This window comes from Prunus avium, chromosome 3, assembly GCF_965620075.1.
Source record: "Prunus avium chromosome 3, drPruAviu1.hap1.1, whole genome shotgun sequence".
Taxonomy (NCBI): Eukaryota; Viridiplantae; Streptophyta; class Magnoliopsida; order Rosales; family Rosaceae; genus Prunus; species Prunus avium.
This window is the reverse complement of record NC_142286.1, coordinates 29,743,888-29,871,381: the sequence shown is the minus strand read 5'-3', so window position 1 is coordinate 29,871,381 and position 127,494 is coordinate 29,743,888. Positions and strand designations below refer to the sequence as shown.

Genomic DNA, 127,494 nt, shown 5'->3' with positions numbered 1-127,494 from the left:
CTTTCATCCACTGTTCTAACTAGAAATGGTTATGCAATCCTTACATGTCAACTTGTGGTGTTGACATGTATCCTTGTATAGGGAAATTGATTTTCTCTTAGCAAATCATGACCAATTTTGCACAAGGCGTTCTATATATTTTTATTAAAGACATGAAGTGTTGAGAAAACTTCATTTCTATTCAATTTACTTTGATCTTATTATTATGACATGATTGATTGTTTTAGGATGAAGTCCAAAATTTGATACTTGTCAACAAACGTGATCAAAATTGAAGAAAATTGAATAGAAATGAGGTTTTCCCTACGCTTTCACGTAGAATTTTTGTCCATATAGATGCTTTCGTCAAACAAAATTGTTGATTAGGTGGTGTGTCAACATATTATGCCATAGTATGTGACAATATTATTATTGCTCTTATATATACATATAGTAGCATATAATAACAAGGATAAAACTAGTTGTATATACGCAATGGATTAATTGCATGGAAGGAAGATGTGCATATATAATAGAACGGAATAAAGATCCAAGACACTAAACCGTGGGAAATTAATTTCGATGCAGAATGTTATTGATATCTCTGCATGTTAAGAGAACCTTACATTGCATATATTCACAATCTTTGTATTAATTATATACAATGTAAAGAATGATGAAAGAAGAATAACACTATGTCGAGCGGGGTTACAACAGTGGTCGTGGTTCTCTCCCTTTTTCATGTTTGGCACTCAGGATCGAAATTCCAGAGTTTCTTTCCTTCCAATTATAAATAAATAAATAAAATAACACTATGTCGAGCGGGGTTACCACAGTGGTTCTGGCCCTCCCCCTTCTTCATGCTTGACACTCAGAATCGAAACCCCAATATAACAAAAAGAGAATAACACTTTTTATTTCTGGAAAATATTGAATTAAAGAACTAAGAACAATATAAAAGGCGTGCGTGAAACCAAATCCTTCTCTCTTGCGTTGACTAAAATCCAAGTAAAACGGAAGTGCACAAGGTACTTATCAAGAACAATGCAAAAAGTGAGCATCTGAATCCCAATTAATTAATAGAGCGAATGCACAAATATTTGGAAGCACTTGCAAAATAGAAATTATTTTTATACACAACTATATATATATATATATATATATATATATATATATATATATATATATATATGTGTGTGTATAGACATGTATTATATATTTGGTGAGCAGGTCAGCTACCCCCATTCACCCCTCCCTGCAGCAGAATTTAATTGCCACATCCACAGATTTGCAATTCTCATATGCTTCCTACAAGAAGTTGAACTAACATTGATTAAGTACTGGAACTCCCGTAAAATTTATTAGTTCTTTAATAATTTTTTATTTTAATCCATCGTTTTGCACTTTCTTTACCTGAAGCGCTTACGTCTGGCACTCCCGATATCATTCGTGATGTTTAGAGGAAGACGCGATCGAATATCGTTTCTTTTCGAAAATCGATCGAATATCGTTTCTTTTCGAAAATCGATCGAATCTTTCATGCAAAATATTTTGTTAAACTTAGTTCCAACTTCTAACCCACTAATTAGATGTGATTAGTTTCGTATTTATTAGTTGAATTGCTTGCTCCCAACTTAATTATACAAGAAACCAACCAGCAAGATATACGGATGGGTTTCTAAATCTCTTTCGAAGGTGATGAAAGGTAGGGTTTTCTCATTGCCCCAAAAACTAAAGCGAGTAGATATGGCTTTGACTTGTTGGAGAGTGAGCCTAGATGAAGCTCTTGAATTGAAAGTACGATTAATTTGCAAGCCCCATGATGGTGACCGTTGATTTTTTATACCCTATTTTTAATGCGCCATCCCTCTCTCCCCAGTCCCCCCACTACCCTTTTTACAATTCAACATCATCATATGCATTGTTTTATTATATTGTATTATCCTTGGGCTGTTATGCATGCATGCATGGTAAATTACTCGTTAAAAGTCACTTCTCGTCTATGTAGTTTGATAAAATTTTCACTTTCATCTTCATAGTTTGCACTTTGTAGTTTGTTTTATTGCAATTTAAGAACACATCCAAATTTCCGTTCGATTTCTTGACAAACTAAACACGTGTCTCTCACGTGAAGGGGTATTTTGAAAAGAAACGAATGGAAATTTGGATGTGTACTTTGTCCGTTGTGTATGTATGTAGCGTATGATGTGCATGCACGCTTTGCATGTAATGTGGATGATAGGCATGCATGCATGCATACATTCATGTGATGATGGAGACAGGCGCTCCCGCTCCACTGAGGAGCTGACATAGGCCCCAGCTACCAGAAACATGTGTCCCATGGATAAAGACACCATTGTACGAAAAAAATAAAATACCAGAGTAAATAAATACTGTTTGCTTTTAACAAATAAATTTGTACTGTTTGCTTGCCTACTGACTAAAAAGGAAGAAAGCTACAAGCAGCTAGCGTGTGAAAAAGTTGAAAAAAACGACATATAACAACTATAGGACAATACCACGGATACTATATTTTTTATACCACCCACCATTATTATATACATTGTAAACAAATAATGTCTTGTTTATTATTTTTAATTATATATTTGGGATATTTGTACTAGAACAAAATCAACTGAATAGATAAGATTTATGTACCATGTGTATATGAGAACGATATATTTCCACATCATTCAAAAAGCGTTGTTTACCTTGGTATCGGTGGGTTGGGTTACAGAGAGACGAGGTTTCTTATACACACACTATCAAAGTGTTATGAGGGTTCGAATACGAGATTACTGCTCAAATCAATACCCACTTTTACTGGGTTAGATCTCGTTCGCAAAGATGATACACTCAACCCTAATTTTATCAAATCTATAGCAAATAAATCCTAATTAAGCTATCCATCTACCAACCAAAATTTGGCGGGTCATGCTAGGGAGATCAACTTGGGAGACCAACTTGGGTACCAACTCTCTAATAGAGGTGGAGCCCACCAATACAATGGGTCCCACGCTCTATTAGAGAGTTGGTCTCCCAAGTTGGTCTCCCTAGCATTTTCCAAATTTGGCACTCACCATTATCGGCCAACATCGGAATACGCGGCCAATTTTTTTCATACTTGCCGATGTCAATTCCAATTTGCTATCATCTGTAAGTTTTCCATAAAATCACAATTCAAATAATCTTTATACACAACTGTGAAGATGCTGCTCACAATATTCAAGGGTGGGTTGGATTGGCAATGTGGTGGAGGATAATCGATGCTTGCTTGTTGATAGCGAAGTAATAGATGTGGTGCATCAACCTGGAATGGGCAATGGAGTGGCGCATGCACTTGCTCAGTTTGGGTTAAAGGAAGGCACAAGGTTCTTTTGGGAAGATGCTGCTCCACCTTGGCTGGTGGCAAGATTGGAACATGATTTAGAATTGGCCTAGTCTGTTATTTGTTTATTTGGGAGCGCTACTCTTTTTTCTTTTATTTGGGAGCGCTACTCTTTTTTCTTGACCGAACTTTTTCTTTCAGGGGTATTTATAGCAAGGTTTTAACGGGGTTATATTTTTTCCCTTCGGTCTTTCAAAGTTTATTTCATTGTAAGTTTTTTCCCCAGTTGAATGAAGTTACTTGTTTTGATAATAATAAATAAATAACTGTGATCATTTTCTATATACTCTTTTTTCTCTCGGGATACGAATAATAAGTATTGTTCATAATTGGCGATTTCAATTCTTTGACGCTCTCTATATGGGCTTGAGCTAGTAGGTGTGTCATAATAAATGGAATATATATCACTGTCGGAAAAAAAAGAAAAAAAAAGAAGGAACATACCACTAATGAGTGATATAGTACGTTGAACTAATTTGATGTAAAACAAATGGTGGAAGCAATTAAAGAGGAGTTGGAGAGACGCGCGCGCAAGGGTAAATCAGACAAACTGTAGATTTGGACTCCGAATTCAGAATCAAGCCATGACCCATCGATTCAAAGATAACAACGTCACAAGTAAAGCTAGGGTTATATGTTTTGTTATTCTAATTATCAAATAAACCTTAAGATTTCCTCACATCTTCCTGGTGGATTCTAGAGTTACATGTTTTAGGCTAAGATTTTAGTCATTCTATTGTCACATTGTGTCATACTCAATGCCAAGGGGTTAAAGATATCAAAGTATTGTTTGGTGCGTAAACGATAAACCTACGCTTTTATTTATTTGCTATTTTTTAGTAACAAATTCCATGACATTTTCAGTGGAGGTGTCGTGCATGCATGTAATATTGGAGATGGTTTGGGTTGGAATATGAAATAATGAGCTCTCTTGATGAAAGAGACGAACGGTAAGTGAGAGCATTTTTAATCTCCACTTAATTCAAGGTATACTACCATCATCCTTTTCAACATACTTAATATGTGTTTTGAGGCATAATTATGGTTCTATAAATACAAAGCAAAAAGTTAACTATGATTATACCCCTAGACACGTGTCAAGTATTGAGAAGGGTGGTGAGAGTACATCTATTTTGGGTTTAAGTGGTGAGCAAAAATATTTCTGACAGTAAATAGGTAGATTACAAAAGTCGTGTATAATTTTTTGTTCAATTGGGAAAAAGGGATTAAAGATGTAAATGGAAGAAGAAAAATTCTCCATAGAGAGATGTTCGAGAAGAAAAATTGACCCATCTATGGAGAAAATCCTTAGGTTCCAATCCCATGCAAGGTGTGTATCTAAACAATTAATTGGGCGACATAAAGCACATACAAGATTTCTAACCCGTGGATAATTTAACAAGGTGACATAAATCACTTGTAGAGGGCAAATGTTCTCTGCTATCATGAAGAAAGTTGAAAGTTTATCCCAAAATCAATCGGGAATGAAGAGACCATTATTTTGTACAAATTTTTTAGTGATGCATGTCACAAATTATTTTGGTAAAAGTTTCAGGCTAATAGTTAATCAAACAAATAGTAATTATCTATAGCTAGTATCTTCATTATAGACTTGGCTCATGAGTACAGAATTAGATACCCAAACTAAAGAGAGATTCTTCCCCTCTTGGTCTTGGCCATCCCATCACAGACTGAGCTGCATCTGCATCCATGAAAGGACTGAGCTGCAGTATCAAAAATAATCAAAGGGCTTCTCATTTCTATCGATCGAGTCGAGAGTGAATCAAGAAGAAAGAAAAGAGAGGAAGCAAAGGAATGAGTGTTTTCTTATTAAATTGTTTTCTCTTTCGGTCCTTTTTTTTTTCTTCTGGGGTTTCTAAATAAGTTTTTATCTTTCTGAGTACTTTTCTAGAAATTCGGGCTGTTTAGTTTCCCGCCTTTTATTTGCTTTTAATAATAATTTATGTTTGTTTTAGCAGCTTTTTGGTGTTTGCTTCTTTCCATTTATGTCCTCTTCCTGACGCACGTGCTGCGTTGTCCTGCCTTTGGATTTTCTGATTATTGTTGTGACTCACATTCACAGTTCACTTGCAGGTTTCATTTCATATCAAATCAAATCAAAGCCTTACGAGGCGCGTCATCTTAATTAGCATGATGTTATGCTTTTTGATCCTTTTTTAATGATTAATTACGTTTTTTTTTGTCCTTAATCCTCTGGATTCTGACTTTACTTGTTTTGGTTGAGAGCTCAAATTCATCGTTTTTCTACTTATGAATTTTGAATTGAAATAAACAGTGTGCCAAATTTAGCCCAATTCCAACAACTACTCTTATCTCAATGTAGGGCATATGGAATTATTAGGTTTGTTTAATGGTTAACATTCTCCTAATTAAAAGTGGGCAAACTTTTAGGGTTAACTTTTAACGGAGTTGGTTGTTGTGTAACTTATCAGTGGTTGTCATTAGGACGGAGCTGGAGGAGTTTTTCCGGAAGAGCCAAGAAGTCAAAATATCTTAATTGGAGAAACCGGAAAATATCTAAATTGGGATTTTGTTTCAAAACTTTGCACTTTAAGAGATTACATGCAGCTACATGTAAGTTGAGGGACTAAAGCCATCCCAGACTTGCATATCTCAATTCACACAAGGTAGATAAACTCAAATATTCTACACGGATCGGGGTTATAAGCCTTCGGTTTCTTAATATATTAACTGTCTTAGTAGGTATTATGTTTAATTTCGTTGATCAAGAGTTTGATTTCCAAGTTATTCCCTAGCTAGCTATATATAGAGCTAGGCTTTTGCTTTTGTGATTATAATTGAGTTCCTCATGTTAGGATGTAGCTAGACTCTTTAGAAACATGAACAGAGGCAAGTACGCAATGGCTTAGGCCTCTATAGGGTTTGCTTTTGATGATAAAAAGTTAGGCAGCTAGCTAGACACAGGTAGAATTTAAAAAGGTTAGATTTAGGTATATATATATATATATATATATATATATGTATATTATTTATGAAGCATTTGGGAATTTGGGAATTTATTTAATGTTTTGGACACTCATGGCATGCATGTGACAAAGGAACAATTGATAAATTGTAATCACATGATTCACTTGATATATCAGACTTGAGACTCAGAGCCTCCACTTCACCTTGTCTACCAAGAGATAATTAAGTATTGACCATGACGTAATACTGTTTCTATTTATATATTCACATGCATTTGACATGCAGTGATTAGCCTTAATTAATCCTTATTAATATCCCAGAAAGCCAGTTTTTACAGTTGTGTTTGTGCGTGCGTTTTTGCAGGGTGCACCTTTTTGGCCATAAAAGCCGATGTAAAAGTCAAGAAAGAAGCGGTCATTATGTTCTCACGCACATCAAACACTGCCTTCTTTCATCAACTTTTGATAAATAACTCATATATATTCTATCCTTTTTCATTTAAAATAATAATAATAAAAGAAACAAATTGAAACATATATCTTTAGGTTCATGTTTTTCTTATCAGATCATGTTACCAAATTATGTTGTCAAACAAATAGGAACTTTTTCTTTTGTTGGTCAAGTGCGTTAAGTTGGGGAAATTACAATAAAATTAATAATATTTTTCTTCCCAAGAAGCACGGATACAATTAGGTTGAGGCGCATAAATCTCGCTCTCTTGTAGAAAATTCAAGCCCATAAACAGGTGCAACAATATATTTCTTAACATGTTCCTTTCAGGATACAACAACCCAACTGAATCGTTGTATGACTCAAGTTTATTTGCACAAATAGAATGAGTCCGAATCTCAACCACCAAATACACCCGTAGGATCACCTCTAAATTAGTAGAGTGAAAAAACCAAAAATCAAGAGCCTCTAAAACTTATAGGAAATGAAATGTACAAAATGAAGCAACACGTTGGCATAGGAACTTATGACATGTTTACTAATCCGGAATTGAATTAGGGGGAATTGAATTGAGGATGAATTGAATTGAGGAGGAGTTGGATTGAGGAGAATTAGATTCCGGATTCCTAATAAAGTTGTTTACTAAACCATATGGATTGAGGGGAGTTAGATTCCGAATTCCTATTGAAGTTGTTTACTAAACCATATGGAATTGGGGTAGGAGTGGTACTAATTATTAAAATGTCCACATTTTTTGGTTAAAGTAGATGACATATTTGGAATTTTGAAAATTGTGTGAGGATATAATGGGTAAAAAAGATGAATTCCTAATGGGTGAATTCTCCAGGAATTAGAATACCACATCCAATTCCGGAATTGAATTCCTCCAAAATCAGGAATTCAATTCCTAATTTCGTGTGGGTCCCGCTTACTTTTCAATTCCTTGATGTGAAGTAAACGCAGGAATTCTCCATAGGCGGAATTCAATTCCGGATGAGAATTCCAATTCCGGATTAATAAACATGCCATTAGAAGTGAGGGAATCGGATTGATGTGGATGACAATTTAGAGTTGCTCTCTCTCTCTCTCTCCTCGAGTGCTTCGAATTTGGGAGCATAAACAGTTGATAATTCCAAGGAGAAAGTCCCCAAGTTGCACGTAATTAAGTGGAGAAGGCTCGCTTTGGCCAAAAATTTGAGGCCATGCACAGACAACGAGACCCTTGTCTCCTGTCTCTTTCCGATTTCGATTGTATTTAACTTTCACAGACTATAAAGTCCAAAAACACTCCAAAATCCAACCAATTATAATATGAATTAATTTCAGTATTGTTCCTGTCTATCGATCCTGCATGTTCTAGAGTACTGAATCCTAAATTACTTATTTCAAGATGTTATTAGCAGAATTAATTAGATTATTAGTTTTAATGGCAAACCCTGATGAAACTCGTCTGTTTTGAGTTTTCCAGACATGAAACATGAATGCAGTTAAAAGCAGAAGTACCACATGCATGCATGCAGATCATGACAAATCTTCATGAGCAGCAGAGCAGGTGTTGGCGATGATAGCAGTGCATGCAACTCATAAATTAAGTGTACTTTGTCACCTTTTCGATTGTGTAATTTGTGTTTGGTCATTTTCCATTTGACCTTATATACGGTTACTTACCACCCTTCTTCTTATCTCTCTCTCTCTCTCTCTCTCTCTCTCTCTCTCTCTCATGTAGATATATAGATGACGACTGATGAGGCCCATAGAAGAGATGGAAGAAAGAGTCTGCTGCTGAAGAGCAGCTCATTAATAATAATAACTAGTTAGTAATTGCTAAAAAGATTCTCTCTCACTCAGATATGTTTAAGAAACAAAAAACAAAAACCAGGGGGTCACCTGCATGTTGTCTAGGGTTTATAACTCAGAGGTGTTCCTTCTTTTTCTATCAGTGAATCATAATTATGTCATCATGCTATAAAAGCAATGAGAATTACTTCCAAAATGCTTCAAAATGCTTTCTAAAATTCTCAATGAATGATGTCACACACCAAAAATTATATACTATATATATGTGCATCATTCTTAAAATGGGATCACACTTTTCTACGAAGTCAAATGTTGAAAGTAGTTCTTTTCATGCTAATAATTCTTCTCTTTTTGCCATGATGTAAGTATCTTTGCATGCCCAAAATTGATATGAAATTAGGTGCTTTTGCTTCGAATAACCCAACTCAAGATATGATCAATTGGACCATTTTAATCTAATGGGGAACGGATAATTTCAAAATTGAGAAATTGTATGTAATTGTTTGGAGAGAATTTTACCAAATTGTTTGTAGAGATGTATTGGACCATATATATAGTGATCATTCATATTCTGTTTTTTTTTCCTTAGCAAATGAAGTCTAAAGTCTGGATTTATCAGTATAATTTCAATTTGGGGCCCACTATGAATTTTATTTCAACAATCCAAACTATCTATTTTTCAAGTCTTCACTCATAAATCATCCTTGCAAAAAATTAGGCAAATCGGAAACCGTTGAGACATCTAGTTGTGCTTAACAAAATGTATGAACACGGTGCTTCAAGAAAACACTAAAATAACTATTTAATTGAGAGGTTAATGAATTCCGATTCAAGTGATTTTTACAAAGATGATCTTTGAATAAATACCTAAAAAATAAACAATGCATATTATTAAAATACAATGCAGGGTGGCCTTACTAGAGGTCAACATATGGATATAGATTTTTCCTAAAAAGAAAACGGAATTATGATATAATGAAGTGTTTTGACAAATAATTTAAATAGTGAAGTTGCAATATAAAAATAGTTACAATGAAGCCCAAAAAGCCCAAAAAGAAGAACACAAGCCCAAGATTGTCAATGAAAAAGTGGGGTTGCCCACCTTCGAACGTTTCAACTTTTGCAGGAAGCACGTCTTCTTCTTGTATATCAGTATCATAACTTCTCCAGATTAAAGAAGCCTAATTTCGAGATGGAGATTTTTGGGGCTGGCTGGGAAATACTTTAAATTTCTCTCATTACATATTCCAAGCACAATCTGAAAGGTAAAGCTCGAATCTTTCCTTGATTTCTCGGTTCTGCGATATTCTCTTACTGATTATCACTTTGCCCCTAATATCAAGCAATCTCATTTCACCATATGAACTATTTCCCTTTCATATTGATAATGCTTTGTGCATCTCGTTGCATCTGTTACTGTTACGAAATACGAGAAGGGAAAAAAAAAACCTAATTTAGAGGACCCAGAAAGGAGTTGAAAGGGAAAAATGTTGGGTATGAAGTTTTTTGGCTGTGCATTGTCTGCGCATAGAAATTTTAGCACCAAAATCACTGGCAAAAACTCGAAATGGGCTCAAGGTAAATACAAGAGCGGATACAAAGCTAGAGAGGGAGAGGCCAAAAACACTAAAACCAGAGAGAGAGTTCAATGGACTGACCAACAAAAACAAGTCATGTCAGCCATTTCTGAGGGAAAATCTGTGTTCATTACCGGTTCTGCGGGGACCGGGAAGACAATCTTGGTTAAGCATATTATCAAACAATTGAAGAAATGTCACGGACCTTCAAAGGTTTTTGTCACAGCACCTACTGGTGTTGCGGCTTGCGCTATTAGTGGGCAGACCCTTCACTCTTTTGCTGGTATTGGATGTGCAATGGCTGATAGAGACACTTTGCTACGTAGGATTTCCAAGAATGATAAGGCTTATAAGAGGTGGCGGAAAGCCAAGGCGTTGGTTTTAGATGAAAGTAGCATGGTTGATGCAGAGTTGTTTGAGAGTCTTGACTTCATTGCCCGAGCCATTAAGCAAGTCGATAAAGTTTGGGGTGGGATTCAACTTGTTGTGAGTGGGGATTTCTTTCAGTTACCGCCCGTTAAACCTCAACAGAATTCAGGGGGTAAGGAATTTGCATTTGAAGCGGAGTGTTGGGATTCTAGCTTTGACTTACAAGTTAACCTGACCAAGGTTTTTCGGCAATCCGACCCTCAACTGATCAAGTTGCTTCAGGGTATAAGAAGAGGGGAGAGTGATCCTGAAGACTTAAAGTTACTAGAACAGTCTTGCTCAAAAGCCGAGCCAGATCCTACTGTGGTACAACTCTATCCAAGGAATGAAGATGTAAATAGAGTGAATTCAAGTAGATTGGCAAGCTTGGGCAATGAACTTGTTGTTTATACAGCTGTTGATAGCGGGGAGGATTCTTTGAAGAGACAGCTTGAACAGGGGATAGCGCCTAAAGAAATTGCCCTGTGCGAAGGTGCTAGGGTGATGCTGGTAAAAAATTTGAATACTTGGCGTGGCCTGGTGAATGGTGCTACTGGAACTGTTACGGGATTTTATAAGTCAGAGGATGCGGGTGTGACAAGAATATGTGATGATGGGCTGCTACCGGTTGTTAGATTTGATTCGGGGTTAGAAATGACAATTGAACCAAACACATGGACTACAAATGAGGGAGATTCAGTCGCTAAAAGAGAGCAGCTACCTCTCATACTGGCATGGGCTTCAAGCATTCACAAGTGTCAGGGCATGACTCTAGACCGCCTTCACACCGATCTCTCTAGAGCTTTCGCAAATGGAATGGTTTATGTAGCTCTTTCCCGAGTGAGAAGCTTGGAAGGCCTGTATTTATCTGGTTTCGACCCCTCAAAGATTAAGGTGCACCCTAAGGTTGTTCAGTTTCATAACAAATTTACTAGTGAACAAGATAAGGAGGGTGAGGATGATAATGTCAGCCAGAACAAAAATGGCAGCAATGATAACAGCAGCCTGGAAATTGATGGCAGAAAATACGTGCGGGCGTACTTCAAATAAACATTGGAGGAACAAATACCAATTTTCTCTTTCTGAATTGTGATGCCCATCAGTCCAGGAAAAAGACTGAAAGATTCTAGAGTAAAAATTAGTACTTGTTCATAGAATAAGCCTGAGAGGTGCCCTCAACATAGTATTAGCATCTGATCAGGATTTTGGCAAATATAATCTTGTCAACACTGTTAATGGTTATCAGTTGTTTTAGGCATATTCTAATTAATTTTTCCCCTTATCAAATGCGAGATTATTTTTGTTTTTTTGTGTGCTTACTTAGAGAGATGAAGTCTTGGAGCACATATAGCTCATCATTTGCATTTACCTTATCTTTTCTGCCATAAGCGATTCTTTTTTGTCTTTTTGGTGGACGATTTATTTATTTATGACTATGTTTCACAGATTTTAGGGGGATTAGAACTTGTGAAATTTTACCCACATGTCATTTCGGTCCTTTCGTAATTGACAAATGAACTGCAACAAAATGATCTTGATAAAACGATTCAGTCAATTTGGGTTAGCTAGCAAATGTTAAAGCTGCAAGTCCCCTTTCAAATTGTCTCTGGATGTAAAGACCAAACAACGCCACCCAATAAGCCATAAAGCTGGGGACCATTCCTAAGAACAACCGAACAGTGTAGTTTTGTTATGATTAGTATTCTTTTAAAAAAAGAAGAAATAAATGCTCCAGTTGGAAGAAACTCTACAAATTCTTCATGTGAGAATATGTATTATACAGCATCTGTTCGCCCAACTAAGAGGCAAACTTGGCATGCTGGAATGGCTCAGTCGAACTGAAAATCCTAAAAAAGGTTACTATCTCACAAACTGTGCTAGAAAAAGCTTCCTCAGTTGGAGGAGAAAAAGAGCTTTTAGTCCTGCATGACATGAGGCAATAGTTACTCATCTCACTGTAGACTGGGTAGATGAACGGCTGCTTGGGCATGTACGATCCTTCTTCAACATGGCCTCGAGATTCTGGAGACATTTAAGTGGCATAACCTGTATAAAATACAAGAAATTGCAGAGGTGTATTTACAATCACAGCCAAATTAACTTGCACACAGCATGAATACCACTAGAATGCATTTTCTGCACTGTGTTGTGCAGCAACAAGAAAAATTTCCAGCAGATGTATGAAAGGAAATCAAGTATCCCAGAAAATGCATTTCCAAGTGTCAAGACCAGGTAATTTGGCAGAGAGAGAATGCACCTTCCAGCGTCTTTTTCGAGCAAATTGGGTATTAATGTCATCCAACCTCTTAATTATTTGCCTGAATGTTGGTCTCTTGAACGGATCCTGACTCCAACATTCCTCAATTAACCTGTACACAAACTTCAAGTAAGCTTTCTTAACAAGGAGCTCCCCCTATCAATGAGAATATACCCCAGTATATAAAAGATCTTGAACATCGAAACAAGGGATTTTCCTCTCAAATTGGAGTTTCACAATATAATCTTTTTTATATAAAATAAAAATCAAATAGAAAGCTTTGTTTCCCCCATCTTCAAAGCTTTTAGGTTCCAACAATTAGGGAGCCAAACTTGTTTATAATCATGAGGGTAGATAGCAACAGTTTGGAAGACTGGTCAAAAACTCATTTCTAGTACCATAAAATATATCATAATAATTACCAACAAACAAGTGGGTAGGCATAAAGAAAATGACACCTCATATATACATAAGGTCATATGCAAGCAAACAACTTACTCCTTCAATCCATGTGCATAATACTTTGGTGGAGCTCTAAATGGTGGGCGCTCATTTGCAACATATGCCTTAGGAACTTCCTTTTCTGGCTTTGTAGAAAATGGTAGACAACCTTCAATCATCTGGAAAGAAAAAAGGGTAAATATTATCTTCAATTATTGAAAATGTAAATTTTTCTTAGACCATCAAGAGCACAAACACCTGATAATTGGAAAACATTAATGAACAGAAACTAAATTGAGCGTATAAACATAGAACAAATGACAACAAACTTGGTCAGACAATAACTAACAGAAAAAAAGAAAAAAAAAGGATTCTATCTAGATGTGTGTGTGTGTGTGTGTGTGTGTGAGAGAGAGAGAGAGAGAGAGAGAGAGTACCTCTTGCAAGATCAAAGCAAATGAAAAAACATCCACTTTGGTATCATATTCTTCATTTCTGTAAACCTCAGGAGCCACATATCTCCCTGTTCATTGGAGATTTCATTATATCAGCAACAATAGGCCTACATGCTGATAGGAGGTACTAGATATAATCAAAATTGGAATGATTACATGTTTACATAAGCCTAAGCCTTATCCTGTTATGTCTAACATTTAGGAGACAAAGAATTGCTAAGATTCTAGAGCTCTAACTAAATCACAAGAGCCTGTGTGGGATTCTAATAGGGTTAGCAACCCATGCGATAAACTGAGGGTGTATTCCCTCTCTCACTTCAAATTAGCAAAATTGTCATCCAAACAAGCTGGGTTTTATTTCTTAATAAAGACTAGAATTGATTGGATGACTCTACAATTTTACACACAGAATAGCTTTGATCAAATAAATGGAAGATGATAATGTTCAGAAAAGGAGCAACATACAGGAAGTGTCTTGACTAGTCACAGGTCTGTCCTCTTTAACTGTATTTGCAACTTTCAGTAGCTTGCTCAACCCGAAGTCTGCAACTTTCAGATGCCCAGAATCATCCCGCAATATGTTTCTGTTATCTTACTCACGAACAATTAAAAAACTATCAACAGCTTCAGCCATTTATTTATTGATAGTGCATGATTCATGCCAACATATAACTATGATACTTCACATGCTCAGCTAAGATGAAAAAAATCCATACTGCTTAAAACAATTTATTAAACTAAGAGGAGTGAAAGAAAGAATGCAAGTTATCAATTTGTGCCCAAACTGAGCCCATTCAATTTTGTTCAGTTTAGGCTTCAACTTAAGTTTTCAACCCATTTATATTACTTGGTCACATTCCACTTGTCCTTCCTGCACTCAATGGCTCATTTTATAAGTTTCCTGCCGATGACTCAGATAATACATAAGTAAAACTATGTTGGTTTACATCTGTTTTGCCACTAGAAAAAATAAAAGCAATAATGCACATGAGAGAGAGAGAGAGAGAGAGAGAGAGCATACGAGGGCTCAAGATCTCGATGAATTATTGCTTCAGGTTTATGCTCATGAAGATAATTCATCCCCCTGCAATATCAGTACAGTGCTCATTAAAATTGCCTAGCTATAACAGGTAGCAATCATCCACCTTCCACCACCATGAATGCCAAAACCACAAACTCAATCAAAGAATACTGTTTGCATTTGATCCACACAAAACCATGGCCCCAATAGATAAAAGGTAGATACCAAAACTAACCAACTTGGCCTTCAAGTCCATTCAATGATTCAAGCAGTGACAACAAAACAACTCTACAACCAAGCATACATAGCTTCAATGTAACAGTCCAATATGATCCAAAAACTGCAACATAACAGAGGAAACAAGTAATTGGCTGACTGCTCTTCGTTGGATTTTCTATTATATAGTTAGTTTCATTTTCATAATCTTCACCCCATATTTGAATTCCCACCCCAGAAATTTTCTAACCCTACAGGGAATTGGAGTTCTCACTTTTAATGGGATGTCTCCATAGGGACTGTAATTCTCACAGAGGCAATGCAGACCAAGCAGCTGACCTTATGATTTTAACTGCTGGTAAGTTCCAAAACAAAAACCCTCCCCAATGACCCCATCCTGTATCAAATTAAGAAAATCCACAAATGCGGTATGCTATGATTCAAGTCAATCAAGTACTAAGAATATTAAAAGAAATGACACTTGCTATAAATTATTTAAGGAATTAAAAGAATTACACCTAAAATTCCACACACAAAATAATAGACCTCCAACTTGATAATATAGCATGGAAACATCAGATTCCATGTCAAGATCAGGCACATGTGATGACCATTCACATTTCCGCAAAAACTTGCAAACAAATTCAGTGTACAAGCCACTTGACTGACCTAGCAATGTCAAGTGAAAACTTTACTGCTGCTGTTGGCTTTAATGCACCTTTCCTTTTAAGATATGCATGAAAATCTCCCTGCAAAAGTAAAAAAAAAGGCTCAACAAAAGCTTCGAATGTAATGATATTCTGATGAAAAAGACAATAAAAAATATATTAAATCTTTACAATTGTGTATGATGCCAAACAACCACACAATACATTGGTCTCATTTTGTTTGTACTACTACTAACCGTTTATGCCTTTATTTTGTAATCTCAATGCAATGCAAGTGTCTTCTGAATTAAGTCAAAATCAAATACTCAGACACAAGATAATGAAACATGTAAGACGTAGTAATGAATGATTTTTTGCAGGGAAGATATCAAGCTAAATTCTTCTCATGTTTCAGTTAGACCTTGGGTAGATATTCTGTGACAATCATCATTGGACTGCTTTGTGTTACAGCACCCAAAAATTGGACAACATTTGGATGTCGTATCTTCTGAAGTAAAGCAAGCTCATCCCTGAATGCATTTCTGAGATTCCATTCAGCAATTAAAACTCCAGTAAAAAATAAAGATTCAAGACTTTTTAAGTCTTATCAAAATTACACTAGAAAGTATAACAATAATAATATACAGACAAAAAACTTATGCCTAAAGTAAGACAAACCCACACTTTATCTTCATCAGAGAATACTTTCTCCCCGAGCGTTTTAACTGCAACTTGAATTCCGCGCCAAGATGCAATGCGATAGGTTCCCTATCATATATTTCAATGGAAAAACACAGAATAAACAGCTGAATAACGCAATCAAGATCAATATCACCATTAAACCCGTCATACCCAGTACCTTAATCAAAGTAATCCGTACTCAACTGAATCTTTTATCCTAAGCTCATTGAACAGACGCCCACATAAAACTAGTCACATGGACGTATGAAGTTTCACTAGTCTACTTTTTCACTTCCTTCATTTCTAAGTGGAAATGTGGAAATTTTAGTTAAACCCAGCCAGAGGTAAATGGCTCTTCATAAGCCCAGCAGAAATATCATGCTCAGTAACTAGATGCATGCACCAAGACAAAAGAGCCATTATGGTCACATAGATTTGACCTGGAGCTGGTTCTCTTGCACCCAGAAACTCAAAATTTCTGAGTTTCAACTTCAATCCCTTGTCATCTTTTGCCATTTATAATTGCTTTATTAGCTGCTTAGTTGCTTATTATATCAGCTAGAAAGGAGGAGCCTTTGCCTTGTGTCACCGTGTACTTGAATCAGACCTCTTAAAACAAAATAAAAACCATTGCCTACCCCATAGTATAGGACCTTTCCCCATATGATATGACTCATGAGACGTACCTTAGTTATATCAACACTGTTGGAGAAATCAAGCTCAGTAGGATCAATCTCATATTCTGGGACTTCACGTGCGTTTTGGACATGCATGGGAGCCATCTAAAATTTGGAAGAACCAAAATACTCAATTTGTGGAACTTTGCACACCCAAATACAAGTAGATGACATAAAATCCACTAAATACCGGAGGTTTAGCGCCATGCTCCTCTAAAAGTTTGATCACATCATCGTTCTTGTAATACATTGCATCTGCAAGAGGCTGTTGAACAAATAAATCACTCACTGAGTCCTTGGCACTAAGCAAAGCAATTGCTAGCAACCTATGCACACATACAAACATACCCAAAGTGACAAAATTGGCAGTGAAATTTCTTACAGTGCTGCCCCAGCGGTCTTGTGGGTCGACCTCGGCGCCTCTGTTGAGCAACAACTGAACGACATCGGTTCGGCCCTGGCAGGCGGCGATGTGGAGAGCGGTGCGGTCATCAATGTCTCTGAAATTGACATTGGTTCCGGAGTCCAAGAGCTCTTCAATGGCGTCCAAGTCGCCCTCGTTGGCCATGTACATCAGCCTCACCCGCGGGTCAACCGGCTCCAGCGTCACCGATTCCTCCCGGTCCGGTGCGAGCGACGACTGCTTCAGCAGAGTGAACCGGGCCCCTGCTGCTGCTGCTTGTTGTGGAGGTTGTGGCATGGTTTCCATGTATGGAATGGAGAAGAAGAAGGATTTGGGATTTGGGTTTTGGGTGCAGAATGAGAAAACAAACAAATTTAGAGGAGAGATGAACTGGGAGGATAAGAATAAAGTTGTAGGCTTTTAAAGCGGAAACAGTTCTGAGCACGATTGTGAAAGAAAGGGTCTTCGGTCACTTCAGCTACTCTGTTCCTATTATCTTTTTCCTATTTTTCTTCTCTCTCTTTCTTGATTAAAATTAAAAATAATGAAAAAACAAAAAATATATTCTCACTGTCTAGTGGTCGTCGTCAATAACAACAAAACAGTTGCAAGAGTTGGCGCCATGCCGCCATCACACCAACGCCATCTTCTTCCACCCCCATATTTTCTTTAGAGAAAATCAAGAAAAGAATTAAACATGGGAAAATTCCCATTAAACATTTGGACATTAAGGGGGTCAAGAGTAGTGGCAGAGCCAGACAATTTTCACAGAGGGGCAAGAGCTCCCACACAAAAACTAAGCACGATTAGATATAAGCCTACCCTCCAACGGGATATAGCTTAGTAAATAAGGGCATTGACTTACAGACCAATGGTTTAAGGTTCGAATCTCATGACACCATAATAGTGTATATGAGAAAACCCCCCTTCTCATTGTAATTTAAACTATCACTTATATTTAAAATATAAAAAAATATAAGCCGACCCCACTTGGGCTAGGTTCTTTCTCCTAGCAGCAAACATGGTCACACTCCACATCCAAGCCCAAAGAGTTAGCTCTGGTTTTTAGGAGGTTTAGGGTTCAAAACCTCCATCTTCCACATATCTTCAGCATTGTAGAGTAAGTTTCCACATGTTACGTATGCATTTGTTTGTTTTAAGTGAAAATGAGCTTGCGTGTGAAGGAGAAAGAAAGAAAAAATCATTTCTAGAATGTTCGCATTACCCTTTATATATTTGGATATAAATGATTAGCTCGTATATTTTATCACATTGTACAATATTTAAACGTGATAAATAATGTTGTTTTGCTACACGAAAACTAAATTGTAAATTGTAAATCCGGATCATATAGTTAGATAAAAGTTTATGAACAATTTACTTTTACAGTCTAAATTTTTCCTTAAGTATACTATAGTATAGTGGGGAAGGACAAGACAAAAACTTGCTCTTACTTGATGAAGCTTGGCAAATACTTTGGCTGCATTATGAGAAGTAAACTGATCAAATGAATAAAACTGTGAAGACAATGAGAAATTGGAAATTAATATTGATGGTTCAAAATTATTTACTCAAATAACAATTTCCCCTAAATATTCTTGGAAATTAATATTTACAAGACACAATCAATAACTTTAAACAAATAAGGGAGTTTACTCTATACTAATAGAGAAAGGAAACAACTATTTGTCTTCTCCACTATTGAATTTCTTAAAAATAGCCCTTATGAATTCCAATTTGCTTTTGCAATCCTAAATTTAACAAACTACCCACCATTTCCCTTCATTGTGATATCTAAAACTGAATAATAGTTTCTCACAGTAAACACTTGAATGATGTTGTAAATAGTAAATAATAATCATGAAAGACATAAGACATACTATACTTACATGAGGGAGAGTTATCATGATATAGTAAAAACTCTGAATGCCAAAAGATGTTTGAATGAGCACAGTCGATTTTATCAGATTTTAATTATGAAAAAAGATATTCGTGACATTGGGCATGTTTTGAAGTAATTGTTTGATCTACTTTTGCCGTTTGGTACCAAATGGATCGAGAAAGATTTTTTCATGTACAAAACGTTTATCGTAAGTCTTTTGAATAGTTTTTGTTGTGCAATAGTATGTTTTTATGTTCTTAATTTTATGTATTTTCTTTTTTTAGGTATGATGTTTATATTTGGAAGGTAGGGGACCATCTATTTTTTATGAGCCTTGCTTAGAGGATGAGGTATTTCGATGGATTCCAGTTTTCACTAAATTCTCATGTACACAATAAATTTAGTGAAAGCTGGAGTATATTGAAATATCTCATCCTCTGAGCACAGCTCATAAAAAAGGATAATATCTTACCTTTTGAGCATAAACATCATATTTAAAAAAGAAAATACATAAAATTAAGAACATAAACACCACCACAAAACAGTTCAAAGGTAAATGTTCGATACATGAAAAGATCTTTCGCGAGCCATTGGGTACTTGACGACCAAAGTAGATCAAACAATGACTCCAAAACACTTCCATTGTCACGAATTTCATTTTTCATAATTAAAATCTATTAGATTGATTGTGATCATTCAAACATCCTTTGGCATTGAGAAAACATAATTGGAGTTGACATTCAACATTTGGCCTATACTTAAATTGATAGTTAACAATATCGAAAGCACAACATGAAGAAAGCATGGCCAAATGAGGCAGGAGGCACAATTATAGTCATGCCAGATATGTTTCTCAACCAACCCAATTGCACATATTGCTTGTGTCTAGTGGCGGAGCCATGAGTTTATATTGGGGGGAAGGGAGGAGGCAACATATAAACAAAAAAGACATTAAGAAATTCAAAAATTTCAACCTTAACAAGCAAATTAAAAGGCCAAAAACAATTGTTTATTCAATTAGGTATCAAAATAACACTCATCGTTATTTCATATCTTGAAAACCATCTATGATTGAGTCAATGCTAAACTTTTCTGTAATTTCCCTTTTGATGTACATAATCAAATAGTCTGTGAGAAATTCGTCTTATATCCTTTTATGAAGCCTAGTTTTTACTATACGTATAGCAAAAAATGATCACTCAGCAGTTGCAGTAAAAACAAGAAGAGTAAGCACAAGCACAACAATTCTATAAACTAGTGGATATGTCGTTGATCTTCTAGTCGTTACCATTCATTGAGATAGATCAGAAATTGTTGACAAGTTTTTGAACTCTAGAAGTCGAATGACGTCACTCTCAAAATGTTAAAGTTATCTTCTCATGATCTTCAAAGTCTTGCGGGTAGAACTTATCTACCAATTGATAGATATCATCAATTCTAAAAGACTTATTCACTTTATGAGGATCCAAAGCCAACCCTAAAATAAGTAGCTTTGTTGTTTGATCACTAAATCGGCTATTTAATTCTTTGAATTGAGAATTTATTACTGTTTGAGCAAAATTCCTCACAGGGAATATTTGCGGGTTGAATCTTCGATCTTCGATCTTCTTTCGCTCTTTTCCTCGATCCCTGTGAAATAAATAGGAGTAAATAGACCACACTCGGGTGTTGGCCAAAGACCCTCCGATGCCTAAGTTAGTTCGATTAGATCTTCATAAAGATATAACAATAGCTAAAATCAATGAAGTTTTTTCTCATAGGGAGAGGCGGGTGGCCGGAGCCATGTGTGGTGGCACTTTTCCATGTGAGGGAGAGGAAATTCGGCTAGGGTTTTGAATGTGAGTTTAGAATTACCTTGAATGCCTTGTGTAACCATGTATTTATAGGCTTCTTGTGTGCCAGAGTTTTGGGAGAATAATCCTTATTTGGTTAGGATTATTCTTACCCAAAAGGATGATAAGAATTACTCTAAGAGATTTGGTGGAAATTGGTTCCTTGATTTAGGGAGATATTTCTATCTTAAATCAAAGATAATTTCCCCGTAATTAGTTGACCTAATGAATATTCCTTTTCCACGTGTCATCTCCTTATTGGGCGGTGAAATATGTGTTCCCACAATTACAACATAAAATATATATCATGTTGTTGAGGCCCAAAAAAAATAAGGCTAGCCCAAATATATTCCCGGCCCAATGTGATACCTTACCGAGAAGAAACCCGATTTGGGCACGCGAAAGTTGGTCATACACACTCGCAAAGGTCACGATCCACGTGCCACACCAAGCAATATGTAACTTGCCACGCTAGAGCCTATAAAATGCACTGGCTCTACGAGCCTAACCTAATTATCCAGTCAAGCATCATATCCCTTTTTAAAACGATAAAATTCGAGCATGCCAATCGACATGCAATGCCAAGCGGAAAACCCATATTTCGCACCAAGCCACGCTAAAAGCTTAAGTGGGCCCAAGCCACGCGAACACCCGGGGCTTGCTGAGTGGGTTGTGGTATGGATGGTTACGAACATTCATGAGGCCCATTGATGAGCTGAGAAATGAAAGTTTTGGGCTGCTTAGGAGCCCCAAACCTCAAGCCCTTTTCTTGAGCCCAAATATATGGGTAAGCATAAATGAGAGAAATAGGTAGCCCATTACTTTAGAAAATTGGCCCATCACCTTAATAAAAATGGTCCATCACTTTAGGAGGTTGACTCATTCCCTTAGTACACTAACCCATCACCTTATGAAGGCCCAAATGACCAAGAAAATATCTAAAGGTCTCCAGCACATGGCTGGAGACAAAACCACGACATAAGCCAAAAGTCACTCACGAAGGCAGACTACTGGGAGGCTCCAGCATGTGGCTAAAAGCAAACTTCAAAGTAGATCATCCAAAAAACCAAAGGGTATTAGCACTCGCATGTTGCTACGAAAAGAGGCACCATTCAAACCAACGCACTTACCTATTTCTTTCTCCCACAAGCTCTTGCTATGAAAGAGGGGAGGAAAGAAGGTGAGGTAGTAGCCAAAAATAGGAGTTTAACACTGAAGAAGCCGCGGGAAGGCTTTAGAGCTCCCAAAAATCTTGTCTTTGTATGTTTGGACAGAGGAAGATTTCACAAAAGAGGTTGAATCGAAGGAAGAGAAGAGAAATGGAGGAGAAGACTTAGCAAAATTGGAGAGAACCAACTAGAGTTTCTTGGGAAGGAGGAGCTTCCAGCGGCTATAAAAGGAGGTACCTCCTACCTATTAAACACAACCACACTCACTACTTCACCACTAGTTATAAACCACATCCAGAGAGCAAGCATCATCTCTCATCCCTGAACCCTTGCAATTTTGTGCCTTATTCCTCCATCTCCTCCCATTTTCTCTTCTGGCAAGCTATTCCAGAGTCTAACATAGCTTTCGTCAGGTTGCCGGAAAATTACTTAACACACCCATTCTCCATTCTCTCTCTCTCTCCTCTCAACTAATCCTATCAAAATCCCTTCTCCCCTTACTTTAAACCTCTGTTTCTCATAGGAAATCACGGCCCTCTCTCTCTTTAATGCTAAACTCATGAATGCTTAGCTTCCATGCCACAAGCTTCTCAAGCCAAACTAAGAATTTATCTGTAAGCGACTGTTGTTTTTGTTGTTGAAGATAACTGATCGGTTCATAATTGTATATCATTTTGTACCTTTCTAGCTTATGATTTGGTTATGTTTTTTAGTTAAACTTGTGCTTTTAATCCTTTTTGTGTTTATCTTTCAGTTCATTGAGCTTTAGGTAATAATGATGGCTTTAGAGAGCATAATTCATACAATTCAAGCATGTTAAGGCCTAATTTGGATGAATGGATGAAGAGCTTAAAGACAAACTCATTTTGGCTACAGCCCCCTGCCAGTCCAGTTCCGTAGGTCATATTGCAAGCTTTGTTTCAACAACCTACATAGCTCTAATGAGGCCACATTCTTCATGAAAGTTGTTCCAATTGGTGTGTACTATAACATATCCAAAATTCAGCCCCATTGGATAAATCCGGAGTCCGTTACCTAGCAAACACCGAACCATGCTCAGGATGGATTTTTGTCAGCGAGCAAAACGAGTTAGCAATTTGTTTTGGCCTTAACTTCCTCCTCCGAGCTTGGATTGGGCCAATACTTGTATGGCTGGAAAGAAGACATTCTGAACTTCAATTTCGAGTGCTTAAAGTCCTAATTTGATTAATAGAAGCCCAAGTTGTAAGCCCTTGAAGTTGCTGGTCATGCTGACCTCAGCATGTGCTGGTTGGATGCTTGGTCATGGTGAGCTAGGTATGAGCTATCATTTCTGGTTGGAAGCTTGGTCATGGTGACATGAAGATGAGCTAGGGCTGCTGGTGGGATCTATTGGTGAAGTGCATCAACCAATTCAAGATTTTCTAATACAAGTGCATCACCCAATTTAGATTTTCTAATACAAGTGCATCAACCATTTCAGATTTTATAAAACAAGTGTTGTATGCATTAGCCATATTGAATTCAGATTTTCACTTCCCCCCTAAACCCTAGGCCTATAAATAGGGAAGTTCTCTAAGCTTGTAAACACACCCCAAGGGGGGGAGCTCTCAAACACTTCTCTAGAGCTCCCTTCCCTTCTCTCCCTCAAATTCTCTTAGTTTTGCTTTCTAGTTCTCAATTCTAGCTTTCTTTAATGTTTTCTTAGTTGTAATTTATTTTTCTTGTAATGTACATTCTTTCTTAAGTATTCAAGTTTGATTAGTTTCCAAGTTTCAATTATGGTTTTTGTTCTTATTCATTATGCTTATAAGTTAATATGCTAGTTTGAATGATTGATCACCATTTAGGCTTGCATGTTAGCTATCTTGGTTTGAATTAAGAGTAGACACCATGCTTTAATTCGAATTGAACTATGAATAAGAAGAGTATGTATGGACATTCGACAACAGGGATTAGATACATGCTTGGTTGTTTAAATTGTTCTTCAATGCTTAATGGGTTCCTAATGCTTAATTTTAGGTTAGACAACAAATGATCAAATTAGGGAATTAGGAACACAAGGTTATGACCAAACACCATGGCTTAATCATACATTAGCTAGAATCAATCCGTTAATCTAATTGAACTTGGGAACTTATCTACTTGAGTTAGTTATTTTCTTTCTTTCTTGTTTTATTTATTTCCTTTCTTTTTCATTTCTGTTTTGTGTAGGGAAATGAATTGGATCATTCAATCACCAATCCTCGTGGGATCGACCTCGCACTTACATATGCTATACTACCAAACGGCTCGTGCACTTGCGAGTATCACAAGTTGAGGATGCAGCTGAATCCATTTTGGTGCAGCTGTATCTACGCAACAATAACCATGGTGCTTCCTAAGGCTCCACTAACCTTTTGAAGCATTCGTGGGGTCTGATTCTTGAACTCATACACATGGGATAATTTCACCCATTTGCTCCTTACAGCAGCCCAGCCCATTTGTAGCTGCAAGAATGAAAAAGCCTCCTACACATGTAATAATGCTTAATCGTAAAATCATCTTGTTGATGGCGAGCTCGACCTCATCTTGCAACATAATGAGCATTCATATATACGATATCTATGTTTCGTGCTTCACAAAAAGAATTCACCTTGGTAAGTAAAGAATCCCCTCCATCATACTTTAGTGGAAGAAACAAGATTCATGGCATTTATGATGTCTTGGGACTGACATTGCAAAGCTTGACAAATTCATATGAAGTCATTGCCTCATAAGCTGCATCAGCATCCCCTCGTTGAGAATAAGTAGTTCCGTTATCAATTATATTAATTAAAACTATGCATGTTGCACTAAACATATTTACCAAGCTAGTAATTGATTTCAAATGGGAAACCCAACAAATATCACCAGCACGTTGTAAGGTGCCAATTTGGTTCATTCCTTTCCCAGTCTCGAGCTCATCAATTGCAATCATGTGCTCAATTTCAGCAGCTTGAGCATTTCTCAGTTCATCTTTGCGCTTGCATGAAACACCAACAATATTGATAATAAAAGTCAATTTAGTGAAAAAGTGATGAAAATGAATAACTTCTCTTGATGATGCAATTAATGCAAATTGTAATCGACGTGCTAAACAATGAACATAATAAGCATATGAGCAATCATTCAAAATCAAAGCTTATAACCCATTCCACTTACCTCGCATGTTACTTGCACCATCGTATCATTGTCCTATAATATTTTGAATATTTAGTGAATTATGAAACAATATAGAGTATATACCTTTTTTTCAGAGGTGATGCCTCAGTGTCTGACACATGAACAAGCCCAAAAAAAGCTCCTAAATAAGACACTCTTTGTCAACAAATCGCAACACTATAGCCATTTGCTCTCTCTTAGATTCATCACACGCTTCATCAACAATTATACAAAACTTTGATTTCCCAATTTCTTTAGAGATTGCTTTTTTTTTTTTTTTTTTTGGTGAAATAAGGGAAACCCCCAGAAAACAACTAAGCCCCGCACATGAGTCGAGGCCTAGCAAGACCAAGTAAGTCATCCATCAACAGATAGCTAACCCAGACAGGAGCCTCATCAAAGAAGCAAATTCCCAAATCCAGATTATAACTCCAGTTTGCCAAACAATCGGCAACACAATTCTTTTCCCTGTAAATGTGGACAAGGTGACAAGTTCCAATTTGTCGCATGAGATCACAACAACTATGCACCAAAGCAGTAAGAGGATGGCATTGCAATGAATTGATTTGTTGAACAAGTGAGACAGCAACAGCAGCATCCATTTCAATAGCAAGGTTAGTGACACCTTTTTCAACAGCAAGTTTTAGCCCAAAATATAGGCCCCAAACCTCAGCCTCCAAGATATGACCTTGGCCCAAATTCACAGCAAACCCGGCAATCCAGTCACCTGAGGAGTCACGGATAACACCTCCTGCTCCAATAATATTAGTGGCAGCCCTTCTAGAACCATCCACATTCAGCTTAAGTTGACCAATTGTAGGAGGTTCCCAAGCCAAAAAGACAAGTACTCTATCAGGTTTCTTGCCAGAGCCAATAGCGGCTTTAACCCACTCAACAACCGCAGTAAAGATGGTTTTCCTAGGATTAAAAGGAAAATCCACTGCAATGTTAAAAATCTGCTTGTTACGCCAATTCCAGATATACCAACAAGTAATGGCAAAAACAATATTCCAACCAATACCATCAGGTCCATTAACCTTAGAGAGCAAGTTGCCTAGGAACCAAGGTTTTAGCTCAGATAGGAAGAAGTGAGGAGAGGAATGTAAATTAACAACAGAATTCCATACCATCTTAGCCCTGGGACAGTCCCTAAGAATATGAATAACGGATTCAGTTTGCCAACCACACAAATGACAAGAAGGATCAGAATTTAGATTCCTCTTGGTTCTTTGCTCATTGGACAAGATTTTACCTTGATAAGCCAACCAAATGAATATGTGAATTTTGGGAGGGATTTTCATTCTCCTCAAGTCATTCCAAAAGGGATCAACATCTCCCAATTCTCTAAAAAAAATAGAGTATGCAGATTTAACAGAGAATAAGCCATTTGAAGACATACCCCAGATTTGAGCATCATGTACAGAGTTCCCAAACCCAACAGGGACAGCAGTGATCTTTTGAACCAAATCTTCAGAAAGAGCATTCCTCAGCTGGTCCACATTCCACCAACCATTCCTAAAAAAGTTGTCAACGTTGCAATTCAAATCTTGGATATTCAACACCCCATTATGTTGCATTAGAGGTGTATCAAATAGCCATTTATCTGTCCAAAATTTGGCCAAATCACCCTTTCCAACCCTCCAGATCATTCCCTTTGCCAGCAGCTCAGCTCCAAAAAGAATACTGTTCCAAGTTGAGGAGCACAAATTTCTTGTTTTCAAATTAGGATCAATAATAGAATGACCCTTGAGGTATTTCTTTTCAAAAATCTGAGCCCATAAGCCATTATCTTTGTTGTGCATCCTCCAACCGATTTTAGCCAACAAAGCTTGATTCATGTCCCTAGCCTTCTTGAAACCCAAACCACCTTTGTTTTTAGGTCTACACAGTAGATTCCATTGGCAGAGGTGGACTTTCATCTTCCTATCACTTCCTCCCCAGAAGAAGTTCCTATTTAACCTGTCCAAATCTTCACAAATACTAACAGGCAATTTTGTGGTCTGCATAGAATATATGGGAATAGCAGATGTGACAGCATGGATTAGAGTGGCCCTCCCAGCTGAAGAAAGCAACTTACTTTTCCAATTGGCAAGCCTGCAATGAACCTTACTAAGCAAACTGCTGTAAGTGGATCGAGTTACCCTAGAGTGCAAGATGGGCATCCCCAAGTATTTTCCTAGGTTGTCTGTTGAAGGGGAGCCACAAATGAAACTGATCTCTTGAGCCAACGCCCTGCTGGTATTAGGAGAACAAAATACAGCAGACTTGTCAAAGTTGACAATTTGACCAGAGGCTTGACAAAATAAATCCAAGCATCCTTTCATCACCCTAGCTTGTTGCTTACTAGCTTCAGCGAAAAGGATTAAGTCATCAGCAAAAAACAAATGCGATACAGCAGGCCCAGTTTGGGAGGATTTAACAGGTTTCCATTTCCCCTTATTGATAGCATCAAAGATGATATGAGATAGCTTTTCTATGCAAACCACAAAGAGGTAGGGAGATAGGGGATCTCCTTGTCGAATACCATTCTTTGGAATAAAAGGTTGGGAAAGCTCGCCGTTAACACAAACTTGATATTTGACAGAAGAAACACAACTCATAACCAGCTGGATGAAATTACTGGGCAAGCCTATTTCACCAAGGACCTTTTCAATAAACTTCCAATTTAATCTATCATAGGCTTTAGATAGATCAATTTTCCAGGCAATGAAGCTCTTCTTACCCTTAGAACATTTGAACTTATGCATCAATTCCTGAGCAATGAGGATGTTATCTGTGATTTGTCTTCCAGAGATGAAACTAACCTGATTAGGACTGATGATTTTAGGCAGCATAGGCCTTAATCGAGCAACCAGTAATTTAGAAATTACCTTATAAAGAGTGCAACAAAGACTGATGGGTCTGAACTGCACCATGGATTGGGGGTTCTCAACCTTGGGGATCAGAGTGATTAGGGTATCATTGAGTTGCTCAGGGACAGAACATTCATGAAAAGCCGTACGAACCATGGCGAAGATGTCATCAGCACAGAGATCCCAATTCTTCTGATAAAAGGAGGCAGGGAACCCATCCACACCTGGTGCCTTAAGCCCTCCAATTTTAAACAAACTCTCCTTGACTTCAACCAGCTCAACACTCTTAACCAGGTAGTTCAAATCAGCCTCCTGAACAGAAGGATAAAGGTTGGGTATATCTTGAGTGGAGTCAAGAGAAACAGATTGTGAAAACAGAGCTGAAAAATAAGTGATTGCCAGCTCTTTAAGACCATCAGCATCTTCCACCCATACCCCATCACAATTCTTCAGTCTCTCAATCTTATTGCGCCTTCGCCTAATAATTGTAGTCATATGAAAAAATTTGGTATTTCTATCCCCTTCTTGCAACCATTTCAATCTAGACTTTTGTTGCCAGAATAAAGCTTCTTGATCAAGAATGCCATTGTACTCCCCAATCAGAACATCTTCAAGATTGCTCAAATCCAAATTTGGCCCTATACACAAAGCTTTCTGTATTCCAGCCAGCCTGGCTAAAATGATAGCTTTCTTCTGTCGAAGATGCCCAAAAACAGTAGTATTCCATTGTTTCAGAGGCTCAATTAAACAGCAAGATTTCTTCAACGCATCACCAGTTGCTTGCTCCCACCGTTGAGTGATAAACTCCTTGAACTCATCATGTTTCAACCACATTGCTTCAAATCTGAAGGGCCTATTAGTAGGAGAAGTAGTAAGACTGGACTTCAAACAACTAGAGATTGCTTTCTTCACTTTAGTTGAAAAAACATTTTTTTTTCTTCATTTTAGGGGAAAGTGAAGCCCTCCTCTCCCCTTGGGTTTTGTTTTCCTCCTCATGGGAAAGTTTGGGAAAATGAGCCAACATTAAATGCACATTTTTCATGACCATTTTGTCCCCATTAACAATTTAGAATTATAATACAGCATTAAATGCATTATTTTTTAGTTTGATTTCAGATGGGTTTAATTGGAAATTAAACAAACTTTGTTTTACATTCCTATACAAACCAAACATGTGAAAGGAAATAAAGTGGTATTTCCTGGTTACTTTCTCAGGATTATCAAACATGGGAAAATAATCTTTTATTTCCCATCCAAAGACATGTGAAATTATTTCCCTTCAAATCTTTTCTGCGAACCAAACGGGGCCTTGGTATTTTAGTTATAAAGGGAAATCGTAGCTTTTCTTTATTGTGGAGGGGCCACAAGTAATAACGTATTACATATATTTCCTAAAATTTGTAGGAGGCAAAGTCAAAACATCAAATGCTGTCAAAATTTTGGGTCAGGCCTTAACATGCCTCCACCACTGCTTGTGTCAATAAAGCTAATTAGAATATGTCGATAGGTACATAACCAAATACATTCAAAAAGGTAAATAGTCAATAATGCAATTATTTAAAAGCAAAATGAAAGGAGTGGACAAAATTAAGTGAAAACCAAACCCAAAATTTCTTAATATATATGGCTTATATTATATGAGCACTCACACAAGCAAAAGGGGCAGAGGATTCGAGCCACAATTTTAATAGATTAATAATATTCCTCAACTCTAATACTTCATACCAATGGTTACATTACATTATTTAAAATTAATAATGAAAAGAATGATAATGATAACATTAGCTTGCATTTCGTCAACATATTCAAGCATTTGTACATTCAGTGTGACCAAACTTTCATAGTTTCCAGTTTCAATATTGCCAAATTGGTGTTGCTATTTAGATCACATTTACTAACCATATTGATGACCACTTTTCTAATACAGGTGTGGTCCACCTCTATTAAAGACGTGGTCAGCAATGTGGTCAATAAATGTGGTACAAATAGCACCAAATCTATCAAGTTGTGTTATTGGTTGATGCGAGATCACAAGATATTTTGACAAAAATCTCATCACCGTAGCTCTACAACTCATCATAGTTCTTTCTTATCATATGTGTACGATCAGACAAGTATGCGGGGCATGGGTTACATATGGTAAGGACACGTGTCAGTCATCTGGACTACCATAATGTATTATAAGGACATAACCAATAGTCGGTTGCATTGCATTGAGCCTTCTTAAACACCGAATTGGGATTTCATTCATTCATCTTCTTCTGCTCCCAAAGTCTCTACCTTTACCTTAAACTCCACCATTGAAAAGCTTCACTTCACAACTTCTTGCCCAAAACCCTCTGCTTTAGGCATTAGCCTACCAATTACAAAAGCCTTCTACTTTGTTTTAGAAAACATAGAGAAAGCTTAAATAGAGAAATAGAGATAGAGAGATAGAGATGAAGATACAGTGCAATGCATGTGAGGTTGCATATGCCAAAATGCTGTGTCGTGCGGACAAGGTTGCCTTGTGCTAGGCATGGGACCAGAAGATTCACGATTCATGGTTGAGTTAATGATTCTTTGTTTGTTTTGTTAAAAAAAATTAATATCTAATGTGATGTGACGGATTTGTTCTACCTATTTGCTTTATTGGGTGCTTTTGTTTTATTATAGTATTGCCAAGTTCTTGTTGCGCAGTATTGGATAATTTTAGCACACCAGGAAATTAGGTGCAGTGCAGAGTATTTAAACTTGAAGTATAGAGGTTGGAGGCTTTTGGTAGGACCATCCATAATTTCAAAAGACATCTAAAAGCTCTTTTTCTTTCCGTCCTTTTGTTATTTCCCTTTGTATTTCATTACTCTTGTTGCTCTTCTTTCTTTTGATGAGTTGGTCTGTTGAGTAAATTGATGTCATGAAGTGGAAAACCTGTTAATGTATATTTCTTTTGCTTTTTTACTTCATTATTGTGGCCCCGTGGGGGCCTATGTGATTAATATATTCATATACACATATCTTGTATATCAATCAACCTTCATTGTAATTAATTCCATACTATAATAGTGGTCACGTAGAATATAATAGGGAGATCAAAATGATATGCATTGTGGGGTTTAATTGCTTTACATAACTAAGTGAATAATCAGCATTCTCTGCCAGAATATGCATACCATATAATGCAAACTTGATTTCACATATGCTTGTCAGTTCCATGATTTTGTTTCAAGAGCTCACAAGTCACAAGATCTTACGACAACGTAAACCAGGGTGTCTCTAGTCAAAGAATCCCTACCAAAGTGGGGTTCTCCCTATGGATGAGAGGGGTATTATCTTGGATTCAAGCCCGAATGGAGAGACTAAAAAGTGGGACAATCGAACCCTAAAACCTTTTCTACGTTTGATTGGGGTTGAATATGGTGGGTATGGTGTACTTATTAAAATTACATTTTGTTTCACAATTCAATGTATCCTTTTGGTCATTTTATATTAGGGTAAATTATTAATTCAATAAATAGTTTGGTAATAGGATGTACTCAGTTAATTTTAGGGTTCATTTAGTAGCACTCACATTTTTTAATTAATTAAATTAATGCTTTGAAATCCTTAATTGAAATTCTTGCTATAAAATATTATTGATTTCAAATTTATGCATATGAAATATGCATATCTCAAATTCATACATATGAAATCCATTTCCAAATTCTAATTACAAAGGACCGAATATACTTTTCTTAACAATGGCCACAACTTGAGCTTAAAAACTCGACGAGGAATAATCAGGTGAAGAAAAAAATGTACGAACATCCAATCTAATAAAAACAATCTACACATTCTCCAAATCCTTATCGAACAAAGTCATCCTTATATTTTGAGTTTTGATTACAAATCTATCGTCACTTATTCATTGAGAGATTTGCAATGTCCATGTATTTTGAGCCAATTAAGGGCTAGTATTATCAGTCATTCTTATGTTTTGAGTTTTTATTACAAATTAAATTCTTCATTTTGGGTAAAATGAAAGTGTTTCACACTTCTTTTACAGAACAAGTGATTTTATTTATTTATCTCCTCATGCATCCATGATTCTTGTTTTTCATATTGACCTTTATTTACACCAGAAAACTCATTTTTTTCATACCGACCTTTATTTACACTAGAAAACTCATCTGGAACCTTTGATGCGATTATAGAAAGGATGAAGAGCATGTAATTAGCAGCAGCTGTTGGGAACTCGGATCAAGAAACAAGACTGTTAATGTATGTGAAACATTCTTTTTGAGTTTTGAGTACAACATTAAATCCCTTATATTGCTACTTATCCATAAGGAAATGTGCAATATACATGTATTTGGAGCCAATTAAGAGTGAGTATTATAAGTCATCCTTATATTTTGAGTTTTGATTACAAAATTAAATTCCTTATATTGTCACTTATCCATAGGGAGATTTGTGATGTACATGTATTTTGAGCCAATTAAGGGCCAATATTATCAGTCATTCTTATATCTTGAGTTTTGATTATAAATTAAATTCTTTATATTCTTGATAAGTTGAAAAATAAAATACATGTGCATTGCATAACTCTCTAACAAAACTCCTAAATGGTCTACTGCACTTAGCCCAATCGTCAAACATGTTCAAGCTCATCCTAGCATTGAATGAGAGCTGAGACATCGTCACCACATGTTTAACAGACTCGTCATCCAAACAAGGGTTAACAATTTCAGCTTTGATGGGTAAGTTGGAGCTCCTAGCAGCTGCAATGACATGTGTAGTAGTTTGCAAAGAGAGTTTTATAGCCCATTTTCATCAAATGCTAATTTCAAGAATATAGTACAGAAAATCAATAATCATGTATATAAATTTAATTTCACAATAACATAAAAAATAGTATCAAGTGCAATACATAAATATTAAAAATATAATAATATAATGTCTCATTCTTCCTAAGAAAATCCCAATATTTGGGCCTAATAACAACAAACGGTAATTAACTAATTTTCTAATTCTCCTCTAAAGCCTTGATCGAAAATCAATTAGGTGATGAGTCTCTCCAATTAGCCAACAAATTTCATCAATTGCTAGAATATAAAAAATAAACCAAATTTCAAGGTTTCAAACAAAATATTCAAGGTTTCAAAGGGTTTTACATTAATTGCGACAAGTAATTACATGTTGAGTCATTGCTCCTGCATGCTCTTTGAAGCACAAATTACCATCATATATATATATATATATAGGTTCTTTTTTTTTCCTAGCCATAATGCTTTACAAAAGGAGTTCTTAGCATTCTAAAAGTACCTAGATATATTTATAGGGTGCTGATTTTCTCACTCCCCTTTTACTCCTTTTTGTGTTTTTTGGTACTTTTGTTTGGTAGGGAGGATTAGACTAGACTAGAAAAATACCTACATTTCATGTGCATTGAAGACATAATATGGATATGTTGCTTAACTTGAAGGAAGAATGAAGACTATCTCTAAGAGGTTGATGATTAAAACTTATCCCTCCATAATCCCACTTTGAATAAAACTTATCCCCCATAATCCCCTTGAAATTGGTGGAATTATGATGGATAAGTTTTAGTCTTCAACCTCTTATGAATAATCCTCCTTCTTCCCTCAAGTTAAGACAACAATATCCATATTATGTCTTGATTGCACATGATATGTAGACATTTTGCTAGTCTAGTCTAGTCTAGTCCTGACGGAGCTAGAAATTTAAATAAGAGGGAGCACATTTAAAAATTCAAACTCTTTTCACTTTCTCTATTATTACTTTTTGTATAAATAACTTAACATCCATTCATAATAACAAAATATATGCAAACTCAAAAGAAATTTAGACATGAGAATAAAAGAGAAAAAAAAAAGAAAAAATAGAGGGGGAATTTAAGAATTTAAGAATAATTTCATAATATTTATATAATATTACTATAACTAAATATCCATACAACAATGTTTGAGGAGGGGTACATGCCCTTCCGGTAGGCGTGGGCACGGTCCGGATTGGTTCGGTTTTACTCTCAAACCACAGCTGAACCAATAAGAAAATAACGGTCCGGTTTGGTTCGGATTAGCCTAAAACCATAATGAAAACCGAACCAATCCAAACCACTTGTAATCGGTTTGGTTCGGATTGGTTCGGCCGGTTTGTGCCTAAAACAAAACCATGCATTTTCAACCTGCTCTTACATTATAATGCTAACATTGTGCCATTATATCATTCCATTCCATCAAAGGCTAACACAACAATATTCCATTAATCAAAAGTTGTCCAATTTCTAGCATGCATCTAAGTTCACAATTTCCATCAAAACAAACATTCTAAAGTTCATAAGAAATGAATACAAGATGATAAAACTAAGAAATGAAAGGATGCCCAAAATACAAGTTCATAATTTCCATTTAATCAAAACCTGTCCAGTTTCCAGTATGCTTCTAAGTTCACAATATCCATCAAAACAAACATTCAAAAAGTTCATAAGAAATGAATACATGATAAAACTAAGAAATGAAAAGCTGCCCAAAATTAGTTCATAATGAAAGGCTGCCCAATTTCCAGTTTCCAGCATCAATTTCCAGTTTCCAGCACCAATTTCCAGTTTCCAGCACCAATTTCCAGTTTCCAGCAACATCAATTTTCAGTTTCCAGCACCAACTCATATAGACAACAAATAGAAAAGAAACTGAGTTCATGGATCTGTGCAAGCAAGAAACAGGGGAAGAGGAAACTACAGCTGCAAGCGAAATGAAAAAGAGGAGAATAAACTCAGATGCCAATGAAACCAAGAGAAGTAAATCTATTTGGCTTGTGAAACAAAAGGAAATTCATCCTAAATCTTTTGATTTCTTAAGATGGGAAAATTTCAGCCTAATAAAATAATGAATTTGTCCTTAGATAAACAAAAATGACACTGAAAGATAATAATTTCACCTAATAACGACAAGAGATGGCCAAAAAATTTAATTCTCATTTTCATCCAACAGAAACCCATGTTCCCAGATCATGAAATCATCCAATAGAAGTTGAAAGTTGAATCTACACCTTAAAACCAGTAAACCAAACATACAACCCAAGCAACACAGAAAACCTCATCCAAAACGATACTTCAAAAACAACAAATTTGTCGAAATTAATGAAAGCTTAGCTCCGACATACTTGAACCATAGGCAAGTCTCGTCTCGTCTCAGCTCAGCAAACAGAAGTCACACATAATGTAACAACCACTCTAGGCTCTGTTAAAGTTAGCACATCATCAGCACCTATCAACTATCTTAAAATGACAATATATTCAAAAGATTAAGAAAAACAGAAAAGAAATGATATCCAATTAGTTCATGGAATGAAGATGTCATGAACCTCTCAAATTAGAAACATTTTCTTTGTTCATGGAATGAAAATGAAGTGCATTCGACCATCATTTTTCAAGATCCAAAAATTTCATTCCAAGCAACACCCTATTATCATATATAGAGATAAACCCACTACTGAAAATTCATTCCAAGAATTTGAAATCACAATATCCATCAAAAGAAAAATGTGTAGAGAAGCAGAAGTAAAAATTAGAACATACGATGGCTGTGCGACGACGACGATGGCTGTGCGACGACGACGAAGGCTGTGCGGCGACGACGAAGGCTGTGCGGCGACGACGAAGGCTGTGCGACGATGACTCTGGCTGTGCGGCGACGATGATGGAGGTGCGGCGACGAAGATGGAGGTGTGGCGACGACAATGGATCTGCAATGTGAGAATGGGTGACGACGAAGGCTGTGCGGCGACGACTCTGGCTGTGCGACGACGACTCTGGCTGTGCGGCGACGATGATGGAGGTGCGGCGACGAAGATGGAGGTGCGGCGACGACGATGGATCTGCAATGTGAGAATGGGTTTGATTGAAGCAGTGGAGGTGGTGGTTCAAATGGTGGCTTCTCTAGGGTTGAGTGAGGCTGCGTGTTCAAGGAAGAGGAGAATCCAAGATGAGGTTTGAGTCTGAAAATAGTTGGTTTGGAGTCCAATTCAGTGTGGCTGGGTGTACACTAACACTTCTAATTAGCCACTCAACCATTGACACATGTAAATTAATATATATATAATTAATTATTATTTAAACGGTTCGGTTCGGATTAGCACAGTTTTTCAAAACTGAAAACTGCAGCTGAACCAAACTACTCCGGTTTGGTTCGGATTTTAAAACTGTTGACTTTTTTATAGTCAAAACCAAACCAAACCGGAAAATACGGTTTGATTCGGCCGGTTGGTCGGATCGGCCGGATTGATGCCCACCCCTACCTTCCGGGCATGCATTGGCTCCGCCACTCCCTAATAAATGAGTGTTATTGGACAAAAAAGGAATAGGAAAGGTATGTTGTGAGCAGAAACTTTTATTTTCTTAAACACGTGCCAAGCACGTGCTTGACTTCACCATGCCAACAGAACAGAGTGAGAAAGAAGACACATAAAGCATTGGATCTGATTTCAAGCTTCAGATCTCTCTACCCATACCAGCTCACATAATCACATTCTCTTCCCTTTTAAACTCGGTGTCCATATAATTCCAAGTCTTCAACGAATTAATTGGAACAGAGAAGCCGCAGTTAAATTTTCAGCTGTAGATTTGGAGAAAAGCTTCGATTTTTCTCTGCCGCGGAGATAAAAACGAAGAAATGGCGGCGGTCGAAGTTCACAAGTTCGCTCAGTGTATCACTTGTCATGCTTGGAGCCGTGATCGCTCCAGTAATGTTCTTATCCTTTTTTCTTCTTCTGTTTGGTCGCTGAGAAAATATGGGATACCCAATAGGAAAACACACACCAAATTTTTTGTTTATTTACAGTGATATCTTTTAGTTCTTTTATGTGTGTCTCTGTTTGGAAAAATTGGAAAGCTCATAGCTTGGAGCCAATATATTTGTTGAACTAATATGAAGAATCTGGGTTGAATATTTTGATTCCATTTTTATCTGCACTTTCTTGGAAAACAAACAGGGGGTTTGGGGTTAATTATTGTGCTGTTAAGCTTCTATGTTTCTGCTTCTGCTATATATTTGCTTGTTGTTGAAAAATGTGAAGTAAAAAAAGACTCTGGTAATCAACTTGAAAAAATAGAGAATTTTGATCTAGGTTCAGACAAAGTGTAGGTATTTTGTATTTCCAATGCTGTAATTTGATCATTCCTATTTTCTGGTAGTGCTGGCATTTTGTCCGAACAACAATGAAGTTCACATCTATGCTCTGTTGCAAGGCAAGTGGGAGAAGCTACATGTTCTTCAGAAGGTACTTGATTCAAACTCATTTAATTGTACTATAATATTTCACTGCACCATGATATGAATACGAGGAAAGATAATTTTTTTATTAAAGTAAAATTTGTAACTTTTGGGCGCTGAGTTTTCTAAGTTTTACTCAAGACAATTAGAAAGTAATTCAAGTAGTAACAGAAATAAAGGTAAAAAGCATTAAGGAAATTACTTAGATATATCAAGCTGTTCGATAAACCTCCCTGTAATGTGATAATTGTTAATTGATATAAATTTGATGGCTTCTTGGAAGGTCCTGCTGTCCAATTTGTGTGAAGTATTGTGTTTGAGAGATTTGTTTTTATGGTGATTAGTTATCATTTGCATTTGCTGCTTCATTTTTATGGTGATTAGTTATCATTTGCATTTGCTGCTTCATTGTCTTCGTTTTGTTTCCTAGTTATCTCTAGCTCTGGCCATCAGGCAAAAAGAAAAAAACCTTAATGTTAGAATTTTAGAGAGGCATTAAGTATATATTTTATTATTGGTTATTCACATCTGGTCATTGTACTTTTTCTAAGAAAATTTGGCCCTAGCTTTTTGACAAAGAGAATGCGTGGGAATATAGTAAGCATTATTTTATTCTATCTTTTCGCAGCATGACCAAATTGTATCTGGGATAGACTGGAGTGCAAGGTCGAACAAAATAGTTACTGCATCTCATGATCGGAATTCGTGAGTACCTATGTGGTTTGAGATAGTCTTTGTTTTGTAATTTATTTAATCAAATAAGTTTAACTTGAGTTTTGGTCTCTCTCTCTCTCTCTCTCTCTCTCTCTCTCTCTCTCTCTCTCACTTTGTCTTTCTTACACTTTTTGATGCATTAATTATTTTCCTGAACTACCAATTCTGGCTAGCTATGTCTGGAATCTTGAAGGATCAGAGTGGGTACCAACCCTTGTTATCCTTCGGCTAAATCGTGCTGCACTCTGTGTTAAGTGGAGTCCAAGAGGTATTGAATCTTTTTTTTCCGAATGTAAATACAGAGGATCCATCAGTGTTAAAATGTCATGCAATTCTAATGTGTATGCCTTTATGTACCAGAAAACAAATTTGCTGTTGGAAGTGGGGCAAAAACTGTTTGTATATGCTACTACGAGCAAGAGAACAACTGGTAATTAACATAATACGTGCGGTTTAACTTTTTGTGCTTGGCTAAATCCGTTTGATACATTTACAGATTAGAATTACCTTCTATTTCAATGCTTTTTCGCTGGTTAATATCTGCATTGTACCCTTTTCCAGGTGGGTCAGTAAACTTATCAGAAAAAGACATGACTCTTCTGTGACAAGTGTTGCTTGGCATCCAAATAATGTGCGTATATTCCCAGTTCACAATTTGTATATGTTTCCTGTACGTTCAAAGCAGTTGCATGCATGCATATCATCTAGTTAGGTTTGACTCTGTCCATCCTCTTTTGCAAACCTCCATGGTAGTTATTGTTTTCATACATACTGGGACCCGGTGCATGTGGGTTTGCGGAATCTGTGTGCATGAGGGCTTGGCCCTCCTCTACCCAAAGGTGATCAGGGTTTTATAATTTCCAATATGTTATGTTTAGGATGTTAATCCTTTATTTATTCTTGGATATTTTCTGAAGTTGAATCTTGTGTCCTAAGCTAGGGTGTCAGGCTTGCAATACATAACCGTCATATTGATATATTAGACGTGATTAGTATAGTTAGTCAATGATCTTTCACATTTTCCCTTTCCATAAGTTATCTTTACCTTGATACCTGCCTTTTGCTGAACTATTGGGACAATTTCATGTTCAATTGTTAGTTTGGTTGCTAAGTAATTAACCCTTTACCATGTTTAAGTACTCATATATGCTCATTTTTTACAGATTCTTCTTGCAACAGCATCTACAGATGGAAAGTGCCGGATATTTTCCACCTTTATTAAGGTCGTTGACGCAAAGTATGTTACATGTAGTTGTAGAGCTGTCATTCTTTGTATTTAGTCGAGTTCGTATTTTAGTTGTGTATATTATAATTATAATTGCTCATGCATTACTCAGGGAATCAAGAACAGGCCCATCTGCAGATTCAAAATTTGGAGAGGTGCTAAATTTTCCCTTATCGAAAAATGCTTTTTCTAATGCATCTATTTATATTTGATGTATAGAATAGATAACAAACAGTCTCTTACCAGTTAAATAACTGCTGCTTGGTTTGATTACGCATTTAATCATATAGAGTTGTTAGTAGTAGTTACCTGTAGCACAATGTAATGTTGTAAATCCAATATTTTAGCCACTGATTTATGAAATACTCATAAGTAAATATGTTTTCTTGGCTTACCTTTAATTTAATTTCTCATTATGAGCATTGTAACAATGTTCTAAAAGTTATGAAATATGTTAAACTCTAGCTCGTTGTTTCTACAAAAGAAGAATAAACAATGTAGCTCATTGTTAAGACGATAGGTATTGAATCAGTGCAAGAAAGTTCAATAATAATTGAGTATGTGCTTTCTGTTTGTGCTAATTCTAAATTCTGAACAGTAAGTTTCAAGACTCCAACCTGCTTGGTTTTCTAAAATTAAAGCAAAATTAGATTTTCAAAATTTAGTATCATTTTTGTCTTAAAGCCCATAATTGGTGATCCTGGTTTGGAGACATTGCATAGTGGTACCCATTCATGCATTTTGCTTTTTGTCTTGCCCTTTTGGTAGAAGCTAACCTTACTTGTTTTCTTTTTGGTGAAACAGCAAATTCTTCAACTTGATCTCTCCTTTACTTGGTCATTTGGTGTAAGGTGGTCACCAAGTGGCAATACCTTAGCATATGTAGGTCAGACATATCTCCTTTCTGCATGTTCTTTACAAAGATAAAAAGTTTTTGGCATAGCATATGTTGATTGCTTGGTAGGCAGTATTTCAAATTGTCAAGTTAGCAGCTGGTTTGGGTATTATCATTCATTTCCCACTAATTGGTTTCCGGGTTGTGGCATTATGCAGGCCATAATTCTATGATTTACTTTGTTGATGATGTGGGACCTTCTCCTTTGGCTCAAAATGTTGCATTCCGTGATTTGCCTCTCCGTGATGTGGGTCAGCATCAACTCATGTTAACTTTTTGAGAGTCTAAATATCTACTCCACATGTAATGAACTAACTTATTTCTATTTGGGTATTGTCAATCCATATGTGGCACTTTTTCAGGTCTTATTCCTTTCTGAAAGATTAGTTATAGGTGTGGGATTTGATTGCAACCCAATGGTTTTTGCGGCAGATGAAAGAGGAATATGGTAAGTATCTTTTCCTGATGGATTTGTTCTTTGGAGGAGGATAGCAAAATAATAGCTTTGTTCTTTTCTCTGTAGGAGTTTTATCAAATTTCTGGGGGAAAGAAAGACAACATCTTCAGGTCCAAAATATGGTTCACAGGTAAATACCTGGTTGTTTATATGTTATGAGAGAGAGAGGTTTTCTTTTTTTGGGGGGGGGGGGGTTGTGGTGAGTGCATAAAATGCGTGCCTATTGTAAATAAATATAATCAACTTGCCAGTGGTTGTTATACTGTGGTTGTAAACATGTTGAATAGGGTGGAATTGGTCTTGGGTTTAACAGTTCCTCCATGTCTTGAAGGAGAAGGAATGTTAAAAGATGATATTGTTCTGAGTTTTAAAATGTGAAATTGCTTGAATGTTTTGTACATGCCCTGCTGATAATTCTGACCATAACTCTGCTGCATATGCAGTGGAACAACAGTTTCAACTGTTAGTTTAGTGAGTTTGTCTTCATTATTTAGTGTGCTGTATGTTGGAGATAGTGAACTAAGCAAGCAGTCTTAAGCTCCGAGAGCATAACAGGAATTTAGTGAACATTTCGAGTTCATTGTTAGTGTAAACTGGATTTCCGGTTTTTCCCTGTTATGTTATGAAGCAAAAATCATTCATCACATTATGCTATTCCTTTTCCTATTTCTCAACTGGAGTTTTCCCCTTTCAGTTTTCTGAAGCATTTGGAAAGCTGTATGGCCAACCAAAACAGGGATTCAACAATGATACAAATGAGCATTCAAGATCACGAGGAGGGGTCCATGAGAACTGCATTAAGTACTTCACTTTTCCTTCTCTTTAGATATTCCCTGTGTAGTAGCCCCAGTTCCATTTCAAACATTACATCTCCACCCTAGTTGTCAGGCGGGAGGTCTGACTGATGAATTGGGTGGATGACACTGGATTTGGGGCCACCTTTATATGTTTTATATATTTTTACATAACAATCCTCCCTGGTAACTGTAGTTGTATCGTGCCGCTTGGAGCTCCAGGGAGTTCTAAAGTGAAGCGCTTCAGCACATCGGGTTAGCAAGTCAATGTTAAATTTAGTTTTCAATCGCTTATCGTAGATTCCTTTCCTGTTTCCACTGAATCTGCTTTGGTTAGCTCTAACACCTTGACATTGCAGGATTGGATGGAAAAATTGTTGTCTGGGATATGGAGAACCAAGAAGATTTAGCGGAGTACTTGTAAACCTTCATCAATCACCATAAACAAAAGAATATCTGTGTAATATAGGTGGACGCTGGGTTCTTTGTATATTTCACGTGACTGAGCAATTGGCAATATTTCTATAGAAGCCTAGGAGAAAATAAACTGCAAAATCATGGTGATTTTAGTTTTGTATACCTCGTGTATCACTACATGTAATGTATTTGCCCTCTGCCATTGCTTCGTGTGCTCACTGATGAGAGAGGAAAATTCATCCCATTTGACGTGATCAAGAAAAACAAAATATTTGTTTTATTGTTGTTATTATTGAAGCTGTTGAATTACAGTACTACAAAAGAAATTGAGTTTAGTGCACCACCCATAATCCTAGGATTTTATCCAACCTTTTTTCAATGGGATAGAAATTTAATTTATAATTTTTAGCAATCTAACTCAGTATACACGCAAGGGCTTGTAGCTCCAGTGGTTGGGTGCAGGTGAGCTTGTATCTTAATCGGTTAAGAACAGGTATCTCTTAATCGTTGGATTAGACTAATTAATTTGATCCAACGGTAGAGATAAGGCCATATATAAGACTCTCACTGTAGAATTCTTGCTCCCGCCATATGGCCGTCATTTTTGTGTGTGGTAAACACAGGGCCCAGAGGCCCAAACAGAACGGACTAGGAGCAACTCCTCACAGATAAAACAGTTGAGCATTGTTCAGTCACAGTTCTCTCAGTCTTCAAAATCTTCAAAACGTCACGGTTGAGCATTTCTCTTCCTCACATCAGTCACCATTTCTCTTGCAGCCGAGCTTCACACAATTCATCTTACAAGTCCCAGTTGCAGAGAAAGCAAGTCAAATAAACTATGATATCAACACTCCAACCTCCACGCTCACTCTCCCACTTCCGCTCTAACCCCACCCTCCTCCTCCGCTACACGTCCCTTAAACCCCTCTCTTCCTTATCCTCACAGCCAGTCACCCACTCCACCATCCCAGACCAATCCCAATCTCCAAACCCACCATCACACTCCCAAATCCTCTCCACCCGCCACTCCCTTCTCTCCCGCCACCTCACCGCCACCCAACTCGCCGAGTCCTTTCTCACTCGCCTCCGACTCACAGAGCCGCATCTGCGCTCCTTTCTCCACGTGTCAGACTCGGTCCTGGCCCAAGCCCGTGAGCTTGACGAGAAGATTCAGAGGAATGAGGAGTTGGGTCCCTTGGCTGGGGTACTTGTGGCCATCAAGGACAATATCTGTACGGCTGAAATGCCCTCCACGGCTGGGTCTCGTGTTCTGGAAGGCTATACGCCGCCGTATGATGCCACTGCCGTCAGGAAGATTAAGGAGCTAGGTGGGATTGTGGTGGGTAAGACCAATTTGGATGAGTTTGGCATGGGCAGCACCACTGAAGCCTCTGCCTATCAGGTTTTTCTCTTCTGGGTTTCCTTTCTTTTATCTATATAATTTGTGTGTTCTGTGCAATTTTCATTTTTGTTATTCATTTTGGAGGAAATGCTTTAAAGATTAGAACTTTATTTTACAACTTCATGGAAATGAAAGTTTAGTTGAATAAAGAAGTTAATTTTAGTCTTTTATGGAACTTTTAGAATGTGAGTTACCCCTTTTATTGTGGGTAGTAAAGCAGGTTGGTTGTTAGTATTAGTAAAAGTCCAATACGGTGGGGTTTTGGAAGTTCGTTTCTTTATGTTTCCCACTGGTAACTGGGGTTGGTTTACTCAGGTGGTGCATCTGTTCATTCATTAGGTGACTGCAAACCCATGGGACATTTCTCGGGTGCCCGGAGGGTCATCGGGAGGCTCGGCTGCAGCTGTGTCTGCCAGACAGTGTATGGTGTCACTGGGAAGTGATACTGGTGGAAGTGTGAGGCAGCCAGCATCGTTTTGTGGTGTTGTTGGGTTGAAGCCCACGTATGGGCGTGTCTCAAGATTTGGACTTATGGCATATGCATCATCGCTTGATGTCATTGGCTGCTTTGGTACGTCTGTTGCTGATGCTGGGATTCTTCTGCATGCAATTTCCGGCCATGATAGACTTGATGCCACCAGTAGCAAGCGTGTAAGTAAATTTTGTGTCTGATATTTTTTGTTTTGTACCCATGCATATGTTGTCAAATATTTTGCAAACTTTGATTGGCACAAATCATGATTTGATTCCATATCAACCAAGTAATTCCCCTACAAATTTCATTACCACATGGAAATCCTCTGGAAAATATATTTTGAACATTCTTGTTAGTAAAATAAGTAATTTTAGTATACAGGTGGTGGAAGAAGTATCAAATTCTGTGTCATGTCCATCTCTGAAACCTCTAATGAGGGCTCTAACTGTACTTTGGTCACTATCTTTTGAAGATTCACCATGCGTAATTTTAGCAGGATAAGCTGACTTATCTTGTCATTATGCATCCTGAATTTGAGCTCTGAAATGTTTATTCAACAAAAAAATTTGGTCTTTGTACTTTGTACTTCGAATATATAGACTAAAGACTGATATCAGGAATTGGTTGGTTGATGTAAATGCATTTGAATTTCTCTTTCAGGAGGTTCCCGACTTTTCAGCTCAGTTTGTTTCCATGAATTTGCTAGAATCTAAACCTCTAAAAGGATTGAGGATTGGTCTGATCCGTGAAACTCTCGATGATGGTGTTGATACTGGAGTAACTTCGGCAGTCCGTACTGCTGCTTTGCACCTTGAAGAATTAGGATGCTGCGTAACAGAGGTCTACCTTCTTCTTCTTTTTTGGAACTGCTCAACTTCTCTGTTTCTTCCCCAAAATGTCATTTGTACCCCTTCTTGTGTCTTGGTTTAATATACTTGAAACATTAAATTGCAGGTCTCATTACCATCTTTCTCACTTGGGTTGCCAGCCTATTACATTCTTGCTTCATCCGAGTCATCTTCGAACTTATCACGTTATGATGGTGTCAGGTAATATGCCCAGAAGAACTCTTCTAATATATTAATTTTCATCTCTGCAAGGTTTTCATTTGTGTATTTTAATGGGAGAAGAGAGTAAGTAAGTAGAAGCTTGTTTAGATTTCCACTGTGACTGGAAGAAAAAGAGAAGTTGTTAAACTTATTCATAAAATCCTTCTCTGCATGGTATATTAGAATAATGAATATGCTCATATTCATTATTATTTTTTAATCAATATCCAGGTATGGAAACCAAGTTGCTGCTGATGAGCTGAACTCACAATACATGGATTCCCGGGCCAAGGGATTTGGTTCTGAGGTACACTATGTATGGGTGGCTAGTTAACACTGTTTTGCTGTACATCCTGTTGGGTTTGAAGTTTCTATAGATGGAAACATTGTTGCAGTGCTCTTTGCCTAGTTTTTTCTCGTTGTCTTTTTGAAAGCAGACATATACCCATTTTTGTTTTTTTGCAGGTCAAAAGGAGAATTCTAACAGGAACATATGCCCTTTCAGCTGGTTATTATGATGCATATTATAAGCGCGCCCAGCAGGTACCATGATGTTCATGCTTAATATTTTCATTTTAAAAATACATTGTTGTGTTAAATTTAATAGTGGATTTTTGGTGGGAGGAGTTAATCCCATTAGTGTTTGCATTCTGACATTATAATATTGAAGAAACCAAAACCCTTGACATTCATAAAAGCTAAAAAGACCTCATGAGAAATCATTTATCTGAGGTTTCACCTAACAACAATCTTGTATTCTCAATCCTCATGAATGGTTTTTTGGGGTAGTTTATCAGTGCTGCAGTAGTTTATGTAATTTATATTTGCATACCATGCAGCCTCTCTGTAGAATCTCATGCTTGGTTATGTTCTCAGCTTCTTACTCCTACGGATTTATGGTGTTCAAGAAGGAATTAATGATTGTTAATAGTGTTTTAGGTGAGGACTGTAATTCAGAAAAGCTTCAAGACGGCACTGGATGAACATGACATCCTAATTTCACCTGCTGCTCCATCTGCTGCTTATAAAATTGGTATGCTATTTTCCAAAATGCGTATGCTTTTCATTTTGTATTAAATTACATGGTTTTAGTAAATCACTCATTTACTTTTATCTTTCCAGGTGAAAAGAAAAATGATCCGTTAGCAATGTATGCAGGTGACATAATGACTGTAAGCACTTTTCTGAGTACCCCAACTCCTTAAATTCTGTTTATTATATGCATGTGTTGGGGGTGTGTATGTTTGTACTGGGACTTTTATGATAATTGAGTCACAATATTGGACATGTACACAAGAAAGCATATTCTTGCTTATCAATACTCCACTAAACTCGTGTCATATAAGCCCTTTAGAAGATCAACTTCCTTGTTCATCAATATAATGTTAGGACTGGTGCTTGCGTATCTACCATGCTGTAATCTGCAGGACAATTGTTTTTCCTGTTTCTGAGCAATTTTTTTGTGGGCGTATTTAAGCCTCCTTTAATTCTTTTCACCAGTTTAATTACTTTTGCTGCTAGTGTCAACAATGTCTGGCTAGTATATAATATGTATACATGTATTTAATTGCAGTGAATACTCACGTTTATTGAATGATACACTTCACCCAGCTTTATATTTGTGACCTCAATTTTAACAGTCTTTCAAAAAGAGTACATAGTTAACATTCACACCGTTGTTTCCGGAATGATGCTATTGTGGTAAGAAGTTTAAAATGGTCCAAGATCTTATTTTGGGGAATCCAGCGACACACATGTTGACTCTTGTTTATGATGCTCTATGTATCATATGTGCTTGTTCTCCTCTGAAACTTTTATTGCCTGTCATGTGATGTAGTTTCCACTAGTAAGATGACTAAATGACGCTGATCTGTTTCTACTTAATCTGTATGCAGGTCAATGTTAACTTGGCAGGTCTACCTGCATTGGTTTTGCCATGTGGATTTGTTGAAGGGGGGCCTGCAGGCCTTCCTGTTGGTCTTCAAATGATTGGTGCAGCATTTGACGAGGTATTGCCATGTCACCTTCTACATAGCAAAATGTTAATCTCCGTTGGGCATTAGCATTCACCCTGACCTTGTTTTTCTGGTATTTATATGGCAAACATGAGTGAAAACTTGCTACATTAACATATTAAATTGAACACTTATTGGGAAGTGACCGAATTAAATGAAAAGTACGGGATTGCAGAGTTGAGTAGCTGGTAGTTAATTTAAGATTTTTCCACTGATTTTTCAGGGCAAATTGCTCAAAGTGGCTCATATTTTTGAGCAGACACTGCAGAATTGCAGATTTGTTCCTCCATTGATAGCAGATGAGGTTGCATGATAGCTAGATACCAGAATTGATGGTTGATGTGCTCAACTGAAAATGGCGTTTGACACATGTAATCCATTTTTTAAAATTGCTCAGCCTGACTTGTAACAAGTTCAAATTTTTCCAATGTTCTCAAATTGATCAATCAACCATTGAATTAACTTTATCAATCACCAATTATTCTGTCACAGCTTTGTGCCCTAGCCCAAACAGTATTCTGTATGAGCAGGTTTCTTTATAGAGAACATCAACATCACTTGAGAATGACATCAGGCATGTTCTTTGGAAGCTACTAAATATCATCTTTTATATTGAAATGTCCCCAACTAAATTGTCCCAAGTTAACCCGTACTTATATTTTTGGGTTTCATTTTAATAAATTATCAAATGTGGTGTGATTGATCTATCAATTTTTGGGGCATAAGTTTTATGCCAGGGAAATCATCACACTCTAATGGATGACTTTAAAGGGTTGATGTGTTGTAAGCTCCACTCGCATCAACAGCTGAAGGTCACGTGAGTGATTATCAATATTTCAACTCAAACACTCATATCATAATATATGTGAGCTACACTTGCATCAACATCTGAAAAGTCATGTATGCGACACTTAAATTATAATATCATATTTCCCAAAAAAAAAAAAATATATATATAATATCATAATGATTCATGACAATTTTATATTAATCATGGCTAGGGGTGTGTAAGATCCAATTTAATCCGACTAAATTGACTAATCCAATTCAATCCAATCCAATTTTATTTAATTTTGATAATTTGGAGGATTGGATTGGATCCCTAATTTCCAAAAGCGGCGTGGTTGGATCGGATGTCGGATTTGCTTGTGAGGATCCAATCAAATCCAATCAAATCCAATCCAATCCAATATAGTTAGTTTCATGCTTATTTTACTCATTAGGTAATTTTCATTAAGAAAGTTATAAACATGTAAAGTAATTTGATGGAGTAATGTTTAATATATTATAAAATCAAAATAATTTTCTCTAGCATTTGTAGGGGACTTTTTGTTCTAGCAGCTTGACAAATGGGTTTGGGTTGTCGTAAAGAGAGAACGGATGAAGTTGCCCTTGTGCTTGAGTTCAAGAATCAGTCCTCAAGAGTGTTTCGAAAGGTTCGTGGAGCCTTAGAAAACACTTTGGTTCCTTTCACTAATAAATCAAACGACCGTGACATATTAGTATTATGGCTTGGCTTGGCTTGAGAAGCTTGTGGCATGGGAGCTTAGTCTTCATGAATTTAACAATAGAGAGAAAGAGCTTGGATTTCTAATGGAAACAAAGGTTCAGAGCAAGGGGAGAGGGAAATTTGGGGAGATTTTGATGAGGGAAGAGAGGGAGAAATGGAAATAAAGGATGGGTGGCTTGAGTAAATTTCCATCCGCTTGACAAAAGCTTGGTTGCGCTTTTGGATGGTTGTTTTGTTGGGTAGAAGGTGCCTCCTTTTATAGGCACTGGAACCCCAAATTTTACCCAGTCATCCTCTCATTTTTCCTTCACTTTCTTCCATTCAATTCTATTTAGTGAAACCTCCTCAATCCGAGCGCATAGAAGCCGAGCTTTTTGGAGTTCCAAGACTTTCACACAGCTGGACTCCTTCATGTGGATGAGGCGTCCCTTACTTTTCTTCCTGGTTTTCCTACTAGAGCTTGAAGAAGAAAGAAAAATGGGTAGGAGCGTTGGTCTGAAGGGTATTTCACCTCCAGCAGCCTGCGCACATGGATTCCCTTTGGTTTTTGCAATGGTTTGTCTTTGACTTGGTTTTGATTTGGCTGAGGTATTTTCAAGGGCATTGGATATTTTCCACGATGTTAGATATTTTATAAGGTGCTGGGCTGAGCTATTTTCTAAGGTTTAGGGTCGTTGGTGTTTTATTTCCAGCGGCCTGTAAGTTTGCCTTGGTTTCGTCAAGTTGTTGGAAGCAGCCTATCTGCGTGGATTTGCTTTGGATTTGACAAGGTGCTGGATATTTTGACTGATGTGGGATATTTCCAAGTGTTGTAGGCCATTAGATATTTTCCTAAGGTATTGGGTTTTCTTTCTCATGCTTATCCATATGTTTGGCCCCAAGAAATGAGCCTGAGTTTTGGTGCTCTCAAGCATCCCAAAATTTGTACTCCTTGGTCCATCAACGGGCTTTGTGAATACTCATGACTATCCATACCACAACCTGCTCAGCAAGCCCCAGGCATTCGTGTGGCTTGGGCCTACTTAAACTTGTAGCATGGCTTGGTGCTAAGATAAAGGTTTTCTGCTTGGCATTGCGTGTTTTTTGGCGTGCTTGTGCTCGAGCTTTGCCGTATTGTAATGAGCTATCGCCGGGCCAAATGGCACTCAACGGGATAATAAGCGTGGGTTCATAGAGCCAGTACATTTTACGGGCTTGTTACGACCTTTCTGCGTGGCGAGTTGTGTATTTGCTTGGCGTGGCATGTGGATCATAACTTGTGCAAGCGTACACGAAAAACTTTTGCGTATCCCAATTGGGCTTCTTCCTCAGTTAAGTGTTGTACTAGGCTAGAAATATATTTGGGCTTAACCTTAGATTTTTTGGGCTTCATTTATATTTGACATTTACGTCTAATAAATGTTTGATTATATTAAACTTGATGATAATTATTTCATATTTCATTATTATAATTTTTCATTATGAAAACCGATCATCGAATCCAATATCAATTGGATCGGAGTGAATTGGATTTAAATCTCTAATGTGATTGGATTGGCTTCGTCAACTCAATTACCAAAAAGAAGAAGAAAAGGAAAAGTCAATGTTTTCATAAATCCAGGCAATAAAAATAATCTCTGCGGCTATGGCTTGAATCGGTGGGTTTGAGTGTTTTTTTACAATAAAAAAAGTTAAAGTCAATTTCTTGACATAATAATTTTGAATCGATGGGTTTGGATATTTTCTCATGAACTCTTATATGCTGTGTGTAGTTCATCTTTAGGTTTCTTGTTGCTTTGTTGTCACAAGTATACTTAGTTTACCACCTGTAGTGTAAGATAGTTTCTTTACGGTATCACTGAATGCAGATGCTTCAAAGTCTAGTGTTGCTCGGGAGGCAGTACAGAATATCAGAAGAGCAAGAAAAAACTATGGCTGAACCAGAGGCAAGGCAGGTTCTGTGTGTCACAGTAGCCTACGACTTGGAAGAGCATGACAATTAGCTTTTCGGTTAGGTTTTATTTTAGAGTGCTTTTGCTTTTGGATCAATTTAAGTGAGTTTTTGGCTATATTTAAATTTTTTTTAAAAAATTGATATTTATTAATTTTTGAGTTTAATTTTGACTATTTTCAGATAAAAACACTGAAATAACATGAAAGTTATTAATTATAGGCTTATATGCTACAGTGCCCGCTGGAACATTGGTCAATTCTCACTTTACCCCCTCAAAGTTAAAGTGACCCACTTTGCCCCCTTGACCAAGGTTTCGTGTTTCACTTTACCACTATCCGTCAACGCCATCCAAAATTCCGTTAAAAAGCTGACGTGGCAGGGGTATATTGGTCAATTCAATTGAGCTGAGATTTTTCTCACCAATCTGAGGTTGTGACCTGTTCCCGTGGACCCTACCTCTAACGACTGATCTAGCTAAAACTGCTGATGTGGATTTGTGGACCCTATCTGAAACAAAAGAGCCGAGAGATGGCAAATTGAGATTGGGGATTTTAGTCAAGAAACCCCAAATTGGCTTCCTCCTCCCATAGAAGAAGATAAAACCCTAGAAATCAAAGGTTGGGTTTCCACGAAAATTGAAGATGAAGCGTGAAATAATGGACGGAGGGGAAGAGTTGGATGTGGCGGCACCGAGTTGCTATTGTGGAAAGATAGCTCGCTTACAAACTTCGTGGACTGAGGCCAACCCACTTCGAAGATTCCATGTTTGTCTAAACTCATCAGGGGTAAGTTTTGTTGTTCAAAGTCTGTGAATTGGGTTAATTTTTTTTATTAATTGCAATTAATGGTTGATGCAGAGGAGGAAAAAAGGATGTGGGTTTTTTGTTTGGGTGGATGTTGAATTTCCACCTAGAGAGAAGGCTCTGGTGAGTTGGCTACTTAGAAGACTGAAGGAACTTGAAAAGGACGTTGGGCGTCGTCAATCAAGAGAAAGAAAGTTAATGGGTTGGCTTATTCTCTCCTGGGTAATGTTTCTGTTGGTTTGGCACTTTCTGTAAAAGTTGCCACAAAATGTGGGCATTGGAATGGAGGAATTAGGCAGATTTTAGAAGTCTGTATTTTGCAACTGTATGTAAAATATCATGTATGGTACGTATGTAATTATGGAGGACCATGGTTTGATTTTGCAACTGTATGGAACTATGTATTTGTACTTATCTAATGAATGTGGTTTTAGAAAACAATGTGAGAGTCAGTTTATGGGTTTTGGTACTTGTGTAATGGTATCAAAAGCCTTACCAAAACAACAGTACCTCCAACACTTCCCAGTTTATAACATCAAAATTGCACCAAGCTGGAAACAGTTTATAACACTGATCTAATCATTACAAGTTATAATATCCATCAACTCCTCACAGTTTATAACATTACTTTCAATGAGGACCTAAGATCAAAATGAACACCAATAGTTGATACTATTGAAAGGGTTGTCCTTAACACTTGTCCTTAACAGTTGGACTTGCAAAATAACAGTGGAATGAAAAGGTGTTCATAAGAGGCATTTTAAGAAAACACATAACACTAGCACATCATTAGAATCTCCAAGGCTGATAACCATCCAACAAATCCTTCCGATTGGTAAATTTCATCCGCTTGGCAGGAGATTTGAACCTCTTTTTGATTGTACCACTGGCAAAAGGGTGTGATGAGCTAGCACTTGGTTGAGATCCATGCACAGTTTGAGAAGTTTGGGCAGGTTGAGAACATTGGGTAGTTTGAGATGCTGGACAAGCTTGCACAAATTCACTTCCTTGCACAAATTGAGATCCTTGCACAGTTTGAGAACCGCCATTCCTTTTGGTAAATTTAATCCTCTTTGCAGGAAACTTGAACCTTTTTTTTTTGGCAGTTTGAGAAGCTGGGGCAGTTTGAGAAGCTGAGGCAGTTTCAGAAGCTGGGGCAGTTTGAGAAGCTGGGGCAGTTTGAGAAGCTGAGGCAGTTTCAGAAGCTTGGGCAGTTTCAGAAGGTTGGGTTGTTTAAGAACATTGGGCAGTTTGAGAACACTTGCCAGTTTCCAACCTTCTTCTGACCTATACATTCAAACACAAGGCAATTTACATCAACTACATCCCATAACTATTCCTCTAAATATGTATAAAAGGAAAGTCACTTACAGGTTGCTTGGCTCTTGATTGTCTTGTAACCCTTTTGGTTGATGTCGTGTCAATTGTTTTCTTCACCTTTGGTTTAGATGGGACCTAACATAAGAAGAGAATCACTTGTAAATAAACCATAAAGATCGAAAACAAATAAGTATTGCCAATGGTTTTTGGGAAGAAACAAACCTGACTGCTACTGCCTTCTTTTGCCTTAGGGCAGCTCCTCCTATTATGGCCTCATTGTCTACAAAGTGAACACTTGGTTTCCAAGTTATACCTTTGCAACTTGGTGGCTGTAGGATTAGATTTGCGTGGTTGTTCACCTGCTGACGGCATCCTCTTCTTCCTTGGTCTCCCAGGTTGTTTGTGATAAAGTGGTGGCATCAAAGGAGGCCTATGACACTTAGGCCACAAGTCTTCACTTGTCATTGGGTGAACCATTGGACTGTAAGCTCTCATAAAGGCTTCCTTCTTGTAACAACCATGTACATAAGCAATATGATCCCCATTTAATTGCCCAATGGCAGCACAAGCATGCTTACATGGGATCCCAGTGATATCCCATCTCCTGCATGAACAACTATGCCTTGCCAAATCAACCACAACCTGACTTCCATCATGGTTTTTGACCTCATATAAACTCTCCCCAGCAAGCTTTGGAATGCACCAAGCTGATTCTTTCTTCGTTTTCTCCAAAATGCCAAAAATCCTTGGACCAATGTCATGTTTCCATCTCTCACAAGATGCTCTTCTAGTTGCCATCAACAACATAATATAGTATCGAATCCTCTCTAGCATGGTTAAAATGGGTTTGTCTCTGACTTCTACAATGGCACCATTAAAAGCCTCACACATATTATTCAAAAGGATGTCACACTTGGAATGAGTTTTAAAGTGAGCTCTACACCATTGTGATGGATCTAAGGCCGCCACCCAATCAAATGCAGCTTGGCTCAACTCTCTCATCTTTTTCATCTCAGCATCCCACCATGGGATGGTTGTGCTCCTTGCAATTTTCTCCATTTGCAATTTCAACACCAATCCTCTGTGACCAGCAAGCAAAAAATTTGCTTCTAAGTGTTTGAGGCAGTGTCTGTGCTCAGCGTTTGGAAATTTATCATGCACTGCTTCAATCAAGCCTTTTTGCTTGTCTGTGATAAAGACATATCCTGTGCTGTTTTCAATTCCAAGGTCCTCTGCCAACAATTGACAAAACCATGACCATGTCTCATAATTCTCCACCTCAGCCACTGCATAAGCAATAGGATACATGCCATTGTTAGGATCCACACCAACAGCAGATAACAATTGTCCAGGGTGATTTCCTTTGATATGACAAGCATCAAATCCTATCACTGGCCTACATCCCTGCAAAAACCCTTGTTTAACTGCAGCCAAGCAAATGTAAATCCTATGAAACCTTGGCCTTTCACCCTCCAACTCACATTTGATAATGACTGTGCTACCCACATTTGTCCTCCTTAGTTCAGCAGCATAATCCCATAATAACTCATACTGCTTTTCATAAGTCCCCTCAGTTATGGATGTTGCCTTCTGCCTTGCCCTATATTTTTGGGATTTAGAAGCTATCACAGACAAATCTTCTTGTACCTGCTGCTTAAAACTCCCCATATCCCAATTATGCAGTCTAGACAGTTGAGTAGCATATCTCTGAGCTAACCATGTTGAGTTAGCATGAAAGTTGTGGTCAACTGTCCCACAATCATGGACGTCAACCAACTTCTTCACTTGAACCCATTCACTTCCATTCACTGCTGAAGCAAAACAAACCCAGTTACATTTCCCTGCACACACTGCCCTCACCCTATCACGATCATTGCATTTGAATTTAATCATCCTCCTGTTTATAATTGAATAGTTTCTAATTGCTTTCCTAAATAGGCCAGTGGTTGCAAACCTTAAACCCAGCTTAAACACAGGGTTGCGCATGTCTGTTTCCGGCCTAAATTCATGAAATTTAGGCAATTTCCTCTTCCTTTTCTTCTGGTTCCCATCATCCTCGTCATAGGAGCTACTATCCAAGCTCTCAACATCACTGTTAGCTACATCAGTTGACTCCCGATCTTCATCTACAGGGGCACTTGGGTCTTCAACTACTTCAGGGTGGTCTACATAATTTTCAAAGGCTTTATCATCCTTTTTCAACAACTCACATTCATTTTCACTCTGCTCATAAGCACTGTCAACAAAATCAGGGTCATCTTCCTTATCTTCTTCACTGTCTTCACTGTCCTCACTGTCCTCACTGTCCTCATTGTTCAGGGGCCCATCATCATCACTTGAATCCCAGTCTTCAACTGTGCAAGCAGGCCCATGATTCTTAGTAAAAGGCCGCCCCTCTTTATCATTGTTCAGTGGCCCAATATCCTCAGTAACAGGCCCAATATCCTCATTCACTGCAACACCTTCCTCTTCAATGTGTTGTACATAAATGACCACCACTCTCTCATAAGAAAGTGGTACCTTATCACACAAACTTAACAGCTCACCATCTGTGTCTATATCCACTACGTCATCATTTACTACTCCTTTAAGTGATACTTTCCCTATGTGCCCAAGCAGTTTCACTTGCTCCCACATCTCTAACATATTTATATACTATACAGGACACCAATCCAAATATCCTACAGACCCTCCACTATAACACCACTTGTTCTGTTTGTTTTTCACAATTCTACCACCATGATGCACTTGAAAAGTGACCAACTCTTTGTCCTCTACACACAAACAAAAAACGTGTCTTTAACAACGACAAAATCGTATTCTAAGCCAATTATTAAAAGCAACACAACAAACATGTATACTGCATTCTAAGCCAATTTTCAACACCTACTAATAGAAAACAAAAAGGGGACCACATCAGGAAAGGTATATTGCATTACACCACACTGCCCCGACAGAACATAACACAAAAAGCCCTAAACACTATCCTTTCGTACACAATGCACATCACAATCAGGTCAACATTTTTTTTCCACATCACATGGCAAGATTCCTTTTCAGAAAACAGCCCTTTTCAGAAGAATCACTTACCGTACATAGGTTGCGCGTCTCCTGCTTCTAGCCAAACAGGCATCGTCGTCATCGAGTCGCGTCGCTTCTTCTTGCCTTCAAGTTTTTGAAACCAACTCACAGCGCTCTCCCTCTCTCGATCGTCTGCTCGCTCGAACCCTAGATCTAAAATCCCCAATCTCAATTTTCCATCTCTCGGCTATTTTGTTTCATATAGGGTCCACAAATCCACATCAGCAGTTTTAGCTAGATCAGTCGTTAGAGGTGGGGTCCACGGGAATAGGTCACAACCTCAGATTGGTGGGAAAAATCTCAGCTCAGTTGAATTGACCAATATACCCCTGCCACGTCAGCTTTTTAACGAAATTTTGGATGGCGTTGACGGATAGTGGTAAAGTGAAACACGAAACCTTGGTCAAGGGGGCAAAGTGGGTCACTTTAACTTTGAGGGGGTAAAGTGAGAATTGACCAATATTCCAAGGGGCACTGTAGCATATAAGCCTTAATTATACGGTGCGGTAAAAGATGACTGGCGCCAAGTTGATTGGCTGTAAAGTGGTGAGGTCATATTGAAGGTCGTTGGGGTTAGTTAAGACAAAAAGATCCAGTCACCCCACACCATGCGCCATCAAAATTTGGCACGCGCCGCGCACGTTAGCTGAAGCCCAAAAAGAAAAGAAATCCGACCTCATTTTTCGTCCATATAAAGCATAAACACAAGCCTGGTGCATATTAGCACAAATTCAGATTAAAAACAATAAAAGAATAAAACGAACAATGTTTTTATTAAATTAAATTTAAACCAATAATTCGCCTCCGGCAAACGATCTCCCTCCTCTCGTCTCCGATCACTCAGTAAGTCTCTCCAAACCCTTAATTCAAATTTATTTATCGATTTTGCTTTTTTCTTCATCTTTTTTTCGGTGCACGAGATTCAACTTCTATGTACTTAAAAAAAAAATTTGTGATTGGATATGTATGGATTGATTTCGGATTTGCGTTGATGAATTTGAGTTTTGTGGGTTGTAATTTTTTTTTTAGAGATTTGTAGCGAAAGTTTGACCTTTTACTGTTTTTGTAGTTTTTTTTTATTTTTGTGATTGATTGTTGATAGAACTGAGGGATTGATGGGTTCAGGTCAATCCATCCAATAATTGTTCAAAGTTGTTTGAGTTAAACGTTTACTATCTGGGATGATGATAAAGTTCTAAGCTTTTGTTTAATGGGTCTCAATTCAACTAAATTTCCAAGATTTTGAGCAACACTTTTTCCTGACAATTAAATGGCGCCTAGTTCTATGTCCAATTCAGTTTAGTTGAGCTCGGTTTGTTCATATGAAGAATGCTAACTACTTCAAATAAGTAATATAAGTATGTGAAATTGATTTTGTTGTATAATGTATTGGCCTTAGGGAGACATACCTGGAGAAAAAGTGACCAGGTAGCATGGATGAGGAATTTACAAGTGTGGAACCTCCATCTTTGGTTGATCTGTGCATTAATACTGCAATAGATAATATAAGGCACCTTGGAGATGTTGGTGAAACAGAACTTTATTTTCTTGAGAGAATTCTACCACATTGTACGGTCGATCAGTTGAGGCATGTAGAGAAGAGTACAAAAGTAAGTTGTTCCACATTGTTTTTATATAAATGTTTTTGTTATGCTTCAGCAGAAGTTCTGAGATGTTTATTAATTAATTCTTGTAGGGTAGAGATTTGAGTCCAATAACAGATAATTTGTGGAGGAAATTATATCAAAAGGAGTTTGGTATAGAGAGGACTAATATGGTGATTGAGAGGATGAAAAAGAAGAAAGTTTCATTCAGATGGAACCAATTGTATGAGGTGAGTTCCCTCATTCTGTCCAACCAAATTTATTTTCATTTAGCTTCAGTAGTCGAATCCCATTATTTTAATGTGTAGCTTAGTTTTGGTTACTTGATTTAGCATTTCTAGATCTGCTTTATATTTCTGGCTTATACGAAGAAAACAGGATAAGAATTTCATTGTGGGTGATTACTTGCAGGCCAAATTGAGGGAAGTGGATGAGGCTGAAAATAAAGTAGCTGACCGCTTGAAGAGCCTATATCAAAAGGAAGATGCTCGTAAGTTTACCTCACCGCATCTTAGCAAACCGAACAACAGTATACTAATTTCTACATGATTAACTTACTTACCAATCATTCAAATTTTGCAGGAAAACAAAGTCGGCAAGTTCGTATTTGCACAAAGGTTCCGCCATCATCGAATAAAAGAAGCTTTGGTAAGTATTTCTGTTCTCTTGTGATGTGTCATTTTATTTGAGTTCATCCACATCAGTCCCTTCAAAGACTAATACATCGTCAAATAGGGTGCAGAATAAATGTGTTTTCTTGGTTGTTTTTCTGATAATTCTTTGTAGGCAATGGGCCTGGCTACAATGTTACCGCAAAGAGCAACTTGATGAAGAAATCGAAAATAGATTTTCTTAAAAGGTAATGTTGTATCTTAAAATGATGCATGATGTGCCATGCCCCTTAGGCTTGTTAGCTGATGTTATTCCCTCAAGATGCAATTTATTTTATTGTTACAGTTTTTGTATATCATATTCAGTGAATCATCAAATTGTTCTGATAATTATCTTGAAGCCTTATGTTCAAAGATATTGGGTACTAGTATGGACCATCAGTGATTCTTCTCAAGATTACCCTTGTTGAGCGATAGACTTTCAAGATATTGACTTTGTTCTCCACTTTTTCTTATGAGCAGTCATGAGGTGAGAAATCTTGCAGCTATGAAGAAAAATTCGCTCCAGAAGAGTTACAGGTAAAATTCTTGGATGTATATTCCCTTACAAAGCTACATATAGACTCACTTCCAGCCCTCATTATATCTACCTTATGTTATACAGTGCCCCTACTGTGAAGCGGCCAGGTGAGTTTTCCGGGAAAGATTCGGCTTCAAGTTCTAAACAACCCAAGCTGATAGAGAGGAATTTAAAACGCTATCCTTTCTGAACATTTTCATCTGTGAAGACAAGGGTGTCAGATGGATTGCTCAGTTGAGCTCTGCAACTCATACCCTATTGAAGCATGGCTCCATTTGTAAACAATCTTGGTGGCTTCAATCTTGTTAGCCTCAACATGATTTCAGCTGTCCTCATTTTCAATTGTACCAATCAATAAAAATCGTTTTTGTTCTTCATTTCATTCTTTTTATTTTGATCATCTTGCTTTTGTAGTAATATTTCACATCTGTAACAATAAGAGATTATAATTTGATTGTTATATCTTAATTAGGATGCGGTTGGTTCGCGGGACAAAATGTTCGATACAGCTAGTTAAAAAAATTTAGCGTATTTTCCTGCAATTTTGTACCCGACTTTTTTGTTTAACAAATTATTATCAGCTCAAAGGCCACCTGCTGGTTTAATATTGAGATTTAGCTCAAAAACCACCCCTAACTTTGTGAAACCATACCAGGCAACCACAATTTTTTTATAAAGAAAATTAAATAAATCTGAAGCCACTCTTGCCGTAGTCTTATCAGAGGGAAGAATAATGTTGCAGCGATCAAATAACCATACTGTAGTAATTACACTAAACCAAAGACCTTCCAGTCGACAAATATTCCAAAACCTTGAACTGATGTAAGTTTTGTTACAAATAATTCACAATAAATAGAAACATACATGAAGGGGATGAAGCTTTTATTCTGAACATAAGACCGTCGAGCTAAATAATAATAGGATTCCTCTGCAGAACAAGAAGCACAACCAGCACCACACATCCTAGGAACAAACATATAAACTAGCCTCCCAATCAGAAAATGATATCATCATCCTTTTCCATACCCGCTGACAACATGTTCTGAGCTGAATTTAAGGAAACGCCCTTCTTCAAAGATAACTTTTCTGCAACCTGATCACCAGCAAATTGCTTGGCAGATGCCATCTGTCTTTCAATCTCCCTCTTCTTATAACCCTGTACCTTCTTTAACCTGAAAAAATCCTCCCTTTCCAGTTCATCCAACTCCGCCTTGATATAACTTATTGTATTCTCCAACCTAGGCTTCACAACATTCTCTAGAGCATTGACACGACGATTTGTGGTCTTGATTGCTTCATCAAGGGTTAAAAATGATGTTTGAAGTGAGGCAAGCTCCACAAGAACCTCAATTGCTTTCACATAGGCAGCGCGACAGAGTTGGACCTGTTGTCCACCTCTGGCCAATCCAGTGAGATCATTCTTGGTCTCACCTTCAGTAAAATATTCGAACTTTGGGAGCTTTACACCAGCAATGTTCTCTTGCTTTGATCGAACTTTAATAGAGGCATTTTGGACATTCTCAAGAACAATGTGCTTGATGTTCTCACCAGCTACGTACTTGGCTTCAGTAAGGGCAAAGGATGAGTTTTTCATAACATCTCCCATGGATTCTTTGGTTGAGACAATATTTTTAAGAATCTGACGAAACTGCACAGTTAAAGCATCGCTCTTCTTCTTGAGCAGAGCATGACCTCTTGTCGCACCCACAAGGCGAGCTTTCATAGCTCCAAGCATTGTAACTGTAGGAACCACAGTCAAGCGCTGGCTTTGGCCGGACATGTTTTCAAAGATCTAAACCATAATGGATATACATAATCAGGGATCAAGCAAATTCCGGATGGCAGTTAATACACAAAGGATGCATCAATCCAACACCACAAACTCAACACAAAAAACTCATGAAAATCCTGGAGAAAAACAAACTCAGAAAATAAAAACACAAGCATGTGTAAATTCGCAGTGACTAATGAACATGTATCGATTGCAATTTTGAGGAAATTTCCAATCTAGCCATGAATAGTCACAGGAATCAAACAGCAGATCCAGAACAATTGAGAGGACAAAAATCCCATGATATCCGTACAAAATTACAACAAAAAGAAAAAAGAAAATAGAAGACGAAATAAGGAGTAAGGGGAAAAGGGACAGCGCACCTGATGAGAGCTCCTAGAGAGTGCAGAGAATTTTTATTTATTAAGGGTTTGAATGAGAGAGAGAGAGAGAGAGAGAGAGAGAGAGAGAAGAGAAGAGAAGGGCTGGAGCATTCTATGATAAATTTTACCCTCTAAAGCTAACCTACATGATTTGATTACAAGCCCAAGACTTTAGGTGTGCCCGGATGATCAAAACTGATATCACATTCAATTCTATGATTTTGCAACACAAACCATAAATCAAATTCCAAGTCTCTGAATTGGGTTTTCACTGATTTTCCATACTAGTCTCAGCAAGCAAACAAAACAAAAGCATGAAGAAGCTCTTCACATAAAAACACTGCATTTTTTAAATCAGGAACAGAAAATCTGGATCCAAATCAGAGCAAAACAGCAAACACAAGAGAAAGTGAAAGAGAAGGAGAAAGAGATTGGAATCATAAAGATCAGAAATTGAACCTGGTGTGATCACTTTCAGCTAACGATGTAAAGGTCTCGCCGGACCGGAAATTGCCGCCGGTGAGTTAGAGAGAGAGGTTTGAGGCGAGCAGTTTAAATCTAAACAAGAAGTATGATTGATGGGTTGGGTTTGGGTCTGTCTGTGTCTGCGAAACTTCGGGTGATAATGGATTTCGGATCTATTGGATTCGGGTCAATAATGGAGTCCGCTTCGAAGTTATCCGGTTTTGCCAAAGTGGTATGGTAGTTTAGTAGTGGTAGGTCTCCCGCTTTAATTAGAGACCATCTTGTAAGAGAAAATAAAATAATCACAAAAGGAGGCTTTTCTAATAAAGATTTTAAATGTTTTTTTTTATAATGAAAATAAAGATTTTAAGTTAAGAATTAGTTAAGGACTTCTAATTTTCACCGTATATTAAATGTGTTAGTGAATTTAATATGCATAATATATGTAATCCAATAGTTGATAAAATTATATTTTAATTTTAGTAATCAAGGTATTTATCGTCTGAACATTTAAGTTTTTTAAAATTATTTATACAATGATATTAGGAGAGAGAAATCAAACACATGAATCATGATCTAATTAAAGTGTAAGAGTAAATAGTGTGAACTACTTAACCTATAAACCCTTTATCAAAGAAAAGATTTACTTCATAGCTCACCTCTCTAATGATATGAAGAGAATGTTTGGTGTTTCCCTATTTTTAATTTGTCAATTATAGCTTAACATGATGTAAAAATATGCTAAGGGAGATTTAAACTCGAGTGCAGGCACATTGTCGTGATCAACGGGCATAACTCACAACGTTTTTTTTAAGGGTTAAATACTAATATATGATCCAAAACAGTTTCATGCTCACACAGCTTTCGCCAACGTTTTTTGAGTACCCATAGTATGTTTGTCTTACCATTGATCACTTAAAGACCAAATAATATGGTCTAAAATGTCCAAAAGTCCTTCAAGTTCCATCCCTGGTCCAAAAATGATCAGTTTACAGTACGGTAAAGTTAAAATCCAAATAGTTCAATATTGTTCATACATCTGGACGAGAGGAAATATGTATAATCGGGTTTGGTAATATCAATCAAAGGAAAATGGTAAAAAGGTCCATAAGAATGTTTTGATCAAAATTCAAATTGGCAGAGTAACGGCATAGGAGGTCCAATTTTAGGAATAGCTTGGGAAATTACCCAGTTTAAGAAAATAGGATTAATTGAATTTAACAAATTTAAATTGGGCAGAATAATACTTTAGAAAGAGGAATAAGGAATTAAAAAGAATGAAATACAAGATAAGGAATAGGAATTATCTCGGTAAAATAGTGAGATGAATAGTAAGCTGAGTGAATACTACCCTATTGTGAATGTTCTTAACCTCTAATCCCTCTTCAATATATTTCTATCCAGCATATTTTTTTATTTCTCGAAACTTTTTATTATTATTACATTGCGGAAAGATAACCCAAGGGTTTCGATCACGGGTGCCAGGCAGGAGGAAAGGGGTAGGGCCACAACCACTGTGGTAACCTAGAATTGGCTATTTCTTGAAACTTTAAGTTTACGATGCAATGGGATAAGTGGTGTTCTACCTATGACAAGAATGCCAAAAGTTATTTCTCACCAAATTGTTAGAGCACTAAATGTTGTGAAATTAATTTCACATTTTCTCGTACGCACTACTAGTGTATAACTTTGAGCTTCAATTTAACATTTTTAGGATGACCACGTAAAACGTTGTCACTTTAGTACATGTGTGAAATTTGAGGTCCATCATGTATTATATTGAAACCAGAATTTTTTTTTTAATTTTAAAAATTGTATTTTATTATGATGTGAAAAATGACACATTTCAACTTTCGCACCAGCGGCCATGTTCTGATATGGCCACTGAGCATTGTCAAGGAAATCCAAGACCTCTTCACAAACTTAAACGCTTGCTATGCCTCGAATATATACGCTCACTTAATAAAAGCTTTCGCATCTTCCTCGTACACTACACGGACCCCACACATCTTCATCACTGTGCCGATGAATGTGAATGAAAATTCAAGCTCAGTGTGCATATGCAGCCACTGATGGTCTAAGAATTCATGACGTGGAAGATAGCATAACCAAAGGTGGCTTGACTCAACTTGAACATAGCTGAAAGTAAACACTTTACACATCCTTTGATTGACAGTGAGATAGCCATGAATGAGAAGACAGATTGCAAATCCCATCAACTTATGATCAGTAAACCAACCTGGATTCATGACGTCTTCTTTATGCCACAACCTGCTACGCCTACGGGGATCATCAGGAGATTCTTGACGGACAATCTCGACCCATTTCTTGGAGTAAGTCATGCATTGATAGCTTGCCATGTGAATTAATAGTTAAGAGAGATTTCTCAACAAGCACATCGATCCATTCCAATGTGTGCATAAAAACCGCAAGCGTCAAGTGTTTCTCATACTCGATCTGTGTCCTCTCCATTAAAGAAACATGCAATGTCTAGAAGAATTTTCTTCTCATTGTCATCTAGACCATCGTAACTTATCTTAAGTGTCTCAAAAATTTCTGAATTACAAACTTCTCTTAGTTTATCCAAAGCACTATTCCATGCACTTGGACCTCTCCCATGCAAAAAAGATCCCAAGACTTTAAGAGCTAGTGGAAGACCTTTGGAATAATTCACCACACGATTAGACAAAGTAACATAACCTGGTTCCGGGTAATCTTTCTTAAAGGCTTTCTTGCTAAAAAGTTGAAGAGCTTCTTCATATCCAGTCCCTCGAGCTTAAATCTTGAATCAATTCCAACAAAGTCGTCCACAAGACTTAATAATGTTGGGCGTAATCTTTTCCATACCAATTCAACAATATCTTTGACGAGCTTTGATTCGGACCCATGACAAAGAATAATAGAGTTATATAATAACAACTGGAAAAAAAAAAATTGTTATTGGCACTCCGAAAAAGTTACCATGCACTCATTTTCCTCTTTTCTAAAAATATAAGGGATGACTGCACGATGACCTTTTTGGAGTACCAATAACAGTTCCCAAAACAAAATATGTGATACTTTTCACTAGTTATATCATGGGACCTTAATCAAGCCAAAGCTCATTAATTACACATCAATGTATGCTGTGCATTTTATTATGAAGCCAAAGTTGAATTGTTTCGAATGGCATTTATGGCTGCAGGTGGGGCATATTTCCTATGTCCCTTGTTACTTGTATTATAATTTTTTTTTACCAAAAAGAAAAACAGCTATTGTTAATTAGTTATGCAATTTAGGTTTAGCAACCATTCATAGTTCTTGCACTAAAACTTGCAAATATAATTGGATCTATTTCCTTTCCTCAAACAGAAGTCACACTGACTATGTGTATATACAAATCATCAAATAAGAAAAAGGGCGTTGAAAACAAAATCAAAACATGAAATGTTACCAGTCCTTTGAATCCCATCCAGAGAAATTTGCCACTTTTGTTAAACCATATCTCCATCTTTGCACCTTCCTTTTGTCATCCTTAAATTTTTCTTCATGTTTAATGAAGGCTTGCGTAAGACTCCCTGTTTGCTTTTGCACATCAGAGGGATCGACATTGTAGAAAGTTGGTAGCACTGTTTCTCTTGCTTCCATGAATTCAAGAATCTGCAAAAGTTCATCCAAGCACCATGTTGACGATGCATAATTTTCTGAGAGAACAATGAGTGCAAACCTCGATTCTTCAATTGCACTAAACAGTTCTGGAGAAATAGGTTTCCCTTTTTGAAGTTCAGGGTCATCCTTGAAAGTTATTATTCCATGACTTTCCAATGCAGTGTATAAGTGGTCTGTGAATCGCTTCCGGGTGTCATCACCTCTAAAACTCAGAAAGACATCATATTTCCATTGACGATTGGAAGGGGAGGAAGATGAACAGGAAGCTCTGAAACGCTTCGGGGTGTCATGACCTCTAAAACTCAAAAAGACATCATATTTCCATTGAGGAGTTGAAGGGGGGAAAGATGTACGGGAAGCTGTGAAATGCTTTCTGGTATGATCACCTTGAAAACTCAGGAAGACAACATATTTCCATTGAGGAGTTGAAGTGGGGAAAGATGTACAAGTTCTTCCTGTGCTCATTGCCAAAGTACTCTCGAAAGCTTTCATCATCATTTTAAGACTTGCCGCTTGGATATAAAGTAGACAAGACAAGTTTCCTTTTTATTTTTTTGTGTTTTTTTTTTCTACTGCATAGAAAACAGAAATAGGAACGGTTTCCTTTGGTGAAGTGATTGTGGAAAGAGATTTATAACTATTCTATGAAGTGGCAAATATCAGTTGTTTTCTAGCTTGTTATGGTTGTTTGTGTCTTGGCTTCATCTTGTTCTGGAATCCAATATAGTTACACATACACACACATATGTTACCATTTTGGTTATTGGCATCCTTGTACAATAGCAAGAGAGAATACACACAGACACAAGCATGTATACATGGTAGCTTTTCGGTTATTGCCAAATTCTAAACTAGAAAGAATATATGATTTAAGAGCATGACGGGTATTGACGACAGTAAAACATCTATGACTGGCTTTTTGTTAGGCATTAGTGCCTCTTTATCATGTACATCATCAACAATAAATTAAATTAATTAGAAACGAACAAGCAAAATAGCAAAACACGTATGAAGGAAAAAAAAAAACATATCTAGGATTTGGAAAAGTAACGAAGACGACAATGGAGGTGTGAGCGTGAAAGGTTTTGAGAGGTTAATTGGAGTGGCTGATGAGGAACAACCAATGAAAGAAATGGGTATAACAGTTGGATTCTTTGGGACTTGATGAGAGGCTGAGAGAGACGTAAAGACAGAGGATCCACAAAGATCCAAGGAAGTCAGAATCATGCCAACTATTGACAAACTGAAGTTGTTTTCAACTTCAGTTTGGTCTCCTAGCTTGATAATGGCGACGGAGGTTGCTTTGGACGTATTTCCATTCTGTTTGAAGTGCTTGAAAGTTGGTTGGTTTTTTTTATGTGTCGGATCAATCTCCAAGTGGGAATTGTTTGAACTGTGGAGAAGATTCAACAAAGAAGATGGTATTTGACTCTGGAGTCAGGACATTGGTATTCTCGCTTGAAGTAACAGGTTAGGTGTTTTCTACTTTCAAGCGAGATACAAGTGGAGATTAGGCGGCTCTGTAACTTCCAGACGTAGCTCAAAATTGCGAGAACAACGTTAAATTCCGGCGTAGCTCAAAATGGCGTTTATACTATATTATCTGCAGTTGTTCTATCTAAGATATCAATCGCCCGATTTCCTAACAAATCCAGTCATATTTGGCATTAGTGACCTCATCTTAAACAATACATTATTATATGAGCAGTAAAATTAATTATTAACAACAACAACAAAAACTTCATTTAGAAATGAAAGAGCAAAATATGTAAGGAAAGAAAAACCCCAAAAATATATGGCTGGGTTTTGGAGCTTAACCTGGTTTCTTGGCAATTCGAACTGGGAAAAAGTTTCAATTGCTAGCTAGCCTTCAGACTTCACAATGTAAAATTAGGGATATTGTCAACTGTATTGGTTGATCATGGTGAGGACTGTTTGTTTGGGGCTTGATGAGAGACTAGAGAGGCCGAAAGACACAGGATGTGCAAAGATGCTTCCTCTCAAGTTCCAGCATCTTCCGTTCTAAGTGCATATGCATTAAAAAATTTCTTTTTTGTTCAAGTATGCGTTGATAATTAGGTGTACTAAGGTTGTTAGGTTGAAATAAAAATATTAATTCTTTTTTATAAATAGTATCGCCGGTCGGCTATACTCCGGATTTTTTTTAATAAAAAAGGGTATAGCCGCGCGGCTTTACTGGGATTATTTTTTATAAATTCTATTTTATAAATAGTATAGCCGCGCTTTTTGTTTATACATAGACGCTGTGATCTTTTTGTCATAATTGTTTTTCCCCGATTTTTGTTTATTAATAAGAGTAGTTTAGAGCATTATTCATTACAATTAGGCCATTATCCGAGTCTCTATTGTCCCCTTTTGAGTTTTTACTTTTTCAGAAGTATTACCTGTATAAAGAATTTAGTATTTTCTCGTTTAATACTCATATTGTACACACACATATGTATTTTTCATGTTTAATACACTTGTTTTTAACAAAATTTTCAATAATACACACAAATTCACATATTATTCACAAAATATTAACGTATTATTGAATAAAAATAAAATATATTAAAACATTTAAATACTAATTATTCATTAAGTAAATAATAATCAAAACATAACTACTAATTAAAGTAATTAAAAAAGAGAAACTCTATGCTATTCAATGGGTATCGCCGGGCGGCTATACGTTTTAAAAAATTCTATTCAAAGAGTATAGCCGCGCGGCTATACGGTAGAAATATTATATTTATAGAGTATTGCCGCCCGGCTATACGATTTTCACAACAAGGGTTTTTTCTATAAATAGTATAGCTGAGTGGCTATACGCCGGATTTTTTTATAATAAAAAAGAGTATAGCCGCACGGCTTTACGGGGGTCGTTCTTTTTATACTCTTTACATCAACACTATGATCTTTTTTTATAATCGTTTTTCCCCAATTTTTGTTTATCGATAAGAGTATTTAGAGCATTATCCATTACTATTAGGCTATTACCCGAGTCTCTATTGTCCCCTTTTGAGTTCTTACTTTTCGAGATTTATTATTCGTATAAATAATTTAGCATTTTCAAGTTTAATACTCGTATTATATATGTACGTACATATTTTTCATGTTTAATACACTTGTTTTTTACAAAAGTTATAATAATACACACAAAATTCACGTATTATTCACAAAATACTCACGTATTATTGAATAAAAATAAAATAGATTAAAACATTTAAATACTAATTATTCATTAAGTAAATAATAATAAAAACATAACTATTTAATTAAAAAAGAGAAATTCAGATTATGATATTCAATGGGTATAACCGAGCGGCTATACCTTTAAAACAATTTAAAGCTATACGTTTGAAATATTCTATTTATAGAGTATAGCCGGGCGGCTATACTATTTTCACGCTCTACGTTCGCAGTGGGTTTTTTTTAATATTTTACAAATAGTATAGCCGCGCGGCTATACCTTGGATTTTGTTATAATAAAAAGACAGTTTAGTCGCTCGGCTTTACTGGGGTCCTTTTTTAAATTCTTTTTTATAAATAGTATAGCCGCTCGGCTATACCCCAGAATTTTTTTAAAAAATAAAAAAGTATAGCCGCCGGCTTCACTGGTGCCGTTCTTTTTATACTCTTTACATCGACACTGTGAAAAAAAAAAAAATTATAATTGTTTTTCCCCGATTTTTGTTTATCGATAAGAGTAGTTTATAGCATTATCCATTACCATTACCCGAATCTCTATTATCCCCTTTCGAGTTCTTACTTTTCGAGATTTATTATCGGTATAAAGAATTTAGCATTTTCACGTTTAATAGTTTAACTATATATATTCACTGGAGGTACTAGTAAGCTAAGAAGAAGAGAAATAAAATTAATCCAGATGACAGTGACAGGAAATTTCGGAATACATAGACTAGACACCAAAGTGTTCTTATTAATCTAAAAAGCCTCCAGTTCCTCTGCCTTTGCTTAAGGCATAATTTTATGCAGAAAGACAAAAAGATACTTCTTTCTCCCTATAGTTTCTTATGAAATTTATTTTCGTTTCCTGTGATATTCCACATGGTTCCGAATGAGGTCTAAACTCCAGATCCAGCCAGCCGACGCCTAGAGGCATTTGAAACAGAAACCTGAGAAAGCTTGTCTGAATCACTTGTTACTATCCGTTCTCTCGGTGGTATATAGTGCCGCAGCCAGTTTCCAATGTACACCTGAATAATCACAAAGATTAGCAAAACTAAGAAACAGGATGATCGATGTAGCAGCAACTTATTTTTTGTGGAACAAAAAAGATTAAAATATTCTTCTTATCCTAAACACATTATTGATACTGCTGGTAAACCCTCAGTGGAGAGACCATCATAAACCCTACTTATGCTACCCCGAAAGAACAAATATGTAGCTTGGTCTCATTAAATAAAAATGCAGCTTCTATTTATATTTGGTTGAGAAAGCACGCTGCACAGAAACATAACCAAACGAACAGAGATAGAGAGAGCAAGTACTATAAATCAAGTACGCAGTAGTATAATAGAATATCTAAAAAATTGCAAAAAGCAAGCTAAATACTACCAAAGATTACTTCTGAAGTTTCAAGCATCATTTTGGCATATTGCTGTTACAAGCTCATATCAGATGTCCTCACACGCATATTATAACAGAGTAGGATTTAGAAATTCATAAGGTTCTTAGCTATTAATATTGAAAAGTGTTAGGGGACAATACTGAATCAAAGAAACGCCAAAAGTTCAGCACAAACAATCAAACTATTTCAAGAGCACGGAACTGACCTGTTGGGGTCTCATTATCTTAGTATCAGGATCGTCAAGGGATTCTCGCCAGTGTGCCAACCACCCAGCCATTCTAGGGATTGCGAACAAAACCGGGAAGAACTCCGTTGGAAATCCCATTGCCCTGATTAATATGAAGTTAATACATATTTAATAGTTACAAGCTTGGAGAAGAAAACTTCACAATCTCACGTCTAAAGAAAAGTAATGAAAGTACCTATAAATTAACCCAGAGTAGAAATCAACATTTGGATAAAGCTTTCTCTTAACAAAATACTCATCAGACAGTGCAGCCTTTTCCAAAGCAACAGCTACCTGAAAATGACATAAGATAAATGCACTCAAACTCAATAATTGCATCAAATTCAAGTTGTGTTTATTTATTAAAGTCCACAATGATACTTGCCAACGACATAAGATAAGTGTAGACAGACATAAAAGTTGCATCTACTTCACATCAATAGTTTGTTTGGGAGTGGGAAGCATTTAACATGGCGATCAGAAATACACCTCAATCAGAGGATCCCTTCCAACAATGGAAAACACTTCATCTGCCAATTTCCTTATGACCTTAGCTCTGGGATCATAGTTTTTGTACACACGATGCCCAAAACCTGACATCTTTCGCTTCCTGAAGTAAGAACCGGAAACAAATGATAAATAATTGTTTCAATATGAAGCCTCTTCAGCAGTTGGTGAACTACTAACTATTAGATATAAAACAAAATACCTGTTCTTCACACCCTCTATGAACTCTGGAATGTTCTCAACAGTTCCAATCTCATTAAGCATCTTAAGCACAGCCTGCAATAATCCAGGCAGAAAAAAATAAGAAACTGTAGTGGCAAAATATAACACTAGGAAAATAATGAATAGAAAAACTGAAGTATACATTTCAACTTAGAAGTGATCTTCCAATGCTGTGCTTAAGGAACTTAAATTCTAGTACTAGCTTACAAGCATTAAAAAAAACTGCAATGAAAACATAATCTTTTGCAAATACCTCATTTGCTCCACCATGAAGAGGGCCATAGAGGGCTCCAGTAGCTCCAGCAAGAGCAGTGTAAACATCCACACCACTGCAAATACAGAGCCGGACGTGTTTTAAAATGCCACTGAATCATTTCACTCGAATTATATGATGCCTACCTTGATGCCAGATGCCGGGCAGCAGCTGTTGAGCAATTCATCTCATGTTCTGCATGCAGTATGAAGAGAACATCTACCACTCGAGCCAGTCTAGGATTGGGTTTGTAAGATCTATTGCCTCTGCCAGTTTGCAAAAAGAAATTCTTAATTGGATTAGAGGAGGACCCAAATTTCAAATTTCCATAATGACTGATAATTAAAACGAAAAAGGCATTATGTGCTTATACTTTATACAGCAACAGCATCGGAAGGAAAAAAGATTTCTAAACATGATTTACAAGGTTATGCAGTAAAAGGCACACAAGGAAGGAAATAAAGTAACATACAAGGAATCTAGCATGTATAAGAAGTTCTCTGCATAAGAAAGGTTGTTAGCAGGGAGAACTGCAGGTCTTCCAGCCAATCTCAAATAAGCTGCTGCTGCAATTGTTGGGGCCTGAAAATAAAGTAACAATCTAATATCAACTTAAATGAAAGATTCCAAATGAGTGATTGAGACATAAAGCAAGACAATAGCTATGGGCTGTGGAGGTAGAAGGTAGGGGATGTAGCCGCCCAGAGCCGGTCCTGAGATTTTCGAGGCCCGGGGCAACGCCAAAAATAGACCTTATATATATATACCACACAAGAAAAATCTATGTGAAAGTAGAATATTATAAAATGAGATCTACATAGTATCATTTATTTTATATATATCTCTATATAAGAAAGGATCCAAGACAAAAAAGAAAATGAGAGATGCATCTATGTGGTTTTTTATATATCTCTACATAATATTATAAAATGAGAGATGTATATAAAAGCATTGGAGTACTAAAAAGAACCTGCTTATTTTATATAAATCTCTCTATAAGAAACGATGGAAGACCCAAAAAGAAGAAGAAGCATTGAACTACTAAAAAGAACCTGCATACTTGAAGACCCTCAAAAAAGCATAAGGAAGGAAACACAATGCTGGGATTCGAACTTGGGAAGGACTTGAATTAAAAACCAGGCTTAACCAACACCGCTGGCTTTACTTTATGTCAATAGGTCTTTTATTTTATTTATATAACCGTTAAATATGACCTGACAATGACAAAAAAATATTAATTTTGGGCCCCCCTTGAGTCAGGGCCCAGGGCGGTCGCACTTCCTGCCCTGGCCCAGGGCCGGGCCTGCCGCCTGATAGAGGCTGGGGACACAGGAGCTATCTGTTTGGAGTGTTTCGATTGAAAGAGGAAGGCGGGAATTGAAATCCAAGGTTACATAAGTTTCACAACCTAAAGAATGGTTAACATTCACACCACATTTTCTAAGGCAGAAAGTCCAAATAAAGACCAAAAACAAAACAAACCTTCCCAAGGATGCGTGCTATTTGCTTGTCTCTCACTTGCTTCGACTTGTAAACGTCTTGCCCCTATGTTAACATAAAATATATGATCAGATATCACAGAATGCCTCAAACAATGGACGCCTCTGATAAGACTCAGTCACAAAATGCATGTTGTGCACAGAGCCAATGAGAATAAACTAGCTTACTCGGAGAGCAGGATTAGCATCAGGATGAAACACGGAAAGAGCACTCATTGCACTAACAAGTACACCCATTGGATGTGCATCATGAGGTATTGCCTGTATAATATCCTACAATACAAAAGACACTGGCGTGTCAGAAATGAGAAGGCTAAAATTAACAATAAAAAAGTTTACCATACTTATTGCATCATCGTCCTGCGGAATGCTGAGAAAAGAAAGAAAAGTGTACCAAAATTCCCTGTGGTACAGCAGAATGCTGAGAAACGGCAAATTCCCAATCTGCTGATTGACTTTCAGAAGGCAAATTCCCATACACTGGACAAAAAAAGGGGTAGTGACAAAGCAAAGTAGTTCAGAAAGAGAAAATGAAAGAGAAGTTATGGCGAAGAGAAATTACAGCAATACGTGGAGCTACTACACGTAATAATCAATAATTCACCATTATGTTTCGAGGAACCAGCTTATTTCTGCAATAATTTTATCCACAAACATTTTCAGTTACATAAATCCTTCACATGCATATTCAATTAGCAGCATATCTTCCTGTTAAATATGAAAACTTATAGTCTTTCTTAAAATACATATAATTACGATAAAAGACCATTCCCAATATTATGAAGTGCTTAGGGAGAGTACTTACTCAAGAGATAGGCCACTTCCAAAAAGGTACTACTCTCAGCCAGTTCCTCAATTGGGTAGCCTCTATATCTAAGAATCCCCTCATCGCCATCAATATAACAAATCGAGGATCGAACAGGGGCAGTGTTAAGATATCCAGGATCATATAGCTTTAGCCCCTTGTCATTCTTCCCAGTTGTGATCTGTATATTCACAAAAACCAAATTTTCTTCCACCAAGTTAATCGAATTTCGCACAAAACACAAAAATCATCACAAAAGTTTTCACTTTCCTTCCATGTGTTGCAATTTCAAAAAAAGCAGGCAGACAATGTTCTAGCAAGTAGCAAAATTTCAAAACTACAATACCCAGATGGGGAAAAAGGAAAATGAACCAAACCCAGATTAGCAAATTCAATAATAACTTAGAAAGATGAATACCTTCTTGAGATCAGCGGCTTTGATGGTTCCTTCTTCAGAGACCTGGACCTGGTACCTCTTACCGGTCCTCTCGTCGACGATGGTCAAAGGGCCCCTGAGGTTCCCGGGTGGTGGGACCACCCCTTGAGCCGAGAGGCAGAGTGGCTCGAGAGTGGGTTCGAGCTCAGAGGGCTCGATGATTGCAGCGGCTAAGTGGGCGGAAAGCACGGCCAATCGGCCACGAGCTGTTACCGGCAATTCTGTTACCCTCGACATTTCTGTATGTTGTATCTCTAATTCTCTGTATTTGATTTCAGCTCTTGATCGATGAATTGTTAGAGAGAAGGAGATGATGAGAAATAATATAGAGGAAGAGTTAAAGAAGCTGGTGGAAGTTGTAGAGAGCTAAAGAAGAGAGGTGTTTCTTCTTCCTGCTTTTATTTTCATATTTTTGTAATTTTTTTTTATATCTAAAGTCCTTTTATATAAACCGTCAATACTTGTTTTGTGAATAAACAGTTAATTGGTCTGAAAACTGAAATGATTGGTAAAAGCTTGGCGACGTCTGCGGCAAGCAAATAGTGTAATTCACAATCAAGTTGCATCTGAGATGGACGGTGAAGATTTGATCTCGAGGTTTGAATGGTTGATTTTGAGACGTGAACGAGTATCGTTCTAACTTCTAAGCTTGGAGGCTGCGGCGCGAATTATGAGTAGAGGGCCCCACTCAATGTGCATCTGAGATGGACGGTGATGATTTGATCTCAAGGTTGACGGTTGATTTTGAGACGTGAACGAGTCTCGTTCTGAGCTTCGATGCTGTGGCGCGAACTGTCAGAAGTGGGCCCCGCACACACAGTGACGCGGCGATCTGTTAATCTCGGGAAGCTCAACAGTCGGATAGTGGAAGCTGGATAATATATGATGACGTAGCACTATGCTTTTGCTTTCCAAAGTAATTTTGATCATATTATTATTAGGCTGTGTTTGGTTGATTCAAAAAGTTTGGAGTAATAAAAATAGTCTTTCTCCCTTGGGATCATGATTTGTTACTAGTTTGATTCTTTAATGGGGCCAGGTCCTTCAGAGTTCCACCCCATGCGAGGAGAAACAAACGGCCAACTCAAGATTAGTCCTCAAAGTTCGATATGTTCAAGAGTTCGACTCTTGCTCTCTCTCTTGTCATGAGAAGAAGGGAGAAGGTCCAAAAAAGATGGTTTCTAGCATTTCTCTTCAGACTTTAGACTTCTTTCCTTCAAACCAAAACCAAAATTGATATGGAAATGCAAAGTTTCGTTTTCCTTGCTCGATATATTAGGAATTGTTACGGTTAGTTATCCACGGACAAATTGAATTTTTATTGTTCCGCCAAAATTTGCCCACACACGCGTGTGGTACTGACGGAAGCAAAAATCGACATGATATTGCTTGTGCCGAATGGAATTTCCTTTTGTACTTGGGTTAAGGCAGATCAACTTAGAAATTAGAAAACAATGGAGAAGGGACAGTAAAAAATTACTATAAGCAAAATTTTCATTCAGCAAACAAGAGGAACATGGAAAATTTTAAATATTTATAAATGAGCTGTTTTTATTTTGGTGGCATAAGCGATGAAATTTACATTAACATCATCAGATAAAGACCATCTTCCTGTCAAAGGGTTGTACACAAACCCAGCCATCTCTTGCACCTGCACAAAACCCACCAAACAGCAAACAAGCTTTACCTACAAATACAGGGGTAAAACTAGCTATGCATGCAGCAAAAATTTGAAGGTGTTTGGCTTACTGAAATAGAAGCACGCTCCAGGATCAGGGCTAGCTCTTCAGGAGTAAGAAAACTGGACCATTGATGTGTACCTTTCGGAAGCTGTAAAACAAAGTTAAAATGTTATCAACAGCTGAAGATTCTATAAATGAATATAGACTTAAGCATAACACTCGAGAATACAGAAAAGAACGAGTTCGTCATTCATAGAGAAACTTTTAGGGCACACTGGATAGAATAACAGTTGATTCCTGAATCCTTCTCAATCGTAATGTTTCGATGGCTTTCGGACATTATTTTCCAGACAGTGCATAAACATTAAAACCTGACATTGTTTCATGGATACATTTTTTGAATTTTGCTATGTAATATCATTGGAAAGTTAAAACAAAATAGGAATCATGCTCACATATAAAAGAATATCATGTTTGTTCAGAATTTTCCCATGAATCTAGAATGGGGAATTCTTGAAATCCCTTAATTATACATTGCTCTCCTAAAGACACCATATTCACATGGATCAATCTCATGTTCGCCAGAATAACATAATTATATCAAGATCACCAACTACTAGAACAGAACCTCGCGTATGTAGGCAAAAGTTTCTTTTTAAAGTCGTTTGGGTGTGTATTTACAACAGAAATGAATATCCTAATAACACCTTCATGTAAGAACACATAATCACAAATATTAGAGATAGCAAAGGTCTGCTATTTAAGAAAGGAATTCAACATGAAACACAACCAAGTTCAACAAGAAGGCATTTATAATGGCAGGCATTAACAAATTATACCCAGTGGAGGAGATACTCTGCTGCAACAATGGCAGTGGCATATGCTCTCATGGAACGATTGATAGTTGAAATAACTGTAGCTCCACCAGGAACAGTCAAGGCTGCCAGAGACTTGCAGAATTCAGCAGGGTCTGCCACGTGCTCAATTACCTTAAGTAAAATCATCAATTTACCAACAAGTTGGATATAAACCAGGACTAAAGACACCATGGAGAAAATCAAATATGTAGATGTGTGTGTGTGCACGCACGAGTGCATGCACGTATGTGGGGAGAGAGACAGACAGCAGACAGAAAGGGAGCATACCTCTAAAGCAAACACAGCATCAAAATTCTTCTGTTCCTCAACTAGCTTTTCTGGGCATAAATGGAAAAACACGAGCCTGAAGTTTAATAAATCAACAAGTACTTGAATTTTGAAAAAGAAAAAAATACAAAAGGAACAAGTTTAGCATGTACCAGCTGTTGTGCAACGATATTCAATTGTCGAAGTCAATGGATCCAAATCCTGTGTGAATGATTAATGTTTAGAAGCATATTAACAGGCTTAAGGAAACAAAGTACTCGCACATGCACAAATACTTGTACACGTAAAAACTGAAGTTAATTGCCATTGAAAAAGAGAGTGGACATACAGCATGAAGGCGTGCTATCTTGATATTTTTCTCGACAGCATCAACTCCCATCACAGTAGCTCCCAGTCGAGCTAAAGGCTGGAGAAGGTTAAAGATTAGCATGACCTCTTAACCAAAAACATTTTTCAGATAAAACAATCAATTAAGTTAAACATAGTATACTATAGACCCAAGTGTCAGAGGATGTTCAGCCAAACCAACACCAAGTTGTGGCTACTTGTTGAATTAAAATTGAGCCCAGTTAGCCAAATGCCTAACTTTTTTACTTTGAAAATAGAAGGGTGCTATGGAGGAGGGGGAAAAATGATAGCATACCTCAGAAACAATTCCACCACCACAGCCAACATCGACAAATTTAAGCCCTTCGAAGGGCCTCGGGGATAACGGATCCCTCCTGAAAATCAGAAACACGAAATACAATGAAAATGGAAGCATCTTTGTCTTTCCAAATCTTGATATACGTTTGTAAAGTATGATTCTTTTGAAGCGTTTCACTTCAGCAAATAATACCAGGACACAAAGCATTCTACTGTCAAGATCGCTTGGCAGCTACCAATTTGTGATATTACTAAATGCAAAACTACAGAAGAAGAAAAAAACTTAATTTACCCGAAATGTCGGCAAAGCGTGGAGCGAATGAAAGCAAGTCTTGTAGGATTCAGCTGATGCAATGGTTTGAATGGCCCTTCAGAATCCCACCTATAATCATCAATATCTTTAATTTCGTAAGTAAATCTCTTTCTCCTTATCATAAAATTCATAATCATAATTCAAATCACAGCTAAATCACATTTAAGTGCACAAATTGAAACTCTTTTATTAAAAAGGACAAGCTCTCACCAGGTTTCAGCAATGGCGGCGAACTTAGCGAGCTCGTACTGATTCAACGACGACGGAGAAGGAGAATGAGGGTTTTGATGCGGCGGAGTGGTAAGTGGCTCGGAGAGAGGAGCATCTGAGAACAGCCTAATGGTACTACGCAGGTTCGAGAACCGAGGTCTAAGATTGCGGTAGAGAATTGTAGAGGTGGTGGTCGACGGTCCTCGAAGTTGCTTCAGGAGCTTCAAAGCCATGGCCATGGTGAATTTTCTCAGAGAGAGAGAGAGAGAGAGGGAGAGAAGAGAGAGAGTTTGGGTTTATGGGTGGGATGGGTTTGGGCTTATAATGCAATGTTGAGACAAGGCCCAAAATATGCCTTCCAGATATAGGACGAACCCAAAACATGCCTATGAGAATATCCATGCCAAAGATCTACAACAAAGTACATTTGTTGGTTAATTGATTAGGGATATGTTTTTTCCATTAAATTAAATTAAAATTGCGAATACAAATTATTTCATGTTATAAATATATGAAATGTGGAAGACCACCATATCATCTATTACTTCTAACTTTTTTTTTTTTTTGGTATGAACCACGAGGTGGTCCTGAATGGGCCCCAACTATGGGTGGCACCTTTAAGCCTTAACCACAATCCAGACTAATCCCCGCTCACACCGGATCAGCCCGTAAGGGGTAAAGTGTTGGCCAAAGTGGTGATTCCATACAAGAGCGAGGATCGAACCCCTGACCTCTCTTAAGGAATGAGAGTGCCGAACCACTCACACCAACCACCTTGGTTATTACTTCTAACTTTTAATGAGTTGTAAACTATGTTATTACTATTGTAATTAGTACTCTTTAACCTACAATTTATGAGTTAATTTCTTATGGTTAAAAGCCTATAAATAGGTGCGTATCAAAGATGAATGAGACATGTTGATAGAGCAAAATCTATTTCTTTTCTCTTTTTTCTCTACAATTTCCCTCTCGTTTTATAATATTTCATTACTTTTAACATTTTTTAAAAATTTAATTTGCAAAAGAATTTGATTAAGAACAAAAAAAATAACCAAGAAAACCTTTAATTAATCACTTAGAGAGAGAGAGAGAGAGAGACCCTTTATCCTACAAATTGTTAGACAGTTATCCAAGCTTTTTTGTAAAGCTACGACCAAAAATTTTCACATAGTTGCATGTAGGGGTGGCATTTTAGACCGAAAAACCGCAAAAATCAATCGATAATTTACCGCAATGGAACAGCAATCGCGGGAAACCGAACCGCATTTGCGGTATGAAGAACCGAACCGCATTTGTGGTTGCGGTTACGGTATTTGATTTTCAAAACTTGCAGTTACCGCAAACCGCTACTATATTTTAAATAAAAAACCACGACTATATTTTCCTTTTAGTTTGTAACTTTAATTAACTTTGAATTGAATTTTTCCTTTGGATTGTAACTTTAATTCATTTTGCATTGCATTTTCCTTTTGGTTTGTAACTTTAAAAGATTTGGAATTGGAATGCTTGAGAAGTTGAGATTGTGAATGCTTGAGAAGTTTAACTTTAATTGGAATGCTTGGAATTGAACTTTAATTTTCTTTAGGTTGTGAATGCTTGAGAAGTTGAGGAGGTTGTGAATTTATATATGCTTGAGAAGTTGAGGTTGTGAATTTATTTTTTTAGGTTGTAATTTATATTTTTGAGTTAAAGTATGCTTGAACTCAAAAGGCTTCAAAAGAAGCATCAAAATTAGGCCTAAAATGTGGAAGATTGGATTTTTATGACACAAAAAGAACTTGAGGTTTAAAACCGCTAATTCACGGTAACCAACCGCTTTTTGCGGTTTGGGCAAAAATTCACGGTTACCGAACCGCAACCACCCCCTAGTTGTATGGGTGGGCGGATTTCAACATAGAAGGGTAGGCTAATATTTTTTATTCATCTAGGTTGGGCTCCTACAACTAAACCTATTCTCTAAAATCAGCACTAGGCTAAAGAAACGTGGTACCGCCGTCCTTGTTACCGATAGAAGAAAGATCAAGTCTGAAAGTGTGCCCAAATAACAGCTCTTGATTGTGCATGCAACGTTAGGCTAACTGACTCATACCAGGGAAATCTACGGCTTCTACAATCACAGTAAGAGGCAAGAGAGATGGATCAAGCAAATATGATGATCATCTTGTGTTCTAATTAGCAAAATTTTAAATAACATATAATAACATTGTACTCTTTAGCTCCATGCTTCCTCGTAGTAACAATATCTTTGGACCCGTTTAGTATCTTACTTTGATCCATTTTTTAAACTCAAAAATAATTTATGAGTTTAAAGCCCATAATTCATGTTTGGTAAAACCCATTTTTCAAAAGCCCAACTCAAAAACAACTTTAAAAATGCCTAATTTTAAAGATTAAAAAAAAAGAAGTGAGGTTTAATAGCTCTCTCTCTCTCTTGTTAATTTCAGTTTGGAAATCTAGGGTTTCTTATTTTCTTATTTTAATTTCAATTTTTTTTAGATCTTAAAAATAGTTTGGAGTTCAATACCAAATAATTTTTTAGATCTTAAAATTAGTATTTAAAAACTCAAACCACCCTGTCAAGCCTTATGCGTGTCACTTCCATAAAAATCAAATAAGCATAGATTGAGAGATACATATAGAAAGTATTTCAACATGCACTATCTAATATATATATATATATATATATATATGGGTGCAACCGTAACACTGGCACGTAAAGTTTAATTCACATGTGATAAGAAGTTGGACGGTGGATTTATATTTAAGGGTAAGTATTGAGGGATCTCTCAAATAATTTTATTCGAGGGACGCCATTTAAGGTACCCCTACAATTTTTTTTTCTTCCAAGGATCCAAACCATCTATTTTTCTAGGTCTTCATTCATAGATTATCCTTACAAAAAATTAGACAAATCGGAAATCGTTTCGACATCCAATTGTGTCCTACAAAATCAATGAATATGGTGCTTCAAGAAAGTACTCAAATTTCAATAACTCAATTGAGGGGTCAAATAATATCGGATTCAAGTGATTTTTTGTAGAGATGATCTTTGAATGATTATCTACAAAATAGACAGTTTGGATTAGTGAAATACAATCCAGAGTGGGCCTTACAAAGGGTGTCCCTCAATGGAAGCTCTCTATATGTATATAAAATACGTATTATAACATGGTGTATTGTAACGCCGCATGACGTTGTTATGGTCACATCGATAAATTTATCATCTATAATGTTCAGTATAAGGATCAAAGATCTTATGCTATGATTGTTGAAGATTGGCTCACTATAAGATGCTGGAGGAAGAAGAAACTAGCGGCTATAGCAAGAGGTGTTGCAGCGGAGGAGATGAAGGTGCAAGGAATGTAAGCTATTGTGCAGGCGACTAGTTGCTTGGCAAAACGACCCGTCATCGCGTCAATTAGTATGCGCGCTATGTGACGTTTGTTTTGGCATGTTTGACTTGGTTTTCCTATTAAATTTGGATATTTTAGCCTAATTTAATAGGGTTTTTGTTTCCTATTCCTAGTTAGTTTGTATGTTAAATTAAGATAGGAGAATTCAGGAGTGAATTTTCAAAAGAGAAACAAAAGACATAATTCAAGGGTGAACTCTTGAGTGTTTACATGGGCATCAAGGGCATCAAAGGTTTGCGCAAAGGTGAGAAAAAAAGAGAGCTAAGGTTCTTGTGAGAGCTAAGGGGGTTCACGATTGTAACCAAAGTTGTTATTACATACTAATAAATTTCTAAGGTGGATCACCAAGACGACGTAGGCATGAGACCAAACCTCTATAAATCTTTGTGTTTGTGTGTGTTTGTTTTCTTCTCAAAGGGGTTTGTGTGTGTGTCATGGCACAGTCTATCAACGACAGGGTCTTGGAATGTTTGCGCACAACAAGTGGTATCAGAGCCAGGTTGGTAATCGGTATTGGTTTATGCCCTAGTGCTCTTATAATTTTAAGAGCGGCGGCGTGTTGACAATGGCGGGTGACAAGAAGACACAACAACCGGTGGCGAGTGTGAAGGTCGAGTTGAAGCCATTCACAGGAAAGGAGAACTTCACGCTTTGGCAAATGAGGATGAAGTACGTCCTTAAACAGTAAGGTATCAATGTAGTCTTGGCATGCAAGGAAAAGAAGCCAGAAACCATGACGAATGTAGAGTGGGAAGATCTCGACGAGCTTGTTAAAGGATCTATCTAACAACATCTCACAGATAACATATTATTTAATGCGATGGAAGATACCGTGAAGCAGATATGGGAGAAGCTTGAAGAATGTTTGCATTAAGATCGTTGTCCAACAAGCTCTTCTTGTAGGATGAACTCCACTCTCTAAAGATGGAGGATGGAGCAAAAATAATAGAGCATGTCAGCACCTTTAATAGGTGTATTGCAGACTTGCAAAGGTTGGATGAAGTTTATAAGTCAGAAAACAAGGCCGTGATATAGACAAATATTAAATGACAAAATGACATCTTACACCTCATTGGCATAACCTTTTACTTTGGGTTTAGGCAACTTACAAAACGTAGCATTCAAAACTATAAAAAAAGAAGTCATTTTACACTCCTTACACTATTTTTTATTTTGAATTTAGTGCTGTTATTGGCACTTTAAAAAGGTCATCTTACACTCCTTAAAATTCAATTTATTTAATATCTTTATAAGGAATGAGTGCATGATGATTTTCTTGTAATGGCAATAACACTACTTGTTCAATTTGAGGATTAATGTTATATATAATCACACAAAATTCACTATATATGTTGATGTATTCACACATTCGTATATGTATGGAGAGAGAGAGACAGAGAGAGACAGAGAGACTACTTTTAATAATGCACCATAGAATATAGACCTCCAAACATTCAACTAATTAAAGAAATTGGAATTCATGCAGATAACCGAGATCCACATGATGTTTACCTCTTTTAAGTTTATCCAATTTATTACAAAAGACACTTTTTCTTTGTGTGGTCAAAATCGAGTTTCATTTAATAGAAGGGCCAAAGCTAATCACTCCAATGTGAACCCAAAAAATGAGTTCAACCAAATGCAATACAAAAGGCATAGAGCCCACTACAATCATTAAACTCACAAAAGACATAAAGCCCACATAAAGGCAAAAGCCCACAAAACAACACTTAGGAAACCCTAAGAGCACTTCCACCCCAAGGGCAAGGTTTGTCAGTATTCATGTGAATAGTGGCAGCCCTTATTTTTTTTGTTTCCACCCCAAAGGGCAAGGGCAAGGGCAAGGGCAATTACTATTCACTTTAATTTATTTTATATTTTTTATACTTAAACCATTAATTTTGATAAGCTTTTCGGATAAGATTTCGATTGCCACATGTCACTATTTATTATAAAATTCTCACCTAAAATTTCAGATAAAATTTTCGGATAAAATTTTTGAATTAAATTTTCGGATAAGATTTAAAGTTGCCACGTGTCCATATTTTGTTTTAACATTCAGATCTAAAATTTCAAATAAGATTTTCGGTTGCCACATGTCGATATTTATTATAAAATTCTAATCTCAAATTTAAGATAAGATTTTCACCCTCTAAAATTGCTCCACGTGTCATCTGTATCTTCTAAATCCCTCTATAAAACTACATCCTCAACTTAGACCTCTCACACCGTATCTTCTCTATCCTTTCATTTCTTAGATTTTACAAAACATATTCTACTCTCAATGTCTAACATGAAGAGGGTGTTGGAGAGGCAACAATGAGAAGATGAAGAAATCAGGCGCAGACGTGCTGAAGAAGATCGTGAGTTGGATGAAGAGGAGGAAGAAGTTGTTTTAGCGGTGGGTATGCTCAATCAATCAAGGCAACACCACTGTCGTCGTGCCTCGAACGTGGACAAACACGTGCACTCTCAAGGTAAGAATCTCATGGAAGATTACTTTATCCCAAATTCGTTATATCCTGTTTCTTATTTTCGAGAGAGATATGATGACTTGCATTTAGTTTGGGGCACATGGTTGTGCTGAACATTATGGCATCCTTCATCCATTCTGGTGTAAGCCTCTCATACATCCCCAAGGATAAAACGCGGTACATGGAGATGAGGGTAGCTGAGGTTGGGTGGGACTGTTGGTGGGGTTTGGAGTTGGGAGGAGAAGGGGAAGATAGATGTTTTATTTTTATAATAAAACTAATTTTTCTTAATTTATATTTGTATTGTTTATTTTAAAAGGGAATTAACTTTTAAAAAATTGGTAGATTAAATTGTCTCTCCGCATATAACAGAAGTTTAAAAAATTTGACAGAAATTGAGAATTGTCCTAGAATTGCTTCAAATTGAAACCACAGTGGCAAAAATGACCAAATTGAAATCACAGAGACATGAGTTGTAATTGTTATAAACCACAGGGACTCAAAGTGACGTTTTGCCTTTAAAAAGGGTCTATTTACCGATTAACTCTTTGCTTGAGTTTATTGACATTTTGCTTTTCTTTTTTATTTTTTTGCCTGGAGTTTATTGACTTTTAATAGGTAGTTAACTGAGTATGAAACCACCCATTCACAAGTGTTGAACCAACATTAATTAGTGCCATATTATTTCTTTTCTTTCTTTTTCAAGTCAATGGTCATTCCATAGTGTAAAGACCATGCTAAAATAGATACTGAATTGCGAAAAGAATGCAAACATGCATGTTGGAACATTTCGGATATTTTGTACTACATGATTTATCATGTGCTCTTTTCAGTATATTTATCGGGAAGCTAATATGGTAGTGATTTATTGGCCAAGAAGAGACATTCTACTTATAATACTTGTATTTAGTTTCATCATGTTTCCATAGATATTAGTTATATAGAGTTAACTTCGATTTGTATGATCATTAGATCCGGCGCGGATCTTCTTTGTAATGCCTTTTCCTTTTAAAAAAAACATTTCGTGTGCAATTACATAAGACTTATTGTAAAGCACAACAAGCTTACACTACATAATATATCTCTTCTTACAATTATTGTTGCTGCTGCTAGTTCACATACTGTTGCTTTCCTCCTCATTTGGTTTGGCAAGATTAAGTACTTGATCATCGTTGGCCCGCCCTTGAGATTCATGGTTTCAGGTGAGAAAACTCATGATCATCAAAATGGGCTCCTTTTACATATCCATATAGAAAGGATGCATAAAACATTGAATTAGATATAATTTTAAAAAAATTAACACTACCATATATAAAAGGATAAACAAGCATCTAATTAAGATCTCTCTTTCTGTCCTTTTTAGACTAAAAAGCCTTCACAAAGCTCACCTAGTTAATTTGAACACTAGTATTAAATTATACCAAAGAAATGTGACATCATTCCGAACAAATGTATTATAATTCTTCAAACCTAACCTTTTTAATTTTTTTTTTTTATCAAAGATAAACTTCATTAGACAAACTTTAACGGTATAAACTAACATACTAAAAGCAAAACTAACGCGGACAAAAGCCGCATTAAAATTACTAGCCCACATCACAACAATTAACCATAAGCCCAAGCAAAGCCCCAAACCCAATATAACAAAAACCCTAAAACAACCCATAAGCCTAAACGAACCCTACAATCTACATATTTAAACACAGTTAATTTAATTCTTTGAATACAAAATGATAGCAAAAACAAACCAAATTAATAATTTGCGAAAGTTATGTAAAGGGACATAACGTCTTATATTGTCATATAATCTGATGTTTGCACAGATTAGCAGGCCGTCCGAGAGAGAGAGAGAGAGAGAGAGAGAGAGAGAGAGAGAGAGAATTTCTTTCAATTAAAGGTGCCCAATATTTTCAGGGATATGAGATTTACTAGTATGACAAAACTTGTTGGTGCAACTGCGCACGCAAACTGGGTTGGAATTTTCCAATTTTTGGGTATTCCAATATGCATATCTAAAGCAGGAGAGAAGAGATGAGTAGGCAGAGGTAAATGTGGGGAGAGAGAGGGATAAGTGCTAAGTTTTTCATCCTCTTTTGCTCCGACTTGCAAAAGCTTAATCAACCACATATTAATAGTAAACGCCACAAGTACCCTGATCATTACATTTCTGGCCATTGCTATCTTTCGATCCTATTGGATTATTTCATATATGAAACTAAAAGAAATCCACTATTTATATGTAATTAACGGTATGAAGTCTTTATCAATAATATGTTATATATTCAGGTATACCCTTTTTTTTAATGCAAACAAAATTAAAGGTGATGATCCATCTTTTGGTTTTTAAAATTTTTTGGGTGAGCAAATATGGGCTTAGTCAAGTTGGCTAGAGAGCGGTTGTGCTCTCCACACTGTACCTGAGTTCGAATCCCTCTCTCCGTAGTTTAGTTAATTTAATCCCTCTCCCCGTGTATTATTTGAAAGAGATATTGGATTATGCAGATATGGATTTATATAGTTTGGAGACAAGCTTACAAATCGACATATGTCATCAAACGAAAACTAGTGATGTGAAAAGAAGAGAAAAAATATATATTCGTTCGCACTAAAGAATGAATCTAAGCTTAATTAGCTCATCTCATCATAATAAATAATTACAAAGTACTCTGAAATGTCGATATTTGATAATATTCAACATATTTTACCTCACCAAGAGCTATTATATCACGCTGAAAAATTTCTCATGAGTGCACGGGGGCTTTATAGGGAGCACAAATTTTTTTTCTTTTTCTTTTTCTTCTAGGGATCAAGTTATTGGGTATATAGGCTATATACGAATTAATGAAATACTTTAACATTATAAGGATCATAAATTTTAAAGAACCAAATAACCTATATACTGTTGAAGATTATGAAGTCCCACGTCGAAACCTGATAAATTGAAATATACCATATAATGAATGGTTCCATTACTAATAGCATCGAGACCTTTTGTATAAAAACTTCACACTTGCCGAATAAGCATGTAATTAAATTGGAGACAATATCGATGTTGTAGGTTGTGGGTTCGTCCCTCTAAAAATTAACATGGTATCATACCGGGTCATTTAACTGGGCTCGATTAAACCCGAATCAAACCAAAAATCCCAAATTGAATCCTGAATTTTGATTTTTTATTTATTTTGATTTTTTTTATTATCAATGTCAGCTTGGTTGTATGTGTGGTTCACTAAAAAACTAGTCTCACGTGAGAGAGAGTGTTGAAGAATATGATATATACGCCTTACTTTATGTGTATCTCTCTTGTCACATGACCACGGCGTATATGTGAATTCTACCATAGTTAATTTCTCTTCCTTTTGTTTCTACTTTTTGGTCTTGAATAAGATAATTTAATGAACCTTGATATATAGGATCATGTAAGCAGGACATACAAGATCGAGTAATCAAAAGTGTTGCACTGTACTTGTAATAACCCGAATATTTGCAGTCGTTTTTCCTCTTAGTTTATTTTAATTTTGGGCCTTCTTAATTTTTTGGTGCATGATTTGGTTAAGAAACGAGTTAGATATTATGAATGAAAGTTTTGAATTTTTTTCCAAGTAATTACAATTTTACCCCTAAATTTATATAATTACTAGTTTACCCTTTGTGCATCGAAATAATTGTTCCTTTTCATATTTTGGTAATTTACAACCGGCACATGAATACTTTAATATGAAACATCATCTATTTGTTTTATTTATGTGGAAATTACTTGATATCTTGGAAGTATTATTGTTCTTTTATTGCGTATTTAGTGCTCTTATTGTTCGGATTAAATTCTATGTATTTTATGTTATTAGTAGGGATTATTTGTGTATGGACAGCAGGGTATGATGATGAATATAATTTGTGTTCATGTGGCTTTTATTGACGAGAGATGTGATTACATAAAGATTGTCAATTGAGATTCTTTATGCATTGAACGTTGAGTCCCCTTATTCTATGGGAGTGTGTGATTCCATGGCAAGCAAGCAAGCAAGGAAGAAGGAGAGTCTCTGGGGTGAAAGGCCCCAAGACAGTTAGTGCACTAGTCTGTCACCATCTTGTATGCATTAGCGTGTATGAGCTTATGCATATACGCACTATATTGGAGTTTTATGATCCGTGTAGTGTTATAGATGACGAATCTCAAGTGTATTTTCTCATTTATCTTTTCAATGTGACGCTTGTGATGTTGTTTATAAGATACGATGGAATTCTGTTTATTTTGAAATATATGTTGCAGGTCCGCAGTGGAGTACTATGTAACTAAGTGTACTAAGCCTTGGAATGTTGCCGATGTCTTTCTATATCTCATGGTGATTGGTAATATATATGAATTTGACCAGTGAATCCTGATTGTATTTTTTTACTACCACAGGACTAGAGAATGTACTTTGGAATGCAAGTTGTTATTTTGTTATGTTTTTACTCACATGAGCTTTGTAGCTTACCGAGTTTTTCATGTGACCCCGTACATCGTTCCATGGTGTAGAGGTTCATCCTGCAGAGTAGCAGCTTTTTAGCAGATAGAGGCGAGGAGCTTCTGAACGTGTAGCTGTGTTTTGTTATTTGATCAAATACAAAGGGTATAATGCCCTAAGATTTTCTAGGGTTTGTTCACTGTCCTTTGTGCCAGTTCTTTCCCCCTCCTCTTCTATGTGCTTTGGAGTTTATCATGTTTGAGGATTCGGGTTTTATGGAGGAGAAGCCTTTGTATATATTGCTTGCAAAATTCAGAGACTGGGTAATGTGAAACTGGTGGAGGAGAAGGGGGAGTGATGTGATGCTTGGCTGAGCATTAGGAAGAATTTTAGTGCATAGGCTCGTTCTCTTATTGGTGCTATATATCTCCTTTTCAAGCTAGATGTACCTTGTCTGATTGCTTTGGCACTGATAATCCTTGTTTAATTGCTATGTATTTTCTCCTTGTATTGGCTTCTAGTGAGCTACATTTATTGTGTTTCTTCGGCTCACTGTTTTTCTGGTCTTTGTGCTTCCTGCGTATGTTGAGTTTGGTTGGAACCCTCCTGCTTTAAGGAGTTTGGGGGTTATTTGTTATACAAGCTTCATTTGGACTAGTTTGGATTAAATTTGGTCTCCCATGCTTGTTTTATATAATCCTAATCTTAAATAGAATTGCTAATACCGGATCCACCAAAAATACTCCCTTAAAAACTCGTGTGCAAGGGGCAATTGACCTTACCCAACATCTACACTATACATATAAACTCTTAGGTTTTGGGTTGTTCACAATTTAATACCAAGATATTGGGTTGTTGTTTTGAATTTCACATTAATAATGTTTTTATTTATGTAACAAAGAGGTGATGGATATAGAATGTTTTTTTTTTTTTTTTTTTCGGGTTACATTGAAGAAAAGAAACCCTATTGGGGTTCAATCATGGGTGCCATGGGGGAGGGGGAATCCACCACCACTATGATGGAACCCATTGGTGATATAGAATGCTTTTCAAGTTTGCTATTGGGTTGGTTTCTGTATTTTGAGTCGTTTGTAAGGACGTGTTTGTTACTAATTGTAAATGAAAATATTACAACTTGATGCCTCGTGGGCATACGTATCTCAATGAGAAAGAAGGGTGGAATGGTTGTCAACTTGTTATAATAAAAAATTTGAACGAATGAAATAGCTTAAACTTTAAAAAGGCAGCTTTGAATTTTGTTTTTATGTATTATCACATCTATCGATCTTTTTTCTTCTTCTTATATCTCTCTTAATTACAAGGAAAATAATAATACCGCTTGATGTCCTCTCTCCAGGACATATATAGCTGTTATATTCCAATATGCAGATATTCAATTCAAATGGCCCTTGAGATGATGTGTGCAGAAAGGTGCATGTGCATGCCTTGCTCTTCAAAGCTCAAAGCACAAAGCCTAGCTCCACTCTCACTCAACATATATATATATATATATATAGGACAACATGATTGAACATGACATCTGAAATTTTACTCCAAAGTATATATCTCAATTCTCAAAGTGGGTGAAAAAGGGAAAAGGAGAAGCTTAGGGTGTGAAAATTTGTACTTGCACAAAGGACTGCTTTCCCACGTGAGGCTCTGCAAACTTTTTCTTTATAAACTTTGGTTAGCAAAGAAAGTGACAGAAACTATTGTTTCTGTCTCAGTCCCCCTACCATCCTGCCTCCTATCAGCATCAACCCTCCTCCTTCAGTAAAATCTACTTTATATTTACTCTCTCTCTCTCTCTCTGGGGAATTTCATGTTTCATCTTCATATTTTGCCAAAAATTTGTTTGGTGACAAAATGTGGTGGGCACAGTGATGAGCCTTTGAATGTATATTCAGAGATGCAAGCATGAAAAATGTTGAGTGGGTGACAAGTGACTGTGCAATAAAACCATTTATTTATTTATCTCCTTTATTGCATTGGGGACGTGGATGGGCGTGTGTGAGATTTTGGAGTATACTTGTTTGAACTGTTTCCTCAAACGGGAAACTGCATTTGATTCTACTTGACAATGGTTGCCCACCTTATAAATGAGGGCCCATAAATTCATCATGTATGCATACTTGATTTAATATAATCCGCTATGTCATTAAGGCATACATATTATGTTATCAAATTATGAAATTGTGACTGCACACGTACAGTTCGAGCTTAAAGTATATTATGCACAACACTTCCCGTTATGAAGCCGGACTTCGGATAAATACAGAAAAAGATCAATGTGAGGAGCTATGCATACAAATTCAAAGTTCTGAGTTGAAATAACATGGAGAGCTAGCAAGATGATATAGCTAGGGTTACCTAACGTGCAGATTCAAAAATTGATTGGGGGTGGTGGGGGTAAATATAGGTCACTTTTATGAGACAACAATAGGGCAAGCAGTAAATGTACCAAAACACTGTGTGCAAATAGTCTAAAAGGGAGAGTGGGATCCAGCTCTTATATTGGCCATTATTCAGTCCTCTCTGCAGGTGGTGGTCTTTGTTTCGTCAACCTCCTCTCAGGGGGCATTGTCGTCTGTAGCTTCTTTTACACTCTCATTATTTGATAAAGTTTTACAAAGTTAAAACCAGTCGTTCTCTTCTTACACATGTGCTGGAGCAAACATTATTGAATTGTACATTTGATTTGGGTGGTAGAAATATTATTGTTGTAAATTGATGTCTAGTTTCCAAAGAGAAACCTATCTGGTCCCAGCAAACTAATTATGGCTTCCTATTTATATCTGTTTGTGCTTAAGTTAAGCCTTTTTATCGAACCAACATGAGCCGTGTGACATGCAATGCAAGATAAATTTCGAGACAGCAAACCACATGTTCCCCAAAATAGTGTCAGATGATGCTTTCTTTTGCGGAAAATACTTCCCTCCTTGCTATAAAAGTAGGTGTTTCTACATTGCTAACAATAGGAGCGTCACATGTGTGCAGAAGTTTTTATTTTTGTGTTTTTGATGAATTATTTTATGCATATATATCAAATTGTAATTCGCAAGAAAGAGGAGTATCTCCTTACAGGGAAGGAGGCAACCAGTATCCAATGCCAATGGAAAATCTCTCCCCCAAAAGGAAAAAAGAAAGGGTAAAAATGTATGGTTTCAAATTTACCTCCTGAACTCTATTTGTATTTTTCTTGAACATTTGATGCAAATAATTGAAACAAAAAGCCAGTAATTCACAGTACACTAGACACATGTTATACAGGAACCAGGGGGTCTGCTAAAAATAGAAACTTGTATAGCAGAAGCAAACCTTACATTTCTTCTAAACTTGGCAGTTCCTAATGCTTCTAAACTAAAAGAACCCAAATGCACATCAAATCCTGCAAAGTCCCAGAAAATCCTTATATTTATTAAACAATCTATATATATTTTTCTACAGAGACCTAGCACCATAATAACCAGTAATAATTTGGACTAAAGCACAAACATACTTTGTCATACCAGTAACAACATTTGAGGCAATCCCCAAACCCATAAAGCAGTAAATAGGAACAATGGCTTGGAGAGCCCAGATGGAGCTTGAGATTTCTTCCAGGGCTGGATAGAAGATGCATTGTTATTCTTTCCACAAACATTAACTCCAATCTTCAAACTGTGTGCCTCAGAGGGACTCAAACAAAGACCTGGGTTTCCACTAAGATCCAAATTTCTTCCCAACCTCTTCAAGAAACTTGAGTTGAAAGGCACAACACCCCCCAACATATTTTTGCTCAGATTCATGTGGTATATATGTGAGAGACTGCCAAAACCAACGGGAATTTCACCCGTTAAACGGTTGTTCTGCAACGACAAAGTGCTTAAATTCTTAAGCTGTGAAAAGCTTTCTGGTATAGTGCCAGAGTACCCAGAATCAGCAAGCCTGAGTTCTTGAAGTTTCACCAACTTACCAAACTCTAGTGGCAGAGGTGTATGAATTGGGTTGCCATCCAAAATGAAATACTGCAAACTTTGCAATTTTTCCAGACCTTTTGGAAATTGCCCACCCAATTTGTTGTTGCTCAGAGCCATGAAAACCAATAAACTGAGCTTCTCAATGCCATCAGGAATGCCCCCAGTAAGTGAATTTGAGCTGAAGTCAAATTTTTGAAGAAAACTCAGTTGGCCAATTGTGTTTGGGATGGCCCCTGTAAGCATATTGTAGCTCAAATCAAGGCCTTGAAGGTTTCTGAGACTGCCCAGCTGGTATGGGATAGTGCCTGTGAGCATATTGTAGCTCAAATCAAGGTGCACCAAACTGCCCAGGCTGAAAATCTCCACTGGAATTGGGCCAGTGAGGCGGTTTTGTGACAATGTGAGGATTTCAAGGGACTTGACTGTTGAAATTTGAGGTGGGATTGGGCCAACGAGTGCCGGGTTAGATCGGAGACTGAGCTGTTGAAGTGAAGCAGGGGAGGCTCTGTTTTGTGGAACAGAGAGAGTGGTTTTGGTGTGAGTGAAACAATTGAAGAAGAACACAGATTGAAGATATGGGAGAGCAAAGATTTTTGAAGGAAATGTAGCTGTTTTTTTGCAAGTTGGATTTGGTGGGGTGCCAAAGTCAAGCCTGGAGACATGTAGGTAGTTGTCTTTTCCTACTTTGCACTCAATTCCAGGCCAGGATGAGCCTGGCTGACAAGGGTTAGGATGGGAAATTCTCCAGTTTTGATCAGAGGACATGGAGTCCATGATCTTGAACAGAGCTTCTGCTTCAGATGGAGCCATGGTGTTGACGGGCTTGGGGGCGTTGATGGGTGGTTGTTTATTTGCATGGTGGGGATTGGTGGTGGAGACAGAAGGAATAGAAGAAGGGAGTGAGAGGAGAAGTAGAACTAGAGGGAGAGAGAGTGAGAAGGAACAGTACATTGTGTCCAGGTATTGAGGAGGCCTGCTTAGTTGCAGCACTTTGTTGTCTGGTTTTTTAGATGTGGCTTTCAAGTTTTCAAGTATTCACTTCATATGAGAGTGAGAGAGAGAGAGAGAGAGAGAGAGAGAGAGAGAGTTGTAAAAGAAGTGACTGAAGTGATAGGTGCAGTGCTCATGACATTTGAGTGAGATTTTGATTATATGAAAGCCAAGGTAGGGTCAAGAGACTGAGAGAACTTATTAGGCAGAAAGTTGAGTGTTGTGGAAAATAAGGGGCATGTTTCACTTTTCCAAGCATTGGAATTATTTTTATTTTTATTTTCTTCTGTTTTCTTATGGTTCACAATAATCTTGGCTAGTGATTTTTTTTAATTGTTTGTTGTCTTTTCATGAGTGCAGAGAAAAAACTCTGAAGTATTTAGTTTGGAGTCTAGATAGCTAATGCTCATGCTCATCCTATGTAGTTTTTGCTCATCTAGATATGAACTTAAAAATCCATCATAACTCTGCAGCCAATCCATACTTTTACATAACATTGGCATTGTTTTTAAGTTTTTTCTTTTCTTTTCTCTTTTTGCAATTTTGGGCCACAAAGCATTGGGGTGGCTACAAACCATGGGAACTTATGTCAATCAGAATAGTTACATTGGAAATGTATCTCCACTTGCCCAAAAGGAAATGCTGCTCTTGTCTTCTCTCAACCTCAAATTCTGGTGTAAATTGTTGGGTTTAATAAACAAAAGCCTTAAACTTAAACAATGGGGTTCACAGAAAATCATGACATGAAAGTAAAAACCAGGCAGTGTCGCATAGTAGCACAAAACATTAAACTTGTAATAGACAATTGCTGAAAACTAAAAAACTAAAACTTGAAGACATGTTCTGATTTCTTTATGGTTAAGTAAGATTTTACTTACGGACTTTAGAAGGATGGAGTGTCTTGGGTTTGGCCAGTTGGAGTGTTTAGGGTTTTGCTAGTTTTCTGACACTGCTGAACACCGACTACAAAATACAGAGGGGTTAATCCAACTACCCAATTACTGTGTGTTCTGAATTCCTAAGTAATCATTACAAGCTCGAATTGTCCTCATCTTAAGCATGGTGAAGGGAATAGTTGTGTCAAAACATGATTTACCCTTCGTTAAAAAAAGAAGAAGCATGATTTACCCTAAATTAAAACATTATTAACCCCGTCAAGGGGTCTAGCCTTAACTTACAAATAAGTGATTACAGGTTCGAACTCTCATGACACATTAGTAGTGTGTGTGAGAGAAAACTCCCCTCTCCCAATATCGCTTGTATCCAAAACAAAAAACAAGAAAACCTGATTTACCCCAAGTCAAAATATGATTTACCCTAAGTCAAAACATGAATTACCCGAGACAAAGTGCAGAAGGTTATTTTTTTATCTGCAAATAATGCCGTAGCCTCTAGTGGTCCTGTTGGATTCAGATTTATGGGCCCATTGTCCCTTTACACACCCCACATATGGTTCAATGGTTCAATAGTGTACTTATATTGCATTTGGGCATAAATTGTATAGACGTCACTGAAAATATGAATGCAATCTATGTAAATATACACAGAACAAGAAACAAATAAAAAAAACATAAACACCCAATAGCAGAAAATTCAAAATTTCAAAGGGATAAAAATATACATAACTTCCAGTTATCTTTACATTTGGAGAAGAAAATGAATAATCTAAAAACTAAAGAAGACGTTACCAAAATAGATCAGATGCAATAAAACGTGAAATGTTACAGCAGAAAACAGTACACTAATCAACATGATCACAAGTATCTTATTGTCTAGCCAAAAATCCACAGCCTTTATACATGTTAAGAGCTTTTACTTTACTACTAATCTAGCTGCATCTTCGTATCGTTAGCCTCGCAATGCCTATCAGAAAATAATGAGGAATTATGGATTCATCTGATATATAGAAGGAAATGCACGGGGAAAACAGTAGAAATCCGAGTAATGGTCTTTAATCATGTTAAAGGATTACCTCAGAAAAATTGCATGACAGCACCTTTACTTTATACTACAACACTACATTTACTCTGTTGTGCAATATCCTGAGGAGTTTCAAGAGAAGACTCTGGAACAACCTCTGCTTCCACTTTAGATGTTTGTCGATCACTCTCACTGGTAACATGAGGAAGCGCTGAGTCACCGACCTCGTTAGTTGCATCACAAATCTGTGAATCAACCACCTTAGCTGAATCAGAAAACTGTGAGTCCTTGACTTCGTTCATGACATCACAAAGTTGTGAGTCGTTGATCTTTCCGGTTGCTTCAAAGAGCTGTGTGTCATCAACCTTGACAACAGCATGGATTAGCTCAGCATTACCTTCCCCACCAGCCTCATGGCTTAGCTCTGAATGATCAAACCCAATGTCAGCATTGCATAGCTGCATATTCTCACCCTCACCATCTCCATTGATCATATCCAAACCAGTCACCTCGTTATCAACAGGACACAGCTGTGAATGATCTTCCTCTCTATGTAGTTGATGTAATGGTAACTGCTCAACCCTGACAGTGGCACCACAATACTGAGACTGATCATCCTCACTAGCAGCAATATATTGTGCTGGATCATCCTTCCGCAAACGTTTTCCCGTACCTTTCCTTCTCACCCTCTCCTTCCCTCTTATCCTTTTCCCAACTTCGATTTGTGGGGTGGCTGACACTATGTACGGACCGCCAACCTGGTCCCTCAAACATTCATGCGCAATAGTCCTGATACTACTAATTAAGTCAACTTGTTCCTCGTCCAACCCATTTGTTGAGAATGTATCTGCCATGCGTGCGATCTCCCTCAAACCGGCATTCTGCAAAAGTTAATAATGTTATCTTTTAAAAATAATACATAATTCCTCATACTTGACAATAACCAATAAGTTCATAATTAAATACAGCCTTACCGTTCTTTGAAACTCAGACGAGAGAGATATAGGCCTCCCTACAAACTTACGCGTAATTCTCAGGTACCACTGCATATAATCACTTTCATCTGCACCATCATCACCTTCCACAATATGAAATCGACGTTCCAACCATTCATTAATCTCTGACTCCATTTTACCCGACAAGTCAACCCCGCCATCAACTCCACGACTCTTTCTCTCCCATCGCTGTACATCCTCTGGGATTGACTGAAACATGCCATATTGCCTTAGGCAACGATTTGGGAGATGCCTTTCTGCCTTGTCAAAGCATATTAGCATTGTTTTTGACCTCCCTAAAATTAGATTGCTCTTGATATCTTCTGGAATCACTGTACTGTCCATATTTCTATAAGGAAGCCACTCCACCTGTAAGTCAGCACCATACCAAATGTATTATGCTTCTACACTAAATATTAGAATATAAAATTAAATCAATAAATATTAGAAAAGAACAAGGAAAAACTTACGTCGCATGATTTCAGCGAATCCAGAGCTTTACGGTAAAACACTACATCACGGTTTGTTGTTGGCCCACTTTGTTTTCCCTTCCAGCTAAGCACCAAAGGGAAACGATCATGCATTGAATCAGTGTTGAGCTTTGGTCGTCCAATATTCAGGTGAAAGTAACTCCAGCACTGCAAAAAAAAAAAAAAAAAAGATATGCAATCAAAGGAACTGCTGAAAAAAGAGTAAAATAAGAAGAAAAAAAAATTAAAGAGTAAAGGCATGAAAATAACCTGTAGTAGTGTTAAACAGCCACTAATTGTACTTTGAGATCTCAGTGAGGCATTGCCAAGTGCCCTGTACAAGAATGCCAAAGCTGCTGACCCCCAGGCATATTTCCCACATAGGTCAAAATTCTCAAACAATGGAAGGTACATGACAGGGACTTTATTCCCAGTGGTAGTGGAAAATATTGTACTTCCAACAAGGTATAAGAGGTAAGCACGTGTATGGCACTCAATCACTTCAAGTGGTGCATCTTCAGGACAATAGGAAAAGAACTCTTTCAACCAGCTTAGCTTCACCATTCCACCACTAGTATAACTAGACTCTGGTGCTCTTCCAAGATACCTCTCACAAACGGAGTTGCAGGTGGTATGCGTTATTCCAATAACAGGTTCTCCATCAATAGCTAGTCCAAGCAATAGCGCAACATCTTTAAGAGTTACTGTCATTTCTCCAACATTCAAGTGAAAAGTGTTTGTTTCTCTCCTCCACCTTTCGACTAGGGCAGAAATGAGTGGGTTATCTAGACTAATTGCAGGAATCAATCTTAAATAACCAAATCCAGCCTGATCTACGAACTCAATCTGCTTTTCCGTGAGTGTCCATTGATCAAGCTTCGAAGTGTGTTCATGACATCTAAGTGCACCACGCTCCTGTAAGTGTTAGTTAAAGTATATATTACCATCCATATTAGTGCAAAAAGTTTGTTACATAAAACTGAATGATACCATAATATTAATAATAAGCATCCTTATTTGAGGGTACACTGCACCTGTCCATCCCAAACTGCTGAAGACACATGCTTCTCCTGATCATAAAGCACTGAACCATCAATTGGTCCAGGATTTGTCCCATAAGGGTCCATTAGTGCTAGGTCCATTAGTGCCAATGACAGAAACTATCCACAGTGTAGAGGGAATATTAGCTTCACAAAATAACTAGAGAGCAACATCTTAAGTTCATAATCATATTTGGTACATCTGTCAAATGCAAGTAATGAGGAAATTACGAAAGGAATTAATTATACTCTATATTTGGCTCTAACTTCTATCGAGTTTACACTATATGATGAGTTTAAGCTCCAGGCAGCTTGGTTTACACATGGGAATGACGTAAATTCGAGCATAAGTTGGGATAAATACACAAATGTTGCAGTTAGAAAGAACCAAGAATAAAAACTTTAGTTACATTAGAATTTAAACTTCTTTTACAGATTCTAAACCCACCCGGATCAAATTAAGGGCCTTGAATGAAGGTCTTAATCTCTGAACTTTCCAATATGTCCAATACTAGAATTTAGAGATCATTACAGAAGGAAAGTCTCACACTGCAGTTAGTTTTCACTACAGGAACTCTAGAACCTCTAATTTATAATTTTTTTTCCCATGGACTTCATTTTTAAGTGATGAAAAAAGAACAACTTTTATCAACAAGCATCCCCTCATTTGGAACATCATTATCCATCATCAAGTGTTTCAATTCCTCTGGTAATTTTCGAGGAACGAAACAAAGGTGCAAGATCCATTTGTCTCAGCTCAGATGATACACTAAGACTTGAAGTTACACTAATCATCTTCATTTACCTTCACACCAAAATCACTATCTGAAAGGAACTTTTGCTACCAACTAAGACACAGCCCCCAAAACCCTAAATCAAATTAAATAATTAAACCAATTCAGGGCTGAAGTGCCACATAAATTCGTTTTACGTTCAAAAGCTAAATTCATAACCCTGTAATCTGCAAACAATAGTTTATTGTATCCGAACACAGAACTAATCCTTCATCATAATCAGCACCAAAATGAAAACCCTAGTTTGGTTCCCGAGAAAACAGAGGAAAAAGAGAAGGAAAACGAGATTACGGGTTAGTTATGTTATCATTAGTTTTTAATTTTGTTCTCAGAAATATAAGTGAGCCGAAAACAGTGGTGGTACAACTCCAGGTTTGAGAAATTAATTTTAAAAGAAGCTGGTTAATTTTCTCGGCAACCAAACAGAGATGCTAAGAAGAGAAAGGTGAGTGAGACAGATTTTGAAGAGAAAAAAGGAAGAGAATTTTATGAGAGGGACTAAGAGGTACAGAAGGGATGGCGAATAAACAAACCTGAAATGCAAATCAAGCAAAACGACGCCGGAGAGCTGCGTCGACGAACGCAAGCAATTGGAGCCTCGAAACGACGATGGAAGCTAAAGCAAAACACAACTCGTGATTTCTAATTCTTTTCTTACTAGGGCTCGATTTTGGGCGGGTTTGGCTTGCCCTAACCCGAGCCCAATCTTCAAATTGGGCAAGTTAAAAAAATGAGTTCAGCTGGGCCTACAATTGAGTCCAAATTTTGAAGCTCCTGATTCTCTAAAACCCTGAATTTTATATAAAATAAAATAAAAAGAGAAAAAAAAAATATTTATACCACGCCGTCATCGACATGCTATGTCAATGACTCACGATCATGTCGATGACTCACTTGGGAGCCGTCATCGACATGATATGTCAATGACTCACAATCATGTTGATGACTCACTTGGGAGCAATAGTAGACACCAACTTATTACACCAACTAATGTAGCAGTGTTGCATTTAGGTTTTGGACCTTCATTATTCACAACAAATAAGAAATCGTCACATCAGCAATATCTCTCTATCGTTATTTTTCACTCCAGGAACTACATTGCTGTATAGCCGATTTCGAATTGGTACGCAATCTTTGTTTTACATTTTAGTTGCAATTGGTACAGAATCAGGAGTTTTTTTCTTCTTTGGTGACAATTTACGAGTTGTCTTGAAATGCACTCGTAGAAGCGATCCTGCACAAATGAATTTTCTAAAACAAAATATAGAGTCAGATGACTTATATTTTGAATTTTACATTACATTATTTACATGTCAAAATAAAGTATGATTCAGATATTTACAAGTCAATAATCATTGAAAATAAAAAAAGATTATATAAATTAAAAAGAAAAACACATCTGATGACATATTTACGCCAGTACTTGAATCTCCAACAACCCGAGGGGAAAAAATCATATAAATAAAATAAACACAGAGAAAACGCCATGAACTTTTAGCTGGCAGTCATTCTTCATGTGCTTATGAGTTTCATCTAAGCCTCGCTTCCGGGCAAGCACAAGATCAAACAAACGGTATCAAAGAAAATGCCTGAAATATTCTTCCCACTGGTGAGAAGTACAAGAACGACAGGTAAATCAAAAGACGGAAATAATCACAGCTAGATAGTGCATGTCAACATGCACCAACCCTTCTCCAGTAGCCTTCGGAAACGAATTTGTATTCAGCGGGAAAGTTGTCAGATAGCGAAAAATAGACACTGCGTTGGCCCTTCTGCTCAGCCACATAAATTACTGAAAGAGTCGGAGGAAGTTATTCGCGTATGCCATCGGCTTGACATCAGGATGGTCCTGCAATATTATATACGGAGAAAAATAAATAGGTGTAAAACCAACAATCACTATATATTACACCTATAAACAAGGAAACTTTTGAGCGCAACCAGACAAATCATCACTAAAGGAGAAATAGTAGAGACTTTTTGAAAATTTGGAGCAGCTAAATTGACAGGAGCCACTGACCACTGCTGAAAAAGTAACAATGTTGGGCTTCAAATCTGGTGCTTCGAAACGGATAAAGGCGCCTTTGTTACCCATCTGCAACATCCAAAACATAAACAAAGGTTATTACACATGGATATTAACAAATTTTGGAATGTGCTCAATAAATACTGGAAGATCATAAATCACTCCACTTTCCGGAAAAGCAAAGAACAAAAAACAGCAGCAACATCATTGTTGTTGGAATCTCAGAGGACTTCCAAATGTACAGTCGTAAGATAGTTTTACTATTCATGCCACACCTTTGATGTGCAGAAAAATAACCCTCAATAAAATCTAAATGCTACTGGTAAGGTAAGGTTCACACAAAAGAAGTTTTAGAAGATGACTTTAGTAATGATAGAAGACTAGCCAAGTAGCCATCATGCAGTTACCTGATCACAGTAATTTGGAGCAGAAAAGACAGTGATGAGTTTGCCATCATGCTCAATCTCATATCCCTCATCCTTTACTTCATGAGAGCGCACAACTAAATCTGTATATTGATTTAAGCAATGTAAAACCTATTATACATTTTGATAAGTAGCAGTAGTAACTTCAGAAAAAATATAAAAAAAATTATACCCTGCCAAAACTAGTAGACATACCCAAATTGTTTTCCTGCAAAAATCTTTTTGTCACATCACCGCCAAAAGAAAGGCCTACACCTCGTTTGCTCGGGCCTCTTCCAGGTGTAGGTTGTGGATCACTCCACAGCAATTCACACATCAACCCTGAAGAAACCCAGAAACAATATATAAAATCTGCCTACAAATTAATTTACAGAAGGTTTGTGATGAAATTTTCAATTTTTAAATTCAACTGGTAAAGGCCAATAACAGACGTCATCCAAATGCAGAATCAAGGGAGAGGGGAGGAATGTAATAAATTACCTTCCTCAGGGGGTTCACAAAACCGATTAATTGCTCTAATGTCGCTGAGTTTAACCCCATCAACACTGAAAAGACCCCCATGAACTACAAAAACCTTCCCATTTATTACATGAGCCAGCGGTAAACAACAAAACACTTCAGCAAACAGCTCCACAAATTTTTCACTTAACTTGGACTGGACCTCGCCCTCAAAACCATATATCCTATTCATGCTCTTGCTCTCGTGATTTCCTCTTGCAAGATATATTGCTGAAAACGATAAAACAGGTTATCAAGTCAGAACGTGAATTCTTTTAATTGAAAAGAGTTAAAACATGATCATATAACTGGGTGAAAGAAATGTGTGTTAAAACTAAATTGGAATTGAAAGAAGGGCAAACGGAGCCATAATTGAATGTAGTTCTATAAATCTAAAACAATGTAGATAAATTTTTTGGAGTGAACTTAGAAAAGTAATTAATTGGGGCAGAAATAATTAAGTCACAACATAGTAATTGCGACGTTGCTTCAACTTAACTAAACATATGAGATATGGAAGGCTAAAAAATTCTAAATAAATTAACAAAATTATTTGCAAACCAATCAAGAAAACATGTTGATTCACCTGATGGAGACATGCACTTAAATGCAAACAATGTTAGGATCACCTCCAACGAAAAAGATCCCCTATCCACAAAGTCTCCATTGAATAGATATGGATTCTCCTCTGAAGGAAGCCCGTTAAGCTCAAAAATATTTAGGAGATCATAGAACTGCAGGCATTACATACAAACAAATAAAAGAGTGCCCAGAACACATATAGAAACATTATACTTAGACAGCCACCAAAACAAGAATTTCAAAGCTATGATAGATTTTCAGAACTAGGCTGACTTCAGCAAAACCATACAAGACAATAGTAATCTGAGATATTGTTGTTTCACCTAGTATTAAACATTCTATTATTCAATAGCCTTTATTGTCTATCAAGTAACCTTCTTCATGTTTACATGCAACCTTGTCAGATTTGAAATGTTGTATGTTGTTCCAAGTCAAATCAAGCAATTGAACCAGCATCTTATGAATATGGAAGAAATGTAATTACCTGACCATGTACATCACCACAAACAGTAAAATGATTGCCCTTAGGAACGTTTATATCGACAAGAGAAGGCAGGGCTTGCAACATTTCTTTCGTTTGTAAGACAATTTGGAAGGCATATCTACAATATCAATACCAAGTGAAGTGAAAAGACTGCCCAATAATATTTGTTGACTAGTTCCCTGACATAGTATTGTGATTCCCATACATACCGTTGGTGTAAATTCTTCTGATGCTTGAAATCGTCCATCATTTTCTTCACAAAATCCAAAGTAACAACATCTCCTTCTATCCTTGCACCTGAATATTGTGGCTCCACATCTGGAATTCAAACAGATATCACTTTCATTAGCTCTCCTGGGTGATAAAGCAAGTAAATAAGCTTTACCATATATAGACGAAGATAGGACCCTATTATATCAATAATTTATATCATACATAAATTAACGGCACTAGTGTTATGCACTATCATCTCCAAAACGATGAATGCTCAATCAGTCATGGATATACAAATTATACCTCCCACTCCATTAAGTACTAACTTTAGCTTTGCAACATTAAGTCACTATAATACTTCCTATCTTCAATGCTTCTATTTTCCTGTTTTCATTTCTCTCTGACATCTCTTAACCGAACAAAAAGAAGCAAACATAACCATCTATTCTTATAATTGTATTCTTAATTTAATTCAAAAAATAAAACATGAGCCAAACAAAATGTTGTCATAAGTCTCATCATCAACAAAAGAAATTAGCAACTCCATTTCATTTTAATAGGTAATAACTTTTACAACACATGTGAATGTAACAATTCACACAAGTACATAACAAAGCTACTTAATGCAAATTCACACAAGCAGAAAGAAAGATATATCCAGCTCATGACGATTCAGATTCACTTTATCTTTATTTTTATAATATACTGACATTCTAATTTCATTACAATGAATATTTTAATGTTCCTAGTATGATTATTTTCTCAGTATTACAAACTCAGTCTTTGTTCCAATTTTCTGTGTCTACCCTTAGATCCAAAGCAACATAGATTTTAGAACACGCAACAAAACTCAACTCTAACTCTAAAAGCCTTAACTTAGAAAAAAGAAAAGAAAATAGAAGGCCCAAACAACCCACTTGGGTCAGCTAGAGTAAATATCTTACATATCCCAGGCGAGCTCTTTTTCAACTCCATTAAGATCCTGTACTCGACTGAAAATCCATTCTCAAGAAAGGATGCCATCTTAATGGTAGGGTAAAGAATGCATTTGCATTGAATGTAACTATCAGTTTGTAATACATCTCCTAGAACCTAACACAACTTTTCAACTATCAAGTCTTTTTTATTTAATAACTAATCTCCAACTCTTGGAAGTTGCGACAGTGACTTGTGACTGGTCTCTAATATCCATGGATTGTGAACTCAAACCTAGGTCATGTACTCGACTCTTGGTATAGACACCACCATGGAAGCCACGCCACCAACATGCCCCCAGGGCCACCATGACCACCACCACTACTGTGGCCATAACTGCAGTCACTGCTGTTCTCATCATAACCATCGCTGCCCCAACTGTCATTGCCAGTGCTGCTACGGCAACTTCGGCGGACACTGATGATGTACTGGGGCCCATTCCTATAATGATAGAATATATAAGAATACTCTAATTAATACTGTTAATGGACACTAATAGTTAACACTAAAAAGAATTTTGAAAAGAAAATAACAATCAGTTACTTAATGCTGATCAAGCTTTTTGTGGGTACTAACTACACTGAGGAAGACATGTTTCAAGGACTGATTCCTGAATGAGCCCAGAAACATAGTCCTACCCTGGATGGCAACAGAGACAGATGGACCTAATGCGTAACTAAAACAGGATAACCCTTGTGTACAGTCCATCCAAATGGGAGAACTACAGAGTTCCAAATAAACCATGCTGACAGGAGAGAAACCACACAGAGGATCCTCCCATATCAGACTCAGACCCAATTCAAACTCTTCATCCAAAGGTTTCCTACTAAATGTACCCTTTAACAAAGGTGGAACAAGGTATTTGAACTTAGGCTTAAACCTTGTATTGACTTTACAAAAATTGCGCCCCATACCATAAATAAATAGTAAGAATTCCAGAATGTGCTAATGATATACTGTTAAATACACACACACACACACACACACACACGCACGCACAAAGGAGTTTCTAGGTAATAAAGGACCCTCTGAACCATAGCACTGAAAAAATCACCATTCAAAATTACTAGCCTAACACTATTAGTTCCATCCCCACTGACATGTTAACTCTTTTGGCACCTTGAATGGCCAACATGCTCCCTGCTGCAGCTACCATATCTACCCAAATAGCTTGCACTACCAGTGCAACCAACACTACCGAATCTTAGAAATAAACTCAAAATTATCATAGCAATGTTACTTATTGCAGCTGCTATAAGAAGCCTAAACATCCTTCATTCAGCATTAATATACGATAAATCTGCAACCGTTATTTCATTAATTACAAATGTTGGAAAAGATTCATGATTTCAAATTCTTAGTTATCCATTGGGAGTTCGGACACAAAAAATGGCTTCAGGGAATAAAATTGATACAAAGAGGGATCAGTAACAAATCGGAACTTCATAAAGAAATAAAAAACTGAATCAGGTAAAATAACAACAGAATCAAGAAAGAAACAAGTGACATCATACATTTCCAAGAAAAAAGACACCAATGTTGAGAAGAGCAAAACTTGCAGTTAAGAAAATTTCAAACCTAAAAGAAAGATTTGTAGTAGTCTATTCTTCCTGCTATCTCATTCACTCCTTTCACGGTATGCATGCATTTGTGTACATTTTCAATGAATAAGATTCATACAATGCCATGAACATTTATCAGGATTCAGAAGCATATAGAAGCAACTCTAATAAATTTTTCAACAATAACAAAAAAGAGGAAGATGAACATCTGGAAAATTTTGAAAAGGGAAATACCAACAACATAAAAAATAAATAAATAAATAAAACCCCATATACAATAAGCAGAATAAAGTGGAAAAGCAACAACACTAATACCTATAGAACGATAATTAATAGAATCAGCTACAGGACGCCTTTCAGACTCTGGTACAGAAATTGCTTCTGCAAATTTAAGCTTCATCACTGCTTTCTCACATTCCTTCAATTTCTTGGTAGCATCAGGATCATTTGGAGAGATTCTTTTGACCTATTTTACATAAAGTAGAACAATTTATGCAATGCCACATCTAAGACAATTGTTACCAAAAGAAAATTTAGAACACATTTCCTGAAGTATCCTTCTATTTTATCTCTAGTTTCTTGATATAAGAAAGAAAAAATGATAATTATAAATATAAAGTTTTTGTAGATTATGATTTTTTTTTAACACTTGACCTAAGCTTGTCTTATCACATTCAACCTTCTGCTTAAAGAGTTTATGAATTTTGATTTTCTACCCCTATCATTCCATGTCAGGGTAGGTGATGTACCCTGTTCCAGTTTCCACGAACCATCTATTTTAGCTATGCTCCAGTGAATGGGTATATAAGATATGTGAGTCACAAAGGATAAGGATACAGATTGTGTACTAAAATCCTGACAGACATTTAAAATGCAACTTGATGGTGATTAAATGAACAAAAATCAAGTCCTCTAGAATACTTAAACTCATGTATACCAATAATGCTATTAGATGTATAATTTTGATATGGTACAAAACAATCAACTAGGCAGAGAGCCATTTTCACATAATGAATAGATTGTTTAAAACCCTCTGGTGTCATCAGTACATCAATATCAAGCAGATATTTTATGTGTTCTGATGTCAAAAGGGTTGTTGGAATAAAGAAAGCTTTCAACTTCTTTCAGTATTATGCAATACTAGAAAAGTTAAATAAATATTGTTCACAATTTTGAGGAAAAGAAAGTTCTACACGAAGCACCTGCTGAAAATCCTTTAGTGCTTCTTTAAATTTCCCCATAGCAAGATAAGCTGCACCTCGCCTGTAATATCCCTGCAGCAATAGAAAACTATCAGAACATAATTACACATATTCAGATGCACAAAATTTAGGGCACAAAACATGCCTTTGAGTATTTAGGATCAACTTCAATAGCCTTAGAAGCATCTTGTATGGCACTGCCATATTCCTCCAGTTTAAGGTGGGCAATTGAACGATTGGCCCAATACACAGCATTCTGACTGTTTACTTCAATCGCTTGTGTATACAGATCAATAGCTTGAGCAAATTTATGAGCTGAAAAAATAGTGAAAGTGAGCACACTGATCATACCCAGACCAAAAAAATTATCACTGAAGACACAACAGTTCACAACCAATAAAGCAGTGTTCAAAGTTAATCTCTAGGTAAGGATTCTTGCTTGTCGCAAGGATATAAATAGATAAAATAATATGCTGCCCAAGAATTCATTCAATTCAGTCTACTTGTGTGAGAGTGTATAATGTTTGTCACTTGTTAAGATTTACTATTTAGGAACACCAAAAGTAAATCTCATCAGTATGGAACCAATTCTGATGATTTAAGTTGTGATCTACAAATTCTTTTTTTTTTTTAATCCAAGGAATTAAAAGGATAGTTCACTTCATTGCAAGATATATCAAACTAAATTAGAAGAAAACGTAACAACAAATTGTAGAAGCACAGATTATTACCTTTATATGCTTCATTTGCAAGGAGTTTAAGTTCTTCAGCTCGCGAAACATTAGAATTATTAGCTTCCATGATGAGCATAAACTTTGTCGTCTACAAGAAGTACGGACCCATATTAGCAAATTATAGATTCCCTGATTAATTTCTCATCCTCATACAATTCTATATCAACTGAGCGCCACAAGGAGTGTTGAGATTATATATTAGGTAACAAAAGTTCATATCTCTTTGGGACAGACATAAAAAGTTATAAATTGCAATCCAAGAAAACATCAATGGCCAATCAATATGAAAATAATATACTAGTCATACTCAAGGCCCATAATCAATTTCCTAATTCAACTTAGCAGTAAATCAGAATCAAATATACATGTGCCTATGATGAATACACAACTATCCGTTGCCATATGTTTAATGGATATGAATATTTCCCTGTAATTGCAAGCTATATTCTTCCCAATATACTCTTCATCGCCACATAACTGGTCTCTATCATGAAAAATCACATATGCAATGGGGTAAAAGTTCCATACTCCTCGTAATACCATAAGTGACATCCAAGCAATTGTCTTTTAGCGTCAGACATAACGAATTTCCTCGTGGTTAGCAGTTAATAGTTACGGACAAAACAGGTAGGTCCTCAAGAGCAATTAACAGCTCTACAATTGTTACACGCAGTACATGAAGTTCTAAAACCTCAGCGTATACTAAAGCTAATGGCACCTTGCAAGAGTACCCCAATAGACGGATAGACATTGCCTTTATTAATAAAAAATGTCATATTCTATCATTTTTCTAAATAATAATCAGTAATTACTACAAAACAGGTAGAGCAGAATTCTCAATCGCCAACAAGTAAACTGAATCGAAGCCTATTGTTCAAAAATGATATTTTCAGCTGAAAATTCTTAAGACTTTCAATCTCTTAAATTTTCAGCAAAAATTGGGACCCCGAAAGCAGACAAACTGACCCTTAACACAACAACTTGGCTCTCAGCCAATGTGATTTTCTCATTAAACAGAAACCAAATATATCATACACTCATGCGTAAAGATTCAAAATTTAATATATATTTTTCCTCAATCACGCAACCGAATGGAGGGTCTTCCTCAGTTTGGTTCCCGAGATAAACAAGGCAAATAGTGAGTCAGTCAAAAGAAACAGTTCATGAATATAAAAATATATATATATATATATTTTTTTTTTCTCAGAAACCAAACAGAGGGTTAACCCAGAAGAAGAAGTATACCTATTGCATTAGTTGACACTATCGGATCTCGCCAGAGAGAGAAAAAGAAATACAGAGAGAGAGAGAGGGAGTTGGAGGGAAAGAGAAACCCTAATCTTATAGAAACACTTGGATATATATCAGCTGTTGTTAAGGAGTGAGGACTTGGTCTAGTACATTGTACAAGGGTTTAGAGAAAAAACTATATATATTTGGGGAAGTGAAGAGAGAGAGAGAGAGAGAATGAGAGACTCAACTGACCTTTTTTTTCTTTTTTTTTCTTTTTTGGGATTTATTTTAGGAAGCCTTTTTATCTAAAAAATTTAGATTGACTCGAGAAATTTCTGAAAATATTTTTTATATTTAATTTTCTTCTTATCTTGAGGCTTTATATTTTCCTCCGAAATTATGTAGGTTTTTTTATTTATTAAAGTTTCTGTCTTTTTATATCATCAAAAAGAAAGTTTCTATCTTGTTGGGTTTATGTTTATGTGTATACTAGCCCCTTGCCACACGCTCACGCATATGCCAATTGGTTTTCTTTTTTTAGTTTTTAGAATTAAGAAAATAAAAAATGGGTAGTTACTTTCCGCAAAAGTAGGATTTATTATCAGATTTTGTTTTTAATTTTAATTTTTTTAATTATGAATTTACCATATTATCCTCATTTAATTAAGAGTTTCAATTTTTAATATTTAAATTAACCAAGGGCATTTTCTGGTATTTTGAATGTTTCACCATTCTCTGCTTTTTGCTTTATATATATAGATTCCAAGAGAAAGACAAGGTTTACCGACTTGTGTTAGTATTTTTTATTTATATACAAAGTGAGGAGAAGTGGGAATCGACCTTATAATTTAAGATGCATGAATAAATGTTGTTAACCACTTTTATACAATTTTTTTTCTTTTTTTCTTCTTTGAAGCTATTAAGTTATAACATTTGCATTATTGCATACAATTTATTTATTTATGTTAAACACTTCCATACAATTAATAAGAAAAATAATATCACTTCCTTAAACTGAACAGTTCTATCAATTATTTATGGGTGGAGCTAATCATACTTCCCTCACTTTTTTGTATTAAAGAAAAATAAAAAATAAAAAGCATAGCAACTTCAATATACTGAACAGTTCTATCAATTATTTATGGATGCAGCTAATAATTCAATACAAACTTAAAACTATATAGAATTTTTTACCTCAAGTGGAAAAAAAAAATTCATCATTTTTTTTATACTTAGAAGTTTCATGTTCGATTGTTCTACTCCTCTATCCCAATCTCGTTTGTATCAAAATAAAGAAAATTAAAATGATAAAATGTTTAACATACAGTACAACATCAGTACAAACAATGCCCAAACACCTTCCCATGTACTGTTAAGAAATTAACATAACCTGGTTTGTTTCAACCCTCCTCATCAATAAAATATTATTGCCTCTGTGTAAAAAATTAAAAATTAAAATAAACAGCCTATATAGTTCATCCTGGTCTCTATAAATGAAAAGAGAAAAATGTGCATAACCTCTAAATCCATATAGCATACTTGCATTAGAAACTTCTTCTCAAAATATCCTTCCACAACTTGCAACACAATTCCTTTCAAATTGCCACATGCTGCTTGTGTATTATGTCCCACATACAAAGCTATCTTGTTGCAGGTGAATATGAAGTTCCAAAGTGAATGCAAGATTTGTTGAATGTGTGCAAAATGGATATAGCTTCAAAAGAACTAATTACTATTACAAGCTAACTAAATTACGTGTTCCAACACAACCATTTACCATGACTTACTTGAAGCCTAATAAACCTACCTAATCGCTCACATAACATATTACATGATCAAAAAGAGAAAAAATTGAAAACAGCCCATAAATGAGCAATTTATAACAATTTGTCATCCATCTTTTCCTATTTATCTTGAGGGTGCTTCTAATTTCTCTGTCCTTGAGCTTTTTGAAGATATTCAGTTAAGCCTCTCAAATTGCAAGCAAAGGAACCTTTAGCACTGCTTTGATATGTCAAGTACATAGTTCTAGTTCAATCTTTAACTCATTCCCCATCATCCATAAGCCAGAAAACACTTCCAAGCAGTATCTACCATAAACCTGTCAGATGTCGACAACTATATTAGGTCCTTCTAAATACTACAAATTTTAAGTGTAGAAACACATTAGAAGGTAAAATTGAACATATGGTGTCATCTTATTTCCAATATGGTTTTTGCTCCTTACAGACATCTCTATGGACATTATATGAACATGACAAACTTGCACCAAAATAATAAGAACGTACATTGGGTGACATGCCGTCCAAGACCCCAAAATTTTGATTAGGATTAGTAATTCCAAGAAATTCTTCCAAGTGCCACCCTAGAGAATACTCCGATAGGTCGTGGTACTTCGATTAAATGGTATCTTGCCTAACAAAATAGTTCCAATACCACCAATTTGTCCAAGAAATGCTTCTTTAATCTTACCTAGAATGGACCTCTTGAACTTTTGTTTATTGATCGAGACGATGCTGACTCAGAAGTTGTTTCCATATACAGAACTCAACATTTCCTTGGTAGAGAAGGAGATACATGGTTCAATTGCTTCAAGTCCCACTTTCACCCCAGTAAGCAGAAACCTTTGGTGACTGGACGTATAGGAGTTTGATGTGTGTATGGCAACATCACATTTCCTAGAGAGTAAAGCTCGATCCTGTAGACATAATAGGTAACTTATAATATCCTGCAACACAGAAAAAATATATTTAATTGATTCATATATCTCAACAATTACAACTTTACACACTTGAATCACCAAAACATCGAACAATTGTTCCTTAGTAGTAATCACCAAAAGGATGCACCATTATTCACATACATTAACAATCTTGTTTCTTGATCCAGGTTCCTAGCAATTGTTGCTAATTGCATGCTCTACATCCTTTCTGTAATCACATCAAAGGTTTCACTCGTCACTGCAATTCCCAAGATGAGGTTTCTAGTGTAAATAAAGGTCAATATGAATATATATATATATATATATATATATATATATATATATATATATATATATATTGAGTTTTCTAGTGTAAATAAATGTCAATATGAAAAACAAGAATCATGGATGCAGGGGGGATAAATAAAGAAAATCACTTGTTTTGTAAAAGAAGTGTGGAATGTTATGTTTCCTATTTAGATTGGTGCACTAGATACTAAGTTATATCAGGTTTTGATAAGAGTTTAAATTAGGTTATATCTTGAGTCCCAAAACTTTGTGGAATAAGAAAAGGTTTTGAAGCCTATTAAGGGGTCCTATTTATTTCCTTTTTTGCGTGAACTATTTTGGTGGGCTTGGAAGATTAGTCAAGTCGGCCCTAGGTGATGAGTAGAGACGACTTGACCTAGCCCTATATAAGCTTAGGGCTTTGCTCTCATCAGATACGTTCTCTAACCCTAATCTCATCATAAAGAGAGAGCTGAAACAGATTCTAAGAGATATCAGAAGTCTTGAGCCGTTCTTGTTTTTCTAGGATTGTTGTTGTTGCGGTTAAATGAGTTCAGAGGTCGTGTACTCAAGAAAAATGGCGCTAGGTATGTCTTTACGTATTTCAGATTTGTGTGAAAAATCATGAACACGCATATCAAATAAATCTAACATGGAACACTTTCATTTTACTCAGAAAAAATGAAGAATTTCATTTGTAATAAAAACTCAAAACATAAGAATGACTGTTAATACTGGCCCTTGATTGGCTCAAAATACATGAACATCGCAAATCTCCCAATGGATAAGTGACGATAGATTTGTAATCAAAACTCAAAATTTAAGGATGACTAGTAATATTGGCCCTTAATTGGCTTAAAATACATGTACATTGCAATTCTCCCTATGGATAGGTGACAATATAAGGAATTTAGGGTTTAGATTGTTTTGTAATCAAAACTCAAAATATAAGGATGACTTTGTTTGATAAGGATTTGGAGAATGGGTAGATTGTTTTTCTTAGATTGGATGTTCATACTTTTTTTCCTTCATTGGATTATCCCTCATCGGGGGGTTTGAAGACAAGGTTTTAACGAGGCCCTAGAATATTTAATCCAAGTTGTTGTAATACTTCTAAACTGTTTTTCCATTGAATAAAGTTTCTTTTCCAATAAAAAATTTGATTCTCTTTGAGTTTTGATTACAACATTAAATCTCCTATATTGTCACTCACTCATAGAGAGATGTGTGATGTACATCATTTCTTGAATGGTACTCTAGGGAGTTGCTTTTGCATGGAAAGATATTTACAAGCAAACTCATGATATTTTCTTGGGTACCAATCTTAGCTTGTCAGTTAAAATACCATATGTTTATTGGTATTATTTGAGTGACTCTCACCCATCGAAGCACACGGTGGGGTACTACAACACCTTAGCAAGAGACTGCTACTCACCAGTTGTAAGATCCCACATCAACCAACGGAGAGGGGGCGATGTGCCTTATATGTACATGCCCGCATCCATCTAGCATGAGGCCTTTTGGGAGCTCACTGGCTTCGAAGTTATAGGAACTCTGAAGTTAAGCGAGTTGGGGGCCAGAGCAATCCCAAGATGGGTGGCCCACTGGGAAGTTGGTCGTGAGCTCCCAGAAACAAAACCGTGAGGGTAGATAGGGGGGCCCAAAGCGGACAATATCGTGCTACGGCGGAGCCGATTCCGAGACATGACAATTTGGTATCAGAGCCACTCTGCCGGGTGGTGCGAGTGTGCCGACGAGGACGTCGGGCCCTTAAGGGGGGTGAATTGTAATATCCCACATCGACCAACGGAGAGGGGGTGATGTGCCTTATATGTACATGCCCGCATCCATCTAGCACGAGGCCTTTTGGGAGCTCACTGGCTTCGGAGTTATAGGAACTCCGAAGTTAAGCGAGTTGGGGGCCGGAGCAATCCCAGGTTGGGTGACCCACTGGGAAGTTGGTCATGAGCTCCCAGAAACAAAACCGTGAGGGCAGAGAGGGGGGCCCAAAGCGGACAATATCGTGCTACGGCGGAGCCGATCCCGGGATGTGACACCAGTGGCTTGGATGCTTGCTGGTTATGGATTCAGTATGTGTTGCTCCTCTTTCGACCTACAAGATGATACATAGATGAGCGAATACAGTAGCTCAGAAGGCTTTCACAGAGGTGTGATTGCAGCTACTAGGAGCTCCAACTTACCCTTCAACGATGAAGTTGTTAACACTTGTTTGGATGATGAGCTTATTAAACAATGGTGATGTTTCCTCAAATATCATTCAATGCTAGGATGAGCTTGAACGTATTTTACGATTAGGTTGAGTGCAGCAGACCATTTAGGCATTTTGTTAGAGAGCTATGCAATGCGCAAGTATTTTATTTTTCGACTTATCGAGAATATAAAGAATTTAATTTGAAATCAAAACTCAAAACATAAGGATGGTTGATAATACTGGCCCTTAATTGGCTCAAAATACATGTACATCACAAATCTTCCTATGGATAAATGACAATATAAGGAATTTAATTTTGTAATCAAAACTCAAAATATTAGGATGACTTATAATACTGGCCTTTAATTTGCTCCAAATGCGGAAAACCTTTAACATGCATATTCGAGATGCCAACTTTAATAATACGACCCATTTTGACACTTAGTGGAAGTACGTCACCCGTGATTGGTTCACATTGGCCGCTGACATTATTTTTGCCAAGGTTTTTGAGAAATGGTTGTCGACAATTAAGAATGCTACGTCATCCAATTCAGCGAGCGAAACAGGTATGCTTCATTCATGGCTGCAAGATTTATTTTCAACCACTTACATAATTATAGTGATTTCTCAACTATTTTTATCATAGTTAACATGACCAAAGAGATGAGTTCCAGTTCTACGACATTACCAAAGAGATGACTGCTCATCAAGAGAGACTACTCAGCCATGACTAGAAATGTCCCCACTTTTCTTTGAGCATTTTCTTCTCAAGCTTCATAATTTTTATTACTTGGTTTTATATTAGGGGGTTCATCTGATCATGGTCATTCCACTTCTTTAGTCAAGCTTAAGGTTGTCTCAAGGCCTAAATTTTAGGCCACTCACGGTATGTTCTTGACATTTCTCCCTTAATTTCTTTTCTTTGGTTTTGCAATAACATCATAATGTTTACTTGACTTGCTGCAATAACATCATGATGAGATGTCAAATTATTTGCGACTCAAGAACTCAAGAAACCTTCAATGAAATGGCCCAAGAGAGATCCTGCCATTGAGGTACTCTCAGCCACATTAGGTCGAACTAGAAAAGTTCATGTAGCAACATGTTGATTTCAAAGAGAATGAAGACGGCTACAAGACTTTGATGGGTGCAAAGGCCGAATTATGGGTTAGCTTCAAAACCCTCGTCCAAAAGCGTCTTTAAAATTTTCATGGTCTTCTCATGACCACACCCCCCCCCCCCCCCTTTTTTTTTTCTTTTAGACTGCACTTGAACATTGTTTCTTTTTTTATTTTTTGGTAGTTGATGAACTTTATATTTCCATCAATAAATTTCGGTTAGGCCTTGGATACAACTAAATTTCTTGTCTTTGAAGAAAATAATATTAACTTTCATTAATACTTTATTATTAATCTTAGGACGTAATCGCGCCTTAACATCTTCTCACGTATTTTATTTCCTTCACAAAAATGATATGCAACTAAAACAATAGACTTTGGTTAGGCCGACTTGTATTGAAAAAGAACATTTGATGGCCGACAATATTAGGTCGTTTTTGTATGCGAACTTGTATTGTGCCCCAAACCACTAACATGTTCTTTATTTCTTTCATTTTGTTTGTGGCCATAATACTAACATGGCCTTTATTAGGAACCTAGTTGGCCTACTTATTTGGGTAGTGGCCATTGATAACAATATTTTTAGGGAGACCAAGGTGGTGGCCACCCATGCTTAACTTCAAGTTTGGAACCCTTCTTATTTTTGGCATGGATTCCACGGTTGCACAAGCAGTAGATAAGTCACCTTGGCACGACCAAAACTATTTTTCCCTTTCACATTGGCCGAATTTCCGTGCCACTATGTCCTCTTGATTGGTCGGACTTGGGCTTCGGTTGAGGTATGATAAACTTGACTATTTCTAATTGTGGCCTAATTACGTCAATTTGGTCCCCTACAACCATGTCTATCATTGATTAGAGGGGAGATCCTCTGTAGTGGTGACCCTTTCACTCTTTCACGGACTAATACATGTATCAAATGCTCATACGGGAAAGTTGACTCCTGGGTTTGGAACCTGGGGGATTGCTCTGAGAAATCCTTTCTTTCTCGTGATTGCATCAGATTGTGCCATGTTTAGACATTTTTCTTTGTCCGTTTGTTGGTCATTAATTTTAAGGATGGATGTCTCAAGTTGGGTCATATCTTGGTATTCAACCTCGACCGCTTGTTAGATCTCATCCTCTTGGATGGGTTTTTCTTCCTCACCCAATGTGAGGTTTTCAAAAGGTAAATCGGTCAAACTATTGAATTCCAAGGCTGATTCATCCACATCCGTTTCCTTCATATATTGTTGGCCAACCTCGTTTTTCTCCACATGTGTAGGTAGAAATGAGTGGTCGTATTGTACCCATTTGATGGTTTTCCTGTTGTGGCTAAGAGTTAAGATTGTGGCTAAGAGTTTGTTATTCAATTACAAATCGAAAGGAGATTTCAAGCAAATCTTGGATCAAAAATTCATTTAGATGGTTTCACTGTAGATGTTTCCTTTATCAGATTTTGATATTCTTCCACCATGTTGTCAACATATGGCTTTTCACCTGTGTTAACATTATTTTGGCCGTTATAGCTAATAAGATGATTTGTTTGGTGGGAGCCATAACTAGGCTGATTATAAATAAATGCCGAATTAATTGGGCTAATCTTTAAGTAGACTCTGGACCAAGAACTCAAATGACGGATTATAATCCAAATCATCGAGATGAGATTAGAAGAGCATATCTTCAAAAAGTACCTTGTCAACCTAAAGGTCATAGATTCCCACAAACTAATCAATCAAGAATTAATAGACGTTTCATTGCCCAATAGTTTGATGAGTTTGATTGGTTGGAGTGTAGTATAGCTAAAAATGTTGCATTTTGCCTCCATTGCTATCTCTTTAAAACTAAGTTTGATCAAGTGGGTGGTGACACCTTATCTAGGGTAGGCTTCAATAATTGGAAGAGGGGAGAGAAAGGTTTAATATTCATGTTGGACCGGTTGATAGTGTTCACAACCAAGTTAGAGAAGCTGCTTACAATATGATGAATCAAAAAGCTCAAATTGAAACAACTGTGATCAAGCAAACAAATGATGCTCGTATGGCTTATCGCACTTGCTTGAATGCATCACTCAAGTGCACAAGGTATTTGTCGCGACAAGGCCTTTCTTTTCGTGATCATGATGAAACTGTCACTTCAAGTAATAAAGGGAATTATTTGCAGCTCTTGTAATTTCTTGCGGATCATGATGAAAAAAAGTTAAGGCCGTTGTTTTGGAAAATGCTCCAGGCAATCTCAAGTTAATAGCTCCTTCAATTCAAAAAGATCTTGTCGATGCATGTGCCAAAGAATGCATTGATCTTATCATAAGTGATCTAAAAGATAGATATTTTTCAATAATGGTGGATGAAGCACGTGATGTTTCAATAAAGAAGTAAATGGCGATAGTGGTTCGTTATGTGAACAACAAAGGACAAATAATAGAAAGGTTTGTGGGGGTACAACATGTTATCGATACCACTTCAAGTGCATTAAAGAAAGCCATTGATGAATTCTTTTCTTTCGAGGGATTGAGCTTTTCCAAGCTACGAGGACAAGGTTATAATGGAGCTAGTAATATGTGAGATGAATTCAATGACCTTAAAACAAAGATTTTGAGATAGCAACCTTGTGCATTTTATGTTCATTGCTTTGCTCATCAACTTCAACTAGCTCTTGTTGCCGTGGCAAAGAAAAATATTGATGTTGCTTCTTTTTTCACAATGACTAATAGTTTGGTTAATGTTGTTGGAGCATATTGTAAGCATCGTGATGCACTTAGAGCACAATACCAAGAAGAGCTTGTAAAAGCTTTTGATGAAGGTTGTCTTATAAAGGGCAAGGCTTGAATCAAGATACTACTCTCAAACGTGCGAGTGATACACGATGGAACTCACATTATGCTACCTTGATTAGTATCATTTCTATGTTTCCATATGTGGTGAATGTGCTTCAAATGATTATTGATGATAACCCCAATGACAGTTCAGGTGAAGCCTTTAAGTTATGAAGAGAAATACAATCTTTTGAGTTTTTCACTTATTTTTTATGAAATATATATTGGGAATAACAAATACTTTATCTCAAGCATTGCAAAGAAAGATCAAGACATTGTGAATGCAATGGGTTTAGTTCAAACCTACAAGGAAAACCTACAATTGATGAGGAATAATAAGTTTGATGAATTGGGTTGATCAAGCATCTTCGTTTTGTAACAAACATCATATTATGGTTCCTAACATGGATGAAGAATATATAATTCTTGGGAGGTCACGACTTAATTCTCCAATCAAGATAAACAATCATCATTATCGTGTAGAGCTTCTTCTTCATGTTATTGATGGGTAACTTGCGCAATTACATGATCATCATATACGTTCGAGCAGTGATTTTTCTGAATTGCAAATTATTGGCATGCTTTCAGAAAAAATGGTGGAGAAATGGATGCATAAAATATTTCCTTATATGTATTTGCTTATTACATTGGATTTGGTTTTACCAGTTGTAACTGCTTCAGTAAAGAGGGCATTTTCTGCCATGAATATTATAAAAAATCCACTTCGCAACAGAATGGGAGATCAATGGTTGAATGATAGCTTGGTTGTTTACATTGAAAGAGATGTTTTTGCTTGTACTGATAACGAAACTACAATGCAACGTTTTCAAAATATGAAAACTCGTCGTGAACAATTATAGCTTGTATTGTTAGTTTTGCCATGAATTATGAATGGAAGTACTATCTTTATGTTTTTTAGTGTTATTTTCTTCTTTAAAAAATTTCGAGACTTTTACACTATGACCCCATGACGTCACAATCCTGCATCAACCACTGTTCGCCAGGGATAACAAAACAATGCTATCCCTGTTGCAACTAAGTTTTTCTCCTGCCGCTGCCTATGGCTTGAGGTGTTTATATATTGTACATTCAACAATGATTCACACTGTGCTCATAAACCGTCATATCTAAACAATATTGTACATTAATTACTAGAGTTTTTATTTAGAAAAAAAAAAAAAACACATTTACGTGTTTAAGCAACAAACAATATATTATGGCAAGAATTCTGCAGATATTGGCATGTATTTGACATCAAGAGCAAGCAAAACATCAGCAATCAAAAGAATCACATATGCACCTTAAATACAATCTATATTAATGTGTAGAACAAAAAACACATAGCACACAAGCATGGGCCATACTTCCCGCCTTCACCTTATGTATAACTAAAATACATTTACATTTATGTGATTTCAGTCCTGATCTCTTGGACTACAGGGGTCCAAGAGATTTGTGGTCACTCACCGTTGGATATAAATTCAACGGTTCACTTACTCTTGCACTCCTTTTAATAAACTTTTTTGAACCATTAGATTAATATCTAACAGTGGGTGACCATAATCTCTTGGACTTCTGTGGTCCAAGAGATCGGGACTGTATGTGATTTTATCTGCCAATATTTTGGCTTTGAGCAAATTTTTTAGTTTTGTGAATTTCAATTGAATTAATTGTAAATTATCATTGGTATTAGAATGATAATTTTATTGTTGAAATGGCCTAAAGAGTTTATATAACAAGCGGATCCCAACTGTGGATCCCGCACCTCTGCATTTAGGCTTCCTACATTTCGGCTAATCTAAGCCACTCAAATGATCTGACCGCTTAAAACATGTCAAGTCATATTTTATTTATTTTTCGTTTCCAAAACCCATTTATGCCCTAACCTTAATGCCGTTAAGGGTTTAGAGCGTGTTTTTTTTTCCTCTCCCGCGAGCATACTTATTCTTTCTGTTTTTTCTTTAATTTTTTTTCTTCCTGTTCGTGCTCTCTTCTTCTTCTTCTTCTTTCTGTTTTTCCCTTTAATTTTTCTCTTCCAGTTCATGCTCTCTTCCCTCTCTTCCTGCCAGAGAAGTATGCTCGGGGAGAGAAAAAAAAGAAAAACAAGATGTAAACGTCAATGGCGTTAAGTTAGTGTTTAAATGGGTTTTGGAAATAATAAATAAATAAAATATGACTTGTCATGTTTAAAGCGGTTAGATTGTTTGAGTGGCTTAAATTAGTCGAAATGCAAGTAAATGCGGAAAGCCTAAATACAGAAGCTCGGAATCCTCCCAACTGCTACACAAAGTAATAGAAACAAACTTCCAAAGCACAGGAATCCAGAGCCATAAAAATGGAATATGTAGCCTTATATTTCGACTGTACATTTTTATGCGGTTGGAGGCCAAAATTTGCTATATATGGCACATCCAGAACCTATAAACAATACTTGCCATTCTGATGTACAATTTACTCTTCAGATTTAACTGAAGTTACAGAACCAACTCTTAAAAGACGGCCACTCTCTTCTGTTTCAATGTATGAATTACCAGAGGTATCAGTTCTCGGACCGTTGGTTGACATGCTTTGTGTACAACTTGGATTTTGCCAGAAGTGATTTCTAATGGCCCTGACTTTGGAATTGATGGCCGAAAAGCCGGGATCAGAAAGCAGGTCTTGAACTTCTGTTCTGCCTTCAAGCATGCTCACTACTTGGGGCATTGTAGGCCTAAGAGTGGGAGATGCATTGGTGCACATGAGAGCAACATTTAGCATCAGCATTGTCTCCTCTGATGAATATTCTGAACCCAAGGCTGGATCAACCAACTCCAATAGACTCCCTCTCTCTTGCAACACATAAGCCTGAAAAGAAGCACAACTTTGAGACAGAATAAATGTAACAAACACTACAGAGTTAAGAAGACATATAGTATGAGATGCAAAGAAGCAAGTGGCAAAGCTGAATTGATTGGAGAAACATGGGAAAGATTTTCATAAGCTGAATTTCGCCATTCAGTGAAGAATGCTTTACTGAGAAAATTCATCTCAACATTCTAGGTTTGCAAGGTACGGAGTTGGTTGTGATGGACTTGAAGATATCTGAGAGAAGAAAAGGGAACAATTGTTTTGGAAGTGTTTTGTTACCCAGTCAAGAAGGTAGACAAACTCCTCCTTTGGCCTGTAGTTTGTGTTGCTCTTTCCGCTAACGATTTCCAATGCGACGACTCCAAAGCTATAAACATCTGCTTTGTCGGTTAAGTAACCACGCATTGCATACTCAGGAGCCATATAACCACTGCAAAGTTGAAGGGCCAAAATAAATTACCAAAAAAGAATAAAGTTTCTATCTTGAAGGGCAATAACATGTAAATTTCTGCTCCACCTCATGAAGACAGTGCCAGAGACTCATGTCATAGGTTATATTTTACTTAATTTAATGAGAGAAAAGAGTTGATAGTGTATTAAGTTCCTTCTACAAAAACTTACATAGTTCCAGCAATCCGCGTGCTGATGTGGGTGTTGTCATCTTCATTAAGCTTTGCCAAGCCAAAATCAGAAATTTTAGCATTAAAGTCCTTGTCAAGCAGCACATTGCTTGTCTTGATATCGCGATGCACTATCTTTAGTATCGACTCTTCATGGAGATAGGCCAAACCTCTGGCAATACCTATGCAAATCTTCTTCCTGGTAGGCCAGTCCAGTTTCAATCTGCAAGCGGGGTCGCTTCCTGTATATGATCCGAATCAGACTCAATCTACTTCATACTTAGAGTCAATCCTGCCTTTTGTTTAAATGGTATGCTAATCCTAAACAATTTAATGTTACTATTCTCACCAAAAAGAGCACGTGATACGCAGTTATTTTCCATGTACTCATAAATTAAAAGCATCTGGTTCCCTTCAACACAACATCCATACAGCTTCACAAGGTTCGGATGTTTCAGGGCAGAAATCATGCCTATTTCATTCACGAATTCGCGATTTCCTTGCTTTGATTTCGAAGAGAGCTGCTTCACTGCAATTACTGTGCCATCTGATAACAGACCCTATTCAGAAAGCAAAAGAAGATCAGCAATTTCTGGTTGTGTATTGCACACATGCTCATATTGACTGCTAAAAGGTTTAGTTTTGGCTTAAAACTCCATCTCTTTGGATGATTTAGCTGTCTTTTAAGCCTCCACATTCCATACACTACCAGCTTGTCATATCAGAAATTGTACGAGAATCAAGTTAATTTGAGAAGTTACTTTTGAAAAGCTTTTCATGTAAATTCATTGCTGTGATGCCAATTGAATAGTAGATGTTTGTAGTTTCTCCAATTTCTTGTAGAATGCATTCCTTCATTTCTTAGGCTTTTCATTTTTTAAATGTTTCTTTTTCATCTGAGGCAACCTACTCATCTAAGAACATTTAGAATAAACCAGAAAAAAAAAAAAAAAAAAAAAAAAAAAAAGAGATAAACATAAAGAAACAAAAATTACCTTGTAGACTGAACCAAAGCCGCCCTCCCCGAGTTTGTTTGCTGCATCAAAGTTTTTTGTTGCAGCCTTTATCTGTCTTAAAGTATATAATCCTGTTTGAAGATCTAAATCTCTGAGCTCTGCTTGAAAGTCAGTTAAGAGAAGAATATTAATTAAAACCGTTTCTTGTTATAACAAAGATACACCAGTAAATCTGCTCACCAAACATGAGTTGTTGAGAAATTAGGGAGAGAACAAGAGATACATTAAGAAGAAAATTAAACATGTTTTGTTATGAAATAGAAAATCAGACCTTTATCTGCAGAGATCTTTCCTCCCAAACAACCCTTTCTCCTCAAGATTCCTAAGACCAGAAGCAGAAGAAGTAGTGCTGCAGCCACTGTCCCAACTGCTATAACGATGTGATTCTTGTTGCCCTCAACTGAGGGAGGTTCGAAGTCTGCAACAATTTTACCTTAATTAACTCATGTATTCCATGAAAATATTAAACATGTTTTTGTACAGAAAAACTTAAAACTTAAGACTCTTCACTATATGATTGAAGGCCAATCCGTAAAGCTTTCTCAGTAACCTATTACGTCATCCCTCACTTCCTTTTTCTTTTTAGTGTTATGCATGGGACCAGCATATATAGATTTGCTTCTCAACTTAGCTAACGTAGACTAAAAGCTGTCATGTAGTCTCTAGTGTAATAATTCATGTGGAATTATCAATAGGAGTTGGCCAGAACCAGATGTAACTCCTAAGCACAGTTATATTGCATTGTTGAAAGCATCAACAACGAGTAAGTTCTAATGCTTAGACTGTTCGAATAGGAAAAATGCATGGCGAGAGTGCATTTTAGAAGTACTTACTTGGATCTACTGATATAGCAGATATGAGAGGGCCATAAACTCCTCTGTCTGGGATACCTGTTGTCCCTTTTCCAGCCCAGTAAAAATGGATCTTTAATGTATGACTCGAAACAACTGCAGTGAAATTCTTTACAATGGGCTTGCCAGCACCACCAGCTTCACTTTCTATGTTGAAATCTTTCAGCACCAGCTTATCCTTTATACCAAATAAATAAATAAATAAGTACATATTAGTAATAGGATTGAGTCTCCATTGTTTATCTGGTGTGATTTATTTACCTGGATGTAGACATCAAATATACGCTTCCCAAGGCTGTTAAATGTTCTATCATTAGTAAAAACAATCTCAGCAAAGTGGAGTTTGACAGTGTAGTCTCCATTTACGAGACAGAGTCCATAGTATGTGAGAGAGATGGGAGATCCACGTGCAGTCGTGTACAGTTCTGAATCGAGCATAGAGACATTTTTTGAAAGTGCAGACTTGTTGGTTTCAATGTAGATATCTGAATCAATATCATTGTCCATGACGTTCCCTGTGCTGCTGAGAGCCCAGTTCTGACCCATGTAATACATGGAAGCACCTTTTTGTTCTCTATCAGCTTCATACCTGTTGCCACCAATATTTACTTCCTTTCCACCACAGTTGATATGCAAGGAATATTTACCTGTTATCCATCAGGACAGATCAAAAGAAGTTGAGACTTAAATTTCTTATCACCTCATCCCTAGTTTTCTTTTACTTTTCAATTTTTTCTATTCTTTTTCATTGTTTTTCTGAGGTAAAGTACAAGGGAAGAAAGGATTAATTCATATTGACATGCAAATAGATGAACTGAATCATAAAGCCGCAGGTCAAGCTTGAGACCAATTGATATTCTTACGTTGATTTTTCGAAACATGACATGGAAAATTTCTTTGCAGGCATGGTTGGATTCTACTTCTGCAACAAGGAAGAAATGTGAGATTATATCATGAAGATAAATCCGATTAAAAGGCTGGAGCCTCAATCAGAAACCATAGGAAGCAACAAAATTTTCTTATCAGCTGACGAGAAAGAAATCGTACGATTTATCAGCTGACGAGGAGTAACTCTCTACTAAGTTTCTGCAACAAAGCACCAAAGCATTGTTTTATCATTCTACAAAGTAGTTGGTTAAAAAATGTAAGAGAAAGATAATAGCATGTATCATACTCACACACTCCCTCTAGGACATTCATTAGGACTTGAGCTTTCCCAAGTGAAGTTGTTGTACGATAAATCCCTGTATACAAAATTTCAACTAATCAAATCAAAAAGTAATCTTCTAAGCAAAACAAGATAGCTCCTGCAGTTTTGTATTACATACACAATATTGTTTCTTCCTGGGACCCATCCAGGTACAGTTCCAGTAAGCTGGTTTCCTGTCAAATACCTAGAGTGAAAAAAGTTAATGAGAATAAGTTTGTGTGAAGATGAAAATATTATCTAGAAATCGGCTTACGTGTAGTCAACTTTTGCTAGTTGGACAAAAGATGCAGGTATTTCACCGGTCAGCTCATTGTAGCTGAGGTCTCTGTATTGATTACAAAAAAAAAAATGCAGATTAGTATCTCCAACAAAAGAAAAAAATGAATGATGGGAAGTCAGAAATTCATTTGTTTTAAGTGCTTACAGGTTTTTCAAACTTTTCATATCCCCAATATAAGCTGGGATCACTCCGTATATCAAGCAATTCCTCAGTATCCTGCATTAAAAACATTTAACTACCTATGAGCTCAATTTGCAAAGTAGAAGGAAAATGCAAAATTGGTTAGGATTTCAACTTACAGTGTTTTCAAGGATTCCAATTTACTCAATGGTGGGAAAGGAGACTCTGTACCTCTCAAGTCGGTTATCCTCCTAAAAGTCATTAAAGGTAAAACCATAAGTTCACATTCTTGTTTGAAAGAAAAGAAAGATAAGGCAATAGAATTGCATACAGATCAGTTAAACTTGTTAAGCCTGATATGCTAGAAGGTATAGGCCCCTCAAGAGAGCTACCCTGGATTAGCCTGCAACATAAGAGTGGAAATTTTCAAAAGCATAAAAATATATGCTTCTGATTGCTGTAAGAAAACTACAAGGGGGAAGCTTACAATTTTGAAATCCGTGTCCAATTTCCGATGAAATCAGGTATCTTTCCAGAGAAGTTATTGTCACTTATCCTCCTAAAAGTTTCATGGAAACAAAACTTAGCTAGAAACCCAGGAAAAGACATTCATTTCAATGATATTAGAAAACTATCAATATATTTTCAGGCACCTGATGTGATAATGCATGCATCACACTCACATATACATAATAAATCTAAAATCTGTTATCTGTATAGCTTTTGGCATCCCAGTGAACTTGTAACCAGAGCAAAAACTAATGTCCTGTATATTGTATATATCTTAAAGGTAGGTTTATCAGAGATCATTTTAGTTAAACTAGATCAGTATTAGTAAAGGATTATTTATTTAGGTTGAAAACCCACAGATCAAGGAACACATGCTTGCTTACATATCAGACAAGTCGGTCAACTTTGCTAGTGCTAATGGCAATTCTCCAGTGAAGGCATTTGAAGATACAATGCTGAAGAAAAATAAGGATAATGTCAATGGTAATGAGAGTGAAAACAAAATAGACCACATTAGTGGGAATTTCCAATAAATGATTGTACACAAAGAAGGTAATGAGAAATTACAGCTTTTCTAACTTGATCAACTTTCCAATTTCCGGTGGAATGGGTCCCGAAAAGTGGTTTCCTTCAATGCTCCTGTAAGTAATATACAATCATATAGTAATGCTTACTTTGATCATAACATCTGAAAATGGTGTTTAAAACAATGTATAGAGCCATCAAAGTCTAACTGAGTTTCAACTACTATCAAGGACATATTTGCTCCGGCCACTTAAGGCAGATACCATTTGATGTTATAAAATATATTTTCAGTTTTCTATTGATATGATACATTGGATTTTCCATTTTAATACATTGAAATATGGATTTGATGTCGAGTTTCAACAAATAAGGATAGAGAGCCTCATTTCTAATCAACCAGCATCTAGTTATCAGCTCTATTCATAGTCATCATCAATATGAGAATTAAGGAAAGAATTAAGCATACAAGTTTCTGAGAGTGGTGATATTGGTGAGAACTTTTGGAAATGGACCTGACAATCTGTTTCCCATAAAGGAGCTGCAGATTCAATAGCAAAGTATAAGGCATTCGGTTGATTACAAGTTCATTAAATAATTAGTAACCGAAGAGAAATGGGGCGCTTACAGCGTAACCAAGCGCATAGTACCCCATTGGGAAGGTATAGAACCATTGAGGTAATTTCGACTCAAGTCTCTATAAAAGAAATAGGATTGCAAAGATTAGTGGATGCACCAACTAGGTTTAGTATAAGGAAAGGAAAAACTAATGCTTTAGAATGGAAATGGAAATCAGTTAACATAAGAGAGGAACTGGTTTTGCTTACAACTCTTTCAGGTGCTGAAGCTTAGAAAATTCTGGTGGCACAGTACCTGGTAGACTCTGGGCCTTTAGAGCTCTGCAATATATCCTCGGAGCAAATTAGAAGAGCTCTCATGAATGATCACAACATAAATGATAAAACCCATGTGAAATAATTCCATCACTAGTCTCATGAATGTCAAATAAACATGAACTTACCTAGTTGAGCTTAAAACTAGGTATAAAAGTGTTTGATAAAAAAAATGAAATGTTCAAGTTCTTGAATATGCCATAACGCAGGACATTTTTGTCATTACAGGTCAACTCTAAACATTTTGTAAGTCAAAAGAGAGAGAGAGAGAGAGAGAGGTGTACTGTACATTCTGATGACGTGGCAAGAGGAATTGTGGTTGAAGGTGCAGTCACACGTGACAGAGCTCTCAAAGCCTTTCCTCCTCCCTTCAATCGACACATTCCAATTCCCTTCTCCAGTACATGGATCTTTCCTAAAATCCCAGTCTTTCTTCCCCAGCTTTTTCCCTATCTCTTTCAATGCATTCACTGCGCCATTAAAGTACCCAAAAAAAATAAATGGGTGAATAAATCAAATTACCTGTTAATTTGGTTTTCAAGAAACTGCAGGAAAACAAAACAGGACCAATACATAGACATCTTTCTAATGTTAATTTGTTTGAATAAAATATCACAAGTTCATAATAAACAAGATTCCAAATCTCTTTTACTTCCTCCCAAAAGACCAACCAAGGAAAAGGAATGAATTGAATGTAATGAAGAAACTTGAATACTATGAGAACTCAGTTCAGCTAAGCTGAGTTGATTACCAATTTCCTGGGACTCATTTTGATTGGCAGAACAACTCAACTTAGCTGAAATGAGTTCAACCAAAAGCTGTTCCTGCCAAAAGGGTATGTGAGGAAAGTTGCAAATTGGAGTTTTAAGGTACCTTCCTGACTGTGAAGCTTGGCTGTGGCTGTGGCTGACTGTCCAAAAGTTGCAAAGAACAAAAATGTAGTGGAACATATGAGGTATGCAAGAAGCAACTTTGGAAATGAAAAATCATCAGTTCCCATATTTGAGTTCAAACTCTGATTCTCAGCTTTTGAAGCTCAAGGAAAGAGAGAGAGGCATACAAGGGTGGAGATTGGACAAGGTAAAAGAAGAGAGTGTGTGAGGGAGTTTTTAGTTTCAAGTGCATTATGTTAAATCCATAATAAACTTGGTGTTCGGTATTTGACTACTTGTCCTTTTCAAACAATACATCTTTTGCGTGTGGAAGTTAACGGAAATTTATTTGTTGCAATGTATGCTTCTATCTTCCTGATATTTTCCATATGGGGTGTTTTTTTAGACCCATGATGACAAAAGTGAAAAGGTGTGATGGAACATTACTGGAAATAGGAACCTTCAAAGAAAATCCTCAATTGAACTTTGTAACTTATTAAATTACCCTTTCCAATTGGTAACTAGTCATTTATCAACACATGCTTTACAGTTTATAAAATCACAATCACAAAATCAGTATGGATCAATTGTAAGGAATAAGAGTGGAATCTTCATATCCAATTATTAAACAAATAACCAACCAACTAGCTTTTACTTTAGTGATAATAATATGTAAGAAAAAGTCTTAATTTCGGCCCACATATGGATGCAAAACGATATATATCTGTGATGAGCTCAATACATAATACTCATCATGATAATATAATTTTATTATGGGTGTGCCAGCTGCCCTTTACTGAAATGTACACGTGTAGATGTGGACTGAGCTAAGGACCATACATAATAAATGTTTATTTACGTCAATATGAGATCTGGAAATCAATTGGGAAGTTAAATTTGTCTTCTGCTAAGAATGCATTTTTGTCCACCATCTCCTTCTAAAAATAATTTGGTTGACCCAAAAACTAAAATACAAAGAGAGGAAATGAAGGCTTGTATTCTATTCCATTCGAGCTCCTT

The 127,494-nt window shown here is 36.7% G+C and overlaps 12 protein-coding genes and 1 pseudogene across 17 annotated transcripts; 4 read left to right on the top strand and 9 right to left on the bottom strand.

Moving 5' to 3' along the window:
• The first annotated feature begins 9,683 nt into the window (after nt 1-9,683).
• LOC110744497 (ATP-dependent DNA helicase PIF1-like) lies at nt 9,684-11,855 on the top strand. The gene has a single exon (XM_021944491.2). It carries the CDS (start codon nt 10,051-10,053, stop codon nt 11,596-11,598), a length of 1,548 nt encoding a protein of 515 aa, XP_021800183.2. The 5' UTR covers nt 9,684-10,050; the 3' UTR covers nt 11,599-11,855.
• Nucleotides 11,856-12,214: 359 nt separating this feature from the next.
• LOC110744493 (Integrin-linked protein kinase family) lies at nt 12,215-17,809 on the bottom strand. Its single transcript, XM_021944484.2, has 12 exons — nt 17,326-17,809; nt 17,134-17,208; nt 16,953-17,048; nt 16,268-16,353; nt 16,007-16,127; nt 15,608-15,687; nt 14,723-14,785; nt 14,167-14,285; nt 13,684-13,769; nt 13,304-13,425; nt 12,806-12,917; nt 12,215-12,594 (listed from the first exon to the last, which is right to left on the bottom strand). Exons 1-12 carry the CDS (start codon nt 17,650-17,652, stop codon nt 12,496-12,498), a joined length of 1,386 nt encoding a protein of 461 aa, XP_021800176.1. The 5' UTR covers nt 17,653-17,809; the 3' UTR covers nt 12,215-12,495.
• Nucleotides 17,810-36,684: 18,875 nt separating this feature from the next.
• LOC110744499 (actin-related protein 2/3 complex subunit 1B) lies at nt 36,685-42,276 on the top strand. The gene is made up of 15 exons (XM_021944492.2): nt 36,685-36,964; nt 37,416-37,501; nt 38,123-38,199; nt 38,382-38,476; nt 38,569-38,638; nt 38,770-38,839; nt 39,372-39,445; nt 39,546-39,588; nt 40,238-40,319; nt 40,487-40,575; nt 40,691-40,776; nt 40,852-40,915; nt 41,480-41,586; nt 41,776-41,834; nt 41,939-42,276. Exons 1-15 carry the CDS (start codon nt 36,895-36,897, stop codon nt 42,001-42,003), a joined length of 1,137 nt encoding a protein of 378 aa, XP_021800184.1. The 5' UTR covers nt 36,685-36,894; the 3' UTR covers nt 42,004-42,276.
• A 381-nt stretch (nt 42,277-42,657) lies between these two features.
• LOC110744496 (Amidase family protein) lies at nt 42,658-47,642 on the top strand. Of its 4 annotated transcripts, none has more exons than XM_021944489.2 (10): nt 42,660-43,398; nt 43,738-44,049; nt 44,534-44,713; nt 44,828-44,922; nt 45,154-45,238; nt 45,388-45,465; nt 45,862-45,955; nt 46,045-46,094; nt 46,818-46,931; nt 47,161-47,642. In XM_021944489.2, the coding sequence occupies exons 1-10, from the start codon at nt 42,835-42,837 to the stop codon at nt 47,248-47,250; spliced, it is 1,662 nt and encodes a 553-aa protein (XP_021800181.1). In that variant the 5' UTR covers nt 42,660-42,834; the 3' UTR covers nt 47,251-47,642. The 4 variants fall into 4 exon arrangements, 3 of the variants coding, with proteins under 3 accessions (XP_088106556.1, XP_021800181.1, XP_021800182.1); XM_021944490.2 differs by having other exon boundaries at nt 42,662-43,398; nt 45,154-45,229; XR_002524644.2 differs by lacking the exons at nt 46,818-46,931; nt 47,161-47,642 and having other exon boundaries at nt 42,658-43,398; nt 45,854-45,955; nt 46,045-46,063.
• An 8,644-nt stretch (nt 47,643-56,286) lies between these two features.
• On the top strand, nt 56,287-58,756 carry LOC110744482 (transcription elongation factor B polypeptide). Its single transcript, XM_021944460.2, has 8 exons — nt 56,287-56,427; nt 56,984-57,194; nt 57,281-57,418; nt 57,600-57,678; nt 57,771-57,836; nt 57,975-58,047; nt 58,322-58,378; nt 58,464-58,756. The coding sequence occupies exons 2-8, from the start codon at nt 57,018-57,020 to the stop codon at nt 58,567-58,569; spliced, it is 696 nt and encodes a 231-aa protein (XP_021800152.1). The 5' UTR covers nt 56,287-56,427; nt 56,984-57,017; the 3' UTR covers nt 58,570-58,756.
• Nucleotides 58,757-59,171: 415 nt separating this feature from the next.
• On the bottom strand, nt 59,172-61,132 carry LOC110748741 (vacuolar ATP synthase subunit D (VATD) / V-ATPase D subunit / vacuolar proton pump D subunit (VATPD)). The gene is made up of 2 exons (XM_021948687.2): nt 60,993-61,132; nt 59,172-60,171 (listed from the first exon to the last, which is right to left on the bottom strand). Exon 2 carries the CDS (start codon nt 60,157-60,159, stop codon nt 59,374-59,376), a length of 786 nt encoding a protein of 261 aa, XP_021804379.1. The 5' UTR covers nt 60,160-60,171; nt 60,993-61,132; the 3' UTR covers nt 59,172-59,373.
• A 1,821-nt stretch (nt 61,133-62,953) lies between these two features.
• On the bottom strand, nt 62,954-66,658 carry LOC110744492 (disease resistance protein RUN1-like; annotated as a pseudogene).
• Nucleotides 66,659-68,501: 1,843 nt separating this feature from the next.
• LOC110744480 (citrate synthase, glyoxysomal) lies at nt 68,502-73,616 on the bottom strand. The gene is made up of 13 exons (XM_021944458.2): nt 73,171-73,616; nt 72,753-72,933; nt 72,342-72,427; nt 72,116-72,220; nt 71,931-71,993; nt 70,921-71,030; nt 70,595-70,714; nt 70,449-70,524; nt 70,176-70,249; nt 69,956-70,076; nt 69,663-69,760; nt 69,446-69,569; nt 68,502-68,866 (listed from the first exon to the last, which is right to left on the bottom strand). The coding sequence occupies exons 1-13, from the start codon at nt 73,423-73,425 to the stop codon at nt 68,735-68,737; spliced, it is 1,545 nt and encodes a 514-aa protein (XP_021800150.1). The 5' UTR covers nt 73,426-73,616; the 3' UTR covers nt 68,502-68,734.
• A 1,048-nt stretch (nt 73,617-74,664) lies between these two features.
• COQ3 (coenzyme Q 3) lies at nt 74,665-77,487 on the bottom strand. Its single transcript, XM_021944455.2, has 9 exons — nt 77,184-77,487; nt 76,953-77,042; nt 76,659-76,737; nt 76,344-76,421; nt 76,168-76,216; nt 76,016-76,065; nt 75,710-75,859; nt 74,938-75,018; nt 74,665-74,839 (listed from the first exon to the last, which is right to left on the bottom strand). Exons 1-9 carry the CDS (start codon nt 77,420-77,422, stop codon nt 74,723-74,725), a joined length of 933 nt encoding a protein of 310 aa, XP_021800147.1. The 5' UTR covers nt 77,423-77,487; the 3' UTR covers nt 74,665-74,722.
• A 13,235-nt stretch (nt 77,488-90,722) lies between these two features.
• Nucleotides 90,723-92,640, bottom strand: RLP29 (receptor like protein 29). The gene has a single exon (XM_021944457.2). It carries the CDS (start codon nt 92,426-92,428, stop codon nt 91,022-91,024), a length of 1,407 nt encoding a protein of 468 aa, XP_021800149.1. The 5' UTR covers nt 92,429-92,640; the 3' UTR covers nt 90,723-91,021.
• A 1,486-nt stretch (nt 92,641-94,126) lies between these two features.
• LOC110744495 (Aminotransferase-like, plant mobile domain family protein) lies at nt 94,127-98,319 on the bottom strand. The gene is made up of 7 exons (XM_021944488.2): nt 98,220-98,319; nt 96,887-97,012; nt 96,123-96,767; nt 95,853-96,020; nt 95,362-95,751; nt 94,440-95,268; nt 94,127-94,330 (listed from the first exon to the last, which is right to left on the bottom strand). The coding sequence occupies exons 2-6, from the start codon at nt 96,992-96,994 to the stop codon at nt 94,471-94,473; spliced, it is 2,109 nt and encodes a 702-aa protein (XP_021800180.1). The 5' UTR covers nt 96,995-97,012; nt 98,220-98,319; the 3' UTR covers nt 94,127-94,330; nt 94,440-94,470.
• Nucleotides 98,320-99,041: 722 nt separating this feature from the next.
• PP5.2 (protein phosphatase 5.2) lies at nt 99,042-107,837 on the bottom strand. Of its 2 annotated transcripts, XM_021944480.2 has the most exons (14): nt 107,633-107,837; nt 106,385-106,475; nt 105,799-105,968; nt 105,654-105,725; nt 104,767-104,917; nt 103,124-103,330; nt 101,911-102,019; nt 101,702-101,819; nt 101,222-101,369; nt 100,618-100,866; nt 100,333-100,458; nt 100,120-100,220; nt 99,707-99,781; nt 99,042-99,535 (listed from the first exon to the last, which is right to left on the bottom strand). In XM_021944480.2, exons 2-14 carry the CDS (start codon nt 106,461-106,463, stop codon nt 99,476-99,478), a joined length of 1,665 nt encoding a protein of 554 aa, XP_021800172.1. In that variant the 5' UTR covers nt 106,464-106,475; nt 107,633-107,837; the 3' UTR covers nt 99,042-99,475. The 2 variants fall into 2 exon arrangements, with proteins under 2 accessions (XP_021800172.1, XP_021800173.1); XM_021944481.2 differs by lacking the exon at nt 103,124-103,330 and having other exon boundaries at nt 107,633-107,828.
• Nucleotides 107,838-119,026: 11,189 nt separating this feature from the next.
• LOC110744483 (Leucine-rich repeat transmembrane protein kinase) lies at nt 119,027-126,738 on the bottom strand. Of its 2 annotated transcripts, none has more exons than XM_021944462.2 (24): nt 126,476-126,738; nt 125,892-126,072; nt 125,537-125,608; nt 125,338-125,406; nt 125,179-125,250; nt 124,755-124,826; nt 124,571-124,642; nt 124,165-124,236; nt 124,009-124,080; nt 123,857-123,928; nt 123,702-123,773; nt 123,531-123,602; nt 123,396-123,461; nt 123,246-123,311; nt 123,115-123,153; nt 122,931-122,989; nt 122,329-122,714; nt 122,050-122,245; nt 121,488-121,634; nt 121,196-121,314; nt 120,550-120,760; nt 120,202-120,442; nt 119,860-120,010; nt 119,027-119,577 (listed from the first exon to the last, which is right to left on the bottom strand). In XM_021944462.2, the coding sequence occupies exons 1-24, from the start codon at nt 126,600-126,602 to the stop codon at nt 119,185-119,187; spliced, it is 3,099 nt and encodes a 1,032-aa protein (XP_021800154.1). In that variant the 5' UTR covers nt 126,603-126,738; the 3' UTR covers nt 119,027-119,184. The 2 variants fall into 2 exon arrangements, with proteins under 2 accessions (XP_021800154.1, XP_021800153.1); XM_021944461.2 differs by having other exon boundaries at nt 126,354-126,731.
• Between the last annotated feature and the right edge of the window lie 756 nt (nt 126,739-127,494).

Coding starts and splice junctions, on each gene's coding strand:
- LOC110744497 (XM_021944491.2), top strand. CDS start 10,051: ATGTTGGGTATGAAGTTTTTTGGCTGTGCATTGTCTGCGCATAGAAAT.
- LOC110744493 (XM_021944484.2), bottom strand. CDS start 17,652: ATGGAAACCATGCCACAACCTCCACAACAAGCAGCAGCAGCAGGGGCC. Junction 16,354..16,952: donor ACAGTGTTGATATAACTAAG/GTACGTCTCATG, acceptor AATATATGATAG/GGAACCTATCGCATTGCATC. Junction 14,286..14,722: donor CATCGAGATCTTGAGCCCTC/GTATGCTCTCTC, acceptor GTAAGATAACAG/AAACATATTGCGGGATGATT.
- LOC110744499 (XM_021944492.2), top strand. CDS start 36,895: ATGGCGGCGGTCGAAGTTCACAAGTTCGCTCAGTGTATCACTTGTCAT. Junction 37,502..38,122: donor AGCTACATGTTCTTCAGAAG/GTACTTGATTCA, acceptor ATCTTTTCGCAG/CATGACCAAATTGTATCTGG. Junction 38,477..38,568: donor TGTTAAGTGGAGTCCAAGAG/GTATTGAATCTT, acceptor TTTATGTACCAG/AAAACAAATTTGCTGTTGGA.
- LOC110744496 (XM_021944489.2), top strand. CDS start 42,835: ATGATATCAACACTCCAACCTCCACGCTCACTCTCCCACTTCCGCTCT. Junction 44,714..44,827: donor TAGGATGCTGCGTAACAGAG/GTCTACCTTCTT, acceptor ATTAAATTGCAG/GTCTCATTACCATCTTTCTC. Junction 46,095..46,817: donor ATGCAGGTGACATAATGACT/GTAAGCACTTTT, acceptor ATCTGTATGCAG/GTCAATGTTAACTTGGCAGG.
- LOC110744482 (XM_021944460.2), top strand. CDS start 57,018: ATGGATGAGGAATTTACAAGTGTGGAACCTCCATCTTTGGTTGATCTG. Junction 57,195..57,280: donor ATGTAGAGAAGAGTACAAAA/GTAAGTTGTTCC, acceptor TAATTCTTGTAG/GGTAGAGATTTGAGTCCAAT. Junction 57,837..57,974: donor ATCGAATAAAAGAAGCTTTG/GTAAGTATTTCT, acceptor AATTCTTTGTAG/GCAATGGGCCTGGCTACAAT.
- LOC110748741 (XM_021948687.2), bottom strand. CDS start 60,159: ATGTCCGGCCAAAGCCAGCGCTTGACTGTGGTTCCTACAGTTACAATG.
- LOC110744480 (XM_021944458.2), bottom strand. CDS start 73,425: ATGTCGAGGGTAACAGAATTGCCGGTAACAGCTCGTGGCCGATTGGCC. Junction 70,715..70,920: donor TTATACATGCTAGATTCCTT/GTATGTTACTTT, acceptor GCAAACTGGCAG/AGGCAATAGATCTTACAAAC. Junction 69,761..69,955: donor GAAGGGATCCTCTGATTGAG/GTGTATTTCTGA, acceptor TGTCATTTTCAG/GTAGCTGTTGCTTTGGAAAA.
- COQ3 (XM_021944455.2), bottom strand. CDS start 77,422: ATGGCCATGGCTTTGAAGCTCCTGAAGCAACTTCGAGGACCGTCGACC. Junction 76,738..76,952: donor ACGCTTTGCCGACATTTCGG/GTAAATTAAGTT, acceptor TCTGATTTTCAG/GAGGGATCCGTTATCCCCGA. Junction 76,217..76,343: donor AGATAGCACGCCTTCATGCT/GTATGTCCACTC, acceptor TCATTCACACAG/GATTTGGATCCATTGACTTC.
- RLP29 (XM_021944457.2), bottom strand. CDS start 92,428: ATGTACTGTTCCTTCTCACTCTCTCTCCCTCTAGTTCTACTTCTCCTC.
- LOC110744495 (XM_021944488.2), bottom strand. CDS start 96,994: ATGGACCTAGCACTAATGGACCCTTATGGGACAAATCCTGGACCAATT. Junction 96,768..96,886: donor CAGCAGTTTGGGATGGACAG/GTGCAGTGTACC, acceptor TAACACTTACAG/GAGCGTGGTGCACTTAGATG. Junction 95,752..95,852: donor ATTCGCTGAAATCATGCGAC/GTAAGTTTTTCC, acceptor GCTGACTTACAG/GTGGAGTGGCTTCCTTATAG.
- PP5.2 (XM_021944480.2), bottom strand. CDS start 106,463: ATGCTCATCATGGAAGCTAATAATTCTAATGTTTCGCGAGCTGAAGAA. Junction 100,867..101,221: donor TAAGTGCATGTCTCCATCAG/GTGAATCAACAT, acceptor TATCGTTTTCAG/CAATATATCTTGCAAGAGGA. Junction 99,782..100,119: donor CTCCAAATTACTGTGATCAG/GTAACTGCATGA, acceptor TGGATGTTGCAG/ATGGGTAACAAAGGCGCCTT.
- LOC110744483 (XM_021944461.2), bottom strand. CDS start 126,552: ATGTTCCACTACATTTTTGTTCTTTGCAACTTTTGGACAGTCAGCCAC. Junction 124,081..124,164: donor TGGACACGGATTTCAAAATT/GTAAGCTTCCCC, acceptor CTTATGTTGCAG/GCTAATCCAGGGTAGCTCTC. Junction 120,761..121,195: donor GCTTTGGTTCAGTCTACAAG/GTAATTTTTGTT, acceptor CTTTCTGAATAG/GGTCTGTTATCAGATGGCAC.